We start from the raw sequence: 144,179 nt of genomic DNA on the forward strand, positions 1-144,179 counted from the left end.
TCTAAAAGAATAAGTGGGCATTATGAGCACTACCTAAAACATTAAGTGTTTCCTCCTCTTACAGTACCTCTTCTGTTTTTATATTATAGCCAGAGAAGTGAAAGCTTGAAAAGATTCTTGAAAACAGTCACAGGAAACAGGGAGGGTAGAGCTTTTTTCCCTGAGAAGGTGCAGTGTGCCACATTTTTTTTTTTTTTTTTTTGTGGTACGCGGGCCTCTCACTGCTGTGGCCTCTCCCGTTGCGGAGCACAGGCTCCGGACGCGCAAGCTCAGCGGCCATGGCTCACGGGCCCAGCCACTCCACGGCATGTGGGATCTTCCCGGACCAGGGCACGAACCCGTGTCCCCTGCATCGGCAGGCGGACTCTCAACCACTGCGCCACCAGGGAAGTCCCCAGTGTGCCACATTTTATTTTGAATAGCAATTTTAGTCAATGTAATGATTTTGTTTTCATTTTTTAAGATGAAAATTTGAAGTATTACAGAAAAATTGAAGGGATTGTGCAGTGGTACAACCATATATCCACCACATAAATCTTACTCTTTATTACATATCTCTCCATCCCTCTATCCATTTATTGATCTATCTTCTTTTTTTTGATGTGTTTCAAAGTGAGTTTCAGACTTCAATACATTTGATGCCTAAACACTTCAGTTTACATATAATTGATGAGAGAATTCAATATTTTAAGTTTTTTTTTAAAGGCAGAATGTTTACACAGAGTGAAATGTATATTTCACAAATACACGATATGATGAAATTTGAGAAATGAATATACCTGTGTAACCCTAAATCCTGTGAAGATATAGAACAGTAGTCTGATGTCTGAAAGTAAACTCATGTCCTTATGTGTATACTCAATCCCCATCCCCCAAGGGAAGCTATTGTGATGATCTTTTAAAACTATAGATTAGTTTGGCCTGTTTCAGAACTTCACATAATCGTAATGCCAGAGAGTGTAGTTTTTGTGTAAGTTTTCTTCCACTCAGAAAAATCTTTTTGAGATTCTTCCACCTTGTTGTGTTTATCTATAGCAGATTGCTCCCTGTGGAGGAGTATTCTGTTGTATGGATTTGCCACGTTTGTTCATCTGTTCTCCTTTTGATGGACCCTTGTGCTATTTCCAGTGTTTGACTGAATAAAGCTGCTATGAATGCCATTGTACAAGTTTTATTGTGTCCCACTTTTAAAAGTTTTTTTACTTTTTATTTTAAAATTTTTTTTATGTGTGTCCCACTTTTAAAAATGTTCCATATGATTTCATGGAGCAAAAAACTTTATAAATTTCTTAACTACTGTGTCAAGTAAGGTTTACTTTGTCTTATATATATCCTTATTCATGTTCTAAAGGCCATACTTCTTTGGTATTTCCTTATGCACTGGATTTGTGGGGTTTCATTTATAGATTTACTTCACTTGACTTTTCTTAACAATTAAAAAATACCTTCAGTTGATTTTTTTCCTTTTGTTCATGTCACAGTCATTTATGGGATACTATCCACCGGGTTTTGGTGAGATGTCATATTAGACACAGTTAATCTCAGAGACTAGTTTATTGTTGGAAGACACATGCACATCAAACACACACATTCATGCACACACACACCCCACGTACACAGGATAATCCGGTATGACAAGAGTATTGAGTAGGGTCTCTTGGAGTACAGAAGAGAATGGAGTACAGTTAGGTGGGTAGTGACAAGCTAAGGAGAAGCTTCTGGGAGAAGTTGGATTTTGAGTAGATTCTTGAATTTAGAGTTTAAAAAGATCATTTTATATGGCATCTTTATTTAATGCATGAGTAAACTGAGACCTAGAGAGGTTCACTTATTTGTCCAAGAGTGGGTGAGGTGGGAATTAGAAACCACGTATTCTGAGTTCCAATCCAGGTTTTTTCCTTCTGCATGGTGGTGTTTCAGTACATTTTCACAACCACTGATTGACAGCCAACCATGTGCTAGGCCTTGGGTCATATTATGGGAATTAAAAAGTGAACAAGATACAATTCCTGCCGTTAGGAAGTCCCAGTCAGCGCGCGTGCGTGGGTATATATCCTACCACATCAGCCATAGGAGCAAAATCCCATGTGAACATAGAACACAGAGGAGATGGTAACGAAAGCCCTATGAAGCCCTAATTAGCATGACTGTTTTCAGTGTTTTAATTGAAATATTACCTTGAGGATAAGCAACAGGTCTCTGCCTGCCCTTGCTGAAGAACAAGTTGAATCAAATCGTCTCAAGGCAGGGCCACAGAAAGCTCAGCTTTCTCTTATAGTTCATGGCTGATACTCTAACACTCTTTCCTGTAATACACTGTGAGCTCCTTGAGAGCAGACGTTTTGTATCCCATAAAGTCTAGTCCTGTTCCTGTAACACATGGGTGCCTAATAAATACTTGAATTATCGATGGTTATTCCTAGAAAATTAAGGCTGGTGAACATGAGACTTCAGGCAGGCTCTCGCAGAGCCAGTGGGTTCGGGCGCTGCGATCTGCAGGCTGCTCTCTCAGGGGCTTGTCGTCTCGGTAGAGGCAGGGACATGGGATATGCTGGTGTTCATGCTGTGATTTTTTTTTCTGTAATCCTGACCATGTGGCCTTAAATTGATCTGAAGTCTCTGATTTCTCCACTCAAATGAGAGAAGACACAACAGCAACCTCATTCTTCCTGACAGATACTCAATATCTATTTCCTGTTGTTTTCTCATTTCACTTCTCTGCTTTAGAGACACATCCATGTGCACCCAGGACTGATCTGCCTCATATTTCTTTTATTTTTAAAATAATCCTAGTTCTGTTCATCTTTATTCCCTTCAACAGCATAGTTCCCCCACCCCATTCCAACAGCCTTCGGAAAGCTTTGTCTAACCATGAAAACATTGGGAGAAACCTCACCTCTTATTTCTCTTTTTCCCCATTAAAGAAGAATAATTTATCTTAACAGGCTACATTTTGAATGTATTATATAACAAATGCCAGCAATGATATATTTGCATTAAAATTTTGATGTATTATCCTAGATGACTTCTTTTTAATATCTTTAGTAGGCATGATTCCCAAAGATTTTCCTCCAACATATCAGTGGACCCAAATGATCTTGTGTCTTATTGGTGTTATCTTTATTTCTGCTCTCCTTTTTTCTTATTATTTACCCTGTGTTATCTTGAGAATATTTAGTTTACTGTCTACAATTTGCATGGATAGGTCATCTATTTCAGCACCCGGATCAAATATCCCCCTTGCATGGGTCTCAGTGATTTCTTCACAAGAATCACAGCTTCATCTTTTGGTATCTGTTGCAGTCATGTGTTTGCTTCTGTTTTGAATTGTGTGTCTTATCCCCTGGACATCTGTTTGGGATTGACATGTACACACTGCTATATTTAAAATGGATAACCAACAAGGACCTACTGTATAGCACAGGGAACTCTGCTCAATATTATGTAACAACCTCAATGAGAAAAGAGTCTGAAAAAGAATAGATACGTGTATATGTGTAAATGAATCACTTTGCTGTACTCCTGAAACTAACACAACATTGTTAATCAACTCTACTCCAATATAAAATAAAAAGTTTAAAAAAAAAGGCATCATTCAGGGTAGGCATGCTATCTGTTTTATACCTGCCACCCTCCTTTAAATGTAAAATCCTAATTACAAGTGGCAGGTATGTAGATTAAAATGATTTCAGAACTTAGTTTCTGGATATGTAATCTCCTAAAATCTTATTGGAATTTTAGTGAGTTGATTTTATCTTAATATTTTTTCCCCCATAGGACAAAGAAGACCATTTTGAATCTGTTCAACTGAAATCCTCAAGATCTCCCAATATATGAAAGACAGTGCTGTAGCCTTCAGACTAATGAACAAAGAAACCTGCTCTCTAGTTTTACAGGACCATAGTTTAGAGCCTGTCCTCATATCCGGCACATTGGTGATGTCACAGAGGAGGGCCATGCCGCTGAAAAGGGAAGGAGGTTGAAATGTTAGATTGCCTTATAACATGGTCAAGTGTCTTGCCAAAAATAAGAAAGCAAATGTTTTGAGTCTCAACTGAAGATGAAGCTCAACTCAGGAAGAGATTTATCTGTATATACAAATAACTCAAAACCAAGGCTAAGCCCACGAGTGCACTGCTGATGCATGCCATATAATTAATGGGTAACTTTTCTTCTTTATGAATTCTATACAAAAAGTGTGTTTGGAGGGCTGATGTGAGCATATGCATTGTGATCCCATTTATGTCTTTTCTTTGTTTATATTTTGGGGAACATTTGAAAAAATTTTTAAGGTACAGTTATTTTTTCCCATTATTTATTTTCCTGACAGACCTTAAAACATGTTTTCTATTAAAAATGGTGAACAAAGAAAGACAATAGATTTTTCATTTTTCCATAGGGTATCCTTGTTGATTTCAGAAGCCTAAGTAAGCAGTAATTCTTAATGAAGAGTCAGCATGTGCTTGGGTTATCTAACTTATAATCGCCTTTGAAATCCCATCCTTGTTGGAACTGGTAAGAAGGGCTTGACTGAAAGTGGGATTCTTAAAAAAAAAAAAAAAAAAAAAAGGATAAGGAGAAGCCTTGACTTTCCACTGGTACAAACAAGCTGACACCATTATAAAAGTCAAATGGCTTGAAAGAATTTATGTAATACTTGAAGTATAATTTAGAATGAGTAGGAAAGCTTGTTTATCAGATCACTTGCAAAATCATGAGAAGAAAGTGGGCTGGCTTGTCTATAAGTACAGACAGCTGTACAAAGGTATTGGGATAATTTCATGGTCTCCAGAAAACGACAGTGGGACATTTACCCTATGTCAAGCATCAAAGGTTATATGTTTATTTTCCTGCCAAAGACTTTAAGGATTATGACTTCCATGAAGGTTTTCTTTTTAAGTTAGCAGGGCAGGGATTGAATTTTAGAAAATCGCATATAACTGTATTCAGAATAAGAATGTGGTTGTGTCCCATAAGCAGTTATGAAATAAGTGTTGCTGCTCTTATTCAAAAATGATCCAGGTAATTGTGATATTTCCTATGATGGACGGGTTATATTGGTATTAGTGCGACTTAAATACTGTTGGTTGAAAGAAGTTTGAATGAAGCTGGATTTGACCAATTTTGTGTAAAAATTGTTTTAGAAGTGGGAAAGAGAGGAGTTTCCTGACCATTTATAATCTAAGGTGCTCTGGTTTGTTTCCAATAAACAGTGATCTTTATAGGTTTTAATCCATATTTTTTGAAAGCCTGGTCATTGGCCGAGAGAGGCAGGGCATAGGGGCAGGGTTTGTTGAATGTTTTGCCCCAAGTCTGTCAATGAGGTATGACTTGTAACTTTTGATTCAGCAGGTCGTCCTTAGTTTTGTGGCAAATGAGATAAAAATAAATAATTGAATTTATTTGACTGGTGGGTAAAACACTGGACCATTCTGTTATTGTTGAGTGAATGTTTGTTTTGTGTACATCACTACTGTTGGATTCGTGAGTATAGGTGAGGTTGCCGTTGTTTTATTGTTTGTTGTGAAATTCACGGAGGGCATTGCTTTACATAAACGTCTTCCACGTTTAATTTCTTAAATTCTATTATAACGAAGAAATTATTTTGGCATTGCTCATTTTTATCCTGCCAACAGTGCTGATGACCCTTTCCCCACCTTGATCAAAATTTAAACAGAAGAAAGAAAATACACTTGAAGTGCACCCTTTTAGAGGAACCCTGGCAAAGTCATACAGACTGGACAGAGTCAGGAAGTTTCCGCATAGTCATCTGTCACCTCTCTCTTCATCTTTGCTGTGCTCAACGTGTACGTTCCAAGCCATAGAGATAATTGGGATTTGCTCCCAGGTAGCTTCTTTATTCTCCTGTCACTGGACTAAAATCTCTGACGTGTCAAAAATGCCTTAAATTTTAATGAACTCTCTGAAAATATAGTTGGTATTCAAGGATATACTTACTTTATTTCTAATTTTAGATATAAAATAGATTTTGGCAGCTCAGTTCTATCTTTGGAAAGAGCTGACTTTTTCCTTTGGATCCCAGTGGGTTGTCATTTTATTCCAAGCACTGAAGAAGTATGACAGAAGGAATATTGTGAGGAAAATATTCAGATCAATCCTGGCTATAGAACTCACTTTAATTTTATGTGTTGCCTTTGCAGATCTCAGTGGAATGTTGAAAGGCATAAACAAATTAATCACGTTTCTATGATTTTTAGCTGACAGTTGTTATTTCCTTTCCCCTCTAAGTGGTAGAAGAAGTTATTTGTTATTTTTCTAAAAGGCAGTTTTGAAGGCTTAAATACTCCATTAAGTCAGCTGTTACCTATAATATCTCTTAGCGCTCTGTCAAAACATTTAAATCAGCTTTCCACTGAATGAGACTATGTCTTCTATGGATAAATTATATCATGGCATTTAACGATGTTGAGCAATTTGATATGTGTTCAATTGATTTAAAAGATTGGATTCTATTCTTGTTGACTTTTCCCCTCTTTGGTTACCAGTGATCAAGTCCTTTCCAGGATTAAAAATGTTTCATAGTATTTTTGTGTAGATTTTTGTCATTATTTTCTTCCCCAGGAGAGAAAAGGTGGTTTAAATGGTTATGTTGAACAATTGCTTGGGTCTAGTCATTTACCATTTGGGGTCTCCAGGTTCCCAGGTGGTGGGTCATGGATTGACTCTAGTTCTTCAAGACACACCTGGTCAACTGTCATCTGACATGTGTCAGTAGAGCTACTTCCTGTGACTCGTGGTCATTCCTAATGGGAGGCTAATATGCAGATCATTTCTCTCTTCCTAACGAAAGTAAATTTCCTGGGAGTCGTGGTGGGAAGATGATTTTATTGGCAAGTTTATTTTATTGATTGATTTATTTTTAGGTCTGCATGAGTGGTATTTAATCAGCTTTACTGAGGAATGATATACAAACAATAAACTCCATCCATTAAACATGTGCAATACGAGTTTTGAAAGTTTTATATACCTGTTACATCACTACCATAATCAACATACAGAACATTTTCACCACACCCAAAGATTTCTTATAGCCTTCCTTTCTCCTTTCACCTCCAGCCTCCAGGCAACCCTGATTTGATTTTTAACCATTACAGCTTAGTTTGGACTTTTTATAAATGAAGTCAGGCAGGAATGTAGTCTTTTATGTCTGGCTTCTTCAGCATAATGATTCTGAGTTTCATCCATGTTGGTGTGGGTAGCAGTAGTTATTTTTTATTGCCGAGTAATAGTCCATTGAATGGTGGAATTACACTTTGTTTATCTGTTCATGGGTGTTTCCAGTTGCATTAGAGTTTTTATTATCACTTAAGAGTGCTGTCTACTTCAGTGCAGACAGGACCAGTTTACATTTCTTCAATACAGAAGAATCAGATGTTTTAGCAGGTGAAAAGTATAAATTGCCTCATCTGGCCCATTCCTTGATCTGATTCTGTCTCAAAGGTCCTCATCTTTGAACTCAGGTCTCAACACAGTCAAGACACTTTCCATTACTTTTTTTCATTGTATTGGCATGTTTAAAGTCAGTGTATTGCTGACATTTACCTTTTGACAGTGAAGATGTATAGAGTAGAACTTCTTCAGAGGACTTACATATCCTCACATCTGTTTTCTACTGACCATGAACATCATCTCAGGTTTACATGCCCAAGTCCTAAATTAAGGTCACCCTAAAGAAAAGGACTCAAGGGGAGTAAACTGAAAAAAATCCCAACACCTGACTTATTCCTTGGATGCTAAAATGGAGTTCACCTTCACAGTAAGTGGCCAGAGATTACACACTTGCTGGATTTTATTTTGGTTTAACATTTTCATATGAGTTCATTTTAGGGTCATAAATGAAGGAAATAAAAGATAGGGGCGAATAATTAAAAATTAATTGATACTACTATTGCAATTGATATTAATTGATGTTACTATTGCAATTGTCTAGATCAGAGGCCAGCAAACTTTTTCTGGAAGGAGTCAGATAGTAAATATTTTCAGCTTTGCAGGTCATGTGGTCTCTTGCAACTCTTCAGTTCTGCCATTGTAGCATGAAAGCAGCCACAGACAATATACAAATGGGTGTGGCTGCATTCAAAATAAATGTACTTTATGTGCGTGGAAACTTGTCATGAAATGTTACATTTCTTTTGATTTTTTCCCCCAACTATTTAAAAATGTAGAAGCATTCTTAGCTCACAGGTTTTATAAAAACAGATGCTAGGCTAGGGTTTGACCTGTGAGCCGTGGTTCATTGACCACTGGTTTTAGTCACTACAACCCACAAACAAAACTATTTGGAAGAATCTGTTTGCACAGATTTTTTGCCCTTGAGGAGTTTACACCTTCAAAGTTTCTCAAGTCTCTAGAGAGCATCAAGAAAAAAATAACCCATCCCCCTCCCTTGATGATTTAATCACTCACCAGGTGACCAAGCTAGGTACTCTTCTGAGATCCTTTTATAGTTCTGGGACTTGATTGTGGGTATTGATTAGGAAATGGTAAAACTAAAACAAGTGAATTGGTTCAAAGTCAACCAGCACAATTGATTTAAAAGTCTTTTCTCATTGTAGTTTCTATAACATTTGTTGCTAAGGTAACTGGACTTGGAGATAATATTCAATCTTACGTACAGATGTATTTCAAGTAACTATGTGGAAGTAGTGTATATTGATGCATATAGTGTCAGCCTAGATTGCTGAGCTCTGGCGCTGGAGGAGGGTCCCCTGCCAGCCCTGGAGGGTCCATTGCATGTGTTCAGGCTGCGCACACCTCAGTCCACACACATTTACCAAATCCTATTTTAAGACTGACTGAGCTGCAGAAGACACATAGGATTCCTTCAGTGATTGATGGTTCAAGAAACAGACCTCCAGTCGCCTTGAATGAAATGTCCCAGTTTGGCTTTTCATTTGCTGGAATTTTCCTCATCTTATGAACAGTGACTCTTCGATGAAGAGCCCTGTCTGAAATAGCTTGTGGATATTGGTAAATCTGGTTTGGAGGGGAGTAAATATTTCCTCTATCTCAGATGGCTGATTTCAGATTACCATTGCTTGGCTTAAATGAATGAGTCCAACCAGTGACAACTGTGCAAATCTAAGCTTTTTGTCACAGAACAGGAGTGATAACTGCCTTATTCATGGGTTTGGGCCTTATTAGGGCTGTGAAGGTTAGAATCCATACTGATGTTCCATCTTCCTGGCGCCTCACTTTTCTTGGCTTCTCCACGTTTCTAGCCCTTTGCTGAAGAGCTCTGGCACCCAGAACTCAAGTGGTGGGTGCGTGGATAAAGAGGGGGCGAGCTGAGGGGCAGTGTGGGGTGCATACTGTAAAGGGACACTGGCTGAGTTAACTCCTTTCAGGCACTCTCCTAATCTGTCCTCTGTGTGGACTGCAAACCAGCTTGCCTCACACTTTGCAAATGGGACCTTTTATTTTACCATGAGAAGCCCGAGTGCGCAAGAGAATCTATTAATACTTGAACTAGAGAGGACACGGAGCGTTCCAGAAACGGTAAACTCTCAGGAATCCAACAATAATCAACCATAACATTAGGTTCTGATATGTTTTTTATGAGTGGGATAGAGCATTCTGCTTGAGTTCCTTAAATTCAGGATGTGTTTGCAAAGATGGATTGGCTTAGTGAGTTTTATATTCTGAGAGAATGAAATGTCATTACTGGAGTTAAAAAAGAATCAATCCAAAACCTATTTGTTTGAAATGCCTCATGTGAAAAAGATTTTATAGCTGCTATTTTCCATACAGATGCTGCAAGTTCCTTAAAAAATTACTTCTAGGGATCACACGTTAGGGGATGCACTTTTGAATAGGAAACACGGTACGAGGCAGGGGAGAAAAAGGTGATGAGAGCTGTCGGTCAATGCACTTTCAGTGCAAAGGCAGTGAGTGAAATAGAGCGGCCATAGATCGAAACCCAGCTCTCAGAAACACCCACTCAGGATTCACCCACAGCCCAATTGTCTTGTTTACAAAGATCCATGATCCGTTTGATTACTTTAGGCATTAGCTGTGTCTCTGAACAACCCAACTGATACTGCCTTCCTTAGCCTGTCACATCCCATCAGTGGATCGAGTTTATTTTCTCTCCATCAGCCTTGCCGTTGCCTTGATATTGAGCAGATGCTCATTCTGAGCACACTTATCTAGCAGTCCTGCCAGTTTCTGTCACAACAGACTTCTCACTGTTGCGGCCCCTCCCGTTGCGGAGCACAGGCTCCGGACGCGCAGGCTCAGCGGCCATGGCTCACGGGCCCAGCCGCTCCGCGGCATGTGGGATCTTCCCGGACCGGGGCACGAACCCGTGTCCCCTGCATCGGCAGGCGGACTCCCAACCGCTGCGCCACCAGGGAAGGCCAACAGACTTCTTTTTTGCCATCTAGTGCTGTTGAACCTGTTACTAAGTCTGCCCCACCCACTCCCCCCCAGTCCAGGTTCTTCTTTGAATATGAGAGTTTAGAGACTGTTTGCATTGTGGTCTTTGAGCATCTGGTGAGTTTTGGACACATTGATGAGGATGCTGATTCAAATGCATCCAGAAGGAAGAAGAGAATTTCTAACATAGGACTCCTCACTTTATTTCCTTCCAGGCCAGTCCTGTTGGCTTTTATGCACCTGCTCATTATTTCTGAATATTTTCAATGTAGTACCAGTCTTGGTTAACCAGGCCCTGGTTATTTAGCCTGTGGGTCCCTCATAGCCTCTTCTTCCTTCCTCAGTTGCAGTTCCCTCATGAGCGTATTTTCCAGTCTTGTTGCTTCTTAAAGGCAAGAACTATGTGTGAATCATCTTTTTCTCTGTCGTGGGTTGAAGAGTGGCCCCTTAAAAGATACGTACACATCCTAATGGTACTTCATTTCAAAAAGGGGCCTTTGTAGATGTCATTAAGGATCTTGAAATGAGATCACCCTGCATTATCCCGGTGGGCCCTAAATCCAATGACAAGTGTCCTCATAAGAGACACACAGAGGAGAAGGTGACATGAAGGTGGACGTAGAGATTAGACTGATTTGATGTCAGGAAGCTGCCAGCCACCAGAAACTAGAAGAGGGATGGAATGGATTCTCCCCTGCAGCTAAGAGGGTGCAGCCCTGATGAGTCAGTTTCTGTTGTTCTAAGCCACCCAGTTCGTGTTAAGTTGTCACATGAGTTAACAGGAAGCGAATACCTTCTCTGTCCATGGTATCTGGTGCAGGACCTACCAGATAGGTACTCAGCGAAGTTTTCTACATTAATCAATGGTTCGTGACTCAAGCGTTTACCAGGAGAAAAAGGACAGTGCTGGTAAGAATGAGCCAGTTTTAGCTTATCCGTGCTTTCCCTGTTTGCTCCTTTATTTAGGTTAGTAAAATATTCAGGTTTAGAGATGAGTCTGTATGCCTGAGCATTGTTCTTGGGACTTTGGAAAAGCATTGGAAAAGAAGATGTACCACATTTTTGTTGCTACGTTCAGCTATGAACCATGAGGGTGATTTTCCAATGGAATAACAAGATGCTTCCCCAGGCTCCTTGCTAGTAGTTAAGGTTGTTTTGGGAAATGAGAGCCATCAAACCTCCCCTGGCAGGTCAGCCTCTGCAATCAGAGGAATGCAGGGATGGAGGAACCCTCTCTCCTTTGCCTCAGAGCCATATTTGGGCAAAATCTGGGCTGCCGTACAGATGTGGCTTAAAGAAACCAACAAGGGTATTATCATCTGGCCACTGTGATCCCCTGATATTTATGCTGTCCTCAGTCAAATTCTGATCATGCAATCTGCAAAGAAGGCTACATCTGCTCACAGCTCCCTCGTAGGGTAACAACTTGTGTTCAGTGTATCTAGATGTGAAGAGAAGCACGGTTAGATCATTTCTTCTGACATTAAAAAAGTAGAAATGGTCTAAAGTCAACATACTCAAATTACCTGGAATGATTAAAAAAAAGTACAAGCCATTATCCACCATGCTGGAAAACCTTGAAGGTTTTATTCCCAATATCTTTGCATTAATACAGATGCTTTTTACTTTGTGCTGAGAAAAACAACCTGTTACACATCATGTAACTTTAATATACAACATAGAAACTCATCCTAAGTTAGTTACAACAAGGACCTACAAAAAACTTCATAGGAAAAAAAGTTACCTAATATCGCCACTGTATTTTCTAATAGACTGACCCTGTTAGACCCTGTCACCAATGCTCAGCTCTGTAAACAATGGTTATTTCCATGTTCTGGGGACTTGTTAATAATAGGGACACTAAAATCAGTCTAAAAAGTTCTAGCACGTCACTATATACTGTACAGTCCTTAAAAATAATTTATTGTACTGTTTCTAAAAAAAGGTACTAGGGGTGTTCTTTTGCTCTGTTTCCACATTCCGGAGCTGCACGTGAGCACTTTCATCTAACAGCCTAAAATCACGAGAACTGAACTGCAATTCACAATCACAGAGATGACGTGGTGGAGTCTAGGACTTCCCGCCCGTTGCACACCGTCGGCACATACGTGCTTGCAGAGGCTGGAAAACAGAGCAGGACAGAAAATTCTGGATTAATCAAGGGGGCCACAGAGCTACTGGCATGGATAATCCCAGACACTAGTTAAAAGTGAAAAACTCATTTTAACTTGGCCTTGGAAAATGCTAGGTGATTTAGTGCTGTAGTAGGTCAACTTTCTAAACGTGCTCTGCTCAAAATTAGTTTGTATCCTGGAACTTACCTCCATTACTGTCATACCTCTTGGAGAGAGTTGATAAGCATAATCACTGTTGAAAGAAGCCACTTGTGGGTTTAAAATTAGCTTTGGTAATCTTTAAACTGGTTAAAATACAGTGTGCAAAATTGAAAGCTCACTGCAGTTTCCTTAGACTGTTAAATTAATTACTATTTTCAATACCTTAATTAATTTTGTTCTCTCTGGGCAGGGATGTCTCTACATAGTGCCATAAGTCATCTGTGAACTCTACTGCCTGAGAGAATGGTTTGCTATACTTTCATTGTTCAGTGGATAACCTCAGTGAAAATTCTAGTGAGGGCTGTGGTGCTAAGAACTTCAATTTCATAATAGTTTGCAGACAGGAAGACATTCCAAAGGGATGATGCTCTTGTTAGTGACAATAGTGATGACAGTGTCAGGGTGTGAGTATAATACGGATATGTATATTCATTCTTTTTATGGCTTGTCGTTTTCCTAGATAAAATTCCTAGCTCCGAACTTGTTTTAAACAAAAGTTTTGTTTTTGTGAGAAATCTAGGGACAGTTAGGTGATACCTGTTTTGCCCTGAAAGCTCTTTCCTTTTACTGAATGAGAACAAAAGCAAGGAGCCCCATCCTCCATAGGATGAAACTGTATGGCCAAGAGAATCAGTTAGCGACGGCCTCACATTACCTTTTGGAGCTGATGACGTCCCATCGCTTGACCTGTCCATCTGGACGCACTCTGCCTGTGAGGAGCTGACCCACTTGGCTACCTGACCACAGCTCAGGTCAAGCTGCCCAGTCAGCTGTCCCATTCTTCAAGGGCATAGCTCTTGGTTAATAATCAGATAAACTAATTTCATGTCATGCTAAAGTGTTCATGTTCACTATCCTAGCGGAAATATCCTTGCTCGATGAAATTGCATTTTTCATAGGAATTTCTTTAAACACGAAGGAAAAACTAAGTATGAAATTTGATACTATGTGGCATTAAGTGGGGGAACATTCACCATCTTTGGGACACTGAAGTCTTTCAGCAGACACCGCCCCAACTAGGGAAACTCCAGCCTCTCAGTTTTGCACTGATTACTTGTCTAGGTTTGTGAGAAGAAGTCAAGTCTGTGTGGCTGCCTAAGGTTACAGTGGAGTCATGTGACATGGTAACGCTTTTGGAGATTTTTTTCCTTTTATCATTTTTAGAATGAGGTTCAGTTTCTTTTACAGTATGAGCCCACTAAAAGCTGCAGTATCTTGGGGGACAGGGACGGCATAATCCACATTTCCCGAAACTTCTACAATGAAGACATAATGTGTGCCAGATAAATGCTGGATGGAAGGTGATAGTGATAATAATTCCAAATGCGAGGGCATTAATTTATTCTTTGCAAAGCTTCTTAGTATACTTTATCTAATTCTTGCTTCATCAAAGCTAGGTAAGGCAAGAGAAAGAACAAGGTGAAACGGAGTCCAAACAAGAGTGCTTCTGGCCATTCAATATGTGCATTCTCTGCAGCTTCCTTGTAACCACCTGTCTGCTTGGCATCTCCATGTGGCTGTTTAATAGGCATTTCAAAATCAAGTGGCCAACACATGACTTTTGATTCCCTAACCTGTCCCCATTTAGTCTTCCTTTCCTCAGTGAATGGTCTCACCATCTGGCTAGTTATCCAAACCGAAAGTGTAACATTTAAGCTGCTTTCCTTTTTTGTCTCTCCTTGCGTGTCAAACCCATGCTCAAGTCCAATCAACTCAGGCTCCATCTCCCAACTACTTCTGTCTCTGCATCCAGCGCCCCGGTCCAGGCCAGCATTCCCTCTCTCTTGGCCACTGGAATAGCTGCACTACTGGGGTCTCCGTGTCCACCCTTGCTTCCCGGCAATGCTTTCTCTATACAGTAGCCAGAGTAGTTTTAAATGGAAGTCACCTACCTACACACCTCCTGTGGCTTCTCTTTGTGCTCTCCTTACTGTGGTTTATAAATCCCAGCACGATTCAGACCATGCCTATCTTTCTGAACTCACCTAATTCTGTGCTCCCGCCCCTACGCTTTTTTTGCTTTTGTTCTCAAACACAGAATACCTATTTCTCAGTTTCTGACCTTTTGTAATAGCTGTTGCCTCTGCCAGGAATGTTCTTCCCTCTCTTAATCACATATCTGGCTCCTTCCTGTCATCCACGTGTGAAATGTCACCCTCTGAAAAAGGCTGTCATCAGGCCACCTAGTCTGAGGTAACCAGCCAGTTTCTCTCTGTCACGTTATCCCATTTTAAAGCTGAGTTTTTTCCTTGCCTTTTTTTTTTTTTTCTTAGTGTCTTACGTCTTATACTCTTGACTAGAAAGTACGCTGGGGCTCTGCTTGTCTTTTTCACTATTTTATCCCTATTGCTGGTCATGGAATAGACACAGTATAAATATTTTCTGAACGATTGTGTGAATGGTTGCCTTTCAAAGAATGGGGGAACCAAGAAGTTTAAAGAAAGAAATAATCTATTATCCTGAAGAAATGACCAGCAAATGTGAGGCCTTTCGGCGGCCTCATTTTGGAGCAGGTTGGCCTTTCTGCTTCTCAAGCCACATGGTGGCTTCGACCATCACCCACGTCTGCAAAGAACTGGCTGGGGCTGTGAGCATCCCATAGCAGGCATGCTGCCTTTGACATTTGGACTAAGCTCTTCATCTTTTCCAGGATCAGGTTTTATTATTTCTGTGCAGGTTTTTCATTTTCAGAGGTTGAAGAGGAATGATGTGTCATGGGGGGTACGTCTAGGAGAACCAGGGATTAGTGTGTTAATGCTCCTTGCTGTCGACCTTGAACTAGTCTAATCCCCTCTCTACCTGCACTTTTAAAGATGGTGTCAGAAACCTACTGCGATGTTCCCCACACTATTCTGGAATTTAGTGTAATTCTGTTCTTAAGTGTGCACTTGTGATTTGCTTGCTGACTGCATTCGAAGTTCTTAAAAATTGGGTATATTTTGACCATGTAGGTAAGAAGTACACGGGCTGCCCAGAGAGCCACATAGAAGATCCTCAAGCTTATTAATGTCACATAATCTTCTACTAAACGCCCTGTGGACATCATTATGGAAGGTTACAGAGTAACCTGGAATAACCTACCTGCTTTGTAGGGACATTAAAGGGAACACCCTATGTTAGGATGTCTAAACTCTTTGAGGGGAAGACAATGCAAATTCAAGGTCTTCTTGCAAAGAATAACAACGGCAAAAAGCCCCACAAGACTCTGCAGTTATTTTTTTCCCCTAAACAGTTTTTAGTGTATTGAAGGGGATTGTAACTTGTATTTTTCTGCTTCTCTATTTCTGTTTCATCTGTAGCTTTTGCCAGTGCATTTTTTATTATGTAAAAAAATATTCCCGTTTTGGTACATGCTGCTGAATATAGCAGAGGAAATTACTGTTTTATGAGTTTACCATCTCAATTACTTTGCCTTTCATAAATATTTTACATATGCTCCTGGATTAGCCCATCTGTTATTCCCCAAGGTAGTAAAATACGTGGAAGAGGGAAGTGCCGTCATTTTCGTGTGTGCGTTTGTGATGAGCTTCTCTATGATTTTAATGAAATTCTCACGAGATTTTTAATGGCCTAAGTTTAACCTATTTTCTTAAGTGAGGTTAGGCAGATTTCTATAATCATCCTTTCTGTCAGAAATAAGAGGTGTGCAGGCTTATTTTTGGCTCTTCTGGGAGTGGGGGGTGAGTAGCCGCTGTTACTCTAGGCTAACGTGATACTTTTTGCTATGTAAAGTGAAAAGTGAAGATAGCTGTAAAAGACCTAATAAGTTCCACAGCTGACCACAGAAGGACCATTCACACCCATCAAAAGGCACGTTTTGCTTCACAAACTTGGTGAAGCTTTAGAGATCAATGCAGCCAAGGGGCAGCTTTGTCTAGCACCGTGAAATCCACTTTTCTTGTACCAGTGAAGCAGAGACTGGCCAGGCTTTGGAGAAAATGACCCGATTTTTTCTAACTGGGCCCTCGATCAAGGCTAAACATATTTATTTAATAGATTCTTATGGATGCCAAGTCTGTTAGTCAATTTAGTGACTGAGACTTGGTTCCTGAGAATCAGTGTGTTACTCTGTGTAATAGATCAGACTTGGAAAAAAATAAAACAAACATTTAAACAGAAAAGACATTCCAGTCTGTTTCCATCTGTTCCATTTCCTCGCTCCTGGTGACCCCAAATAATTTCTCCCAGCAAGTCTGCTTGTTTAGATGTTTTAATTCTGTGGTCATGGAATGCAATTTCCATCCGTTATTTGTTGCCTTGTCCTCCTGCTTTGTCATTGAACCTGGTTTTTTACTCATCACCTTAATTTACCTGTGCTAGAGCCCCTTGGTCCCATTTCAAAAGAAGTATATGTGTTGATAATGTTGTCTGGGCAGATGCGACACTGCCAGCCACTTGTTTGGTAGCCTTGCTATGTCAGATTTCTCAGTGGGAGACTGAGAATCCATTATTAATAAAAGTGGGCTAGATTCTCAGGGGGTGTTTCCCCCTTTATGACCAAGGTAATTGTCTTAAACTGTTACTAGTAGTCTTAAGAGGAAATCATATTCATTATGATGTTGGATAGAAATCTGTAAACATAAGGTTTAGTTTCCAAGTGTGGAGTTAGAACTTATGAAAGCAAAGACTTCTTCATTCAGTGATTCATTTCTTAGGAGACAGGATTCATGGGAAGAGAAAATACGGCATGTACCTTTTTATAGACCGCGATGCAACTTAATTACCTCATGAACAGAAATGCCACTTGATCTTCAACTTAATACCTCAGTCCACTGTTGCCACATCATGCGGTCCTTTCCAATCGTGTTCTTTTATTCTCTCTTCCCTCCCCCAAGGAGTACCAAAGTTGGATGCACAATAATTTCTAAATAAAAAGACTCAACATTCTTTTTGTACTCTTCTACCTATTTTTCATTCTTCCCACATCCTCTTAGTTGCTTCACATCTCCTGTTTCCCCTCTTTTCTATCCAAATGTGTTTTCAGGCGAGGAGCAGAAACTCATTCACCTCAAGGCTCAAACAACTAATAGGAGCTATAAGTGCTACGACATCTAGGGGTCCAGATCAGAAGCCGAAAGGGTTAAACTCTAATCAAATAATGTCAGGCATTAATTACTCCTTCTTTCTAGTGGAGCTGATCCTGTCAGCCTCACCTTCCAGTTATCCATAGCATCTGCACGCTGTATTGGCTTCCACTGCTACCACCCGGACTGAAGCCACCATCATCTGGGTTAGGCAGTAGCCTCTAAATGAGGTCTCTGCCTACTCGCTGTCTTGTATTCTGCCCACACGGCCAAAACCATGCTTTTAAAGTCAGGTCCTGCCACAGCTCCGATGAAACCCTTCAAGTGTCTTCTCAGTTCTTGCAACAGAAAAGTAAAAGTCCTTACAGTGACTTGCAGAATCCTACAAGATCTGCTCCATCTTTGTCCTCATCTCCTGTCACTTTCACCTTTATTCATTCCCCTAGAGCCTCATTGGCCTCTTAGATGTTCTTCTAACTTTGGACCTTCACATTTGCTGTTCCCTCTGCGTGGAATGTCTTTCCCCCAGATATCGGCCTGGCTCCCTTCTTTCGTTTCCATCATGTCTCTGCTCAGTGTCACCTTATCACTTCCTTCCACTATAAAAACAGGAACTCTTTGTATCCTCAGTCCACCTTATTTGCCTATGTCCCATATTATTTTCTTCACATCACTTATCAGCACCTGAGTTATTAAGCATTGTCGGTTTGTCTGTCTGTGCCCCCTCTTGCCCGATTAGAATGCAAGCACCGTGAGTGTAGAGTTGGTCTGTTTTGTTCATTACCACATCTCCAGTGCCTAGAGCTGAGCCTGGGCACAAAAATTTCTTCAATGAAGGAATTATCCATCAAATTGGTCACATTTACTTGGTTAGTGGTTTCTCTCCCAAACTCTCTGAAATTATTCCAGGTAAGGCAGAAATGTTAAAATTTTTTTTCCATATGGGTAGGCATTTTCCTGCTATAGGCGCAGAGATATTTCCATTTATAGATGTCCTCCAGAGAATTTCACTAAAAATGAAGTCATAGAAATAGCATATAATAAATTGAGGTTAGACCCTTTGCTTTGTTTTAAGGTTTTGATCATCTGAGATCAGTGTATGGGCAGTATTTGATTAAATACATATTTTCTTTTTTATTGACATATATACATAGTTCTCAGCACGGTACCCTGTTCCCAAAGGCGTTAATAAATTTGGGGTTATGTGGGAATGCAGATGACTATAGGTATCTCTCATACAATACCTGACTCGCTGGTTTAGGGACTCTCTTTGAGCTACTGTGTTTACATTCTGTTCTAATGTACAATACAGAAGAGAAACTGTACAATGTAATGTAATTCAAGAAAGTGATGCTTTAAAAAAACTATGGAAATGAGAGAAATTATATCTGACATAAACATTAACTGTATTCATTTGTCTTCATCAAATCACATTTTCTAAGAAACTTAGTGTGTAGCCTCTTTGGAATATCAATGCCACACCTTGTCTGTGTGCAGCCTGGGCGTGGGGATCACCGGGGGCCCAAAGAGACATGATTTATGCTGTTGAACTCCCTGGTATGGGCTTTTGAGAGGAACACAAGTCTGTACTCATGCTGGTAGGACAAGATGCTGTCATGTGTGGTGCTTAAGAGAAAGCTTTTAACTTGAAAAAAATCATTGCATGTGCAGATGCTAAGATTCTTACTGTCAGAATAGTCTCTGAGGGCTTCCCTGGTGGTGCAGTGGTTGAGAGTCCGCCTGCCGATGCAGGGGACGCGGGTTCATGCCCCGGTCCGGGAAGATCCCACATGCCGCGGAGCCGCTGGGCCTGTGAGCCATGGCCGCTGAGCCTGCGCGTCCGGAGCCTGTGCTCCGCAACGGGAGAGGCCGCAGCAGTGAGAGGCCCGCGTACCGCAAAAAAAAAAAAAAAAAGAATAGTCTCTGAGATGAATTTTGTAACTGAGCTGGGGCAGAAAATCCAGAGGCCACAGGAGCCATAGAGCAGCTTTTGAGAGTTTTATCTATGACTTCAGTTATCAAATTCCTTAAAGTACCTAATAGATGGGACCCTGGTTTTCTCATCTATAAATGTTTGTTAGAATAAATGATCCCTAGCATCCCTTCCAGCTCCAGGCTGTGTAATAAAGAAGGTGGGCTGTAGCTGCTTGGGGAAAACCTAGCAAAATAGTAGAGGTAAAGAGAAAATGATTTAAGGGTTGATTTAGAGTGGTTGTGAGAGAAGTAAATGGAAATGTCAAATAAAAGAAGGAGAGGTATTAAACATCAATTTCCTAATGTATAATAGGGTTACCTATCATAGCTGGAGACTATCCCCCCATCCTCAATGAGGGAATGAAAGGGAATAGAAAGAATGAGGTTCTCAGGAGTGCTGTGGACTTTGCTCTCTTAAGGGAAAATGGATTGACATATATCTGATTTGGATGTACTAGATGTATTCCGCCTGGAAGCAAATGGCTCAACTTACTGACAACTCTAGGCTCTTCCTACGTTGGTCAGAGAGGATTTATGTTTATAATATACTTATGCCTGTGGCGAAGAAGACGTTCCTTTCAGTCTGGGTTGCCAAATAACTTCCTCATTTGCTGGCCAGTCATCATGGGACTCCCTGAACTGTAAAGTGCAGGTGTATTATACTGTTTTTCTGGACTAGCACAGTAGAGAAGAAACTTGGCATTATGTGCTTTTTTTTTTTTTTTTTTAATAAAGTCCTGTTCAGAGTTGAACAGTGGCTTGCCCCGGCCAACTGGGGTATCTTCAAAGCTTGGCCATTGATAAATGCAAAGGCTTGTCCTCAGGCCCTTGCTTTCTGTTGCTGAAGCTCTGTGGCAAATTATACTGTGAAACTAGAAGACGGTCCCCTCGATCTTTTTAGACTGCTGCTTTCTTTTTATAATGTGCAAATGCTTAGTGATAAAGAATAATTCTATTAATTGAGCAGTTCGCACACTACCACCTAGACAAATGACTTTCTGAATAAGGTTGTGGCAGAGAAAATCAATCTCCATATGCCCGTGGCTCCTCCGGGACCCAAATCTGGGCATCATTAATTAGCAGAAGCCTCTTGGCTGATTTAATGATAATGACATACATACATCTGAATGATCACCGTGAGCAAGGGAAATACACATCCCTGTAGGACCACGTCTGGGGACATAATGGCTCTGAAGACTGTTGGACACACTCCATTTCTTTCTTCTCCCCCCAGCCTACGCTGATGCAAACCCATATTAGCGTCAGCAATATTCTGACCTGCGCAGGGCCTATAGCATTTTATGCTGCCAAACCTCACGTGTGCATCCAGTTTGTCTCCCTCAAAATGACGCCATTCGCTTACATTCTGCACCCATGCTGGTAGAGCAAGATGCTGTCAGGTGTAGTGCTGAAGGGAAGGCTTTCAATTAAAAAAAGAAAAAATCATTGAATTTGCAGATGCTAAGATTCTCAGCATACGTTTTTGATTGCCTGTCTTTGGGAATCAGCTGTGGGAAACTCCTTTGCTTCTAAAGCTGAACAAAACAAAGAATGACCTCTTTTTTTTTTTTTTCCTCTTCCAAATACAAAGGATGTTTACTTATGTGTGTGGGCGTGGGAGCAGCATTATAAATATGAACTTAGGATTTCAGGGTCTCTGAGTTCTACTGCTATTGGAAGGTGCATTCCCACCTTCAGTAAATGTTTCTTGAGTGGCCAGGTGCTTCTGTGGGAGAAATGCCTTCTGTGGAGGGTTCGGACAGCAATGGGGGAAATGACTGTGCCGGAATGTGACTCTTGGCATCATGAAGCAAAGGATGGGACTTCAAGGGCCTCTCCTTCTCTGAACCCAGGGCCTCCTTTCTCTTTGAGGGCATCTAAGTGGAGCTCCCTGCTCTGCACTGATAGCAGTGGATGAAGCAGACAGGATGGTTTGGGCCAAGGTTCTCAAACCGTTTTCATTGGACCATCTCTGTTGAACCAGCTGGAGTATCTGTTGCCGACCACACTTCTGGCCTTTACCAAGACCCCATGATACAAAGGGTGGGGCCTGGGAATCTCCATTTCAAAGAGTTTTTTTTTTTTTAATACACAAATATTGGGGACAACTGGCCTATGGGTACACTTAGTGGAGAAAAATTACTGTTTCATTTTTATTATTCTGACTCCCACTGTATGTAGTTAATCAGATACAACTAAAATTGGTCTCTTTTGCATACAGCAATATGTAAACATTTCTCAAATGGTGAGTTTTCCAAGATGTCCTTAACGATGTTCTTTCTTCCATGCCTGCTTCTGAGTTTGGCCATGCTTTTCTATCTTTTTGGAGCAACTGCTCAGATTTTAAAACCCGCTAACTGAACTTCTTTCTGCTGTCAGCCACCTTAGCTGCTGTCAGGGAGCTCACTTAGACTCCAGAGTGATGTGGTATCTCTGCTACTCTCTTGCCAGAGAATTAACCCTGAATTAATATGGCCGCAGCTTCCAGTCAAGGTGACTTCTTGGTATTGCATAAGCTTAAGTGTGTCATGTCACTTAATCCCTGCTAAGAGTGCGGTACCGGTTGGATTTGGGATTTGGAGAGTGCAACATAATAAAAATGGCCACAAATTCTTTGAGCGGTGGAGTCTGCCTCCCTCCCCTTGAATCTGGATGGGCTCTATCATGCTGTCTGGGTCCCATGTGGAGAGGCATCCCACCAAGGCACCATGTATGAGAGTGAATCACTGTGGACCCTCCAGATCAGTTCAGTCTCAGCTGACACCACAGAAGGACCCCAGTCAGGGCCTTGCAGAGCACGTGGACTGCCTGAATTCCTGACCCACTAAATCAAGAGAGATAACAAAAGGGATTTCTTTTAAGCCACTAAATTTGGGGGAAGTTCGTTATGAGGGAATAGATAACTAAATGTGTCTGTGCGGGGGGGTAACTCCGTTGCTATACCAGCTGACTCTCGTCCATACATGGGGTTTTTGTTTTTACCTCTGGAGGCACTAGGTCAGAAAAACAGCAGCAATACTGGGAACAATAATCCATTGGAATAAAATGCCTGCAAATACTTAACCAGAAGAACATAAATTATGTACAACCTGAGAAAAACATACGCTGTACTTAATGAATGCAGAGCAGTTTAAGGATTTTTCTTGATTCTTTAAACAGCGTACTTCTCAGTATTTAGGAGGGAGATGGATATTAATTGAGCTGAATCTATAATGGAGGAAACAGGCACTGAAATATGAAACCAGTTGCTTAAATTTTCATCATAGTGGGTCAGTAACACGTTTATACATAGAACTAGATCCCATAGGCAAGTGGCTTTCAAATATCTTTGATTGCAGTTCATAGAAATAAATATTTTACCTGAACCTGGTACCCATACGTAAACTTGAGCAAACTTGGTGAAATACTATTTACCCTGTTACATATGATGCACTCTAAGATACTTTATTCTCTTCTCTTTTATTTTTATATTTTTTATTATTATTATTTTTAAATGTCCAGGTCAGTTTTTATTTTATTTAATTAATTAATTAATTTGGCCACGCCGTGCGGTATGCGGGATCTTAGTTCCCTGACCAGGGGTCGAACCCGTGCCCCCTGCATTGGGAGTGCAGAGTCTTAACCACTGGACCACCAGGGAAGTCCCTCTATTTCCGTTTTTAAAAAATGCTGGTCAAACATGCTAAATAAATTTCATGACCCATTAATGGATTACATTCTACAGTATGAAAAACGCTGCCCTGGACACTAACCTTCCTGGGACCAGGGATTCTGTCCTATTCACCACTGTGCTTAGAAATTTCTGGTGTATAGAAGGCATTCAGGCATTTAATGACTTTAATGAATTTCATGACAGTGGTTCCAATTTATTAAAATAGGAAGGATACTAATCACAAGTCAGGAAATCCAGTGTCAACTCTTGAATCATTGTATGTCCTTGAGAAGCAACTTCTCTTATTTTCTCACCTATAAAATAGAACTTGTGATATCTTGTACACATGGGATAAAATGAGCCCACAAATATTAAACTATCGTGAGTAAAAGATAAAGAATTACAAATAAAAATAAAAGATCAATGGATTCGTTACTTACGCACTTCGAAATGCCTAGAGATACCACTCAAATACTTCACTTTGTTAATTTACTGCCACTTCTTTGATTTGGATTAATTAGAGGAAAATTGTGGGGAAAATGAGATCGAAATTTAGACCTTTTTAAGGAAAAAAAATTAAATTTCACTGAGTAACAAAGTAGTCCTAAAATGTTGGGCTGGATAGACTCCTACCTTGAAGTATTAGTTGGGCCACTAGCAGATTAGATACTGAGTGACCGCTTAAGCAGGTCCATGGCAGTTGCAGTACATTGTTTTTGTGTAAGTGAACGTTTCTGAAATTCTGAGGGGAGACTCCATTGGGTAAAGTGTCCTTGTTAACTCTTCAGGAATTTATTAATTCCTAGTACATACGTTAGAAAATGCCACCATATCTAAATTACTGAGGTTCAGATGTATGAGATCTGAAAAGTGTCTGTGGACGACTTAGGGACTCTGCTAAATTGTTTTAATAACAGCCAAGAAGAGCTCTAAGCTATCAACAAGACTCTTTCTGCCCAGAGGTAAATCATGCTGCATAGCCTAGGGTAATTTTCCTTTTGTTCTCCCTGGAAAGTCTACCAAGTAAGTAGTTCATGGGAAATTTCCCGGCTTGTTTTCTGGATGAAGTAGCACGATAAGGTGGTTTGATGCCCTGGCTTTGAAATCAGAGAAACTGGCTCTTAATTTCTGGTTCTGCCACTTTCAATACGTGTGACCTTGGGTAGATCCCCAAGAGTTGTGAGCGTTAAATAAGCTATATCCCATGTGCACGCATGTATGAAGTACTTAGCACAATGCCCAGCACAAAGGAAACAATAAATGATAGTTCCTCTTAGCTGTATTATTGTTGTTTTTATTAGTTATTATTATTAGTTATATGCCAGTTCTTTCTGGTCTGGACTAGCTAGCTTTTATAGTTCAGCTGCTGGAAAAGAGATTTGTTTGCTCAAGAAATAAGCAGGTTTCTTTAAGGTTCAAGGAAAATTATTTCACAAGCTTTACCAGGTCCTGGGACTCAGCCCTCGTGACACCTGGAAATTTAGCTGAAAATGCAATAAGGTCTCCATCTCTATAGCAGCTGAGACGCAGGAGTGGTATACACAGCGCATCACGGAACACGTGCTGTCAGCCATCAGTCTTCCCTTTGTCTGCCAGGAAAAGGACAGCCCTATAAAATTGTGCACTTTGTTGGAGAAACTGGGGCACTAATGCGATTGCTCACTTTGTGACGCTGAGCTATTTCAAAGTTTCCTTTCTAATCGGCTTGGGGCAAAATTGTGAAGTAGTCATTTGTCTCTGTCACTTCCAGGCCTCCTTCCCCCCACCCCCCTTCCCCTTCCTCTCCCCTCCTTCCCCCTCATCCTTCTGTCAGTGCATTTCTCCTACTTTATACCATAGATTAGCTGGAAATGGCTTAAAAGGTTGTCCCCTTTAGCTACCTTCGTGTTTTAGATGCCTCTAAAGACTTAAATGGTTCTCCAAGGCTACTGTTGAAGATATTTGCAGGCCAGGAGGTGAGAGAATTCTGGCTGGGAGTTACCCTGGTATCTTTCAGTTAGCACTGCCTCCTCGGCTGAAAAAACATTGTGCCTTTGAAATAGGAGGAAGATCTATTCTAGCGTTTTCCAAAGTGTATTCCATGGGCTGTGCAGTTGATTTTACGGTGATCAATTACTTTTAAGGACCTGTAAATAACAAAGTGAAACAGGTTTCCCTGCTGTAGAGATTCTGAAAAACCTTTTTCATGCTCATGTCAAAGGAGGTGCTTTGAACTTCCAAGTGGGTATTTAGGATGTAGCATTTTCCACCTTATTTGCTTATCTTCCTCTTTTAATTTTTATGAAGCACCTTCAGCATGTGTGTGACACAGAACATACTTTACAGAGCACCAGTCTAGTCTAACCCTCTAGTCCAACTAAGGAAGGAAACAGTAAAGTGATGTGCTCAAGGTTACCTGTTGACCTAGTTGCAAAGTCAGGACTAGAAACTTGGTTCTTTGGCTCTACAACTTGGTCAAAAATCCCATTTGTGGTTATGGATTTAATGTCTGTCATCCCTGCTAGACCGCGTACTGCCAAAACCGAACCTAGACCTCTTCTGCTTATCACTGTATCCTTAGCACCCAGCACAGTACCTGGCACACAATGATCAAACCAGCACTTACTAAATTGAATTGAGATTGATTATGGGGATGGACATGTGTTGCCTGTTTCTGTCTATGTCTGTTGCTTCTCCTTCTAGCCTGCTCCCTACTATATATGAAGGGGTCAGTGTCAAGTTCCATACTTACACTGAGAATACGTGGTCCCAGTTCCACTGACACTGAACCTGTTCAGGTGCAGTCTGTGTGTGACCACATTCTTCTGGGGTTGAAACAGGATGATGTGCACCTTGGGTGCAAACAAACAGCCCAGGACCACGAATCCACTCAGGCTAACCGAGATGCACATGGTCGTTGTCTGCACCTATAAGAAAAGATTGCCTAGTTAAGTGTCTTGACTATAAATTCAATACAGTGGCCAACTCAAGAGAGCACTGAAAAAAGAGCAAACTGAAAAAACCCAAATCATCCACAGTTCTGTTCTTATTCTAGCCAAACCAATACAGCAATTATATTGGATCTTCTGAGTTTGGGATGCACATGGAAACATTGCTTAGGATTTGGAAAAAGCAAACACTCTCTGTGTTTGGTGTCCTGAAGGCTTGCCAAGACTTCACACAGATTTTCTTGTCTTGTTTTGTTTGTTTTCCTCTTTACTTTGTATAAAGATATTTCTGCGGAATCTTTTTTTTTTTTTTTGTCTGCAGAATCTTAAAGAGTAAAATATCAATATTCAATGATGAAGTGACCAGATAACTGATAATTTGAGTCGATCAACTTGGCTTGTTTAGGGTTTACTATATTATGAACAAATCTGGTCCTGTTTCATATTTCCATTTCTCTTTCTTGCTGGGAGCTCTATCAGCTCTTGGTTTCCCTATTCAACACTAGGGGACGTTATCAACTTTCTTCTGGGGTACCTACTCTTTTAATTATTTCATTAGCATCTCTCTGGAATTTTGATACATCAGGTACTCGCTGTTCCATCTTTCTGTTCTCCAGGCTTCTCTGCACCCATCCTTGACAGAGAATTTTCCCTTGCTCCCTCTTTGCTTCCCCTGAAAGCAAACCTCAGAACTAGGTTTTATCGTCTCTTCTTTTCATTCCCTTGCCCGCACTCTTCATCTTCTCCGCTCTCCTCATTTATCCTGGCTTCAGCTCCCATAGATTTTCTGGAAAATCCCAAATTAGATTCTACATATTTAATCACTTTCAGTATGAAAAATGGAAATTAATTATTTCTTCTATCAGTTTCTACTCAGAGTAACTATGGTAAATCCTAGAGTCATTTTAGAGTTCTTTTTCCTTTTTCCCCAGCCGATGCTATTACCAGATAGCAATAATTTCTCATGCCCTAAAGTGTCTGACCTTCTTCTGTAATCAAAAGAAGCTGAAGACTGAACAGTTAACTCGAAGAGCCACATAACTTTAGAAGACTTCTTTCTGTTTTTGATTTTTAAAAAATCAGGTTACGCTTGTATCATAATTCTTCAGACTCTGGTTTTACTTTAATTGCTGAAAGTAAATCTCTCCTCACTATCTTTTTTTTTTAACTTTAATTTTATTTTTGGCTGTGTTGGGTCTTTGTTGCTGCGTGCAGGCTTTCTCTAGTTGCGGCGAATGGAGGCTACTCTTTGTTGCGGTGTGCGGGTTTCTCATTGCGGTGGCTTCTCTTGTTGCGGAGCACGGGCTCTAGGTGCGCGTGCTCAGTAGTTGGGTGTCGTGGGCTCTAGAGCGCAGGCTCAGTAGTTGTGGCGCACGGGCTTAGTTGCTCCGTGGCATGTGGGATCTTCCTGGACCAGGGATTGAACCCGTGTCCCCTGCATTGGCAGGCGGATTCCTAACCGCTGCGCCCCCAGGGAAGCCCTCTCCTCATTATCTTAAAGCTCTTGCTCCCCTAACCACTCCAGTGCTTTCCAGCTTGGTCCCCAGTTTCAGGCTCTTCTCTCTTTTGTCAGCTTCTCAGAAAAGTCTACTATCTAATTCCATGATGGAAAAGCCTTGATAAATCATAACTATGTTATTTATAGCAAGTCCATTACTGACATAATTTTTCTTCTTACATATATGTATAATATGATATTAGAACTGTGCTGTTCCTGCCTCGGTTTTGACCGTGGTGCCAGTGTGAAAGCTATCAGATATCCCAGTGAGGGTGAGACAAGTTCACATGTGCACATTTTCAAGAAAACCTTCTATAACTTTGAAACTCCTCACATACTTTAAGACATTACAAGGAGAGGAGAAGGGAGGCTTCTGTGAGGAGATCTCGGCCCAAAGCTGTGCTGTGAATTCCATGCCCTCCACCCCTTAGGGGGATTGTGTCCATCTCTTCACTTAAAGCTTATAGAGGAGGGCATCACTGTGGCCCTTCACAGAAGGTTTGAGGTTTTTCTGTGGTTGGGAGGATGCTCTGGCCGGGAGCCTGATTCCTGTCTTGAAAATCTAGAAGGTGAGAAATGGCTAGTCACTTTTGTAGCAGAGCAAGGAGGCTGGCTGATGTATTGAGATAGTCCTTTACTCTAAAAATTTATCAAAACAAACGCTATGGGAGTGGTATGCCGGAAAGGTGAGCCATTGTGGGTCGTCTAGGGCCCATATGGAGGGGCCTGGAGTCCTTCTCAGAAGGAGGCTAGAGGGGAGTAGCTGGATTGTGACGACTCAGAGTAGCGAATTGCCAGCCAACTCACTCAAGGACTTGTGGGAGAAAAAGGCCAGCAGGACCTTCCTGATGATCAGGTGAAAGCACCCTTTAATCATCTTCCGGGTTATCCCAAGGATGTGTCTTTAGCCACTGCGGACTTAGAGATCACAAAGTCATCCTGTTATGTAAGAACCATCCTACTTCTTCCTTATTACTCTCTAACCGGGCCTGAGAGGGACATAGCAACTGGTGGACTGGGGAGTGTGAGCTGGGAGAAAGGGGAAGCCAACCACTGCAGCTCCAAGGCAGGCCAGACCTCAGGAGGAAATGATACTGAATGTTACATCATGATATGATTTGATAACTACATAGGACAAGGCATTTCAATTTCCTACTAGAGACATTTTTCCTTTGAAAATTATTGTAGGACCTTATGTCACCTAAGGGTACGCAAATTCATGGGCCTACCAAGATCATGAGAGTTTTCATTCATTGATGTATCCCCAGCGCTAGGATGGTGTCTCACATAAGGTGAACAGTCAGTGTTTGGATGTATCCACTGGAATTTCCATCCAGGGGTGGAGGGGTGACTAATCTCACTAACTACTAAAGGGACACAGGGAAGCATAACTAAAGGTGCATTTTGGTCATAGTTTATGCTGCATAGTTTTCAGTATACCCGCTTTAAATTTGATACCTTTTAATTTTTTTCAAAGCCCAAGTATCAGCCTCATAGTCTCAGTTGCCCAGTTCCCTCTATAACTCACGCTATAAAGAGTCTGTATTTATCTATAATTATTTGTTCTGCGTCTTCGAACACTCCCAGCGCATGCTGCTTTGTTTTCATCTTCCTCAAGCTCCTAGAAACACTTGACATGGTTAATCACTTCCTGGATCCATCCTCCCCTCACTGGACAGTTCCTTGTCTGAGTTACCTTTGCTGACTTTTTCTCTTCTACCTGAATTCTAAGTGCTGGAGTGTTTCAGAACTCAATTTTGGACACTCTCCTCTTTACCATCTCATTGAGTTCCGTGGCTTAAGTACCTCCTATGTGGATGGTATTCATCTATGTAGTACTAGTTCCAACTTATCTTCTGGGCTTCCAGACCTATACATTCAACTGCTATCTTGGCATGTTGTTGTGGATGTGTAGTGGGCAAATCAGAATGAATATGTAAGCAGAACTTGATCCTTTCCTCCAAGTATGTCCATTTAAGTGACACCAAATGCCACCCACTTGTGCAAGCCAAAAACCTGAGAGTCATCCTTCATTTTGCCATTTCCCTCACACCCACACATCCAATCCAATAGCAAGTTCTGGTTCTTCTGGAAGATAATCCTGTATGGTCTCTTGGGCTTCTGTATGTCTTTCCAGCAGCGGCTCCGACTGCCTTTGTTCTGGACTTTCTTTTCAATGGTATTTTTATAGCAAAGAGCCCTAGAAGATAGAGGTAGTGCCTGTGGAACAAAGGACCAGCATATCACTCATTGGAGAAGATTCAGGTTCCCCAATCTAACTGTTCTTCCCTGTAATGCCACCGCTGACTGTGCCGTGGTCATGGTGCCCTTTGCATAGCCTGTGGGAAGTCGGGCTCAGGTAACCAGAGCCAGTGCGGAACTCTGCCTACTGCCATTGCTTTGAGTCAGAGTCCTTTTTGTCAGCGTCAACAAAACTGTGGCAAGCTAACATGTTAAGTTGGGATCAGTCAAGTAAAATCTCAGACTCTTCGGTCTTTGACAGTTGTGACAGTGAGATCGGAAAGGCTTTCTCCAAGAGGAAGGATGAGGGCCTCACAGGCTGATGGAACAGGCCTTGAGAGCGGTCCATGGGGATCCGTAGCAAACAGGCTGACCAAACTGTACGGCCAACCAGGCGATAAATAGTGCTCCACTTTATGGTCCTTAAAGAAGAGGATTTGGGGGGTGGTTCGCAGGCTGAGTAACAGGAAGTGGATTCGGATAGAGCTGCTAGACCTGTACTGAAATTGTTGCTGACTCACCTCTGGGGGTGCCGTGGATTTCCTCCCTATTGTGATTCAGGTCCTTGGTGGGCAGAAAGTTCTACTCCTTTTTCACATAAAAGTTGCAGAGACAAGCACCTACCCTGACCCTCCACTGAAAAGAGAAGCCTTCAGAGAAGCAGAGACCAGGTGAGTCATTTAAACTTTGGCTGGCTCCCTTGGGAAATGAGGGAAGAGGGCGACCAGTGCTTGTGAAGGAAGAATGGCAACAGCTAGGCCCTCTTAGGGCTCATCCCTTGGTATAGTCTCTCACGCCAAACTTAGATCCATTCTGCGATGACAGAAGTCTCAGTTTTTTACAGTGGAACCTGGCTGCAGAAAAGGAGCTTTGGCCCTCTCTCTCAGATTGCCCTGAAACAGGATAATGCTCTGGGAAGCCAGAGATGACGCACTGACCGGTATTTGGGCTCTTCCTGACCTGGATTGGGTTGAAAATGCTGACAGAAGTGCTGCACCAAAGAATGAGAGACGGACGCAAGGAAATCTTGGACGAATTCCTGCAGTCAGCTGCAGCCCTGGAAAGCTTGCTTAGCCCTTAGGCTAAAACCAGGCAAGACGCTAAGAGATGTTACCACGATGAGACAGCAAATGCCCTGGATTAAGATGAACTCCTTGAAAAAAGTTGCTGCTGTCTGTGCAAGTCAGTGGCGAGTGAGCTGAAACACGCAAACCACGTGGCCCAGGCAGATAGCTACCGATATCTGGCTCTGGCCTCTGAGTCAAGGGGTCCCCCAAACTGAAATGAACAGTGGCGGTAATGATGACGTTGCCATTCAATTCAGGGTTTTGGGTGCTCAGAAACATTGGACCTTCGTTTGGTTGAGCCATGCGTAGCTTCTGCATGCTTGAAACACAGAGCAAATGTGCCTTCCTTCCTGGCATGGAGATGTCCATGCTGCCTGATTCCTCCCTTACTCTCTCCATCCTGATCGCAGCTGCCTTAAGAAGAGAGGAAGGATAGGAACAACGTCTCCCCATCCCCAAGGGTGGCTGCCATCCATATGCACCAGACCCAGTATGCTGGGAAACTCTGGGGAGGGAAGAACTCAAATTTTTATGCTCTGTTGGTTACAGACAGCCAAGTCACCATCCTACCCAGATCTGTTAGGAAGAAGGCTGGGCTGGGACCAGAATGAGGCAAATGAGGAACTTGCTTGAGATACACATTTAAGGGGGCACCCAAAACTCAGTAATCAAGACAAGTAATTTTTTTTTTTTTTGCGGTACGCTGGCCTCTCACTGTTGTGGCCTCTCCCGCTGCGGAGCACAGGCTCCGGACGCGCAGGCCCAGCGGCCATGGCCCACGGGCCCAGCCGCTCCGCGGCATGTGGGATCTTCCCGGACCGGGGCACGAACCCATGTCCCCTGCATCGGCAGGCGGACCCTCAACCACTGCGCCACCAGGGAAGCCCCAAAACAAATAATATTTTACTGCAGTATTTTTTAAAAATAAAAATTCATGCTAAAAGCCTACGATGAACACAATACCAACCTTTTAAATAAGGTTAGGATCGGTAGCAGTGCTGGGCTGTGATGTATTCAAAGTGAAGGCAAAAAGTCAGCAATACTGATCCTATCGTGATGACTGCTCATGCACGTGTTACCGGGCCCACTCTGCACTGCCTACTGGAAATCGGGACTTGCGCAACGTACACAAATGCTGAAGTTCTGGCTACAGTGGTGGCTGCGGGTAATAAAAGTGCTTTGTTTCTGAGTTAGGAGTCTCAGGTCTTCTGTCAGCATCCCCGAAACTGTGGCGGGCTAACCTGTTAGATTGTGGGATGGGTTAAAAACCCTTCTTGGTCCTTCACAGGTTCTGTCTCCATCACTGACATCCTACCCTTGGCTCGGGCCCCCATCATCTCTGACCTATCGCAGTCACTTAACTGCTCTCCCCACCCCTGCTTTTTCCTTTCTGTCGTACGTTGTCTTTAGCAGCTTGATTTTTTTTTTTCCTAAAATGTGAGATCACAAAATATGAGATCATTAAACTGCTCCATTTAAAAGTATTTCAGTGGTTTCTTTTTCCATAGAGAACAGGAATCTAAACTTTTTGCTATGGCCTATAAAGTCCTATGTGGTCTAGCTGCCCACCCTCCCAACCGCCTACCTCTCATAAACTCACTCTCCCATCTACTCATTAAACTGTAGCCAGATACACCTTTCTTTTCTAAGACATTTTTGCCTAGGGGTGTTTGCACTTGCTGCTTCTTCTGTCTAGTGGGTAGAATTCCCCTGGTTTGCTCCTTCCCATCTTTCGGTAGGGTATTATGAAATAGGCACTAGTAGGGGTGGCAAACACTTTTTGAAAGAATGAGATGTGATACATTTCTTTAAATCTTCAAAATAGTCAACATGGGAAAATTGGAATTTCTCTGCAAGTACTTAAACCTTGTAAAAATCCTAAAGTCACCTCCAAGTCTGCCTAGGCAAAATGCTTTGCCTGCACCAACCCCAGTAAGAATCTGGCATCTTGATACCTAGAGTACGGTCCTTTGCCTCGCAGCATCTCCATCATCTGGGAGCTTGCTAGAAATCCAGAACCTTGGGCCTCATCCCTTCTTACTGAATCAGAATCTTTAGCAAGATTCCCAGGTGGATGCACCTTAAAGTTTGGGAAGCACTGTAGTAGCATAACCCCACTCCCTTCCGTCATAGTACTCACCACTGCATGAGTTATCCTGAACTTTCACTTGTTAATTCTTTACTCACCATCTCTATGCTCCTCTCATTCCCCACCAGATTGTAAGTTATAAAAGAGGAGGGGCTTGTCTGTGTTGATAGCTGTATTCCAAGGCCCATAATAAATGCTCAGATACTTTTGGAAGACATGAATGAACAAAATACTCAGTAATTACCATTTATACTTTTTATGGTAAACTTTCCACCCAAATGTGACCTAGTTTTTTTTACACCATTGGAACTATGTATTGGATCCCTGATGACTCGGTGTTTGATTCTTACGCTCTCTGGGATGGTTTTGTTGTGATACAGAAGGAGGCAGCCTGGATATTTCTCAAAGATCCTTTGAAGTTTTGGATTCTTACCCAAGTTTTTGCTCGCTCCGTCTTGATGTCTCTTACAGCGTTGACTAGTCTTGCTTGTTCTAGGTTTTACTCCTACAAGTCCATTCTTCATATTAAGGATAGATAAGTGTGTGATATAGTAGGAAAGGCATGGATTTGGATCCAAAAAACTAGTCCTACTATTTTTTAACTGTGCCACCTGGGAAGTTAATTGCCCTCTGAGTCTGTTTACTCATCTTTCTAATGGATAATGAAATTCGCTTTCCAGGGTGCTAATGAGAATAACGTAAGCTCATGTATGCAAAGCACTTGGTAGAATAAGGTCTTGGAATTTGGTCAGGAAGACTTAGTTCCTTTCTTTCCCTCTTGCCTTAATCATGTCACTTTTTGCCCAAGTGCACAACCAACCAAAAGAAAACAAGAAAAATTTAAAAATCACAAGACCTCAAAGCCCTTAAACATTATTTAAATGAATTCCTCTACCTGGTATAATCTGACCAAGCTGCCAGTTCCCATTAATTTCTCACTAGACTCCCCCTATCTTCCATTTGAGCACGACCGGCATTATTGCATTCTTCTTGGTTCATTTCTGTTTTGCCTCAAGAATATTCCCTGTAGGCCTTATATACTCTAACTACCTTACTTGTACTTTCCTACCAAGGTACAGGATGAAATCCCACCTCTTTAAGGAGATTCCTGGAAAGACCAAGCTCTTACTGATCCAACTCATTTTTGAAACTAATAGGCATTTAAGAGTTTCTATCAGCAATTTAATTATAAACTATTCTGTGTTAATCTTGAATTCGTTCATGCTTGTTATTGTTTTCCCAACTGAGATGTAAGCTTTTTGAAGACTAGAATAGTGCTTTATATTGTTTTATAACTCCCAGTGGGTGGCAAAGTACTGAGTCATAAACCTTGTTGACCGATGGCCAAATTCCTAATGCTGGTACTTAGATTATTATTGGGTACTTTTCTAATGCTGCTGATTCTATCCGAGCCACATGGTTTCCCTCCAGGAAATTTTAAATCGCAGTCTAAAACAAGGGTCCTGGGTTCAAATACCTGTAGGGCTATGCAGATTCATACGTGAGGGTAGCCAGGTGTAAGAATTCAGGGGCTGGTGGGAGCTGCGGGCAACAGGAGTGAGAGTGCTCTGTCTAGAGGCATAAGCACTACTCAGCCAGCTAATTGTGGGTCCACATGTTTTAGTTTGTTAAGAGAAGCCAAGAATCTAGATAGTTATGTACAATTTCTCAATTTTCTTACTTTGGCAAACATTTCAAAGAATTTCAAAACAGTGCAGGCCAAACTAGAGATATCTGTGGGACAAGAAGAGCATGTGATTCATTAGAGCAGCGATTTTCAATCCTGGCTGCAAATGAGAGTCACTTGGGGAGCTTTGAAAAATCCTGATGTCTAAGCCACAGATCAGGCCAATTAAATCAGAATATCTGGGGCTGTGCCCCAGGTATCAATATTTTTTTTCAAAGCTACCCAGTTGATTCAATGTGTGGTTGAATATGAAAACCTCTGTGTTGGAGGCTCTGGTCTACTGTCTCATTTCTTTTGTAAATTTAGGATTGGGATTATTTGCAAGGATAAGTGAGACCTCAGATGATCTCTGTAGGATTCATTGCCTTAGTTAGCATAGCCCTTAAAACTCTCAGCTGTACAACCTCTGCCCCATTTTCCTTGTAGCTTCTGCCATGTGGTAAAACTTCTGGTATCTTCAGCTAATTTCTTTTAATCATGATATTGCTATCATGTTAAAGGAAGAAGTCATTTTTTTATGTTTTAGGAATAAATACTAGTTTATTCAATAAAATTAAATTTTTTTCTCGGTAGTATTTTTGTTTTATTTTTTCATTAGCGTTTTTGAGAATGAATAGTTTCAAATCATATGTGAGGATAGAACAAATAACGTAACTATTTTGCATTTCCAATACCCCAAGTCCTGTCTACTAAGGATGGCTTCCTAAGAACTGAAAAAAAAAATCCTTACAGATCTATAGGAGGAGGATGTGTATAGAAAGACAAAAGATAGAATTGGGGGCATTAAAATGCATTAACTGTAGTTCTCCATTTAATCCCCACACTAGAAAGGTACGAACTCCTGTGTGCATATAATCTGACCTTTGATTTTGTTGATTTAGTTCTGATGTCTTCTCTTTTGACAGATTTTCAAAAATTTTTATAGGTAGTCTTATAGAAAGCCTGACCGTTATCCCAACATTGAATGTATATTCTTTATTTTTCTTGCTGCTCCTTTAATGTGGTCCCTAGGTTTGAATCACAACGTTGTGGATAATTTACTAGACTAGACACATCAAGCTTTGCCAGTCTCTTGATCTCTTGCTTTAAGTAGCTTTGTCTTATTTTTGAGCTGCAATATTCAAGAGCTTGGTAACGTAGGAACTGCTGATAAACAGAAACATTTGAGGACTATTCCAACCTACAGAGGCACTTTATGAAATCATGTTGTAACAAGGAAACCATAAGGCCTCTGGAAAACTTAATGACGAATTAAGAAATATAGAGAATAAAAACCAATTGCCTTAAGAGGGAAATATTCTTATACTCACTCATTGGGCGATACGAAAATGAGAATTATAAATGTGAGAGCAACTGATTGATGGTTTCAACAATTTGAGAAATTTTGATGGAATCATGAACTGTTTCTTTCAGGAGACATGGTCATTATATTGAAGCCCAGAAATCTGAACTAAATATTACTGGAGACTATATGAGTAATGACTTAATTAGGTTACCTGGATATAGACAGTAAAAGTTTTAACCGATTCAGGGATTACATACCTATACCACATCTACAGGAAGTAAAGTTGTAGAAAAAGTATAACAAATATCGTATTTTAACTTGTTTTAGAGAAATAATGATGCTTATTTGAAGCTTGAGTGAAAAGTTTTTAGATCTTTCAACTGATCCTGGCTTAATGTTGCAACTCTGCTTTAATTTACAGATCCATCTGTGGTAGCCAGGTCCTCTCGTGTCTAATTTAAAGTCTTATTATCTTGTCATTCACTTTCTAAATTAAATTAAAAGTTTTAAGGGGCGTGTGCGTGCGTGCGTGTGTGTGTATTATACTTTTCTCCCACTAGATTATAAATTGCTTGAATGACCATGCCATTTACATTTATGTTCCTCTCTGTGCCTAGCACAATGCTTTCCACATAGCAAGCGCTAATTAAATGTTTTAAAACATATTGAATTAATTTCCATATACAATATGGTGGTTCATCATGGCATTTCTAATTTAGCTACCTAATTGCTGAGATGAAATAAAAGGAGTCTCTTTTAAATTAGACATAACAAAACAGTGGCAGGATACAAGAAGAAGGAAAAGGAGAAACCATTCCGAGACTTACTCTGTAGTCACTTGAAGTCACATAAAATATAGGGAGGAAGGCCAACCAGATGATGCATGTGGTGTACATGGTAAAACCAATGAACTTGGCTTCGTTGAAATTTTCTGGGCACTTCCGCGTTTTGAAGGCATACACAGTGCATAAGATGACCAGGACCACATCGTAGGTAAGTGAGATCAACATGCTGGAATCTTTGACATTGCATTTTAAGATGACTGTTTCCCGCTTCTCTGGAAGGGTGTACCGCCTGGTGCCTGGAACCTCCAGGATGAGCCACACAGACACTACCACAATTTGCACCAGTATCAGACCCAGGCAGATGAAAACCTGAGAACTTGGGCTGATGAATTTTGGCCTCTGAGCGCCATTCTTTACCCCATCGAAGACACGGGCAATGCAGTTTGTCTTGGTCAGCAGGGCTGAGTAACAGACAGCGAAGGAGGTCCCCAGCCCGAGTCGGCGCAATGCACAGATGACTGGTGACGGCTTGGAAATGAAGAAGAATGTCATGCAATAGGACAGGCCAACCCCAAACAACAAGATGTAGCAGAGCTCCCGGCCTGATGCTTTGACTAACGGTGTGTTGTTGTGCTTGATAAAGACAGTCACAACCACGCATGTACACATAAAACCCAGGCAGGCAATGGTGACTGGACCAATGGCCCAGGCATCTTGCCACCTGATGTAGTCCTCAGGAAGGTCAAAGCAGCCAGATAGGTCTGCAGTGGGCCACTGCCCAAGGCCGCAATCCATACAGGTAAACTCGTCAGCCAGGTATTCGTAGGGCTCGCAGGGGATGCAGATCCAGCAGCAGACATCCCCTGGTTGCATATTCTTCATTTCATTGGGTGCACAGGGGTCGCTGCACTGGGACGTGGGGATTGAGTTCCGGGACCAGTGGATAGAGTCGACATCTACTGATAAGGTTTCTGCCCAATGACCAACCTTCAAGTAGGAATACTTGCCGCCCATGTACTGGAAGTTGAACACGTTGTAACGTCCCATTCCGTCTCCAAAAGTGTCAAACTTGACAATGCTATCTGCACCTTTATTTGGGTTGAATGGAGCTGTGACATGTAAAGTAAAAGAAAAGAAAAAACAGAACACTGTTTAGGTGTCTTAAGTGTGATCGGTCAATGACTTTATATCATACACTTAGCAAAACTGAAATAACAAGGGAACAGGGATTCCAAGGCTGAGATAATTTATCAATTACCATTGAATTTACATATTAAAAACTACTGGAGTCTTCAAGCATTCATAAATTCATTCACTTAACATTCCTGAGTGCCTCCTGTGTGCCAAGTGCCAGTGATAATCATGAGTACAATACAGTGTCTGCCTTCAAAGGAGCTGATTATTTAACAGGGAAACCGGTGAACATGTAGTCATATTTTATGTGGTATATAAATATTCATTTCTTGAAAGATTCCACAATAGGAATTGGACAAAACTTCGAATCTCATCTCTATTACGTATTTATATATTTATGTATAGGAATTAAATATTTTCATGAAGCTATATAATTAAAAGGAGGAATTTTTCTCCTTCAAATCAAGAAAAAAATTTTCATTATAAATGGATGGTATGTTTCTTTTAAACAGTTTAGATAATTCAGAAGGAAAGAAAAAAAGAACACTCATCCGTAATCCTTCAACTGTAGTATTTTCATGTTTTGGAGGCTATTCATTCTGACAACACATTTGCATGTGTCTGTGTATAGCATACTCCTATCCACATACATACAACCTGAATATTCTGAAGGCACCTACAGTAGAAGCTAGGTAATTGCTTTAAAGTTTGTTCCTAACTGTACAGGATCGGTAGCCCTCAACCCTGTCCCTTTCTTACAGCCAGTGCCTAAGAGGAGCGCCTCTCTAAGCATCTCTGGTTCCTCTCTCCTCTCTTCCAGCTGCTGCTCATCATGTCTCTCTTGCCAACATCAGCTACCATTCTGTTCACCATTTTTATGCCACCTTCTCTGGTCTGCTCTGTGCCTACTATTTCACACTGCCGACCTTTACTCTTTCCTTAAATGTAGAAGAATGAGGCTGATGTCTCTGATGCACAGACAATCTTTATTAGTCAGGGTAGGCTTGCCTATGTTGGTAAATAGACCCCAAATTGTTTAAGGGCTCAAACACAATGGAAGTTTATTTCTCCCTTGTGCAGTAGGCTAAGGTCTTGGTGGGTGGGTCTCTCCTCCACACAGTGATTCAGGAACCCACGTTCCTTCCATCTTGAAGCTGTACCAATTCCTAGGGGCTCCTTCTCATCGGTATCCATGCAGTGGAAGGAGAAAAAGAGTATGAATTAGGTACACCTGCTTCCTCAAAGTATAAACCTGGAAGTGGCACGTGCTTTTTTTTTTTTTTTTTTTCGCGGTACACGGGCCTCTCACTGTTGTGGCCTCTCCCGTTGCGGAGCACAGGCTCCGGACGCGCAGGCTCAGTGGCCATGGCTCACGGGCCCAGCCGCTCCATGGCATGTGGGATCTTTCCGGACCGGGGCACGAACCCGTGTCCCCTGCATCGGCAGGCAGACTCTCAACCACTGTGCCACCAGGGAAGCCCGGCACGTGCTTTTATTCACATTTATTGACTAGAAATTAGTTACAGGGTCACACCCAACTTCGAGAGCAGCTGGGAAAGGTGGCTTAGCTGATGTGCCCAACTACAGCTATGGATGAGAAAGGGGAATTTGCAGGACACTGCAGTCTCTTACTCTGCAGGTCTTTGCTGTCTTTACTACCTCCTCCCTGAGCTCCGTCCTGCCTTCTCTGGGGCTCATGTTGTTCCAGCCAGCGGGAAACAGCTTCCTCTTCTTGGGTCTAGTTATTTTATGGAGGAAAGGGTCCCTCAATGAGTTGCTTGGGTCCTTGGTAAAAGAAAACCTCACATTTCACCTAACAGCTCTTGCCTACATAGGATGCATAGATGCCCCTAGAGTGTCAGGCTTGGTGTTTCCAGTAATGTGTTGTACCATATATATCAAGTCTGTTAGCAAATGTAATTCAATATGCCACATTTATTCCTCACTTATTATGATTTATTTTCCTTTAGTGATCTTGTTATCTCACATTTGACTTCCCTAAACTTCACCTAGCTTTCTGCCACATTCTTCAAACCCATCACCTATGTCTGTGTGTGTCTGTACTGCAGTTGGGGATTGGCTTCAAGTTCATAGCGAGACACGCTGTAGTCGTAGATGAGTGCATGATTTTGGATTTAGATGGACTATGTGTGATTGTCATCTCTGCCATCTCTGCCTTTTAATAGTTGTATGTCCTTAGGCAAGTTAACCTTTCTGACTCTGTTTCCTAATCAACAAATTATAATATAAATAACAAATTATAAATAAATGTAAAAATGCTAAATAAATTGATCATTTTCTACTGGTTTATAACATTTGCCAGATACTAAATTGTGAGATAATTCATTTCTCTCTGTTATTTGTTGTTTCTCTTGATCTCTTTCCACAGCAGTATGATCTTTTTTGCAACTACTACAGCTTTAGACTATGTTTTAATATGTTAGAACAAATGAACATAGGAGTTGAAACATTATTGCTATATTTTCAGGAGTAGGAATCAATATCACAATTCCTAGATCACAGAAAACTAAATTTATTTAGTCCATGCTTAGAAAAATTTCATTAAAAATTTTAGAGACTCCTTTCACATGTTACCAATAAATAAAATGTTGAATATTTTAACATAGTTTACATCAAGTATAAGAACCTCAGATGTGTTATTAATTTTTTTTATTCTCAACTACACAGTCAATCTCCACCAGTGTTCAATGGATGTTATTAGGTCATTCTGGAAAAGATTTGTAAAATAAATATGTTTTATAGCTTTAAATATTTCACTATTTTCACAGCTATTCTTGAATATAAAGTTTCTTAAAAATAATATATTTGAAAGGTGACAAAACTGGTTGTTTTGCGTAATCTGAGCCGGAGAGGGTTATTGATAAGATTGTTGGCATGTGAGCTAATAATATAAACACTAAAGATGTAAAACATTCCTTTTATAAATCTTTTATGGAAATCATCTGATATCATTAACTGAATATTGGAACAGACTGGTGGCCTAGTTGAGAATAACAAAATTAATAACACACCTAGGGTCTTAACACTTGATATAAAATGTTTTAAAATAGTCAACATTTTACTTATTTGTAACATGTAAAAGGAATACCTGAAATTTTTTTTTTTTTTTTTTGCGGTACACGGGCCTCTCACTGTTGTGGCCTCTCCCGTTGCGGAGCACAGGCTCCGGACGCGCAGGCTCAGTGGCCATGGCTCACGGGCCCAGCCGCTCCGTGACATGCGGGATCTTCCCGGACCGGGGCACAAACCCGTGTCCCCTGCATCGGCAGGCGGACTCTCAACCGCTGCGCCACCAGGGAAGCCAGAATACCTGAAATTTTTAATGCCTCTTTTCTAAGCATAGAATAAACAAACTTAGCTTGATGTAACATAAGAATTCTGATATTGATTCCTACTCATGAAAATCTGGTAATAATATTTCAATTCCCATTTTTTTCTTAATCGTTTGAATATACAGAGCATTGATAGGTTTTTTAAAGAGCCTAAATGAGGACTTTAGCTCTGCTTTTACAAAATATAGGCACTTTTTTTTAATTGGCGTACAATTGCTTTACAATGTTGTTAGTTTCTGCTGTACAAAGAAGTGAATCAGCTATATGTATACGTATATCCCCTCCTCTTGGACCTCCCTCCCCCCACCTCCTTCCCACCCATCTACGTCATCACAGAGCACAGAGCTGAGCTCCCTGTGCTATATAGCAGGTTCCCGTTAACTATCTATTGTACACATGGCAGTGTATATATGTCAATCCTAATCTCCCAATTCATCCCACTCTCCCCTTCCCCTCCTGTGTCCACTCTTCCGTTCTCTACGTCTGCGTCTCTGTTCCTGCCCTGCAAATAGGTTCATCTGTGCCATTTTTCTAGATTCCACATATATGCGTCAATATACGTTTGTTTTTCTCTTTCTGATTTCACTCTGTATAACAGACTCTAGGTCCATCCACATCTCTACAAATGACCCAATACCCTGAGAAAACCATATTTCAAAAAGACACATGTACCCCAATGTTCATTGCAGCACTATTCACAATAGCCAGGACGTGGAAGCAACCTAATGCCCATCGACAGATGAATGGATAAAGAAGATATGGTACATATATACAATGGAATATTACTCAGCCATAGAAAGGAATGAAATTGGGTCATTTATAGCCACTATTTTTCATTAGGCTATTTTATGTTTTAATTTTTTTGAATTTTATTTATTTTTCATACAGCAGGTTCTTACTAGTTATCCATTTTATACATATTAGTGTATACATGTCAATCCCAGTCGCCCAATTCATCACACCACCACCCACGCCCACCACCAATTTTACCCCTTGGTGTCCATACGTTTGTTCTCTACATCTGTGTCTCAATTTCTACCCTGAAGACCGGGTCATCTGTACCATTTTTCTATGTTCCACATGTATGCGTTAATATACGATATTTATTTTTCTCTTTCTGACTTACTTCACTCTGTATGACAGTCTCTAGATGCATCCACGTCTCTACAAATGACCCAGTTTCGTTCCTTTTTATGGCTAATATTCCATTGTATATATGTACCACATCTTCTTTATCTATTCGTCTGTCGATGGGCATTTACGTTGTTTCCATGACCTGGCTATTGTAAATAGTGCTGCAGTGAACATTGGGGTACATGTATCTTTTTGAATTATGGTTTTCTCTGGGTATATGTGCAGTAGTGGGATTGCTAGATCATATGGTAATTCTATTTTTAGTTTTTTAAGGAACCTCCATACTGTTCTCCATACTGGCTGTGTCAATTTACATTCCCACCAACAGTGCAAGAGGGTTCCCTTTTCTCCACACCCTCATCAGCATTTGTTGTTTGTAGATTTTCTGATGATGCCCATTCTGACTGGTGTGAGGTGATACCTCATTGTAGTTTTGATTTGCATTTCTCTAATAATTAGTGATGTTGAGCAGCTTTTCATGTGCTTCTTGGCTATGTGTAGGTCTTGTTTGGAGAAATGTCTATCTAGGTCTTCTGCCCATTTTTGGATTGGGTTGTTTGTTTTTTTAATATTGAGCAGCATGAGCTGTTTATATATTTTGGAGATTAATCCTTTGTCCGTTGATTCATTTGCAAATATTTTCTCCCATTCTAAGGGTTGTCTTTTCCTCTTGTTTATGGTGTCCTTTGCTGTACAAAAGCTTTTAACTTTCATTAGGTCCCATTTGTTTATTTTTGTTTTTATTTCCATTACTCTAGGAGGTGGATCAAAAAAGATCTTGCTGTGATTTGTGTCAAAGAGTGTTCTTCCTATGTTTTCCTCTAAGAGTTTTATAGTGTCTGATTTTACATTTAGGTCTCTAATCTATTTTGAGTTTATTTTTGTGTATGGTGTTAAGGAGTGTTCTAATTTCATTCTTTTATATGTAGCTGTCCAGTTTTCCCAGCACCACTTATTGAAGAGACTGTCTTTTCTCCATTGTATATCCTTGCCTCCTTTGTCATAGATTAGTTGACCATAGGTGCATGGGTTTATCTCTGGGCTTTCTATCCTGTTCCATTGGTCTATATTTCTGTTTTTGTGCCGGTACCATATTGTCTTGATTACTGTAGCTTTGTAGTATAGTCTGAAGTCAGGGAGTCTGATTCCTCCAGCTCCGTTTTTATTCCTCAAGATTGCTTTGGCTCTCCGGGATCTTTTGTGTCTCCATACAAATTTTAAGATTTTTTTGTTCTAGTTCTGTAAAAAAATGCCATTGGTAATTTAATAGGGATTGCATTGAATCTGTAGATTGCTTTGGGTAGTATAGACATTTTCACAATATTGATTCTTCCATCCAAGAACATGGTATATCTCTCCATCTGTTTGTATCATCTTTAATTTCTTTCATCAGTGTCTTATAGTTTTCTGCATACAGGTCTTTTGTCTCCCTAGGTAGGTTTATTCCTAGGTATTTTATTCTTTTTGTTGCAGTCGTAAATGGGAGTGTTGCCTTAATTTCTCTTTCAGAGATTTCATCATTAGTGTATAGGAATGCAAGAGATTTCTGTGCATTAATTTTGTATCCTGCAACTTTACCAAATTCATAGATTAGCTCTAGTAGTTTTCTGGTGGCATTTTTAGGATTCTCTCTATATAGTATCGTGTCATCTGCAAACAGTGACACTTTTACTTCTTCTTTTCCAACTTGTATTCCTTTTATTTCTTTTTCTCCTCTGATTGCCGTAGCTAGGACTTCCAAAACTATGTTGAATAATAGTAGCGAGAGTGGACATCCTTGTCTTGTTCCTGATCTTAGAGGAAATGCTTTCAGTTTTTCACTATTGAGAATGATGTTTGCTGTGGGTTTGTCATATATGGCCTTTATTATGTTGAGGTAGTTTCCCTCTGTGCCCACTTTCTGGAGAGTTTTTATCATAAGTGGGTGTTGAATTTTGTCAAAAGCTTTTTCTGCATCTATTGAGATGATCATATGTTTTTTCTTCTTCAGTTTATTAGTATGGTGTATCACATTGATTGATTTGCGTATATTGAAGAATCCTTGCATTGCTGGGATAAATCCCACTTGATCATGGTGTATGATTCTTTTAATGTGTTGTTGGATCCTGTTTGCTAGTATTTTGTTGAGGATTTTGGCATCTGTATTCATCAGTGATATGGGTCTGTAATTTTCTTTTATTGTAGTATCTTTGTCTGGTTTTGGTATCAGGGTGATGGTTGCCTCATAGAATGAGTTTGGGAGTGTTCCTTCCTCTGCAATTTTTTGGAAGAGTTTGGAAAGGATGGGTGTTAGGTCTTCTCTAAATGTTTGATAGAGTTCACCTGTGAAGCCATCTGGTCCTGGACTTTTGTTTGTTGGAAGATTTTTAATCACAGTTTCAATTTCATTACTTCTGATTGGTCTGTTCATATTTTCTATTTCTTCCTGGTTCAGTTTAAGAAGGTTATATCTTTTTAAGAATTTGTCCATTTCTTCCAGGTTGTCCATTTTATTGGCATAGGGTTGCTTGTAGTAGTCTCTTAGGATGCTTTGTATTTCTGCGGTGTCTGTTGTAACTTCTCCTTTTCCATTTCTGATTTTCTTGATTTGAGTCCTCTTCCTCTTTTTCTTGATGAGTCTGGCTAATGGTTTATCAATTTTGTTTATCTTCTCAAAGAACCTGCTTTTAGTTTTATTGATCTTTGCTATTATTTTCTTTGTTTCTATTTCATTTATTTCTGCTCTGATCTTTATGATTTCTTTCCTTCTGCTAACTTTGGGTTTTTTTTGTTCTTCTTTCTCTAGTTCCTTTAGGTGTAAGGTTAGATGGTTAATTTGACATTTTTCTTGTTTCTTGAGGTAGGCTTGTATTGCTATAAACTTCCCTCTTAGAACTGCTTTTGCTGCCTCCCATAGGTTTTGGATCATCGTGTTTTCATTGTCATTTGTCTCTAGGTATTTTTTGATTTCCTCTTTGATTTCTTCAGTGATCTCTTTGTTATTTAGTAATGTATTGTTTAGCCTCCATGTGTTTGTGTTTTTTACGGTTTTTTCCCTGTAATTGATTTCTAATCTCGTAGCGTTGTGGTCAGAAAAGATGCTTGAAATGATTTCAATTTTCTTAAATTTACTGAGGCTGGATTTGTGAACCAAGGTGTGATCTATCCTGGAGAATGTTCCGTGCGCACTGGAGAAGAAAGTGTGATCTGCAGTTTTTGGATGGAATGTTCTATAAATATCAATTAAATCTATCTGGTTTATTGTGTCATTTATAGCTTGTGTTTCCTTATTAATTTTCTGTTTGGATGATCTGTCCGTTGGTGTAAGTGAGGTGTTAAAGTCCCCCACTATTATTGTGCTACTGTCAATTTCCTCTTTTATAGCTGTTAGCAGTTGCTTTATGTATTGTGGTGCTCCTTTGTTGGGTGCATATATATTTATAATTGTTATATCTTATTCTCAGATTGATCATTATGTAGTGTCCTTCCTTGTCTCTTGTAGCATGTCTCTTCTTTATTTTAAAGTGCATTTGATCTAATATGAGTATTGCTACTCCAGCTTTCTTTTGATTTCCATTTGCATGGAATATCTTTTTTCATCCCCTCAGTTTTAGTCTGTATGTGTCCCTAGGTCTGAAGTGGGTCTCTGGTAGACAGCATATATATAGGTCTTGTTTTTGTATCCGTTCAGCGAACCTGTGTCTTTTTGTTGGCGCATTTAATCCATTCACATTAAAGTAATTATCAATACGTATGTTTCTATTACCATTTTCTTAATTGTTTTGGGTTTGTTTTTGTAGGTCCTTTTCTTCTCTTGTGTTTCCCACTTAGAGAAGTTCCTTTAGCATTTGTTGTAGAGCTGGTTTGGTGGTGCTGCATTCTCTTAGCTTTTGCTTCTCTGTAAAGCTTTTGATTTCTCCATTGAATCTGAATGAGATCCTTGCTGGGTAGAGTAAACTTAGTTGTAGGTTCTTCCTTTTCATCACTTTAAATATGCCATGTCACTCCCTTCTGGCTTGTAGAGTTTCTGCTGAGAAATCAGCCATTACCCTTATGGGAGTTCCCTCGTATGTTATTTGTCAGTTTTCCTTTGCTGCTTTCAATAATTTTTCTTTGTCTTTAATTTCTGCCCATTTGATTACTATGTGTCTCAGCGTGTTTCTCCTTGGGTTTATCTTGTATGGGATTCTCTGCACTTCCTGCACTTGGGTGGCTATTTCCTTTCCCATGTTAGGGAAGTTTTCGACTATAATCCCTTCAGATATTTTCTCGGGTCCTTTCTCTCTCTCTTCTCCTTCTGGGACCCCCATAATGTGAATGTTGTTGCGTTTAATGTTGTAGCAGAGATCTCTTAAGGTGTCTTCATTTGTTTTCATTCTTTTTTCTTTATTCTGTTCCATGGCAGTGAATTCCACCATTCTGTTTTCCAGGTCACTTGTCCATTCTTCTGCCTCAGTTATTCTGCTATTGATTCCTCCTAGTGTAGTTTTCATTTCAGTTATTGTATTGTTCATCTGTTTGTTTGTTCTTTAATTCTTTTAGGTCTTTGTTAATCATTTCTTGCACCTTCTCAATCTTTGCCTCCATCCTTTTTCCGAGTTCCTGGATCACCTTCACTGTCATTATTTTGAATTCTTTTTCTGGAAGGTTGCCTATCTCCACTTCATTTAGTTGTTTTTCTGGGGTTTTATCTTGTTCCTTCATCTGGTACATAGCCCTCTGCCTTCTCATCTTGTCTATATTTCTGTGAATGTGGTTTTGTTCCACAGGCTGCAAGATTGTAGTTCTTGCTTCTGCTGTCTTCCCTCTGGTAGATGAGGCTATCTAAGAGGCTTGTGCAAGTTTCCTCAGGGGAGGGACTGGGTAGAGCTGGCTGTTGCTTTGTAGGCTATTTTAAATCAGTGGGTGCAGAATATAGGTAGACTTCCATCAGTTTTTTTTCCTTCCTACCTTTTTTTTTGTTGTTGTTAGTGGCAATTTTATTTTATTTTTTATTTTTAGTTTTTAATTTTTTGTTTTTATACAATTTTTACATGTTACTTTACAGTTACAGTTATTACAAATATTGGCTATATTCCCTGTGTTGTACAACACATCCTTAAGTCTGTCTTATACCTAATAGTATGTACCTCCCACACCCCTCCCCTATTTTGCCCCTCCCCTCGCTGGTAACCACTACTGTTTTCTTTCTGTGAGTCTGCTTCTTTTATATTATATTCACTAGTTTGCTGTATTTTTTTTAATATTTCACGTATAAGCGATAACATATAGTATTTGTCTTTCTCTGTCTGACATTTCATTTCGTGTAATGCCCTCCAAGTGCATCCATGTTGCTGCAAATGGCAAAATTTCATTTTTTTTATGTCTGAGTTGTATTCCATTGTATATATATACCACAGCTTCTTTATCCATTCCTCTGTTGATGGACACTTAGGTTGTTTATGTCTTGGCTATTGTAAATAATGCTGCTATGAACATTGGGGTTCAAATTAGTGTTTTAGGTTTCGTTGGATATATACCCAGGAATGGGATTGCTAGGTCAACTACTTTCTGACCTTTTTATTTTGAAAAATTTCAAAGCTACAGTAATGATGAAAGAAAAGTATAATGGACATGATTGCATCACCTAGAATTGCAATCACCTTGATTGCAATCACCTAGAATTAACGAATTGTGAACGTTTTGTCGCATTATACGATTCTTGCACATATGTACCAGGAACCTGTAAATGAATGTTGGTAGTACGGTATATAAGTGAGAAAAATAAAACAACTGGAATCAACACCAGTTTCCAGCAGCAATCACAAATTATTTTGTGGATTATTAACAATATTATATTGTTGTGAAATTAAAGTGACAACAGGTAAATGTATTTTAAAAGCTATAATGTGTGAAAAGACAATGTAACTCCACTTTCATAAAGTTCTAAGATAAAGAACACTAAGTTGTAAGATAAACACATCTAAACGTATCATTTGGGAATACATACAGAAGTGATAAATGAATGGTAATGAATAAAGTAAATGAATGATAATGACAAAATTCAGGATAGTGCCTATGGGATGGAGTGGTGGTATGCAAAGGATGGGATAGGGAAGAGCACAAAGGTGGATGCCAATTTATTATATTCTGTTTCTTGTTTGGATGGGGTGTTTTTCATGGATGAGTATTTTATTGTTGTGCTTCATAAATTGCACTGAGTTAAGTATATTATTTGTATGGTTTAGTATTTCATAATAAAAGTATATAAAAATTAAAATTTGAGGATATACTATTCCAAACACAAATAAAATATATTAATTAATCTTGTCATTCTAGGGGACTAATGCTGCAAGATTTACTTCTCCTGACTCTCCCATGTGGGGACTGGGAATGTAGTAATGATCAACTGCTTCTGTTGATACAATGAATTCCTAAGAGATTTGCTAAGATATATTGGAAAAACTAGTTTATATATACAAATTATAATCAGAAAGAAAATATTCCACTTAAACGGCATCAAAAACAATTAAAAAAAAACCTCAGGATAAATTTAACAAAGTAAGTGAAAGACCTTTGTGAACACTAATTCTGGAATCAGTGAAAAGACATACCACGTTCTTGGATAGTATTTGATGCTCTCTTAGTTGATTTTAATAATAATAATGATGATAGTAATAATATATAAATAATAAATTTCAATAAAAAGTCCAACTTTTTATAAAAAAAAAAAAGTTGACCTCAAAGTTCATATGGAAAAATAATTCATTAAGAATAGCCAGGAAAAAGAAGAGCAGTGAGGGAGCATTAGCACTACCAGATATTAATACATATTATAATGCCTCGCTCATTAAAACAGTGTTGTCCTGAATCATGAATGCATGGAAAAGAACCAGTGGAGTTATATGAGATATCCATAAATAGACCCAGTTTACCTGAAGACAAGGAATACTATACAGCTCTGAAGAGAAATGAGGACGTGTTCTATGTTGCACATATTTTGAAGCTATAAAAAAATCTAAAAGTCACATGATTATCTGTAAAACAAAGTATAACACAGTTAATTTAACATTTAATATGCTATCTTTTATGTAAATGGAGAAAACAGAAGAATCTATTCTTTTTTCTCTTCTATGCATAAAGGAACTCTGGAAGGATGCCCAGGGATAGCAGCTATCAATGGCAAGAGATGCGAAGCGAGCAGATGCATGGCAAAGATGGGAGGGAAATTTTTACCAAATTCTTTTATATATTTTTTGTGTTTTGAAGCATATGATTTTATTACCTATTCAAAATATAATAATAAAAAAGGAAAACATACATTTACAGTCAAGGATCACCAATATTTGAGTAAACTTCTAACCTGAAAGAGAAAGACTGAAACCATCAGAAAAGGAAACTTGGATAGAATAGAGGCAGTGAAGGGAGCAAAAGACGAAAGCTTTAAAACAATAATGAGCTCAGAGAGATAAGAAAAGATGCTGCGTGTATGATAGGTACAGTCTATCCTTACAAAGGAACATTCAGAGAACAAGAATGAACTTTTGGAAATGAAAGCAGAAATAGAAATTCAGTATAAGAATTGAAAGTTAAATTTGAGAAAACTCTTAAATTTTGGCAAAAATGCTGAGAAGGAAAGTAGAAAATAAAACAAAAAATTGAGAACATTCTGTGGAATTTCAACAGTCAATCAACAGACCTTTGAGAAAGACAGAAAGAGAAAATGGAGGATATTATCGAAAGAGTCAAAGTAAATAATTGAATGAACTTGGCCTGGGAAAGGGTGACAAGAGACTATTGCTCTTTCTTATAAGCTTGTCAAAGTCACGTAAAAAATTATGTACTTTTGATAAAAATAAATTATAAAGTTGAAAAAAGTGCAAAGAATAATTGAGCTAGGTCAGCTTGCAAAGTAAATAAATTAGGAAAATGATACTGCTGCAAATATTATCACAAGTGCTTGACAAGTGGGTGGTGAACAAGCAAATAGTCCTTTGGTGGAGTTTTGTTTTTTAATATAAATTTTCCCCTTACTAAATTTGTCTCATTAAATATCTAACAAAATGTGGTCTAGCGTCTAAATCGTTTAAATCAAGAAAGCATATTAAAGTATTTCAAATGAACACATTACAAATTTTGAACAAAAATCCATTGTCAGCAGAAGGGTCCTGATCTGTAGTTTGGAATAAAGAGCTGCTATGTCTATACTTAGAAGGAAAAAGAACGAAAGGAGAACCTAGAAGAAAAAGGTAAACCACGTCGGTCAAATATTTCACAACGGAGAATAGTCATCCTGTACCGGAATGCTGAACCAAACACGACCGGCCCAAGAGGCAGGTAGGAAAACCAAGCGCTTTCTCAGGTGCTGCTGGGGTGACTTGAAGTGACAGAGCAGCGTGAAAGTATTGATCCTGTCGCCTTCCTGATGCGCTTAGCATTGCCTCTGAGTCAGATGGCTCATCTGGGAAATAGTTCAAGTCCAGTGAACTGGAAGCATGGTTCTCTGGAGCTGAGCTGTACAGGAAGCTCTGGAGTTTCCTATTTCTCCAGTTGAATCTCCCCAAGGGAGTGAGCATCACTCAACATGGAAAAGTAAATCACTTCACCTTCGTTGTTGTTGTAACAGCACGAAAAAACCCAAACTAAAGGGGTGGGGGGAAGAACTGGAAAGATGGCGGAGGGTTTTTTGTTTTTTTTCACAAAGACTTAGAACCTTCTCCAAAATCTGCTTCACTGCCCCTAGTGCCTCAAAATCAGGTCCTCATTTTACAGAAAGAACCTGATCTGGCCTTGAGTCATGAGAATGACTTCTCAGTTTAGCTCATCAACCAATTAGTTCTGACCCCAGTTTCAAATGGATTTATTCGAGAAGTTTTGTACCAAGGTGACCAGCCCTCCTAGGGCTCATTTCATAGAGACAAGGCAAGTCTATGCCTTACAAATATCATAGGTCAATAGCAGGAGAAAATTAAATCAGTTATTTTTTCCTCTCAGACAGAAGTCCAATTAAGGTAGGACAATAATGTGGCTCTTAATAGGCTCTCAGTAATGGGAATATAACTGCCGCTGCTTGGGTTCACATCCATAAATACTAATGAAGATTGCAAAAGCTACCAGCAGCAATATGGCTCCAATTTTACAACCAGGCCATCAGTGAAATTTCCGTCAACTATTTTGATGGATTGGAATAAATACATAGATGAGAAGACAGAAAATGGCTTTTCCTTTGAAAGACCTTGTTAGGGGTCAAGGGGTGAAGAAATCAAAATCCTTTGGCTAGAGCCAACAGAATCTTTTACAAACATCATGCGGCAGGAAGACAGGAAAGAATAAAAATGAACCCTCAGCTATCTGTAATTAATTTACCTACCGATTAGGAACACAATTGCTGAAGCGTTTCCATGGTTATTTATCAACTGAGAGTAGCTTCTGGGGCAGAGCACCATCTAGATGTTGAGGTGCTGTCTCACACATGAAAAATGCTCGATAAGTACCTAAGGTGCTAGCGAGAGTGAGTGTTCTAGAAAAGCTATCGAAAGGACAAGCGTGTTTTAGGGTGTTAAGACTTTGGTAAAGACCTCTCTTCAGTTCTCCTGAAAAGTTAGCACAGATAATACTTTTGATGCTTCATTATGTTTTTTTACTGGTTTCCCTACCTAGAATCTACATATTATGGCTGAAATGTTCAGCACTCAAGGCAGCTCAGAAAGGAACAATCTACTCTTAGACTAAGAATGAAGAGTGTGGAGGCAAGGCACAGAGAAAATAGCAGTGAGTGGAAATTAGTGAGGTTCCCATCTCCCTCAGCCCCAGTTCAGGGAGCAGGCTTAGGGCCTGTCTTTGCTTATTTTTTTCATTTTAGCTGGAAGGTTCACGGTGGCCCCTGAATCTTTGGTTAGGGACCCTCTTGAGTGTGAGCTAATGTAACTATCACATCTTTTTCTACTCTTTCTTTCCCAAGTCCTGATCTCCATTACGTAATCTACTGCTTTTCTCACGTTGCCCTATGATGAGGTTTTTAAAAACTTTTAATGGAAATACATATACAGAAAAAGGGTAGAAATAAGAGAATTATCACAAAGTGAAAACTCCTATGTAACATTATGGATGTTAGGAAAGGGAACATTACCAGTCCCCTTGTTCCTGTTCTACCCTTCCTTCTTCCCAAAGATAACCACCATCATACCTTTTAGGACCATGAACAAGTGTTACCTGATATTAAACTTTAGATTAATGTAGTAATCGTAAAGTATGGATTATGTTATTTCTAATATCTTTTGCTCTAAATTAAGTTGGGTGAGATTCATTCAAGTAGTGTTGAGGTATATTCGGTTTACTTTTATCGCTGTATAGCATTTTAGTATATAGATGTGCCACAATTTATTTAGCCATGCTTCTGTTGATGGACGCGTGTTTTCTTTTTTACGTCTTTAGCTTATATGAATAATGCTGCATCTTTAGCTGGGTTATCCCAGAAGTAAACCTTAAGACTAGACTTGGGTTCAAATAGTTGATTTAGGAGTTTATAGGGAAATGGAGAAATAAGATATAGACAGGAATGAATCCAATACAGAGTATGTGGATGAGCGCCCGTGGGCCTCATTCTCCCTGGGGTCCTTTGGGAGAGAGCATAGAATGGGGGTTGGGACAGAATACCACAGCTACTCACTAGCTTGGATGGAACAGCTCTTATTTGTCATTGGTTGATGGCTGCTCCAGGGTTTGTAACTTCAGGCCTTTCAGCTGCTCTAGGTAAGGCACAGCACGGCCCTGTGGCCAGAGAAAGCTCCCTGGCAGAGGGTCACATATTAGGAAGCCCTTGACATGTATGAGAACAGAGTGCTAAGGGGATTTGGGAGAGGCACAGAGAGCATCTCCTACATGCTGTGACCGTTCCAATCCATGTGTGCATTTCTGGTGTGTGTGTGTGTGTGTGTAGGTGTACAAGTGTACAAATATTTGTACATGTATGCAGGAGTGAAACCGCTATGTATGTGAGCTCCAGTTGCTTTACTCCCTGAATGGTGCTGCTTTTAAACTTTAGCAGTTCTGGTGGAAATGTAGTGATATCTCAAACATTGTGCCATTAGGCTACCAGTTCCTCCTCTGTGCTGACAGAGTGTCCTGAACATTTAACTTTAAGGAAATTGAGTACCTCTTGGGAAAGTATCTACTGTGTGTCCATCTCTTCACTAGATTCTAAGCCTCTCGAGGCTTAAGGACAACAATGTCTCATTCATCTTTGTACTCTCATGATCTAAGGCAATGCTGGGCACGTAGTAGGCATTCACTGATTGTTTCCTAAACTCATGATTAGACTTATTAGATTGAATAGCATCATTTTGGGAACTTCAGACACATGCCAGTGACTGAGCCATACCAGAGCCCGATTCAACATCAATCTTAGGAAATGGGCTTGCACTTGTGTTTTGATAGTTTACTGTATCATTATGCAGCCAAGGTTAAAAACCTGTGGTTCTCAGCCAGGGGTGATTTTGCACGCCTAAAAAATATTTGGCAATGTCTGGAGACATTTTGGTTGTTACGGCTCAGGGCGGGGGCTACTGCTGGCATCTAGTGGGTAGAGGCCTGGGGCGCTGCTAACCAGTCCCCAGGCACAGAACACACCCTCACAACAAACCGTTATCCGGCCCCAGACGTCAACACTGCCAAGATTGAGAAACCCTGGTCTAGGGTAATACCTGTTTGGAGTTTTAGAAATATTTTCATAATCTCAAACCTCTTTAAAAATTGAAAACACCCATGCCAGAGAAATTCTTTATTGGTATTTTAATGTTGAGGTTATGACTGTCTAGTCTTTCTTTTTTTTCTTCCTACAGCCATTACCAGCTTACAAAGTCCTTTCAGCCTTCTTTGAAGTCCTCTCCTTTTCATGTTCATCAACAGCTTTATTGACCCCCATCCTCACCTTCCTCTCACCTCTACCACAGACCCCATTTCATACAGATCTCCGTGATATTCCTTTTATCCCTTTTGAAAAACCAGTCACCCTGGCTGGGTGTCTCCTTGCCGTCAATCACCTTGTAGGAAAGCAGCACTCTCTTGTGTGTCGCAGGGGTAGGTGTCGTAGACCCTTTTAGAGCAGACTCACAGCAAGGAGAGCTGTTGGTGGGGAAAGCGGGAAGGGGGGTCCCTGCGGGAATTTTCTCCCCCTTTAATGTCATGTCTCTGGCACAAACCTAAGCACCCAAGAACACTGTGACTTTGCAACACTTACCAAAGGTTTTCAGTTTTGTGAAAAGAAATTCTGAATTCTGAGGACAAATTTAATCTGTCCTCATGTTTTTAAAGGTGACTACGTCACGTAGTAGAACATAGATTAAAAATATGCTTCCCCGAAAACAAAGTTGGATGCAAGTATAGGACCATGACTTTGTAAAAACAGAAGGCACCCATTTCCCGTTGTCCTGCCCTTAAATCACTTCGCCTGCTGGACTCTAGTTCTAGATCCTGCAGGAGAGTGAAACGTGATATGGACGGAAGGTGTAAACGGCTGAGAAAATCCCTTCCAGAGAGGTGATAGTAAGTCAGCAGTGCAAACTATAAAAAAAAACTCATTTGAAAAATAGTTGCAGAGCTAATATTCTGAAGAACATGATCACGGTCGCAAGAATACTTGATAAAACGAGCTTTCCATTTTTAAGCAAACAGTATACTACTTCCTATAAAAAGCTGAACAGCAGAAATTTTATTCAGCCTTCGAGGATGAACTTCCAAAGATAAGCAAGCACACAGCTTAGCATGCAGGAACTGCAAGTTCTATGGGGGCAGCAAATTAATTTCTAGTCTCTTGCCTTATGCATGTCTGGACATGCATTTGACTCTTTGTGTGGTATCCTGCAAAGAGAATAAAGGGAAAATCAATTACTTCTCCTCCCAGCATGCGGGTCTATTGTTACGTTGTCATGTTTTTCCTCAGCCACCGTAGGGTAGCCGGGTCTTCGTCTTCACTGAGAGGGCTGCGTCATTGAACTCCCATATTTTAAGTGACCTTGTCAGGGCATCAAGCACTTTCACACACTGTTAAAAATTTCAAACCCACATCTCCCTGAAAGGGTTTCTGTTCAGCTGGAAATAATTAAGGTGACAAAATTGAAAGTAATTGCTTTACGTTTTCACCCCAATTTGTGCCATAATTTCTATTTTGAATTATTCTAAAAATAAGGCTGCAAAGGGTATCATAAATCTGGTTATTTTGTTCCTTTTTAGAAAATATTCCTAGAAATTAATCAACCTCAGAAATCATTTTAATTCAGATGTCTTCCACTCTTCCTCCAATTGTGTTAAAAGTAATAGAGTAGATTAAAGTAACTTGCTAATAGAACTCTAACATATCCCTTATATTATAATTATATAATATATTGATATGTAATTATCAATGATATAATTAGACAATATAGACACATAGTATCAATAGCATTTATTATATAACATATTAATATATACTTATATATAATGTATAATTGTTATGCTTAAGTGATATGTTAGGATTCTATCACCAAGTTAATTTTATCTATTACAAAATCATATATATATATATATATATATAATTTTCTTGCATAAATTCCCACGTTTCCCAGATGGTATCTCTACTGAAAAACCAGGGGATGGAGCATTGTTAACATCCAGGACTTTACCCAAAGTCATCCTTGAAATCGATGGAGAACATGATAGTATTTGCATATCAGTATCCAAGCAGGTGTGTAATTATGAAGGAGACACAAGTGTCCTTGGGGCTCTTCCATTTCCTTTTTTTCTTCCTCTTTTTTTTCTGAGCATGCCTACTTTTTCCCAGTACCCCAGCTTCCCATGTAGCCCTAGGCAAAACCAATTCCCATCAAAGTATTGTACTAGATTCTGTTTAGGTTACCCCTTTCAGGGCTATTCATATTGAAAGAGATCATAGTCAGAGGACAATGTGAAAGGCCATCATGGACACATTATTGATGATGGAATCTGATATCTCAGTGGATAAAGAATTTTGTGCAGAAGGTTTGTCCGTCTTTCCTAAAATAATATCCTTTGGGGAAAAAGGAATGCTTTTGTTCCCAGATCATGTTTTACCCTCAGCCCTAAGAAAGGGGAATTTCTGCTCCTTAGTTTACAACCTATTCCATCTTATCTTTCTCCTCCACAAGAGAGAATCTGCGGATGTGATTGGCAAAGTCCGACATTCATGGATTGTTTTTCCCTAATTGGCAGAATCGCAGCGATGAAGAGAGACAAGAAGGTACTCTTCTCCCTCCCATGGCCAAATGATGGAGGGACCAACCTCTCATGGCCGGCCTGGGCCATCTTCATGCCCATGTTTGCACTTCTGGTCTCCAGGCTATGCAGACACGGTGGCCTTTCCTAGCAGCTCTGACCCTCCTCCAAACTCTCTGTTCCCCCTGTATGGGGCAGGGAGGGGTGGGGTGGGGGAGGGCGGAGGAAGTCCTGATAGTTACTCCTCATGCAAATGGATGTTTGAATAAGTAGGCTTGGAATCTGCTCTAAAGATCTGGCTATTTAGAGAGGGGTTGTGGGAAACCAAAGCCTTTTTTCCGCTTCTGGCCTCTGCCTAGTATTCTAGCTATAATATCAGAGCAGTCTTGTAGGGAGAGGGGTGTGGGAAGGAGATCAAGCACTTGCTCACTTATTAACAAAAGTGGAAGTTTGTTTCCTCTTAGCTGTTGATCCTTATGTGTTAGAACCCAGGAGAAGAAAAGGAGAAAGTAGGATTTGGCACAGTTAATGATACATTTTCCCTGTTAGTTTTTAGCTTATGACATATCTTAAAGAAAGGACAGAGAGCAATAAAGAGAGGGGAATGAATCTCAATTATTGGAAAAATGGTTTAATGGCGGCATTCAAATGTTAAATGTTTGTTTTCTTTCAAATGCAGTTACAGGGCACAGGCACCTGTGCTAGGGGGAAAAAGACAGGGAAACATTATAGAGGAAGCTGAGACAATGGGAAGGGAGGTGATGAATACTGGTTGATCTATTTTTTCCCTGAAACTGGATAGTGACCGCTGTTTTCACCTTAATTCTGGCTCTCATTACAATATGTACAAGATGAACAGCACCTCGTGTGATATCTGGCGCACACAGGGAGCGCTACATGATAGAAAACCATTATTGTTACTATGGACTATTATAATCGCCTCCTAGTTGATTTTCTATAGTGGTCTCTCCCCTTTTTCCTGGTTCACACTCCTCTTACAAGGTCTTTAAGGCATCACAACCACCAGTAACCCATCACTCCATGGCATGAAGGCCAAATGGCTTTCCTGTTGCATCCAGCAACATTGATGGAATTTTATTTTGTTCCTTTTGGGGTAAAAACGAATGTTCTAAGAAAAAAAAGTTCTGTGATCAAATAATAAGCCAGGTTAGCATAGCTAAAGAGATTTCATTACTAGATGCAGGGGTCAGTTCTTAGAGCATCTAACTTGTGAATCTGTTTCAAGAATCATCCAGAGATGGATATGGTATATAGCCTTTCCCCAAGTTTTGGACTTCCAAACTCTGTTTTATTTACTTTATTGAAGGATACCTAACATCTTGTGTATTGGTGTATCTTGGAACTATACCCTACAGAGTAAAGTATCACAATGAATTGCACAGTCCTGCAGAATCCAGTCTGCCTCACCGTTTGTATCTTTCACTTTATCCCTTCACAACCCGGAAGAAATCCTAACAGCCCGCTTCCTCTTTGCCATGATGCAGCCTGCATTTTTCCACCTGTGCAGCTTAACTCACCCGTCCCTGTGCTTCATATGCCCTTTGTTACCCGTAAGTGCCTGTAAAATTGCTCACATCCTTCAAGGCCAGCACAAATATTGCGTCAGCTGCCCTTTGCTGGATCGTAGCCGAAAGTGTAATTCCTCTCTGTGACGTATAATGTTCCTTTTCTTTGGAACTTATCATCTTTCTCTCACATATAAATTTTTTTTCTGTCTCTCTCTTCCATTACTATCTTATGACTATGTTCTGAGCTCCTCAGGGGCAGAAACCAAACTTTAGTAACTTTCAAACAGGAATTGTAACCTGAGATCTATAGGCTAAGATCAGCCTGAGAAATACATTGTATTTGTCTTTCACTGTATTTTCAAAACACCTGAATTAGCATCCTTTATTAAAATATTGAGAGAAAAGTTTAGATTTTTTTCATCTCTTGAAACAGAGAAAGACCAGGCAACCCTGGGCCTTAATGAGAAAACAGCTATGGTTGGCGGGAGTTGCAGTTCAAATACATACTTGAAGTATTTGAACTTCCACCCCTCAAACAATGCCTAATACAGAACAGGTTCTTGAAAAACAGTTGTTTTAAGCCAGGTGTAATTACCTCAACACCTATCAAGGGAAAGGGAAAAAGTCCTATTAAGTTAGAAAGAAAATTTTAGATTTTCAAATTTGATTTTCTTTTCAAAGTGAGGAGAGAGGGAGTAAATGAAGGAACTATGTGGGTGGAGAATGCAAGGAAACAGGTGATGCTTGACCATATGTGAACTCTCTTCTGGGATTCCAGAGCCCATGGGTACACGTCTAGCAGAGAATGATTCACAGTCAATAAGTTGTTTATTTGCTCAGGGGCCCCCGTCTATACTGAGAGCCCCACGTGAACTGGGGCTGTGTCATGCATCATTTTTCCCTGGAGCCTGCCTGCCTACATTGGAATCTTGGTTTCATCACTTACTGGTTACTTCACTTACTCGTGTTTCAGTGACCCACAGGATTCCTGGGAGCATTATTGATAGTACTTAGGACAGTGACTAGTGAATAGACAGGCTCCATAACTCTAGGCTTGTTTATTAGAGTGTCTGCCCTCTGCTAGGTAGTCAACAAATGTTTGTTAAATGAACGAATGAACGAATGAACGAATGAATGAGTGAGTGAATCAGTGTCCGCCATTGTATAGCCACTGTGTTGTCAGCCAGCTGGTTCTCTGAGCCTTAGTGGATGGCTTAGGTCTGTTCCAGTAATTATGATAGGAACCATAGCTAATCTAAGAACCATAGTTCTTTAGATTGCAGACTGCATTGACCTAAATTAGACTAAAACCACCTAAGTGTTTACAGCATAATCTGTTTCTTTCTAGTTAAAAAACACTTTGCTCTTTATTCAGCCTGATACCATTGAGTATATTATCTGTAATATTGTCCTCCTTTCCAACTTTGCAAATTGCTTATGAATTAGCTGAATCCCACCCTACCCCCCTGAAACCTTACCTACCTCTGTTAGAACTGGGTGTCAACACACACACACACACACACACACACCCCACACACACACAAAGCTAGAAGTAGTGAAGAGATGTTGGACCTCATCTGCAGGACATAATTTTCGCTGTGGAAATGAGGAAGAAAGAACCCATAACTTTGTCCCTCCGCACCTCTGTAGACTTTTTGCTAGAAGGTGGGCATTGAGGATGTTGAAGAAGAAAGAGCCTGGGAGGCTTGAAGCATTTGCTTTGGAGAGTTTGTTCTGGTTCTGCTTTCCTATCTGTCCTTTTCTTTCAGAGAACCTATAAAATTTTTGATAGCAGGGATTTTTGTCTTATTAATTGTTAAAACCTTTGTACCTAGCACTTAAAAATCTGTTCCAGAGGAATGGATAAAGGAACCAGAAAAAGAAAGAATGAATAATATGAGGCAGAAAGCAAGGGACCTCCCCAAACATCAGCGGATAAGTTGATAAAATCCTTATAAACATATATGGCAATAGTATATATTATTATAGTATATTATTATGGTGCTATAAATATGGTCACAACACTCTGAAGAAACTGTATATTTAGGGTTAACGCTTCAAAGCTTTCCTCTGAATACTGAAAAATGTTTGGAAATGAAGTAGATTTTCTGCTTGAATAAGGTACTTAATATGTACTACCTAATGAATTTATTTGCAAAAACCCAATTTAAGGTTTTAATTCATTTCCGTTATCTATTTTAAGATAATGACTTAGAGATACGGTAACACCGCCTCGCCTCTCCACGCAAGACCAAGGCTGAGATCCAGATGGAAATCGGAGAGCCCTTGGCCACGCCCTAAATGCAGGTCTGGTCTATTCCCACCAGGACTAGCCACACTCATAGCTATTTCTAGGCATTGGCATTGAATGCCCATTGAATTGTGACTACCTAGTTTTCTTTCCCACAACATTTATACCCTTTCCATGTGTTATGAGCCAGAAACCTTCTCCACATCAAAACTTCCCCCCAGAAAGGGTGTGATTATTGGTTACAGAGACTGGAGTATAAATTGAAATCACTATAAGAGTTCGATCATATGTTCATTTTGTAAAAGTCTGCAATCATATTGTAGAAGATGAAGGCTTTGTTCTAGTTAATGGGATTGAATATGGTCATCTGGGAACATAATTTTTGGAAGGGTGGGAAGAATAAATTCGGGGGCAGTGGGGACTCTTTCTTATCTCCAGGTTTACCTAGAGTTTGGCAGATCCCACTTTACTTTGATTTCAGAGTACCTTCTGCGGAGCGTGGAGTGGAAAGGGATTTGTGTGTGTGTGTATGTGGGCTTGCTTTGTTTTTTGTTTGCGTTGTCTTTTACTCTCTTTTGGTTTTGACTATTTTCACTATAGTGAGTGCTTTCCACTGCAGAGTTAATGACAGACAGCTTTGGAAGGAGGTGGCGATGACTTGTGCTTTTGGCATTCACGGGCTAGAACACTATACACCTTTGATCAAAGGCCTCTGAGTAATTGCACAGCAGAAATTGCAGTTTGGAGGCGAGTTCATTGTCTGGTTGCTTATCATAGCCATTGTGATGTGTTTGTAGCCCTGGGCCTGCTGGGCAGCCTGGTATCAGCTTCACCTCAGCCCCTCCATCTCTGATTGCTGCTGCTACAGTGGTCAGTTTTCAATACTTTTCTTCAAACAGGTTCAAAAGTGTCCTTGGAGCGTTTCTTTTGCTGGCTTTCGGGTGTATGATTGTCCTTAAATGTACTATATGGTAACTCATTTGAAGCTCAAGCAATAAGCAATAGCATTTTCAAGGTAGCAATTGGAATGAATGTAAAGTCCTTTTTTTTCCCCCCCAGAGCTTCACTTGATAATGTATGATTTGAGAGAGAAGAAATTTGCAAAAACTTTGTTGCAGGAATAAAGGGGAAAGATGGAAGACTATTTTTTTCCTGAGATTTACTGCTTCCCACACATGCATAAAGACATACAAACAATGACAGCTATTACTCTCTTTTTCATTTTCATCCTATGAATTCGTCAAGCGTCTCTGGCTGTGATAATTGCCACAGAAAGTGAAGTCTTCTTTCTAGTGGAGTAGTTGGAGCTACTGGAGCAGGCTCGGCAGGGATACAGTTTGCAGGCAGATACATCGTACAGCAATGAAGTTGGAGACAGATGTTTTGGGGTCACTGTGTGGTGGCTGGGGGATCCCCTACGGCGTCTTTGCCCAGTACCCATCAGAGGTCTGGTCAACGAGATAGCAATTTGGTGCCAGGAAGAGAAGCTCACGGTTAAAAGCATACATCTGCATGTCCAGGAAGCTGACCACATCACGCGGCATTGCTGGGTCAGACCTTCCTCTTTTATTGCTAATTGTTGTGTCTAGTTTCTGGATTGTAGGTGCTGCTGGGAAGTGACTACGGCTGCAGGCTTCTTCTGGACATTGAGGCATTTGGCAGACATGCATCTTCTTTTACTGAATAATAAATGCCCTTGTTCTAGTACCTTCTCAGCAGTTCCTTCTTATACTCACGTAAGGAAGGAATCATAAATTATACTTATGATCACTGCTGCGTATGCATCTATTTGAGTTGTGCTAGGTATCCACTCTTGTGCTTTCCATACATCATCTCATTTAATTTAACCCAATAAAGTGGGTCCTTATTGATATTTACAGATGAGGGAAGTGAGCGTGAAAGAGGTTGAGTCGTGAGACTAGTATGTGAATGGCTGAGAACCAAACCCTGGTCTGTATGACTCCAGCACCTGTGTTGTGAACTATGGTCTATGCTATCTTGGCTCCGCAGTCCAGTTTACATATTGGTTCACGGTGCTTCCATAAACGCTGAGTTCATCTACCGTGATTTTCGCAGGCTGATTTAGTTGTCTTGAAGGCAGAAACCGTGGCTCATTCATCCTTACCATTTAGCACAGTAAGAGACACACAGTGAGCATCTCAATCATCGTGAAATGAATGGTTAGGAGTGACCACCAGGGCTTTTAGGCAAAATAAGCAAACACCTTCAGAGTGTGATTTGAAAATTTCTATAAATGGGACATTTGAGGAGGAATTCATTTTTCTCCTGTCACCGTGGAAAGCAGTGATCCAGACTAGAAATACCGCGGTCTGCAGTATGAGAGAATGTCTAAGGAGACAGCCGTGTGGGGTGTGTGTGTGTGTGTGTGTGTGTGTGTAGTGCATGGTCTGCGTCAGTAGATCCAAATTCCCTTTCTGGCTCAACTGTGCATACCGGATAGTTGCTTTTGTGGTATAAATGTCTCTGGATAGATTTAGTGTTATTGCTTTGAGCTTCTCATTCATTAATAACTTCCGAGACCATATTTGTGAGTTTTAATTGTGAGCAATTAAAAAATTGCATCTTTTTAATTAGGGTGAAGGGAGAGGTTGGGAAACTTTAAAAGACGCTGAATTCGGGCTTCCCTGGTGGCGCAGTGGTTGAGAGTCCGCCTGCCGATGCAGGGGACACGGGTTCGTGCCCCGGTCCGGGAAGATCCCACATGCCGCGGAGCGGCTGGGCCCGTGAGTCATGGCCGCTGAGCCTGCGTGCCTGGAGCCTGTGCTCCGCAACGGGACAGGCCACAACAGTGAGAGGCCCGCGTACCGCAAAAAAAAAAAAAAAAAACGACCCTGAATGCTCTCCATCTTCCTTGATTCACATGCATTAATTCTTTGACTTCTAGGAGCAACCCGTGAGGGGGGTTCCATTACTATTCCATTTACTAAAGCAGCTCAGAAAGACTACATTTATGGACTTCCAGGGAAGGAGACTTTTCAGCCTAGTAAGTGACTTTCCACACTTTAGTTGAGACCACCTCCATCCCTTCGCCACCCCAATCCATTCTCCACACTGTGGCAAGAACAATCTTCCTAAAACCATATTTGCTAGGTCCCTTCTTGATCAAAACCTTTCAGTGGGCTTTTGCCTTCATGAAAAATAGCTCGAACTCCTCAACAAGAGACTCGATGCCTTTGACAATGCGATCCTTTTAGTTCTCTAACAGATGCTTAACTCTTCCCTCCCCGGGTTTCCTCCTCCCCGTGTGTCCTCACTACTTCTGTCCCAGACCATCCTTCTCAAGCTCTGTGCTCTGTGAGTACCGAATCATTTTCCACTCCCTGAAAGTTCCACGTTCTTGCCTTTTTTCCTTTGCACATGTAATTTCCTTAACCTGACTCCCTCTTACTAATCCTTATTTATGTCTCAAGACATGTATTATTTTTTGCGCCCCCCCCCCCCAAATTAGGATATGTGACACTCCTTTATATCCTCATAGTATGTGATTCTAACTTGAATTGATTCATGTATTTGTCTAGCACCCAGCAGATGCTAAGGCTAAATGTGTGAACAACATGCCTACGATCCTTGCCTCCATGGAGATTATCCTAGTGGGTTACAAACAAACAACCAAACACATACTCTAACTTCAAATTGTGATCAGTAAGTGTTATGACAAAAAGTCAAGCAAGGTAATGGAGTAGAGAATGACGGGTCATGATGGTTGGGAGGATTCTTCAGGGAAGTAACATTTGAGTTGAGCTTGAAGACAGGAAGGAGTTAGACATTCGAGGCTCTGGAGGAAGAATATTGTAGATTGAAGGAGCCGAAAATACAGTTTCTAAGGTTGGAACACACTTGGAGTGTTTGATGGACAAAAGAAAGCCAGTGTGGTTCATGCATAGAGAATAAAAAAAAAGTGGTGCATGATATGAAGTTGGCATGGTAGGCATGGGACTGGATCCTATAGGGGCTTATGGACCCCAGTAATGTGTTTAGATTTTATTCTATCATCAATGAAAAGTGTTCAGAGGATATTCTGATTAGAGTTACATTTTTAACAGCTCACTCTGGCTACTATGTGGAGAATGAACTCTAAGAGCATAAGAATGGAGACAAGGAAAACCATTAAGCTCCAGTTTCAGGGATCAAAGCAAGAGATGAAGATGGATGGCTTGGAAGAGGAGTACAGACAGTAAGAAGTGGTCAGATTTAGGAAATATCTTTTGAAGTGGCACCATGAACTGAACATTGGGAATGAGGAAAAGAGTCAATCTTTGATTGGCTATAAAATTTTATTTAAATAAACAGATGATGGTACCATTAACTGAAATTGGTAAAGGAGTGGTTTTGCGTGTGTGTGTGTGTGTGTGTGTGTGTGTGTGTGTGTGTTTTGGTGCAGGGAGGAGAGGTGAAAATAAAGACCCTTGAGTTGGATATGCTAAACTTGAGATATTTTTTGGCTATCCAAGATGAGATGTCAAAGAAGTCATTAAATGTACAGTTCCATATACCAGCAGGAAGGTCACGGATGGAGAAAATTCATTTGTGAATCATCATTACATGGATGATGTTCAATGTTAGGGATTTGATGAGATAACTATACAGAGAGGATCGGTAGGATGGAGCTTCTGGGCATCCCAATATTTGGAGTCTGGACACAGGATGAGGAGAGGAAGCCTGCCAAGGAGACTGAGAGAGAAGGGCCAAGGAGGAAGGAGAAGGCAAAGTGGGTATGGAATCATGGAAGTCATAGAAGAATAGTGTTGTGAACAGAAATAGAAGCCATAGAAGCCTCAACAGGAATGAATAAGTGAAAGGTTAATTGTGTCCAAGGTAGGGTAGATTTATCACACTGTATTGTAGTCACCTCTTTACTCGTGTGTATTCTCCAAAAGATTCTAACTTTCTTGAGGGTAGACATTGACACCTTTCTAGCCTCAGTGTGTAGGTACCGGGCCTAACATGTACTGGATGCTTATTAAATATTTACTGAGTGGACAAATGAACACCAAAGCCTAACAAGACAACAGCTGAACTCTGACTAGGCTCAGGAAATCTGAGAAATATTTGCTGTTCCTTGCACTGACCTCCAGCCCAAGTTACACTTTAAATTTTCTGTAAAGGTTAACATAAAGAGAAATCAGAAGCAGGCCCCAAACAGCTCATTGAATAAGATTCATTAAAAAATGATGGACAGCATGACAGGTTATACCATACAGGAGGGAGTTGGGGAGAATGACTGAGCTATATTTCGAGGTAATTTTATATTCATAAATAAGATTGGAATTGTAGCTCTCCTTTGATTTGCCTCACTGAAAGTGAAAAGGTAGAACTGAGTATTTCCCCACGGGAAATCTAAAACTGAATATAGCATAGATGGCAATAGTGTTTTCGCTTAATTTTCAATAATGTATCATTTTATAATTTAGTAACAGTCCTAGGGAAATACATTAGAGGGGACACACAGAGCATTTAGGGTTCCGTGGAGAAAGGTATTCATAAGTTTAAAATTATTGTGATAATTATTGGGTAAGAAGGAAACTTAAAGCTACATCTGATCTACACCTTGACAAGCTTCATTTCTTCTGAGCTCTACCTACATTTCCAAATTGGAGAGAAGAATGAGATATTTTTTCTTTTTGTTTGTTTGTTTTTTAACATCTTTATTGGAATATAATTGCTTTACAATGGGGTGTTAGTTTCTGCTTTATAACAAAGTGAGTCAGCTCTACATATACATATATCCCCATATCCCCTCCTTCTTGCGTCTCCTTCCCACCCTCCCTATCCCACCCCTCTAGGTGGATACAAAGCACCGAGCTGATTTCCCTGTGCTATGCGGCTGCTTCCTACTAGCTATCTGTTTTACATTTGGTAGTATATATAAGTCCATGCCACTCTCTCACTTCGTCCCCGCTTACCCTTCCGCCTCCCCGTGTGCTCAAGTCCATTCTCTACATCTGCGTCTTTATTCCTGTCCTGCCCCTAGGTTCTTCATAACCTTTTTAGATTCCATATATATGTGTTAGCATACAGTATTTGTTTTTCTCTTTCTGACTTACTTCACTCTGTATGACAGACTCTAGGTCCATCCACCTCACTACAAATAACTCAATTTTGTTTCTTTTTATGGCCGAGTAATATTCCATTGTATATATGTGCCACATCTTCTTTAGCCATTCATCTGTCGATGGACACTTAGGTTGCTTCCATATCCTGGCTATTGTAAATAGAGCAGCAATGAACATTGTGGTACATGACTCTTTTTGAATTATGGTTTTCTCAGGGTATATGCCCAGTACTGGGATTGCTGGGTCGTATGGTAGTTCTGTTTTTAGTTTTTTAAGGACCCTCCATACTGTTCTCCATAGTGGCTGTATCAATTTACATACCCACCAACAGTGCAAGAGGGTTCCCTTTTCTTCACACCCTCTCCAGCATTTATTGTTTGTAGATTTTTTTGATGATGGCCATTCTGACTGGTGTGAGGTGATACCTCATTGTACTTTTGATTTGCATTTCTCTAATGATTGGTGATGTTGAGCATCCTTTCATGTGTTTGTTGGCAATCTGTATATCTTCTTTAGAGAAATATCTATTTAGATTTTCTGCCCATTTTTGGATTGGGTTGTTTGTTTTTTTGATATTGAGCTGCATGAGCTGACTGTATATTTTGGAGATTAATCCTTTTTCAGTTGCTTCGTTTGCAAATATTTTCTCCCATTCTGAAGGTTGTCTTTTCGTCTTGTTTATGGTTTCCTTTGCTGTGCAAAAGCTTTGAAGTTTCATTAGGTCCCATTTCTTTATTTTTGTTTGTATTTCCATTTCTCTAGGAGGTGGGTCAAAAAGGATATTGCTCTGATTTATGTCATAGAGTGTTCTGCCTGTGTTTTCCTCTAAGAGTTTTATAGTGTCTGGCCTTACATTTAGGTCTTTATTCCATTTTCAGTTTATCATTGTGTATGGTGTTAGGGAGTGTTCTAATTTCATTCTTTTACATGTAGCTGTCCAGTCTTCCCAGCACCACTTATTGAAGAGGCTGTCTTTTCTCCATTGTATATTCTTGCCTCCTTTATCAAAAACAAGGTGATCATATGTGTGTGGGTTTATCTCTGGGCTTTCTATCCTGTTCCATTGATCTATCTTTCTGTTTTTGTGTGAGTACCATACTGTCTTGATTACTGTAGCTTTGTAGTATAGTCTGAAGTCAGGGAGCCTGATTCCTCTAGCTCCATTTTTCTTTGTCAAGATTGTTTTGACTATTCGGGGTCTTTTGTGTTTCCATACAAATTGTGAAATTTTTTGTTCTAGTTCTGTGAAAAATGCCATTGGTACTTTGATAGGGATTGCGTTGAATCTGTAGATTGCTTTGGGTAGTAGAGTCGTTTTCACAATGTTGACTCTTCCAATCCAAGAGCATGGTATATCTCTCCATCTGTTGGTATCATCTTTAACTTCTTTCATCAGTGTCTTATAGTTTTCTGCATACAGGTCTTTTGTCTCCTTAGGTAGGTTTATTCCTAGGTATTTTATTCTTTTTGTTGCAATGGTAAATGGGAGTGTTTCCTTAATTTCTTTTTCAGATTTTTCAGCATTAGTGTATAGGAATGCCAGAGATTTCTGTGCATTAATTTTGTATCCTGCTACTTTACCAGATTCATTGATCAGCTCTAGTAGTTTTCTGGTAGCATCTTTAGGATTCTCTATGTATAGTACCATGTCATCTGCAAACAGTGACAGCTTTACTTCTTCTTTTCTGATTTGGATTCCTTTTATTTCTTTTTCTTCTCTGATTGCTGTGGCTAAAACTTCCAAAACTATGTTGAATAACACTGGTGAGAGTGGGCAACCTTGTCTTTTTCCTGATCTTAGAGGAAATGGTTTCAGTTTTTCACCATTGAGAACGATGTTGGCTGTGGGTTTGTCATATATGACCTTTATTATGTTGAGGTAAGTTCTCTCTGTTCCTATGTTCTGGAGGGTTCTTATCATAAATGGGTGTTGAATTTTGTCAAAAGCTTATGTATTGAGATGATCATATGGTTTTTCTCCTTCAGTTTGTTAATATGGTTTATCACATTGATTGATTTATGTATATTGAAGAATCCTTGCATTCCCTGGATAAACCCCACTTGATCATGGTGTATGATCCTTTTACTCATTTTTTAAAAAATTGTTACCATACCAGCTAACTTTTTGTTTTTGTTTTTCCTTCAAGAATTTCTTCATCCTATTTCTCAGTATTAGAGTAAGTCAGGTCTGCTTCTGTGCCTTTTCCTCTTTCCTCTACATTGTTTTACCTAAGCCGTCTTATCTGTTTCCTGTCAGTTTAAATATGCCGATGATTCCCAAATTTGTCTCTAATTCAGAAATGGCCTCTGAAATAGATACGTTCAAATCCTACTGCTTACCAGCCTGTGTATTTTTTTTTTTTTTTTTTTTTTTTTTTTTGCAGTATGTGGGCCTCTCACTGTTGTGGCCTGTCCCGTTGGGGAGCACAGGCTCCAGACGCGCAGGCTCAGTGGCCATGGCTCACGGGCCTAGCCACTCCGTGGCATGTGGGATCTTCCTGGATCAGGGCACGAACCCGTGTCCCCTGCATCTGCAGGTGGACTCTTAACCATTGCGCCACCAGGGAAGCCCAAGCCTGTGTATTCTTTTTTTTTTTTTTTTTTTTTTGTGGTACGTGGGCCTCTCACTGCTGTGGCCTCTCCCGCTGCGGAGCACAGGCTCTGGATGCGCAGGCTCAGCGGCCATGGCTCATGGGCCCAGCCGCTCCGCGGCACGTGGGATCATCCTAGACCGGGGCACGAACCCGCATCCCCTGCATCGGCAGGCGGACTCTCAACCACTGTGCCACCAGGGAAGCCCTGTAGCTTGTGTATTCTTGAAGGTAAGAATCGATGTCTGTTTTATCCATCAGTGTGTCCAAGAGTGTTTGATACTTAGTAAGCTTCAAGAAATGTTTGTGAAAAAGCAGTATTACTGATGTGATGGGGAAGCACTGTACTTTTATTTGCCCCATTACTTATTGAAAGCTGCTGTCTATACTGGAGTGCCCACTCCCCACATCCTGCTTGTCTTTCAAAGCTCACTTCAAAATTCTGCATCCTCCACGAGGTAGTGTATCTATTCAGCTGGAAGGGACTTAAATCCCTTCTACGTTCTCATGAAACTTTATCTGGCCTTTCCCATGGTATTTAGCCATGGATGAAGTAATGCATGAAAAACAGAATCGAAAAATTTCAATGCTGAACCTACTTGTGATGAAAACGCAAGTGTTTCTCCTCACTGCCTCAGTCTGGAACCTTTTCACTGTGCTGGATCATTTCAACTTTTAATTTTTGTTCTTCTCTAACATAAGTTGGCAGTAGATAGAGACTGAGAGTTGGTTTCTGTTTGTGAGGAGATCGGGTCACCTCTGACTAGAGAGACATTTTATTCTGAATTAGCCCAGGACAGTCCCAGATTATGCACGTTGCTCTGCTGTAATTATTCGCAGTGCTCTCTTTCACTCTCAGAAGTGTCTGTGTTGAACGATAAAGTGTATATTCACCCAACTTATAAGGGTGTAGAAAAGCACAGCTCTTGACAAATTCCAAAGTGCTTCGTGTATGGAAAAAAAGGAGAATAGTAATATAGAATTCTGTAAAACGTAAATAATTTCCCCAGAATCTGCATTTGCACGTGATGGTGGAAACTTGACTGTCCTTATATCCTTTTGCATAAGGGAGGTCCTGTTTATTTTCTTAGGGTCAATTTTGCTTATTACAACCTGTAATGTTACATTTGAATAGGGAATATAGCTCAAATTCAAACATACCAACCAATGGTTGTCTCTTACGGGGTGTTAAAACAATCCTCAAAGGAGGCCACTGGCACTTGAATACAACTGAGAGATGCCCCACAGATGATCCCCCATATACATCTCATCTCCCTAATTGGTCTTATCCTATATAAGGCTTTTGAAGCATTTTCCGAACTGCAGGCAAGTTCCTAAAAGGATATACACGTTTTGTCCAGCAGATGGTGTGTTTGCAGCAAATTGTCATTTTCTCCCTCCTCCCCCCCCGCCCCCCCCCAGGAAATTAACCACCAGGTTTCTGCCAGAACCTGCCATATTCAGGGTGATGTATGATGCTGTTAAAATAAAATATAAAGGTTAGAGAAAGATCAGTAATAAGTCCTAAATTGAACATAGATTTCAAGAAACGACCTCTAAGAGACTCTAGAAATTAATAGTCCATAATATGATGAAAAAGCCTAGCTGACATCAAAGGAACCTCTTGCCTTCTTTTTAAAGAATTCTGTTTAATGCATAATTCACTGAGCCCATGAAACATTCTGGGAAGCTTTTGGATGGATATCAGCCTTTTAATTCAAAATTACGCAATCTGGGAAATGGCTGGCACCGAAGGTGGCAAGCCTACTAGGTAATTTACACCAGCGATCGAATTGCAATTACAAAGGAGATTAAAACATGACTTTAAACAGCCTAACTCCACCCTCAGGGCTACTTGCTGTTTGGTAAACATAGCAAGGGAGCCTGTAATTAAAAATTCCAACTCTCTTCAGCTTTGTTAGGGTGACACTATGAAATTCCAAGGGAAAGGGAAGAACATTTCATTTCAAGTAGTCCTTGGAGGGTAGCTTTGTATCTTCAAGAAGGTGTATATCTTCTGATATTATCTACCCCATCCTCTACTAGTTGTTTTTTGAAGTTTATATTACTCTTGTTTCTTTAAGAATAACTTGAAAGCTTTTCAAATCTGGAGACAATATAAAGGGGACGAGTAAATTCAGACTGTGACAGTGACGCAGCCATGTAATTTGAGGTGCTAACACCTAGGCATGCATGGGCTTTATAAAAAAATCACTGTCATTTGTGCACATCTTTTGATTATGCTTAGATGGTTTATAGGCTACTTTCCCCTGAGGAGCTTTAAAAAGCCATCTGGTCTGGATTTGGGGGGAAGCCCAAAGTAGAGGGCTAGGCAAAATGATTCAGTGGGGAAGGTAATCCTCGCTTTCTCCTCCCTCCTGGGTACCAATTCTTTTAGATCCCCTCTCCATGTACATTCCTTCAGGATCTTGCCCTCAGCAGCTCACACACAACTAGGGTTCTAGCTGATAAAATGCCATATCTCTTGGGAGGTCTTCAATTGCCAAAGTATTTTCCTCAATAGAGGAATGAAGTTAACATGATGGTATGGCAGGCGGTGCTGCCAGAGTCTTGGCCAGTAGGACATGTCCATCCACATCCTACCTAACATTTGGAACTTCAGTAGGGACCAAGATGTGGCCTACTAAATAACAGCACATCTGTTTATTTGTTCTGCACTTTCAGTGCTTAACTCATGCTTTATTAATGTCTTTGATTTCAACCAAGCCAATGTGCTAAGCTGACCCCAAATGAATGGCCACTTGAATGTTAACAATGCTTGAAAAATGAGGTTGACTAAAAATTCAGTTGGTGTTATCTGAACCCTGAGGTAAATAACTGGTTAAACGATGAGGATATAAAGGACTCACATTTAGCTCTGTTTCCTTGTAGGAACTTGCCGGACTCTAAGCAGACTTGAGAGATTAAGATATTTTGGATGAATCCCAAGATGTTTCATTTCTAAAGACCCAGGAAGCTGGAAAAGTGTTTTCAGAGACTCTCAGAAACATAATTAATTACTGAGTTAGGCCCTTAGAGACAGGAACTGCTTCAAGCCTGATATGGACCTTTTATCTAGTTAATTAGCTTTATGGGGAGAATTTTGCACATTTAGCCGATGAGTAGAAATTTTTATGACTTGAAACACAATACAATTTATTTTTATGTTGTATTTTTAAATTAGGGGGAAAAATGAAAATAATCTCAGAACTTGGAAATAACTCAAGAAGTTCTGATAATAATGAGGGCCACTGTGATTAGACTTCATTCTGTCAACCAAATTGTTATCTCCAAAGGAAAGTAAAAATTTTAGTGCCCTTCAGATAGACCAAATCATTCAAGATAAGGGGGTTTTAGTGTTACTCAGAAATTTATTTTTTCATTGTATACAGCAAACTGGTTCTCTATAATATGAAAATATATGAATATTATATTCTCTGTAATATAACTAGACTCCCAAAAGCTGTCCATAAATCCTTTGTTCCTAAGTCCAAAGTGACTGAGGGGAGTTTATACCTACAGTCCCATCATTTTTACTAAACATATGAAGTGGTAAAATAGGCATATTATTCTCTTCCCAAATAGACCGATTTTTCTGTACCAGAAATCTGCCGGGATGGGATTATCCTTGATGTTCCCTGCGAATGCTCTGGGGATCTTCTCAGCAGCTATATTCTCCCTCACAACTTGAATGCTCACTTTGATTCTGTTTAGATTCACGTGGGCTTTGAAACCAATGGACCACCTGTGACTTGGGACAGAAGTTTCAACAGCAATGCTTTTATGAAGAGTCAGTTTTTAGTACTTGATCGGAACCTTAACATCTTTTTTACAAATCGTCACAAGGTTAATAGGCATCAGAGATAAATTACCAATTCTGTAGCCCCGCACTCCAAAGTTTCCCCTCTTTGGTCGGTTGCTTCTCCTTGTCTCTTGATGCACAACTGCATCAGCACAAGGACGTGGGCTTCCCCACGTTCTGAGTCATGCTGTCTGTGAGAATCAGCAGAACTTGATCAGCGATACTTGATCTCATATGTGCATTGCAAAATTGGTCACTTTTCTCAACACTTAAAAAAATGATCTCACATCTCTTTTCTCTTACAAATATATCTCCTTACTAGCTGTTAACATTCTTGCTACTTTTAACCTTTCAAAATGGGGTAAACGCTTTTCATAAAAACACTTCAAAGTAACAAAGTACAGTGGTTGTGGACATGATGGCCACATGCAGTTGCTCATGCCCTCATTCGATGGTGATAGAGTGGGTAGAATTTTTATTCCAGATCATAACTTCGCTAATCTGAATAAAAATTAAGAAGTTTAAAATCTGTAAGTAGGGAAGCTCCTATTATATATGTCCTATATTATATATCAGTGGAATATATATTTATTATACAAACTTTCTATTATTGATGGAAATATGTCTCTGGTTTTCTCGCCTAGCACGTGAGTACAATGAACTGAGGAGAAGGAAGAGACAGGAAGCAGGCTATCAGAGGGGTGTCAGGGTTCCTAGAGCTTTCTGAATTCAATCAAGGTGACTCCACTTTTATCTGTCTTCAATATTGTATTTCTTAGTATAATACTGTTTAAGAAACAGGTGAATTTTTTAAAAGAGCTTGAAAACTTTGAGTAATCTCGAAGGTTCCATCCCATTTTGCTAAAAGAATCCGCTCAATGCGAGTTCTCTGGAAGCCTCCCAGCATGTGGGATCAGATGGATGTGAGGTAGCATCAAGAACATCCTTCAGAGTTTTTGCCTATTTTGCCTTTTATTTGCCATGGAGGCATCAGGTAGGTAGAAGAGTATCATCTAAACTGCTGAATCTCTCTCACTAATCTACCTTCAGCAGTCCCTGGAGATGACACTTCCTGGAAAGTGGGGACCATGCAGGAAGGGAAAATCAAATACCTAGGCTAGAGAAACAAAAGATGGTTCATAGAATGATTTAGTTGCTTTTATTTGTTCTTTTAGGACAAGCTAAAAATGTCTTAAAGTTCAAAAGTTGATTCTTTATTTTGGCAATCTGAAAAAAAATTGAAGACATAAAGCTACATGTTTTTTTTTTTCCAGCTTTTCAGTAAATTTACTGTTGCCCCGACCATGAACGTTTACTCTAATGATGGCTTATAAAGCAATCAGATGGCACCTCATGTGCTATAAACAAAAATTTATGGTTGAAATGAGTTGCTGTCAATTCCTGGTCTGCCTTCTCTACTTCTTACCTGCTGTTTCCCTTATGGTGAAATTCACATGAAAATGGATATTCTGGGCAATTTTATTCTGAACTCCAAACAAACAGGAAAAATGACATACTGGCCAGGGTCGATTAAAGATGCTCCCACAGGATGAGAAACAGTATTGACTCGATGAAATTTTGATGAAGTGGGGAAAATGATCCATTGTTTCAGTGGTACTAAAAGATAAAGTAAAACTATTCTGTGGTGATTTTGTGAAAAAAACATGAGAACTTATTCCAATGGGTGTATGTGTGTGTGATGTATGTGTGTGTGTGTGTGTGTGTGTGTGAGAGAGAGAGAGAGAGAGAGGGAGAGAAATGAGGGTTTTAATTAAAATTTTCTTTTTAAAAAAGAAGGTTCTTTTCAAGAAAGATTCTTTTATTTGATATATGACATAACTGAGGACCAGAGAGCTTGGATAACTTGCTTCAAGACCTCAGGGCTGGTTAATGTCACAACTTGGGGCAGACCTCACATCTCCTGATTCTCTGTTCAGTGTATTTCATTTATATCACAATACTTGATTATGTGCAGTTAACCTTCAATTAGGGTTACCTTCTAGACAAAGTTATTAAGAAAAAATTGGCTTCGGGAAAGAAGACATTTCCAAACTTACAGAGGGAATATTTTCAGTCAACACATTATGTGAAGTGGTTTCCAATTTGGAGGAACCAAGCAAGATTACCTTGTCATTATCAGTGAAGCAGAACCAGAATATGAAACTCTTGATGACACAAGATACATCAACCATGTTTTTCTTCATGATAAAAGCAGTATTTATCAATTTCTAGCAGAATGTCATTTTTGAAATTTCACTTTATACCAATGTTGCTCTTGAAAGCAAAGTGTGTGCTTGCTAGGTCCCTGCATGTTGATGATGTCCACAGTCATATAATGAGTTTCAGGTTTTTTTTCTTAAGAAACATTGAGCAGAAGTTTCTAGTATCTTGACCTTTTGACAAGGAGTGAGACTGAATAAACCATCACAGGCCATAATCTATGCAGTTTTCCCCAGAATAGAAAATCCAAGGTCATCACAAACCAAAGAGCAAGAGATTCCATCCTTGGGTGAGAAGGCAATGGCTTTAGCTTGGGGATTTTTAAGGTGTCTTACATATTACACTTGTGCAAATATTTACCCAATTTTAAAATGTCTTACTCTTCAAGTTCCTCTTGAGAGGGCTTTCTTGAGCTAATCCTCTTTTCTCAATCCCCAGTTGAAATTTGCATGACCTTCCACTGTGTTTAATAAGCACAGTTCATTTGCAAACGGCATAAAACTCAAATGAGATACCATATGTACAAGTATGTTTTTAAAATGTAAAGTACCAAACAGATGATTTTATTGCCTTAATACTTATAGCCTTTACTGTATCCTGCCTTCACGTTATGTTTCAAGATATATGCTTGCCTCTTGTGGCTGATTAGTGGTTGTTCAAGGGTAGTAATCATATCTTTTTATTTGTCCCCTTTCCAGTGTCTGACATAAGAAAGATGCTTCAATAATTGTAGTAGAAATGACTTAATACTTTGATCAATGAAGCCCGTAACATTTTATGATGGTCCTATCATTAATAATAAATATTATGGGGACAGAAGTAGGCCACCTTACTATCACTGTTATGCACAGGAAGTGCAAGAGGCCAGAACAATTTGAGGATTGACTCAAGTCACACAATTGGAGTGGGGGCCTTGTGCTGTGGGGAAGACAGGTTTGCAGAGAAAAGAATATCTTCTTATCACCCTGACATTCAGGGCTAAGCAAGCATTGCTCTGTGATGTTTTTCTTTTTGTAGATATGATCAACAGTTGTATGGTAGGAAGTGTGGCTGGAGAGAGCACAAATTTCTTTAGAACCACATTGTTATTTGGGTAAGTACTTTTGTCCAGTTTTGAGTCTGGAGTATAAAAATCACAACTTAATATGAAAAGTAAATTCATCTCTGCTTTGTTGGTAGTGTACAACAGAATGGATTCTGGTTCTAGTTGAGTACTTTGAAGATTTTAACAAAAGGTTTACTCTTGTGAAATTAAAATGTCTTAGAATCTTCCGAATTTATAGAAGATAGGTATTAGGATACCAACCCTGACAGGCCTCTTTAAATTTCTTTATTAGCTTTTTGGATGGGTAATCATACTTTTAAAATGTGCTCTCTTCTAAATCTTCTCTGTGGCTCCTGTCACCTCTCTCAGAGCCTCCTGATGGCTTCTAATCTAACTCAGAGTAAAAGCCAAAATCCTTAAAAGGTCCTCCAGAATCTGGACCCCACTGCCTCTCTGACCTCACCTCCTCTACCTCTTCTGTGCTAACTCCACCCACAGCCACCCCGGCTTCGGCTTCCTTGCCTTCTTTGAATACTTCAAGCAGACTCTCGCCTCAGGCTTTGTTATTTGCTTCCTGGGAATGCTCTCCCCCGTGTGTCCACATGGCTTGCTCCCTTGCTTCCAGGTCCTACATGAAGTTTCCCCTGACCACCCACCTTATATAAAACAGCAACTACCCCCTCACACGACTGGGATTCCATAGTCCCCTAGCCTTGCTTGATTTTCCTCCATGTGACATGCTGTGTATTTGCTAGCTTATTTATGGAACATCAGCTCTACAAGGGTAGGGCTTTTGTTAGGTTTCATTGCTTGATTCCTAGTTTCATTGCTTGATTCCTAGCGTCTGGAGCTGGGACTGATGTACAGAAGGTCAGCAATTAATATTGAATGACTACATGAAACTGACCTGGTGTTTTGAAGTCCACTTCCTTCAGGAAGTCTTCCCAGTGTGAGTGGAATGTGGATTGCCATCCTCTTTAACTACAACCCCAACTTTTAATCCTCCCAGATGCAGGAACACCTTACTCATATGAAAGGTCAAGGACAAAAATGCCATATATCTGCTAGTTCTGTTTGGCATTTAACACATCTGTAGTGTTTCTAAAATATTAACAGATGAGTCCTGGAGTGGCTATGGGATTTGCTTCAAGTCACAGAGCCATGCAGTGGTACATCCAGAATGAATATGAACTCGGTGGATTTAGAGTCTCTTGCTCGGGTTAGTGCTCATAATCTCTAGAGAATCTCCAACAACGAACATAAACAGGCTGGTTTTGCCTCCAGTCACATTTTTTTCCCGCTTTGTTATATTGCCTTTACCTTGGAAGTTGAGGGGACATACCACTGAATGATGATCAAAGGACATGAATTCTAATCCAGGAGGGGTTCTTTTTCTTTGACCTTGGGTGAGACTTCACCTCTCCCCACCTATAAAATGATAAATAATAACATCTACTCAACCTAGTTCATAGGATCTAGTTATAGTGTGTTTAAAAGTGTTTTAAAAATAATAGTGTTAAATGACATACATCTTCACAACTATTATTAGGATTTTAGGGTTCTGAATTTTTGGCAAAGTCTTCATTTTTAGCTTCTTGACTGAGTGAGCTCTTGTGATGGGCCATCAAACATGAGGGACAAGAAACTAAACTCCTTGCCACACTGTGGCTTGAGACATGGTAAAAAGGGATGAGCCTGTGCACTCCTGGAATTGTATTAATTCATTCAATCCCTGGTCTAATAGCTTGGATGACTAAATTTAAACTGGAGACCAGCAAAAAGGAGTAGATATCTACTCCTGGGATATCCACCTCTTGTTTTCTTACTTCTGTTTTCAAATGAATTGATCTTACTGCACTTCTAAAAGTGTCAATCAGAATCCTAAATATTGCTGCAGCATTTTAAATAAAATTATGATATAATGTTCTAAAGAAAAATAAAACAAAGTAGACTTTCCATTACATTATTTTTTTACACTGTTTAGCTACTGGATTAATTCAGCAGTAAAAGACCCTTGCAAGAAAAAGGACAGAAAAAGAACTTAATAAATTTCTGCACTGAAAAGGGAGGAATTAAATGGAGGAGGGATTATCCATAGGATATACTTAGAGGAGAATTTAGGTAGGCAAAAGCAGTGAAGGAACTCATCTCTGGAAGTTGGCACTCTTGCTTTCCTTTTAGAAACATTTTATATATGTGTGTGTATACATGTGTGTGTGTATATATATATATATATATATATATGGCTTTTTTGTTTTGTTTTATTTAAAATATTTCTGGAGTTGACACAGAGTTCTTAATGAATAAAAATGAAGAGGATATAAACAACCTCATTATCCAAAAGCTTGTTTATTGATGATTGAGACATGATAAATTTTCTTTGTTTTCTATTTTTATTAAAATTGAGATAATCAAAGATTAAGGTTTTATTAGACTATAATATTTTAGGGACAGAGAAGATTTTTTAAGTACCCCAAGAAGCTGGTATAGTGCTACCATGTGATCATCAGTGATCGGATAACCTATAAACAAATTTTGTGACAGAAAAATTCTTAAAAATAAAAAGTTGTGATTTCTGAAAGTACCAAAGGTATATTAAAACTTTTTAGAAAGAAAACCTGACTTGTGATGTGTGCTACAAAACAACCACCACTACCCAACAATAAGAACACAACAGGAAAAACATGCAAATACATGAAACAAATCAACCCACAAAATTATTATGGTCTGGGATGGAAATTCTGGAAGGGTTTCAGACCCAGTATTTTCCCACTTTCTTTTATCAATTTACTTTTAATTAAGTATTAAGGTTTATAATTAGAATGAGACAATGGGGTGACAGGAAAGAAAAATGCAGTCTTAAAGAGCATTTAAGGCACAGTGACCTATAGGCTGATTACTCTTTTTTGGCAATTTACGATTGATTCTCAGAAATAACAGTGTGATATCATGAATATTGATCTAGTGCAATCTGATGCTCTCAGAGGAAGGAGTGAAGTATATAATCGGAGGCTTCAGCTAAGAGTCATTCTTTATTGATGACACCATTATGGCAATTAATGAAAGAGTTAACAAATTCATTTTGGGATAATGAACATTTTGGAGCAATTTTTTATTATAACTGCAGCTGCACACAGTAAGCTGAGCCAAGTGACAATGGGGCTGCCTCCTTTTTCTCGGTACAAACTTACTTTTTTCTCCTTTGTAAGCAATAGTGGAAAATTGTGTGCGATTAGGAAACAGTCTTAGGTTGGCTTTGGACGCTACTTAGCTTTGCAAATTTGAGAAAGTGATTTAATTCCTTTGGGTCTCATTTAAATCTTTAAACTTGGGGAAATAATATCTACTTAGCTGACAGGATTTCGGTGAGAATTAATGAATGAAATATAAAATGGCTATTGTCAGGCAGGTAGCAATCAATAATTTCTGGTTTCTTTTTCTTTTCATCCCTTCTTCAGATTAACACTTTACTGGTTTTAGCTGAAGTTCAGGGTTAAGATAATAGGATGGTGATCACAAACAATGTGATTTGGGAACATTGTATGCATTTTTATAGAAAGAGATTGAAAAGGCACATTTCAGATTTAATCTAAAAAATCAGATCAATACTTGACTATTTAATTTTAGTTTCCAAAAGAGGTCTGAATTTAATGCAAGTTAAACAGAAATGACACATTTAAAAAGTTATTGATATGCTGGTGTGGAACGATTGCTTCACCTGGAAAATCTTCTTGTCCCTTCTCCACTTCCAATGAAATCTTAGTCATATCCAGTGTTATGTCTTTTAGGAAGCCTTTTCTAAACTCCTCTCACTGTTGATTTCTCCTTTGTACCTACACACTATTCTACTTGTTCCTCTCTTAAAATGCCAAAGATAATATGCTGTATGGTGTAAGTTATATTCTCTTACTGCCTTTACTAGTCATGAAGCTACTTGAGTGCAGAAAGGACTTAAGTTACTCATTTTTTGCATCCTTTGCTGTACCTGACACTAATTCACCCTGAAAACCAAAGGTTCTCTGAAAAGTTTCAAAATTATACTATTTTTTAATACAGCAATTATGTTTGTCAAAGAGCACAAACTTCCAGTTATAAGATGAATAAGTTTGGGGGTAGTCTAATGTATCCATACAGCATGGTGATTATAGCCAATAATACTGTATTGTATACTTGAAAGTTGCAAGGAGAATAGTTCTTAAATGTTGTCACCACAAAAAAAATAATGGTAATTCTGTGATGGGTTGGAGGCTATGATGGAGCTAAGGCTATGATGGTAATCACTTTGTAATATATATGTATGTCAAATCAACATGTTGCACACTTTACACTTACAAAATGTTGTATGTCAATTATATCACAATTATTATATCACAATAAGCTGAAAATGATTTTTTAAATAATAAAGAAAAATATTAATGGCCAGTCTTAGAACATCTAATCATACTTGGGTCAGTGGCTTAGTTTGTGGCTGAACATAAATTTGTATTTGAGATGTTATTTTGCAAATTTAATATAGGGTGAACTCTGTGCTAGTAAAATTGTTTATAGTTTTTGGATGGAATTAAATATTTGAATATTCTGAAATGTTATTTAGTACTATAACTTCTGGGGACTCTGCCACCTTACCAAATTCTAATTTATCTTAGACAGTGAAAAGAATCCTTTAGCTATCATAGTTTTGGAATGAAACACACCTAAGTGGACTGTCTTTGTTACCTCAGGTACAATGCTAGGTGTTTGGGGAAAAAATGTGAAGGATGAAGGATGAAGGATGACTCTTGCCTGGTGATGTCACATATAGTGACTAAAGATACTGTGGACATTTGTTAAATGTTTAAAGTAAGAGGGAGGTCACCATCCTACACTGTTGGTGGGAATGTAGATTGGTACAGCCACTATGGAGAACAGTATGGAGGTTCCTTAAAAAACTAAAAATACAGCTACCATATGACCCAGCAATCCCACTACTGGGCATATATATGGAGAAAAACATGGTCCAAAAGGATACAGCACCCCAATGTTCATTGCAGTGCTGTTTACAATAGCCAAGACAAGGAAGCAACCTAAATGTCCATCGACAGAGGAAGAGAGAAAGATGTGGTACATATATACAATGGAATATTACTCAGCCATTAAACAGAATGAAATAATGCCATTTGCAGCAACATGGATGGACCTAGAGATTGTCATACTAAGTGAAGTAAGTCAGACAGAGAAAGAGAAATATCGTATGATATCGCTTATATGCGGAATCTGAAACGAAATAATACAAATGAACTTATTTACAAAACAGAAACAGACTCACAGACTTAGAGAATGAACTTATGGTTACCAGGGGGGAAGGGTGAGGGGAAGGGATGGTTAGGGAGTTTGGGATTGACATGTACACACCGCTGTATTTAAAATGGATAACCAACAAGGACCTACTGTATAGCACAGGGAGCTCTGCTCAATATTATGTAACAACCGATGTGGGAAAAGAATTTGAAAAAGAATAGATACGTGTATATGTGTAACTGAATCACTTTGCTGTGCACCTGAAACTAACACAACATTGTTAATCAACTATACTCCAATATAAAATAAAGAGTTAAAAGAAAATAAAGAGGGAGGTCAGAAGAGTGACCTGTCCTTGAGTTGCTTAGCCATCTCCTCAGTGCCTACCTCAGCATATAACATCAGTTTCCTTAACCTTTGGAACCTCTGCTCCCTGCTCAGGCATTATGAGACTTTTGCTAGGTTCCTAGGACGGTTCACTAAACCCAACTCCGGGAGACTTCCCAGTTGCTCCATTAGATGACAGTCTTATCTTTTAAAATTCCTTAGAGAACAGCCTTCTATTTCAGTATATGATTGCCACCCCTAGTCAGGAATTTTTTTCTGAACCCACTGAAAATACTTCCTTTCTCTATGTTGGCGTTCCAGTGTTGTGTTGAGGATGAATATTAGCAGAAATATATATGAAAGTGGAAAAACATGTATTTTCAACTCAAGTGTGATCATATTTCCAGTGATTAGAAGAACTTAGAAGGCTAGGTTATTGTGGGATAATACTGTGTGTCCCAAAGGTCACGAATGTAGGCTAAACTTGTTTTTGAAGATGGTTAGTTATATTTTAAAAAAAAAATGCTCTGAATATTTTCTTCAGCCTCCAGACACCTTTACTGGTGATGTCCTGGTAAATATACTACAGTGTCCCAAAGTCTGGACACATAGAGGAAACAGCATATTCATTGTACTTTTTTTTTCCAATTAGCAAGGTGGTAGAATCCGTTTCTTTCATACTTTATTGGGGATGGTTATGTTTTTCTTCTTCACAGACAGGATGGCTTTTCAAATGGATCAAGAAAAATTAAGGATTATGAAATAATAATCATAGTAATAACAGTAACAACCATATGATCGTAATAACAAGCAGCAGTAGCAGAAAGCTCAGGCCAAAGTGGAAAATTAGGCTTTCCAGAGGCTCCTGTTCTCCATTGTGTGACCTTACAATGAGAATCATTTCTCAAGCCTCTAGGCTACCAAAGCACAGATGCACGATGCATAAACAAATAAGTAATCACATGAGTGGTGTCCTTTGGGGGTTTAGATCTTATTCTGGTGACCCCAGGAAGCTGACCAGAGAGAAAGGGGCAAAAAAAAAGTACAGGATATTTATCTTTACGTTTTTGAAAATGCTTTTGATCAGCAGAGCTGGAACAAGTTTCTGTGCTTTTGTGGGAACTACAAATGTTCCAGGGGAGGAAGCGAGATCAAGAGCAGTTTGCTCTTTCAGGAACTTCAAAGCCCATTCATCTAAAGATGTGGCCATTACCATTTTGGCTTTCTCGCTGTGCCTTGGATGGCCCTGGACTTTTCAAGAGGAGAGCCTTGCTGGGTTGGGGCCAGCTCACACATATTCCTTAGAGTGCAGTGTCCCAGAAAATCTGCCCTTCTCAGCCTGTGCTCTGTGATTACCCCTCCAACCAGGAGTGAACTTTCTACCGACGGGAATGAGTCAGACGCAGAGGTGAATGGGGCAGCAAGGTTGGACTACTCATTTTCTGCCTCTGCCCCTCTTTCAGGTATGGACAATTGTAAACATAAGAACAAAACTAGACCATCTCCGTGAGGCTCTGGGCCTCTGATCTCAGTAGTCTGTCTCTTTGCTGGTACGAGGAGATAAGTGTGCCACACAAAAAGAAAGAAAAAAAGAAAGAAAGAAAGAAAGAAAGAAAGAAAGAAAGAAAGAAAGAAAGAAAGAAAGAAATAGAGAAAGAAATAGAGAAAGAAAAGCAACTAACAAACGAATGAGCAAAAATCCTGTCACAGCTGTGTCCTACTATCCAGCCCATTATGACTACCAGGTCCAGCAGTAACAAGGAGATGCCCTCTTCACTTATAATTCAAGCCTTGGGAATAAGGCTTGAATTAAGATTTGTTCAGTGAACTTAGATTTATTCTGGAAATAAGATACACAATGATTTTCCAATCCAAAGCAAAACTCAAAACCAAAATAGAACACAAAATTTAAGGCAAGACCCTACTATTGCAGCCCCACTAATTCTTTTTTTAAATTTTTATTTTATATTGGAGTATCATGGATTTACAATGTTGTGTTAGTTTCAGGTGTACAGCAAAGTTACACCTATACATATATCCATTCTTTTTCAGATTCTTTTCCCATATCGGTTATACAGAATATTGAGTATAGTTCCCTGTGTTATATACAGTAGGTCCTGTTGATTATCTATTTTGTATATAGTAGTGTGTATATGTTAATTCCAACCTCCTAATTTATCCACACCCCCCCCCCTACTTTTCCTCTCTGGCAACCATAAGTTTGTTTTCGAAGTCTGTAAGTCGGTTTCTGTTTTGTAAATAAGTACATTTCTATCATTCGTTTAGATTCCACATATAAGTGATATCATATGATATTTTTCTTTGTCCGACTTGCTTCACTTAGTATGAAAATCTCTAGGTCCATCCATCTTGCTGCAAATGGCATTATTTCATTCTTTTTTATGCAGCCCCACTAATTCTGCTTCTATCCTTTGAGACTGTTCTGTGGACTGGCTGCTGGTATAAGCTCCATGAAGCTGGGACCCCGTGTGTCTTGTTAACTGTTGGGTCCCCAGGTCCCAGCATAAAGTCTAAACTTATCTTTGGAATCACTGGCTACATTCAGGACCTTATGGTTTGCTCTGTCACCTATTTACTATGTGATCTTGGATAAATTTCCTGTTGTGTAAAATTCTCAGTTTTTCCATTCTCAAACATTTTAACCCAGGCCTGCAAATCACGCGAAGGAACGTTATGAGTGTTATTCCTAACATAATGCATCCTCGACGCCGGCTGTGTCTTGGAGCACCTCTGGCAGTATGCACAGTAAGTGGGAGTGCTTTCTTATTGCTTTTCATTTGGGTGCACTCTGGTTACCACGTCACCTGACAGTTGAGTTCACTTTTATGTGCTTCAGTAAGTGAAGATCTTAATGCTGACATCCTGAATTTCCACCTCTGTCAAGTGAGGAGTAGAAGCAAGTTTCATCTTTCAGGAAGGCCTTTTGTAACTCTATGATTTTAGTCTATTCCATTTTCTGGAACTCGTCTCAGAATAAAAAGTGAGAGAGGTTATATTGTACTGTGAACACATAAAATGACAGTGACATTGCATTTCTTTAAAAGTTTAATAGCCCTCTCTGTTTCCTCTGTCTGGAACTGCCTTGGGTAGTTTAAGCTTTCCTTTTACATGGTAAGTGCATGGAATTTTATTCAAAATAATTTGGAAAAGTCTCATGCCACGAAACATAATTCTCATTTAAATATTTATTTTAGAATTCAAGATGACATGGCTCTTTCAGATGGAGAAATTTTACTAATAAAAAATGCTTTGAAGCTTTTTTTTTTTTTAATATCCTAAGGTGTAGAGTCTGAGGCTCACCTTCCAAAGTTTGGGTGTTTTATGAATCACCTTAGCTCCAAATAATTGAGAAAGTGTCCCAGGAGCATTAAAGGGATAATAAAAAGGAGCACAGAAGAAACCTATTTTGAACTCATTTACTGATCGTCTTTCATTCCTTTAATAAACATTCCATTAATAGTGAGAGTATGTCAGAAACTGTGTTAGGTGTTTGGGATCAAAGTCCTCAACTTCCCAGAGTTCTTGGGTTACGTATAAAAGCAGCACTGGATCTGATGACTTGGATTTCAACCTTGTTCCCTGCCACTAACCAGATGATGATCTTGGGCAAATCACCTTCACTTTTGGGGCTTCATCTATAAAACAGGGACAAACAAGAGATCCACTGCTAATGCTCTTTGGTTTTAATTTTGCCTCAAATACGAAGATAGAACATAACTAATGGACGGTGCTTAGGTTAAAAAAAAAGCCAGCCATTCTAGAAGGCACATACTTTTCTTTCTTGAAATTAATTTGTTAATGAAAAAAAATACACATTTAATTTTCACAAAAAGAATCACATTATAAATCTATCGACTGTTTTTCTCATTCTGTATTCCTTCAGTAAACATTGATATAATGTGCAACTCTGTACCCGAAAATGTGTTGGGTATTTGAGATCAAAGATGAAACATATGTTCTCTGCCTTGAAAAAAGCTCACAATCTAGTAATGGAGATAGAGAAGGAAATATGAATTTGGGTGTTAAGAGCTATTTATAATCAACAAATATTTACTGAATATCTATTTTGCTTGGGCTACATCAGTGAATAAAACCGACAATAATTTCTGTTTTCATGGAGTTTATATTCAAGTGTGAAGATCAAACAATAAAGAATAAACATGAAAATGTTCATGTGGTATGAGAGAAGGTGAAAAAATCATGGAGTAAATAAAAGTAGAGCAGGTTAAAGGGAGATAGGGCACATGTGGTGGGGTTGGAGGCAGTGAGTTGCAGTCTTAAGAAGGATTGCCAGGTGGGTCTCAATAAGAGGCTGGGGTTTAAGTAAAGCTTGACGGAAGTAAGATGTCTGGGGAAAGGGCATTACAATCAGAGGGAACTGGGGGTGGGAAAGCCCTAAGTTTGGAAACAAAGGTGGCTGGAGTGAAGTGAGCAAGAGGGAGAGTAAAAGGTGATGACAGAGGAGCAGCAAGGGATTGTGGGGGGAGGGCAGATCAGGTAGGATGTTGTAGAACACTGTAAGGACTTTGACTTTGACTGTGAATGACATGGGGGAACTCCCTAAGAGGTTTTGAGCAGAGGAGTGACTCGCTCTGGCTTACACTATGAAAGGGCATCCTGGCTGTTGTGTTGTGGCTGTGTTGGAGGTGGCTAAGAGTAAATCAATTTGGAGACTATTCTGGGGATGCAGTGTTGAGGTGTTGCTGGCTTGGACCAGGGTAGTAGCAGTTGAGATGGAATAAGTGAAGGTGCTAGATAGGGCAGAAGGGGCTGGGGTGGGAGTGTTCTAGGTGGAGGAAACAGCATAGACAGAGGGCACAAAGGCAAAAATAAAGGCGCGTGCTTGGCGAACTACAAGTAGTTCCTTAATGGAAGGAAGGGTGAATGCTGGGTGTGTGGCAGGAGATGAGTCTAGAGAGGTCGTTAGATCTTACACCAGGAGAATTTACTGTTTAGAAGAATCTTTAGCAAAGCATACTTCTGCCAAATCTCTTTTGCAAAAGGAATATTCATATTGGGTTAACTTCAAGGAATACTCATGGTGGCCATTGCTGGAACTTGCTAGTAGGGATATACCAAGGGACAGAGGAGTATTCTCAGGAGGCTTAGCTCTTCCATCCTGAGAGGGCTAGAGCTCTAAGGGCATTGGCTACAACTGTCTGTCAGAAGAATCCCGGAGTAAATGCATGGACTACAGGCAGCTGGCTGGAAGAGGACTTTTCTGACCTGAGCAAAGATTGTGTAGTGTTTGCTAAGCGTTCACTATTGTGCCTAGTCCACAACCTCAATATTCAAGTTAGAAAATCAGAGATACTGCTTCAGAAAAAAAATGTAAAACAGACGTGCTTTTCAATAGCTGACTAGGTTAGCCTTATTATTTAATATACATATTAGCTAATTCATCATCTCAGTATCCTCCAGTAGTAAGGCCTTTTCTAGTCCAAGTCTCACTGCTATGCATATGTACCTGGTGGCTGGTCTAAATTCCCTCTTTTCTGTAGTTGGAGCCTGTTTTTTCACCCTTCTATTCTCTTCAGAGATGGAGAATGATTGACAATTTTGAGCAAATTGAGAAGGTGAAAATAGCACTTTGTGGTCAGGTCTGCACAGCCAAACTAAATTGTAGAATCAAAGTCAGTAACTGAACAAGGAGACAAAAAGAAGATCCTGTTGGGTGATGCTCTCGGCCTGAACCAAGATGACGGAGTAGAAGGACGTGCTCTCACTCCCTCTGCAAGAACACCAGAATCACAACTAGCTGCTGGACAGTCAATGACAGGAAGACACTGGAACTCACCAGAAAAGATACCCCACGTCCAAAGACAAAGGAGAAGCCACAATGAGACGGTAGGAGGGGCGCAGTCACAGTAAAATCAAATCCCATAACTGCTGGGTTGGTGACTCACAGACTAGAGAACACTTACACCACAGAAGTCCACCCACTGGAGTGAAGGTTCTGAGCGCCACGTCAGGCTTCCCAAGCTGGGGGCCTGGCAACAGGAGGAGGAATTCCTAGAGAATCAGACTTTGAAGGCTAGTGGGATTTGATTGCAGGACTTCAACAGGACTGGGGGAAACAGAGAATACACTCTTGGAGGGCACACACAAAGTAGTGTGCGCATCAGGACCCAGGGGGAGGAGCAGTGACCCCATAGGAGACTGAACCAGACCTACCTGCTAGTGTTGGAGGGCCTGCTACAGAGGCGAGGGGTGGCTGTGCCTCACCGTGGGGACAAGGACACTGGCAGCAGAAGTTCTGGGAAATACTCCTTGGCGTGAGCCCTCCCAGAGTCTGCCATTAGCCCCACCAAAGAGCCCAGGTAGGCTCCAGTGTTGGGTTGCCTCAGGCCAAACAACCAACAGGGAGGGTACCCAGCACCACCCATCAGCAGTCAGTTGGTTTAAAGTTTTACTAAGCTCTGCCCACCAGAGCAACAGTCAGCTCTACCCACGACCAGTCCCTCCCATCAGGAAACTTGCACAAGCCTCTTAGATAGCCTCATCTACCAGAGGGAAGACAGCAGAAGCAAGAAGAACTGCAATCCTGCAGCCTGTGAAACAAAAACCACATTCACAGAAAGATAGACAAGATGAAAAGGTAGAGGGCTATGTACCAGATGAAGGAACAAGATAAAACCCCAGAAAAACAAGTAAATGAAGTGGAGATAGGCAACCTTCCAGAAAAAGAATTCAGAATAATGATAGTGAAGATGATCCAGGACCTCGGAAAAAGAATGGAGACAAAGATCGAGAAGATGCAAGAAATGTTTAACAAAGACCAAAAAGAATTAAAGAACAAACAAACAGAGATGAACAATACAATAACTGAAATGAAAACTACACTAGAAGGAATCAGTAGCAGAATAACTGAGGCAGAAGAACGGATAAGTGACCTGGAAGACAGAATGGTGGAATTCACTGCTTTGGAACAGAATGAAGAAAAAAGAATGAAAAGAAATGAAGACAGCCTAAGAGACCTCTGGGACAACATTAAATGCAACAACATTCGCATTATAGGGACCCCAGAAGGAGAAGAGAGAGAGAAAGGACCCAAGAAAATATCTGAAGAGATTATAGTCGAAAACTTCCCTAACATGGAAAAGGAAATAGCCACCCAAGTCCAGGAAGCGCAGAGAGTCCCATACAGGATAAACCCAAGGAGAAACACGCTGAGACACATAGTAATCAAATGGGCAAAAATTAAAGACACAGAAAAATTATTGAAAGCATCAAGGGAAAACTGACAAATAACATACAAGGGAACTCCCAAAGGTTAACAGCTGGTATCTCAGCAGAAACTCTACAAGCCAGAAGGGAGTGGAATGATATACGTAAAGTGATGAAAAGGAAGAACCTACAACCAAGATTACTCTACCCAGCAAGGAACTCATTCAGATTCGATGAAGAAATCAAAAGCTTTACAGACAAGCAAAAGCGAAAAGAATTCAGCACCACCAAACCAGCTCTACAACAAATGCTAAAGGAACTTCTCTAAGTGGGAAACACAAGAGGAGAAAAGGACCCACAAAAACAAACCCAAAACAATTAAGAAAATGGTCATAGGAACATACATATCAATAATTATTTTAAACGTGAATGGATTAAATGTTCCAACCAAAGGACACAGGCTTGCTGAATGGATACAAAAACAAGACCCATCTATATGCTGTCTACAGGAGACCCACTTCAGACCTAGGGACACTTACAGACTGAAAGTGAGGGGATGGAAAAAGATATTCCATGCAAATGGAAATCAAAAGAAGGCTGGAGTTGGGCTTCCCTGGTGGCGCAGTGGTTGAGAGTCCGCCTGCCAATGCAGGGGACACAGGTTTGTGCCCCGGTCTGGGAAGATCCCACATGCTGCAGAGCGGCTGGGCCTGTGAGCCATGGCCGCTGAGCCTGTGCATCCGGAGCCTGTGCTCAACAACGGGAGAGGCCACAATAGTGAGAGGCCCACGTACCCCAAAAAAAAAAAAAAAAAGCTGGAGTAGCAATACTCATATCAGATCAAATAGACTTTAAAATAAAGAATGTTACAAGAGACAAGGAAGGACACTACATAATGATCAAGGGATCAATCCAAGGTGAAGAGATAACAATTATAAATATATATGCACCCAACATAGGAGCACCTCAATACATAAGGCAACTGCTAACAGCTATAAAAGAGGAAACTGACAGTAGCAGAATAATAGTGGGGGACTTTAACACCTCACTTACACCAACGGACAGATCATCCAAACAGAAAATTAATAAGGAAACACAAGCTATAAATGACACAATAAACCAGATAGATTTAATTGATATTTATAGAACATTCCATCCAAAAACTGCAGATTACACTTTCTTCTCCAGTGCGCACGGAACATTCTCCAGGATAGACCACACCTTGGTTCACAAATCAAGCTTCAGTAAATTTAAGAAATTTGAAATCATGTCAAGCATCTTTTCTGACCACAACGCTATGAGATTAGAAATCAATTACAGGGGAAAAATCCGTAAAAAACACAAACACATGGACGGTAAACAACACGTTACTAAATAACCAAGAGATCACTGAAGAAATCAAAGAGGAAATCAAAAAGTACCTAGAGAAAAATGACAATGAAAACATGACGATCCAAAACCTATGGGAGGCAGCAAAAGAAGTTCTAAGAGGGAAGTTCATAGCTATACAAGCCTACCTCAAGAAACAAGAAAAATCTCAAATAAACAATCTAAACTTACACCTAAAGGAACTAGAGAAAGAAGGACAAACAAAACCCAAAGTTAGCAGAAGGAGAGAAATCATAAAGATCAGAGCAGAAATAAATGAAATAGAAACAAAGAAAACAATAGCAAAGGTCAATAAAACTAAAAGCTGGTTCTTTGAGAAGATAAACAAAATTGATAAACCATTAGTCAGACTCATCAAGAAAAAGAGGGAGAGGACTCAAATCAATAAAATTACAAATGGATAAGGAGATGTTACAGCAGACACTGCAGAAATACAAAGCATCTTAAGAGACTACTACAAGCAACTCTATGCCAATAAAATGGACAACCTGGAAGAAATGGACAAATTCTTAGAAAGGTATAACCTTCCAAGACTGAACCAGGAAGAAATAGAAAATATGAACAGACCAATCACAAGTAATGAAATTGAAACTGTGATGAAAAATCTTGCAACAGGGCTTCCCTGGTGGTGCAGTGGTTGAGAGTCCGCCTGCCGATGCAGGGGACACGGGTTCGTGCCCCAGTCCGGGAGGATCCCACATACCGTGAAGTGGCTGGGCCCATAAGCCATGGCCGCTGAGCCTGCGCGTCCGGAGCCTGCGCTCCGCAACAGGAAAGGCCACCACCGTGAGAGGCCCGCATAGCGCAAAAAAAAAAAAAAAAAAAAATCTTCCAACAAACAAAAGCCCAGGACCAGATGTCTTCACAGGTGAATTCTATCAAACATTTAGAGAAGACCTAACACCCATCCTTCTTAAACTCTTCCAAAAAATTGCAGAGGAAGGAACACTCCCAAACACATTCTATGAGGCCACCATCACCCTGATACCAAAACCAGACAAAGATACTACAAGAAAAGAATATTACACACCAATATCACTGATAAATATAGATGCAAAAATCCTCAACAAAATGCTAGCAAACACAATCCAACAACACATTAAAAGGATCACACTCCATGATTAAGTTGGATTTATCCCAGCAATGCAAGGATTCTTCAATATACGCAAATCAATCAATGTGATACACCATATTAACAAACTGAAGAATAAAAACCATATGATCATCTCAATAGATGCAGAAAAAGCTTTTGACAAAATTCAACACCAATTTATGATAAAAACTCTCCAGAAAGTGGGCATAGAGGGAAACTACCTCAACATAATAAAGGCCATATACGGCAAACCCACACCCAACATCGTTCTCAATGGTGAAAAACTGAAAGCATTTCCTCTAAGATCAGGAACAAGACAAGGATGTCCACTCTCACCACTGTTATTCAACATAGTTTTGGAAGACCTAGCCACGGCAATCAGAGAAGAAAAAGAAATAAAAGGAATACAAATTGGAAAAGAAGAAGTAAAAGTGTCACTGTTTGCAGATGACATGATACTATACATAGAGAATCCTAAAGATGCCACCAGAAAACTACTAGAGCTAATCAATGAATTTGGTAAAGTAGCAGGATACAAAATTGATGCACAGAAATCTCTTGCATTCCTATACACTAATGATGAAAAATCTGAAAGAGAAATTAAGGAAACACTCCCATTTACTGTTGCAACAAAAAGAATAAAATACCTAGGAATAAACCTACCTAGGGAGACAAAAGACCTGTATGCAGAATACTATAAGACACTGATGAAAGAAATTAAAGATGATACCAACAGATGGAGAGATATACCATGTTCTTGGATTGGAAGAATCAATGTTGTGAAAATGACTATACTACCCAAAGCAATCTACAGATTCAGTGCAATCCCTATCAAATTACCAATGGCATTTTTTACAGAACTAGAACAAAAAATCTTAAAATTTGTAAGGAGACCTAAAAGACCCCGAATAGCCAAAGCAGTCTTGTGGGAAAAAAGCGGAGCTGGAGGAATCAGACTCCCTGACTTCAGACTATACTACAAAGCTACAGTAATCAACACAGTATGGTACTGGCAGAAAAACAAAAACATAGATCAATGGAACAAGATAGAAAGCCCAGAGATAAACCCACGCACCTATGGTCAACTAATATATGACAAAGGAGGCAAGGATATACAATGGAGAAAAGACAGTCTCTTCAATAAGTGGTGCTGGAAAAACTGGACAGCTACATGTAAAAGAATGAAATTAGGCCACTCCCTAACACCATACACAAAAATAAACTCAAAATGGATTAGAGACCTAAATGTAAGACCAGACATTATAAAACTCTTAGAGGAAAACATAGGCAGAACACTCTATGACATAAATCACTGCAAGATCCTTTTTGACCCACCTCCTAGAGAAATGGAAATAAAAACAAAAATAAACAAATGGGACCTAATGAAACTTCAAAGCTTTTGTACAGCAAAGGATACCATAAACAAGAGGAAAAGACAACCCTCAGAATGGGAGAAAATATTTGCAAACGAATCAATGGACAAAGGATTAATCTGCCAAATATATAAACAGCTCATGCAGCTTAAAATTAAAAAAAACAAACAACCCAATCCAAAAATGGGCAGAAGACCTAAATAGACATTTCTCCAAAGAAGACATACAGATGGCCAAGAAGCACATGAAAAGCTGCTCAACATCACTAATTATTAGAGAAATGCAAATCAAAAGTACAATGAGGTATCACCTCACACCAGTTAGAATGGGCATCATCAAAAAATCTACAAACAACAAATGCTGGAGAGGGTGTGGAGAAAAGGGAACCCTCTTGCACTGTTGGTGGGAATGTAAATTGATACAGCCAGTATGGAGAACAGTATAGAGGTTCCTTAAAAAACTAAAAATAGAATTACCATATGATCCAGCAATCCCACTACTGGACATATACCCTGAGAAAACCATAATTCAAAAGGATACACGCACCCCAATGTTCATTGCAGCACTATTTACAATAGCCAGGTCATGGAAGCAACCTAAATGCCCATTGACAGACGAATGGATAAAGAAGATGTGGTACATATATACAATGGAATATTACTCAGCCATAAAAAGGAACAAAATTGTGTCATTTGTTGAGATGTGGATGGATCTAGAGACTGTCTTACAGAGTGAAGTAAGTCAGAAAGGGAAAAACAAATATCGTATATCAATGCATGTATGTGGATCCTAGAAAAATGGTACAGATCAACCGATTTGCAGGGCAGAATTTGAGAGACAGATGTAGAGAACAAACGTATTGACACCAAGCTGGGAAAGTGGTGGTGGGGGTGGGGGTGGGGGTGTGATGAATTGGGCGATTGGGATTGACATGTATACACTGATGTGTATAAAACTGATGTCTAATAAGAACCTGCTGTATAAAAAAAAAATATAATAAAATTCAAAAATAAAAGAAGATCCTGTTGTTTTATTTATCCAAATAATGGCCTTATTTCTTCACTTTTCTTTGCCATTTAAGACTCAGTCAGTGAAATGAAGGAAAATATTTTGCTTACAGAAAACACCTTGTAAGGGCTCTCTGAAATCCAAGAGGTTTCTTTTTATTAGCTGTTGATGAGTGGATGTATTTGTCTATTTGCATCCTAGGGAGTAATGAACTACAATAACAGAGTTAATTAATACTTGTGGTGCATAAAGATAAATGGTTACCCCAAGGTTAGTCTGAAAGGGGAGAAGGGTGCTAATCTTATTCATCTCAGATACCTGAGAGTTCATTTATATTTAGAGTAAAGATATTCTTTTTTACTGACACTGTGGTGCAATCTTATATTCTGGAGATGTCAGTGTGAAATGATCTGGGATTTTGAGATGAATCCTGAATAAATAAATAAATATATGGAACACACACACACACACACACACACACACACACACATTCCTATGTGGAATATACCTGTGGGAGTACAGGGCACAGGAAAGTTTTAATCTTAACATTTACAGTGGTCATTCTAATGATAAAGATGGTATCCATCAGATGAATAGCAGGGAATACTGACATAATTGACCTCTGTACTTTTGGCTCCCTCTGGGTGGAATGAAGAAAGGATGTGCAAAAATGCAGTCTGGTAATTTTTGTGCTTATTTTCAAGGCTAGTTTAGGGGTTAGAGTTCTAGAATAGGAGCCAATTGTCATGAGGTCTTTTCTCAGTACTACCAGTGATTTTTCAGGTCATTTGACTTCTGAGTCAAATCTGTAAGGGAGATGTGAGAACTGCCACTTGCTCCAATGGTAGTATGATTTGAGCATACAAACTTTCATGTCTTGGATGATAAATCAATTGAAACAGACTCTGCAGACTAGAATGATGCCCTAGTGGCATGGGAGATGATTAGCAATTTAGACAATGAAAGCATTTTATCATTGTAATATTTTTGGCATCAAAATCTTTTGTGCCCAATAATATTACTTACCATTTTAGGGTTTAGGATTAAGCTAAAATCCCCCAAACTGGTACCTTAATGCACTGATATCACATGCACCTTAGAAGAGAATGCAGTTCTAAAGATTTCTTGCTTTTTATATATTAGTAGTGCATCAAAACACAGTGCTATATTGAGAAATGTTTAGACCATATTTATAAAGAAATGAAGTCGCAGCAAGAGCCACTTTGAATACACCTTTGGAATTTCACGTCTGTATCAGAATGACTTCCATCAGTCTTCAGTTTGCTTAAAGTCAAGCTCCCAGGAAAACAGTTTCATTTCATAACATCATTTGAGAAAATCCACAGCCCTTAATACTGACATGGAAATGTTGCTGTACAGCAGAAGACATAAACTGAAATGCCTGGAATCACCATGCTCTGAGTATCTTTCCCTCTCCCTCCCTAATTAGGCTCTGGGAAAAGAGTGACTTTTTTTCTCTCCCCCACTGAGAAAGTTATGAGACTCTTTTGGTCAAATCACCCAAAAGGAAAGTTTGGAAGTTTATGTTCCTTAGAGAGTTGTCAATTCTGCTAAAGAAGATTAAATGCCTATATCACACGTGTCATATCCTACAGCTAATCACAAGAAAGAGAATAAATGTAGCATGGCCCGCGTCTAGGCAGCTACCACATATCAGTGCAGCCTAGGGGGCCTTTCAATTTCATGTGGTGTACCAGCCAAGATATTCACTCAAAAATAAGTAAGAACATCAAAAAGCCATTGTATCGCATCTTGGAATATTTCACAGTTTGAGCCCCTTGTGTAGGTCTGAAAAAAAAGATTTCTGAGTCGGGGGCAGAAGTATTTGATTTCTCTTTGATTCACTGTTCGAACCACAGAAGATGATTAAAGGCTCCTCGCTTACCTGTGAAGTTGATTTTCAGCAAGTAATCCTTGTACAACTTCTTCCCGTCCAGGATCCTCATGGCGTCGCAGAGCTTGGTGGTGTTGGGACAGAGGGTGCGCTGCATTTTGTGCAGGGCGTGGGCCATGGCGTACACCGCGTTCACCACGAACATGATCTTGGATTCTTGTTCGTAGTTGCTGCTGTCGATGGCCAGGTGCTTGTCGCAAGGGCGCCGGTGGTTGTGCTTGTTCTGGAGGCTACACTGGAACTTCTGCTCCCAGAAGTCCCGGAACCAGGGGTTGCGGTGGTTGCTGTAGGGGCTGAGGCTCTGGAAGTAGCGGTCGAACTGGCGGATGCGCTGGGAGGCTAGCTCCAGGGTGATGGCGCCGTCGGCCACGTGCTCGCTGCCCTTGACGATGCTCTCCTGCGCGCCCCAGCCGTCGCTCGCCACCCAGGTGAAGGAGGCGTTGGCGCGGCTGGCGGCGGCGATGAGCTCGCGCGAGTCGTCGCTGCGCATGAAGAGGACCACGACGCGCGCGTTGGGCTTCTGCAGGAGCTCGCGGATCACGCTGTCGTAGGACTTGCGGATGTTGGAGCGCCCCACCTTCTCCGCCGTGGCGATGCAGATGTTGCGCAGGCGGGCTTCCTGCTCGAACGCCTCGATCCCTGTCTCCCCGTAATCGCCCTCGGAGGCCACAGTGGACACGTAGGTCCAGTTGAAGAAACGCAAGATCTCGGCCATGGCTTTGGCCTGGTAGAAGTCGGGGGGCACGGTCCTGGCAAAATAATCATAGCGCGACTTGTCGCTGAGCTTGGCGCTGGTGGACGCGTAGCTTATCTGCGGGATCTGGAACAGCCTCAGCAGGTTGGCCACCTGGGGGAGGGAGACAGGGGAAGTACCATTTTTAGAAACCCGGAGGGAACTCACTGCACATGAAAGATAAAGGATAGCAGGCCTTTACCCAGCTCCCTTTTCACCTCTAGATCGCTAAGCTTTTCTGGACGCTTTGCAAGATACTTCCCTGGATTCTGTATTTGGAGTATTAGGGAGTAGGTCCCAAACAGGTAATTCAAGGGTGGGGAAAAGACAGAGAAATGGGAAGGGCACTCCTCTTTCTCTCCTAGACTTTATAATAGACGCTGGACCAGGATCAATCCTGTTCAGGTGTCCCAGTGAAGTTGTTTTAAGTTTCTGGGGTCCTCTTATAACTCAGTCTAACAATGAACTACAGTGAATTGGCCCAATTAGGTTTTTAGACAACTTGGCTGCGGTTGTATAGAAAGAGGCTGGGTGTTGTCTAATTCTCACTTCCCCCTCTTTTGCTAAAAACAGCAGTCTCTGAAAGAGTTTAATTTGGGAACTGTATGCCACATGGACAGTCCACATTAGACATTTATTATCTAGGTTAAGCCAAAACAAAAAAAAAATCCATTTTTTTTTTGGTGCATGCCAAATTTTAGGCATATACCTTTCTAAACTTCTGACGGGCTTGACCAACATTTTCTTTGCCTTTTCAACATTTTGTTTCTGTTTGGAGTATACATAGTCCAAGAATACAAATGCTATTCTTATGATATTTTTGATTAAAAAGCAAATAAGGAAGTGTCGAGGACCTGGTCAAAAAAAGAACCATTTACTTTAAAATGTTTACTTATTTCGAATAAAGAATGTAAAATTGTTATTTACCTGTCAATAATATTTCACTGTTTTTATTTATTACAGAATAAAAAAGGAAAGTGACACTAGCGTATCAAGGAGCATTTTATACTTAGAGTATTTGTGAAATTTATACGTTTTAAAATATATACACAGATTATATGTAAATCTAATAACAAGTTTGTTTTTGTTTTTCCTGGCTACCTACCTCATGTATTCTGAACATTTCTATCTTTTCACTGACTTTAGTTACATAATATACTAAGTGGACTTTAATTGGAAACAACGTTGAATATTCCAACATACTCTGCGTACTTTGAAATATCCCTTCTGGAAATTGTGGTTTCAGGTTTATATTTGACATGTAGGAAGCACAGCTTGAAATAAGCAGCTGTTAGCAAAGAGCACAAGTACTATCAAACAACTCACAGCTGAGTCCTGATTAATCATCATTTCATCTGGCAACAGAAACCAACAGCCAAATTCATACACAGCCACGTGGCATGTTCTTAGAGATCGGGACTGCTATTAAAACCAACCCTTAATGTAGCCTAGAGCTATCAAAAATGTTTTCCATATCTTTTCAAATCCTGGTACCTCTCACATAACTACAAAGAGAACAGCAAGAAAATCTGGCGCTTAGCACACAATATAATGCAAATTTAGGATCCAGATACTTTTTGCATTTGGTAAAGACTGTTTTTTAATATATATCCTAGGATGTGAGTGAATTTTGGGGAATGGAGGTGAGTGGATGGATGAAGGCTAGTATGCCATTTACTTTTTCTTTTCTCACGCCTAGACACCCTGAACAAAATGACCTCTATTGGTTCATTTGAACAGGGGGGGTGTTACTTGTTTACTTAGCCTGATTGAGATGGCACTGAGCCAGCACTGTCATCACTTCTGTACTGAGTACCTGGCTTCTTTCGGATGCAAGTACCACTGTGGCAGACTGGTGATAAGAGCCCTGTCTGTGCATGCGCTTGGCTTGATTCTGGAGTTTCTGGGTGACACTGGAGAGGCCATCTCTTCTGGATGCTACAGTTTTCTAATCTTCAGGTTCTATTCATCAGGACCTGAACCCCTCAGGGAGGCAGAGAATGAAAGCCCCTGAAAAATGCCCAGAGGCATCATTTTCTGGCATCTAGGAAACACAGTGAAAGGGTCCTAAACTGCTGAAACTTTTTTCTCCCGGAGGGATATGAGTAATGAAAAGCTGCTGAAGAAAAAAGTTCTTGTCTTTTGACGGATAGGGTCCTGTGGCTTCATTCTACCCCTCCGGGATATCTGAGAACAATTTACAAACAAGGCAGACTGTACAAGACAGTGAAGTAACCATAGAATGATGGAAATATGGAGAAGATTCTCTGGGCTGTGAAGGAGCACAGTGAGCTGTAGCATGGGTGGGAAGATGGTGGGTTAGAATAAAACTGCAACTATTGCCATCATTTTAAGAGTAGTTATCTGATATACACACTACTGTATATAAAACAGATAATACAGACCTGTATAGCGCAGGGAACTATATTCAATATCTTGTAATAACCTATCATGGGAAAGAATCTGAAGAAGAATATATATACACATATATATCTGAATCACTTTGCTACACATCTGAAACTAACACAACTTTATAAATCAACTCTACTTCAATAATTAAAAGAATAGTTATATGTGTGTGTGTTTAATGAGGAAACTACAGCCTACTTTAGAAAAAGGAGGCATATTTAGTGAGCTAAACGTGAGAATGGAACACTCATAAAGGAGTAAGTATAATCTCAATTGTATTTCCTATATTAAATAACATGGAGCAATCATATAGTCAAAATTATGATGTTCAGAGTTACATTAGAAATACATGTGCTGCAAATGAATGATAGAACAAAGTGTTGAAGTCCTTTTGTCATGGTGAACTGTTAATTTTAAAACTAGTTTCCTTAGATTACAAGAGTAAAAATGCTTAATGTAAAAAGTAAATACTACAGAAATCAGCAGATTATAAATCTCCCTTCCTTTCCCTCCCTCACCCACCCCAACCTGATTTCTAGAGAAGAATAAAGTTCTTTGTCTGGTTTGTGCATTTTCAAAATGTTTATACTGTTGTAAAACCAGTTGCTAATGTACTGGGTATTTATGTGTATATTTTCTCCTTTGATATTCACAACTGCCTTTTATGATGAATATTGTTTTCTCCATTTTAGAGATGCACAAACTGAGTTCTGCTAGATGAAGAAGCTTCTTCATAATGATATGATTAGAAAGTGAGGGCAAAATCAAGATTCAGAAGCAGGTCTTTTGACCTTAAGGGCCCTGGCTGTCCTCTCATAACCTCCTGTCTGCTGTCTTCTGTGTGACTTCGAATCTGAGGTCTGAAACACAGAAAGACAGGAGGGAGGAACTGAAGCAGTGTTGTGGTTTACTCCATGGATCACCTAATTGCTATTAGGAGCGTCCTTTTTAACATAAAACTTAAAACTAGGGTTGGGGGATAGCCAGATAATTGTCAGCTGGGTGTTTCCTGTGTCATTTGCCTAAAAACTGGGTGTCTGAAATGTTCCTGACTTACTTTACTGGCCATATGGTTTCTTCTGTGAAATCATGAAGAAATAAGGGGACTCCTACATTGGACATCATTTTAAAAATAAAAGATCGTTTTAGGATGGGGAAATAATGTGGACTTTTGGCAGAAAGTTACCCAATTATAGTTTTAGTAGGAGTGGAGGAAGGAAAAAAGATCTAGTTATATCCTTTAGGAAAAAACCACTTGAAAAGTCGAGATATACTTCTCATGGTTAGAAACTCTAATAAAAAGGTATATAGCTTAAGAGCAATATGAAGGCTTAGAAAATAATTCAGACAACACATAATAGTCTCAATAAGACAGAAGAGACAAGACCTCCAAAGAAGCCACTGGGCTGCTAGGCTCTAATGGGGCATTTGAATGTTGAAAGGACTAGTGAGAGGATGAAAGCTGTAGGTGTGTTAGGTCCTTGGGCAGCCTCGTGGACAATGTAAAAGATTGGCAGGAACCTGTGAGGATTAGGGAGACTAAAGCACAGAATGTGAAAATGGAGTGATTTTTGTTGTTGTTATTTTTTTTAAATTACATTTTAGGAAAAGGTGTGGTGAGAAGAGATAAAATCGCTGGATGAGACAGCTGGTTCCACAAGAGTGAAAGAAAGACACTGCCCAGTGTCCTTCTTGCTCCTAAGTGAGAATGTTTCCTAACCTGGAAATGGTGAAGCAAATATATGAAAAAGTTCTCTCACACCCAAGTAGGACAGAAGACCGAAAGAAAAGCCCATAATCAATGAAGTTTGCCTCCAGCTCTGAGTTCTGGAAGATATTGCAGATTAAATTAGATAATCATTATTAATAATTTCTGAGAAACCAATAACGGGAGGACTGTCAGAGGGTAAAAATGGAGGAGTAAGGGCAAATTCAGCAAGTACAAATGAGGAATAAATATAAATCAATAACCATGATACAGTTTGGTAATTTTCTAAAATAGAGTTTCCAGTAGAGAGCAAGCAGGCACTTAGAAATGAACAAGACAGTTACAGGGAATCAGCATGGATTCACTAAGAATCAGTTTCACTAGAGTCTTTTTTTTTTTTTTTTTTGCGGTATGCGGGCCTCTCACTGTTGCGGCCTCTCCCGTTGCGGAGCACAGGCTCCGTGGCCATGGCTCACGGGTCCAGCCGCTCCGCGGCATGTAGGATCTTCCCGAACCAGGGCACGAACCCGTGTCCCGTGCATCGGCAGGCGGACTCTCAACCACTGCGCCACCAGGGAAGCCCCTCACTAGAGTGTTTTCAACATTAGTTGAACCATTTAGGGAGGAGTTGTAGCCATGGCCTGTGACTTCAACAGGTATTGGTGACATTACTTGGACTCTTGTGAAAAAGGGAAAATGATAGGAATTGGGTGAAAAAGTTAAATACACTAAAAGAGAACAGCTTGAAAGAAAGTCTGTATGAGGTGGTCAAGTGAGATTAAATTTTTATCAATGACTTTGGAAAAAGATATAAATAAGCTATAAGATCATTACATTTTAGAGCTAGAAGAAGCCATGAAGATAATCTAAGCCTTTTGCTTTATAGGTGAGGAAACTGAAGCTCCCAGAGTGAAGTGAATTTCCAAATTTTACACAACCAATAAGCAAAAAATTAAGATTAGAGCCCAGTCTCTTGATTTTTCCAAAGGTCTAGTCTCCTTCTCTGGCAATAAGGTGGTATTACATAGGGAGAGATGTATGTTTGTGGATTTAAGTTAAAATTACACAAGTGAAGAAAGGCTAAGAAAACTAGGGAAAAAATGAGGATACACATGCAAAGTTGAATGTTGCAATAGTCCACCAAAAATCCAAGGGGGGCTAAAGTCCAAGAGGGATTATTAAGCGGTTTGCTCTCTTTATATATGAATTTAGATCTACTGTTGTAGATATATTATCTTCTTTAATCCTCATAACAATCTTATGAGGCTGATACTACCATTATCCCATTTTACAGATTGAGGGACTGAGGCACAGAGCACCTAGGGATCCTGCTGAAGAGCCCCTAGGTGATAGAGACAGAATCTGATCCCAGGCATCTGACACTATGCTCCACTTCCCACACTTATTCGATCCATTCCGTAATTCAAGCTCTTAGCCTCTGCCGTATGGGATTCCTCTCATTACAATATAGCAACGATATATTTTAAGTTATAGTATGTCTGTCTTTTTTCACTTGTCAAGGCACTAACTCCTTGATTGGAGGACCATGAGCAATCATTCCTTGTTATCAAAAGTATACTTTTTCGGGCTTCCCTGGTGGCGCAGTGGTTGAGAGTCCACCTGCCGATGCAGGGGACACGGGTTCGTGCCCTGGTTTGGGAGGATCCCACGTGCCGCGGAGCGGCTGGGCCCGTGAGCCATGGCCGCTGAGCCTGCGCATCCGGAGCCTGTGCTCCGCAATGGGAGAGGCCACAACAGTGAGAGGCCCACGTACTGCAAAAAAAAAAAAAAAAAAAGTATACTTTTTCATTTGTCAGTCTATACTTTGAGATGGTTCCATAGACGTTTGTTTACTGACTGACCATCTAGCGAGATAAGAACAGTTGTCTAAGAAACCAGGGGACATTTCAGCTGGGAGTTTGAAAGCTTCAAGCTATAAATATCATGATCGGGTTTGGCTTTATGATTTATGTGAGAAACACCAAGACCTTATGGCAGAGCCTGTTGTTTCCTAGGGCCTGAGAGGCCACATACAAGTTTTGCAGACACCCTTTCTGCATGTAGTGTGTACTATAGTTTTATGTTCAATGTTCAAACACCTTGGGGTATCCACTTTCTGGGTGGTTTGAATTTATTCCAGACTATGTTGTGCAATGTTTTCACTGTAACCTCTCAAGTCACAAATGTATTACTTTTTTTTTGACTCGAGGAGAAATGCTTAAGGTGCTAGGCTTGGCCAGCTACTATTACATTTTCCAGTAGATGCTATGGTCTGAAATGAGTATTTTTGTCTTTGTCCCATTTTCGCGGTTTTAAGCTGGAGTCATTTAAGATGGCTTTCACCAGCAATAGTTGTCCACCAAACCAATGGTACATGCTGTTGAACTTCTGCTACCATTTTCCCATTATTTTCCCCTCCAAATGAACTCAACTCTATATGGTTTCTCTATATAGTTATTTCCTCAAATCTATGCGCCTTTGCATGTGTTGTTCCTTGTGCTTAGAATGACCTTTACCACTTGTCTGTTCAGTGAATCCATTCAAGGGCCCCTTCTCTGAGAAACCTGCCTTGATTTGTCATTTCAGGCCAAGTTGTGTGCCCACCTTCTGAGACTCTGTCACTCCTCTATGTATTTCCCTCATGGCACTAATCAAAGCGTATGGTTACTTCTAGATGATTCACTAATTCCTCTACTGGAGTGAAAACTCTGAAAAACAGGGAATGAACATTGTTAATCTCTGTTTCCTCCATGCCTTGCAGAGTAGAGAGATGCTCCCTATTGTTTGTTAAATAAATGATAAATGAGTTGATAGCTTCCTGCTCTTTCATGTGACCTTTCCTAATTGCAAGGATACGTTTCTGTGGGAACTCCCCGGCCCCCAAACTAGCTACCCACCAGCAAGCAGTGTAAAGCTCCTCTCAAACACTACCTATAAACAATATTCTGTGCAGTGTGGATCCTTCATTAATCCTTGTCAAGTTTTCACCAAAATGAGACGACACATAGACAATTGGCTTAGACGTTGAGGTAGCTGAAGCAAAGATTTTTCATACTACCGTTAAACCGATTTCTCCAAATTATCTCTGCGTAACTGACTAGGAATATACAAAAGGAAGTCAATATCACCCCAACGGGATCTGGCCAGTGCACCAATTTCCTTTGAGCTACAAAGGTGCCTTTTTGTCTTAAGGAAGACAAACTAAGGCCTTACCATGGAGCCTTAGTCCTCAAACCACATAAACCTAAAGTAGGAATCATATAAACATATACCTAAGGGAAGACTTCATCAGATGAACGCTTACTAGCTCTGCTGATAAGGTAAGGTTTTCCTGGAGACAAATGCGTCATGTACAAGATAGGTAAGCAACCGGACACACTCAGCGCTCACGTCAGTTGCTCAGTTCTTATTCTTTCTTGGGAATGTCTTTCCCATAATCAGTAGCCAGCTGTGAAGTGATGCTACTGTAGGCATCCAAACCATCCTTATTCACGGCTGGGAATGTTGAGTTAAAGACCAATTTATTGGGGAGTTTTACTTCTCCCGACATTTTTCAGCAAGTCACAGGGACTCTTTAGAATTCCAGGTGTCATGCTTCATTTCAGTGATGCTTCGATCATGGGGGAAAAAAAGAATGTAAACTATGGGAAAGAGCTCGGGTAGTCTATTCTTTGAGGTTGTGGAAAAAGGGAATATGAATTGGAAAATTCAGAGTCACCTGTGAACTCCCATATCCTGGGGTCACTCTTCCCATTCAGGTTATCCATGATGTATCCATTTTAAACGTGACCGTCATGCCTTCTGTGGTGACACAGTGCCAAACATTTTTTTTTTTTCAGCAGAAGACAAAAAGGCGTATGTACGTCTAGTGTCTCCAGTAGAAATAAGTTTCCCACTAAGGTGATTGTCCAAGAAACGTGCTATCTGCAAAGCTGAACTGTATACATTTGAAAAATAAGCCGTTGCTGCTGTCCTGGGAATTAGGAGACTTGATAATAACCTCCATGGGTTTGCCTTTGCATTCGACGCTATTCCCATATCGCTTTGGGGCTGTTTTCTAAGAATAAGCCTACACCTTTAATAGTTTTATCACACATGCAGTGCTGATGGCTTTGTTTCATTCTTTTAATTAAGTGATTATTTATAAGCCCGGAAGAGTGCTGTACAAATTCGACTGTACTTTAAACCATCTGCTACCTTATAACCCATGTTATTACCTAAAGCCAGTTCTAAAAGTTGTGATGGGAAGAGACGTCAGTGACCCTCCTGTTCAGATTGATCAAGCGGCACTGTTAGCTGTACAAAATCCCAGATTGGCTTGGATTTTAAACTGAAACTAGAGGTGATGTGTTGTTGAGAAACTGCCTGAGGAATTCAAGCTGTTCCCATCACATGAGTTATCTGCCCATAAAGGATGCCAATCACATTGTTATCGCAGAAAGGATTAGTCACTTTTTTTTTTGGACCACACTGCCTACAGCACATCTGGGACTATTTTACATGAAAAGAGTTGACTGGAGCCCATGTTTGAAGGTCAGAGATTAATCTGGATTTAGGAAATCATGTAATGGAGGGTAGCAAATGCCAGTTTTCTCAGTTTAATCTGCAGAAGCCACTGATTCTTACATGCCATGAGCACAAAAAATGCTCTAGTCAAAGATTTACACTGCCATTCCCATTAATGGTATGACTCAGTCCTGATGATTTTGCAGGGACGTTCCAGACAAAGGACTCCTTAGTCATGGCAGAAACCTTCATAAATGGCTTTCAGTAACCCTGATTTCTATCCCTCCCTTTCCTGAAATATTTGCACTCAACACCTGTGGTTTGCAACGCAGATAGGCAGACACTTTCATTTTCTTCCTTTGTGACAGAGGAATTTATGAATGGCAAGGTTAGCCATTTTGGTGTTCTCATAGCTTATCACTGAGGCTGAACTGCTATGCAGACCATGTAGGATCCCTTGGATCGCATTTTCCCGGGAGACTGGCATCATCAGACATGTCAGGTTTCTCATCGTAAGAAACACACGTTCGACAAGGGTCTTTCTTTCTCCCTTACTAACAGGCACCATCTCAGGAGTGACTTTGCTTCCAGCTAGACTTAGCCGGTACTTAGAATAGGAACGAGATGGTATTTTGCCCACTGAATCAGCCTGTATCTGCTCTTTGCTCCTTCTCCCCCCATGCATTAACTTTCAAGAGAAATCATGGAACTGAACTGGCTTGAATTGCAGTCTCTGACAGTAAGATCAGGTCTGTGGCATATCTGGTCCAGCGTGCATTAGTGTCTGCCAGTGACACCTGAGAAACAATGACTCCAGGGATAACTTGACACCAACAGACCTGTTAAAAACGCATCCTTTAGTGCCTTGGATATTGATTTTTGACAATGCCTGTTGAGGATTTAACAGAGCCACAGTTAACTAATCCATATTTTTCTGTGGCCCTGAAGTCCCTTGTATAACATAATATGATAAATTTAGTCCTATCAATAAAAAGGCACTCCTATCCTTTTTGACTGTTAACCAAGGTCCAAAAGCTGTTGGGTAAGCGTGGGAAGAGCTAAGGGCTGTAGCTTAATTAAAAAAAAAATGATTAGTATTTATTTCTGAGGTCCTTTGTAATAATTTAGGGCAGAGGGCTATATACCGTATTATTTGTAGCAAATAGAACTATGTCATTGATGGTTTTCCTGTTAACTGTTCATTACTTCAACAGAACTGGCAGGTACAAAAGCAAGTAGTATAAGCATTCAGTGCATAGGACTGGAATCAAACCAACCCCTTCTCTCACTAGCTCCATGAATTTAGGCAAGTTATTTTCATTCCTTAAGCTTCAGTTTTCTCATCTGTAAAAAGGGATTAAGTAGTTTCTGGTTTATGAATTTATTTAAGGATTAAGTGATAACACATGTGAAGCACTTAACTCACTGGCTAGCACATAGTTAATGTTCAAAAAGTATTGGAGGTCATGAGAATGGCTAAGCCAGCAGTCATTCATTCAGCAAACTTCAATCAGTGCTCATTATACAAGGTGCTATTCTCAAATTTATGTTGTCCTAAGCTGAGTAATGTATCCCCACTATCTCCTAGGAAGTTGTAGTCTCTTGGGGACAAAGAAACATAACAAGGATAAAATTTTGAGATAAGTGTACACGTACTTATACTAAAACACAGGTGAAGGAGCACGTTCAGGTGAGTCATGGCAGGCTCCCATGTAGAAGTAACATTTAGACTTGATCTTGAAGAGAAAGTGAACAGTTGTCAGGCAGAGGAAGGGAGAGGAAGTTTTCAGGAAGAAGAAAGAGCACAAAGACAGAGATGGGCAAATGCACTTTTGCTTTAAGAGCAGCAAATGGTTCAATATTATCAGGGTACCCAGTGCCCTGTAGGGATTAGCAGGGTGAGGAAAAATAGAAGGACTGTGGCTGCACTGCTAAGTTTTTTATACGCTATGCTAAAGAGTTTGAATTTTTCTTCTTTAAGAGATAAAAAAGACATTAAAATTTTTAATTAAGGGAATGACATGACCACAATTATGTTCTAAAAAGGCCACAGTGGATGACATCCAACTTGAAAAGAAAGAGTCAGGGAAGGGTAATCAGATGGACGACATATTCATTCTGACTCAGGCTGTGAGTTCTTGAAGGCCAGGGACCTTGTAATCCCAATAACAGTGAGTCAGTTAATAAAAGAAAGGACAGGATCAGAGGTTTAAATAAAATTTGAGTCCACTTAAAACCATTTATTTGGTTGGTGGTAATTACTCAAGTACTCAGGTCTTAATTTGTTCTCCTGTTTGTGTCATTACAGGTCACCTTGAATTCTTCTTGGAAAGAAGAAGGTCATAAATAATTTTCATCCTTGGAGACTATAAAAAGGCTAACGAACTTTTAAATTCCTGGAAGCAGCTCAGAAAAAAGAGCTTGAAGCCTTTCTTCAAGGTGGAAACAAAAAGTGAGAGCCAGGTAAGTAAACTTTGATAACAGTTGAAATTCACTGGCTGGCACCAACCTGTCTTTATTGTCGCATTTCTTTAAATCTTGTATAAACACTATTCCTTAAACCGACTGTGTCAACATAGGTAATATGTGCTTAATGCACATGGTGGTTTTATTTCGATGGAAAGTTACTTTTTTGTAGAAAAATTCTGAACAAATTGTAGATTATGTGTTCCATCACATCTGTTTTCCACACTGGGAAAGCTTAACTGCATGGTTTGTATTCTCTGAGGGCTCATTGTGAACCTAATGGCAGCTACCCAAATTGGACGCACAGTGCTTGGGAGGGGCCGGCTAGCCCCTGGGATGTGTGCCCTGCAAATTCGACCCTATTAAGTGATGGCGAGTGTCTCAAGATGCATTGCCATTCTGACCGCTTGGCAAGGAAATCTGGTCTGTGTTTGGAACGTAATTTTTGAAGGTGTTCTGCCTATTGTATTTTCCCCTGTGTTACAGTTCCCTCTGCGGGAATGTAAAGTCAAGGAGCTGGCATGAATCAAGACTTTGTCACTAGTAACAGAGGGATTTCCATAATATACCAGGTGGTGATGTCAAAAATAGCGACAGCACAATTTTAGTGTTCAAAGTCCCACTGCTATCCCGCCTGGAGTAGCAACGTTTACTTAGAGTTTACTGCAGGTGTTTTTGGAACATATTCTTAGATTTTCCAAGTCCACTAATTGGAAAAATACTCTGTAAGTTTTCAACTGCATTTTTCTCAGACCAGTAAAAGCACTTCTATTACATTAAATCAATGGACTTTAATTATTATAAACTGCTAAGTGTTGGCTCTTTGCATATTGAAATACTGAGCCTGGTACATATTGCTCCATTAAAAAGACACACATTTAATGGTGATTCGGAAAGAGAACTTTGTATTGTTAAAGCAAAATCACAACTTTGTTTTAACTGAACGTGTCAGCAGTCCTACATCGATGAGCTTACTGATTAATCTGTAATCATATTATAAAACACTGGCTGATCTTTCAGGAATGCCTGTGTCCCTTGGTTTTCATCTCATGACCTCCATCACAGATGTGTGACCACCACAGAAGCTGGTTCTCAGCCATGGGCCATTCTATTGCCCTGTGGATAGTAGTCCTGAGAGTAACCTCTTGTTTTTCACGAGTAGTTTCCAAATAAACACATGACAGGAGGAGAATTAATTAAGGAATAAATTAACTCCAAAGCAAAGGAGAAGAAATAGTGCATCTTAGATAATTACATCTGGCGAGAAATTTCTACAATGAAACAGTGTTAACAGAAACATTTTTTCCCCCTTAGCTATTGTATTTTTTAATTTTTGAATTTAATTTTATTTTTTTAACGTCTTTATTGGAGTGTAATTGCTCTACAGTGTTGTGTCAGTTTCTGCTGTATAACAGTGAATCAGCCACACGTATACATACATCCCCATATCCCCTCCTTCTTGCGTCTCCCTCCCACCCTCCCTATCCCACCCCTCTAGGTGGTCGCAAAGCACCGAGCTGATCTCCCTGTGCTATGCAGCTGAACAAAAGCATTTTTGAATTGCTCTTGCTGTTGCCTCTCTCTCTGTGATAAAGTCCTTGAACAGCATTGCCCTTTTTTGGAGGAGGAGAGCAGGAGCAATGGAAAGAGTTTTCAAAACAACAGCTTGGTGAAATTGCTTTTGCGTGAAAAGTCTGGGAAGAAAATAAAAGCTTCTATCAGAGATAACTGTTGAGTCGGGTTTTTCTGAAGCTTAGACTACGTGAGGGGGTGAGGCAGTGTCGGAGGCAAGCTATCCGGATTTTAATGTTGTAAAGTGGTAGAAGCTTGAACTAGGTGTTTGACCTTCATGAACCTCAATTCCTCTTGGAACGACTCCTCTTGCACTGCAGATGTTAAAAAAGCTAATAGATAATATCTACTAAAATCTAAAATGTTTAATTCTCATTATGTGTGGACCACTATTTATTTATTTATTTTTTTACTGTTTTTCGTGTATTTTCTCATTTAATTCATGCAATAGCCCAGTGAAAGAGGCACTATTCATATCTCAGTCTTAGACATGAGGAGAGAGGTAATGAAGGATCAAATAAATCTGAGGTAGTCTGCATCCGGAGTTGTAATCACTGAGCTGAACTTTTTTAAAAAGGCACGGTAAAAATGTGTAGTTGTATCCGTCCTGTGCTTGTTGTATTTGCAATATTAAACTCATTAAAGGCAGCTATCAGTTTTACTTTTCTAGTGATAGAGACACTAAAGATAGATTGGTAAATGGATCTCTAATGCTGTCACCCTGCTTTTCTTAAGTACAGGATCATGTTTCCTTCTCTTTTGTGTTAGCTCCAAGCGTGGTATCTGGCCTGTTCGACACTCTGCATATTCTTTATGTGGAGAGACTGCAGAGAGCTTGATTAGAGTAAGGATGGGGCTCTAACCTGATCTGCAATGGCCCTGGGTGCCCAGCTATGCTGAGTCTCGGGTAGTTGTCTCTGGGAATAGTCAGTCTAAGGACAAGTGGAGTGGAACCCTTGCTACTCTCAGATCAAAGCACCTTTTGTGGCACGCGCGTAGGCAGTGGAGGTGGGGAGGGTGGGGGGACTTTTGTCCCACAAGCTCACTTTGCTACATCATCTGGCTTTTGTATCAAACACAGTTTTCTGTTGTAGGAAAATGCTGATTTTTCATTTACGGTCTTCCAGACTGATCTAGAATAGGTAGGTCGTGGTTGTGATCTGCAACCCACGTGTGATCTGCAACACGTGTGATCTGCAACACCCATCCCTAAAGATTCATTTAGGGATGCCTTCTGGTCATGCAGCAGGATATCATTCTGTTAGTTCTTTCAATTCGTTCAGAAAACATTTACTCTCAACTGGTAGAGGCATTGTCTTCGGTGCCCTCAACACAAAGACAAAAGACGTGGTTCCCAAACTCAAGTAGCTTCTAGTTAGGTGGGAAAATAGATATGCAAAGGAATAATTATGGTTAATAAGCTAGTAATGGAAGTGTGTGCTTAGGTCGTGGGCGCTTGGGCAACGTTTCACAAAAGGGATAGGGTTTGAGCTGAGAACTGAAGGAGAGAAGGATTTGGCAAGGCCTACAGACAGCTGAGGGACAGTGCATTCCAGGTGGAAGAAACACTGGTCTCCTTTTTTAGGAAAGAATGAGCAGGTAGTATACATTGGTAGACGAGAAAGCAACTTTCCAGGGACACTTCAAAGCCAGGCTTTCTGTTCGCACGGGTCTAAAAGACTTTTTCCTCTTCACCTCCGTTCCTTTCTGCTCATTCTATCATTCTCTCTGGTCTCCTAGGACTTATGTCGTCAGCTGATTCTCTGGTCTTACACTTGTACCTGTTTTATGTACGGATTTGATATTTCCTCATTTGCTTATAGATGCCTCAGGGGCTTATAAGATGTCTACTATTTATAAATTTTTTTTATTGACGTATAGTTGATTTACAATGTTTCAGGTGTACAGCAAAGTGATATTCTTTTTCAGATTCTTGTCCCTTGTAGGCTATTACAAGATATTAATATAGTTCCCTGTGCTATACAGTAGATCCTTGCTGTTTATCTATTTTATATATAGTAGTGTGTCTCTGTTAATCCCAAACTCCTAATTTATCCCTGCCCCCCCTTCCCCTTTGGTAATCCTAAGTTTGTTTTCTGTTTTGTAATAATATTTATAAATTTTATTTTGCATGCTCTCTGCTTCACATTACCTAGTGTCTACATATAGTGTTCTTGCTGAACCTAAAATATATAAGCTTAATAAATGCTTATTTTCTGATGAAAAATGATTTTATGAGTGCCCTAGTTGTAATTAGTACACAGTCGAGATGCTTGATTCACCAAATTCACACAAATACTACCATAATCAAGTGAAGTAACAATTGATTGGACTTCTTCAAATTAATCCTGATGGAAGAGAGTCTGTAATTTATTTTGCTTCGTGTTTTAGACGCTGCCTTTATAATCACTCATCCTAATAGAGTATTTTGCTTGAGCGATGTATAATTATAAAATTAAGAAATGCCCTTAAATGCAACATAGCTCAGATACTAATATGTTGCTTCGGTCTCCTCAGTTACAGGCCAGCTTTTCTTTGAATAAACTCCAGTAACCGGGGACTCATTTCCTTACAGCCTCGTCCTTCAGGACTATCGTTTCTAATAACTCTTCCTTATGTTGGCCCTGAATATGCCCTGCTCTAAATCAGTGATTGTCAGAGGGAAAGGGGGATAACTTTGTAATTTGGCAGTGTATAGGAACATTATGGGATGTCACAATTTAGGGTGCTGTTGGCATGTAGTCCAGTGGGGAGGGACCAGTGAAGCTGCTAAACATCCTGCAATGCACAGGGCAGCTCCACGCAACAGGAGTATCCAGCCCAGTAGTGACAACGTTGAGACACTCTGCTCTAGGTTAAATTTATTTATCCACAGAAAAAGCATTATTTTGCCCTCTGTAGTCTATCTGATACTCGGACACAGCTAACCGTATGAAGCCTTTTGTAACCCCGAGTCCTTCAACTCTTTTTCTGACGCTCCTATAATAACAACAACAATTCACGTGTGACTCTTCCCCACAGCCTTTGAATTTAAAGGAGGAATGAATCATTGAGGGAGGGCGACGTTTAATACAAATTGACCAGTACAGGTCCACTTTCACACTGTGGAATTAGGTGGAGGAGGAATAATAGAGTGGTGAGTATCTTTTTGGGTCGTTCTTTGCACCCCATGTAGATAAAATCTGGGAAACTTACTGCAAGGGATTTAGTTTGAGTTATTCTTCTCAGAGACATGATGTGAGCAATGCGTGGCATGTGCAAATCCATGTCATGATAAATGATATAATGGCCACCTCCCAGGGTCAGGAGTTCCTGGGATGTGGCTATTGCTAAAAATTCTGAAAAAGGGTCTGTTTCCCAAGCATGCGAAAGAGGTAGTAAGATCCTTTCAAGGCTCTCTTCTGCCCTTTTTATGAGCTATCTAGCCCAAATACCCTTTTGTCGCTGAGGTCACTTTAACGCTCAGGGACGCAACAATAACTGGGTCAATTAATGCCTGTCCTCTTGTTGCAGCTGAACTTTGCTTTGGTAAGGCAAGAAAGACTGAGGAAATATACATCCTCTGAAAGGAGTGAGGAACATTTGGGGGAACATCTCAAGAGACATTTTTTTTGTTTTGACTGAACAACTTAGGAGCTCTAACCACAGTCTATTTGCAAGAACACAAGCATAAACACTGCTTCAAAATAGTACCATGTAGACAATTGCATCACTAAAGGCAACCAGCCTGATTCTCTTCCTGAATAAATACTACTTTCCCCCAAGTGGGTGGATTGCAGGCTTATAGAAGAGAGCAGAATACAGTCTTAAAAATGCTTTGAAAAGAAGCTTATTCACCAGAGGGGGTGAATAGACCCCACGTATATTTGCTAATAAAGAAGGATTTTGATGCTAGTGTTTTTTGATTACCAAATTTAAAAATCAGTCCCGTTGCTTTAGACAAGGGACCACCACAGAGTGGTTTGTCTTACTTAATAACAGTGTTGGGAAAATGTCCCGGTTTTCATCAATGGTGATACAGGTTAACTCAGCAAATCATTAAGAATTTCTCCTTTCACGCAGTTTTCGCTGTCTGCAAACTGCCTGTTGTATGAACTGATACAGCAGAGGATATCTCCTCTGCTGACTTCTAGGAGGATTCTTCCTTAGTAGGAAGACAATGAGAGAAGCAGAAACGGGAGAGAAAAGTGCCTGCTGAAGCATTCCCACCAATAAAGCTATTCGGGCCCAATGGGGAGATGATAACGTCTAAACTGAGCCAACCACAAAAGAGAAGATGCACAGATTTTATCATTCTTGATCACTCTGTCTCTCAAGAGACAATTTTGTGACTGAAAACTCTGTGCTGTGGTTTGGGACTTGATGCAACAATTAGATGAGTGGAATCTTTGAAATTGTGTGGTGGATTTCGTACTAGGAGATTTTTTCTACAGTTTAACCCTCTTTTCTTCCCCCAGCTTAGTTCAAGCACAGGCGTTTTCCAGTAAATATTTAGGAAGTCCAAAGCAGTTTAAAATGGATGGCAGAGGTGACTGGTGGGCGTGGATCTTTGTGGCTACCAGCTGTACACTGTCACCACGGTTACCAGACACCCGGGCACAGGATCAGAATCAGTCCAGGAACAAAAGTACGTGAGTGTGAGGGGCCCCCAGAAAAATCCTCTCTTTGAAAATATCTCTCACTTGTGTACAAGAGTGTCTTAAAATCACCGTTAGGAATCTATTGCTTTGGATTGCGGTTGACTATTCTTTTTTTTTTTTTAGGATTCTTATTAAAAGACATGTGTTTCACAAGGATAACACTCTTAAATTCTCAGCTATATAAGAGCCCCTAAGACCTCTTCGTTCATGGTGCTTAGCTGGAAGCAAGGCCCTGTGGCGAAGGGTTCCTTGGAAGGCTGCCTGGAGATCAGTGTGTAGACAGATGGCTCCACCTCCCTGCTTACTTTGGCCGAGGGCACCAGCGTGAGGTCTAATCAGAGCCTGAGCGCCTGAGGACAATGGAGCGGGGAGTGAAGCCCTCTCTCTCCTTTCTTCTCTAGTTCATCCCCTTACTCCTGTCAAGGTCTTTGTCCTCTTGCGCACAGACATCTGCTATATCTTTCTGATGGGTTTCCTCAGATCCAGCCTTTCATTAATACTGTGGCTCAATTAGCTTTCCTCTAGTGCAACTTTCATTCTCTCAGTCATCCTCAAAACCTTCCTAAAGGTCATTTCTTACTTTGTGAGCCCCACGAATGTATTGTGAATTGTAGTCACTGTTATTTCATGATAGTACTGTACCCACAGCCAGAATTCACATTCCTCGAGGTCAAGGCTGTGTTCTCTACGACTTCAGGGGTCTCTCTAACCCCTGCAACAGGGCAGGACATACACAAGGAGCTTTGTACAGATTAACTGATGGATGAAGCCCACGGGGAACCAGCAACGATTTCATGGGGCTGCTTGGCCACGGAGTTGTTGTTAGATGTGGCTCTTCCGCTGCTTTTTCCTATGATTTTAGGGCCATAATAGTTACTGTTTATTGAATCTGTTAGTTTTTTGGTAAGGCATTTCCCACGGATTCTCTCAGTGTATCCTTTCGACAACTTCTTAAAGTGGATGGTTTTTCCTTATTTTACAGGTAATCTAGTAAATGCCAGGGTTGGAATTCAAACCCCAGTCTTGCTGATGCCAGAACCTTTTCCGTATAGCATGATAGTTTTGGTTTCTTTATTTATATTGTGGAGACAAAAACCATATCAGCATTTGTGACTTTATAGTGATATGGACCAGATAAGTGAAATAATATATTAGCCAGGTCCTTTGATGATTAAGAAGTGGCTTTTTCCCTTGTGAACAAGTGCAGGGTTTTAATAACCTACTTTTTTTTTTTAAGATAACCTGACCTCTTTTGAGGAGTTTATAGGTAATAAAAAAGTAAAATTAGATTAAAACTATATTAGCATAGTTTGTTAATTATTTTGGATAAATAGATATTTACACATCTGCTGTGGAGTGCTATTTACTGCATTGGGAGAAACTAAGGTCAGAAAGACATACTTGTAATCCTTTACTAGTGGTAATATTGAGTATAATATAAATATTTATAAAATGTTTGGCACTCATCTGGTGAAAGTATTATTGAAGTATGACAGATATACATTATTTTAGTTCTCTCTTCTTAAATAGCAAGTTCCATCTTACCTGATCCAAGTATAGAAACAGTGGCAAAATTAACATGATATGCTTTGAGATGTGCAGTATTTTCTATCCATCTAATGAAGTCAAAGGGTGTTTATGAAAAACCAATTATCCTAATTCCTCATAATATGAGTGTGTACACTGTAGAAGGAAAGAAATTTGCAGTAGTCATTTAGAACAGCACAGAATTGCAGGTAGAATTTTAAATGCCACGAATCTCTGATATAGAAATAAGGTTACTCCAGTGCAAATAGAACCAATTTAAGTGGTTGGCGACAGATACAGACAACGTGTGTGTATTATGACTTCCTTTAGCGCTTGGGGCTTTGATTATAGTCATTTGGTAGGAGGCAGAGTGTTCAATATGTGACTCTTATCTTACGGACTTTTATTACTGCCGCATTCACCAGGAAAATATTGAAGTGACATAAAGAAATCACATAGGACAGTTGAAAGAGCCCCAAAGCACAAAAGATCTGAGTTCTAATTCATGTGCTACCTACCAGTGGGAGTTTTCCTGAAACCAATATTTCTGGGTCTTGGGAAGTTTGAGGAAGATGAATTCTCCGCTCTTTTCCACCTCTACTTCTGTGACCCTGTGAGCATTGCAAGAGTTTGACTAATACGTTCCTTCTTTCCCTAACAAAATGATGAGAACCAATTTTCAACTTTTTATCTAGTTTAAGTTATGTGCTAAATTGTTCCCTGTTTTTTTCTCCTTTGGTAGTAATTATCTGGCTTCTGTGCATACATTTTCAGGTTTATACCACGAGAAATTGTTTATAATTTATCTCTGAATAAAACAATGCTTGGGGAAAAATTAGTGTGGAAAAGTATAAAGCTCAGCGATTTTGTACTTTCTTGTGCTTGATTGTATTGATGACTTCCAATCATGACTCTGCCGTGGATCCACATCCTTTGTGATGTAACTTAGCGGCACGTGTATTGTGGGTAAGCACATATTCCCCTGCTCCTTGATTCTGGGCAGAGCCTTGTGAGTTGCTCTGCCTGGAGGGATGTTCACAGCTGCGAGGCATGCAGAAGCTTGGGAGGGGCCTGTACTGTACAGTTAAATTTGCATTCTCTTGCATCTCTGTCACCACTCTGAGAAAAACATGCCCGGGCTCGCTCACTGATTCCAGGTGGAGGATAAGGGACAAACCGGGAGCAGAGCGACCTGCAGCTGAACCTATTAGCCTTCATCATCTCACTCCAGCCAGTCTTCAGACTTATAAACTATAATAAGCAGTAATTGTTGTTTTAAGTCACTGAATTTTGGGGTAGCTTTTTATGCTACAGTAGCTACCTGATATATCTCTAAACAATTTTCATTGCTAAAGTACTGTTCTGTCTGCAAACCTATATTATCAAAGACCCATCGCAATGAACAATTGCATGGCTAATATCATCCATTGATGAAGCTCTTAGGATATTCTCCTCTTGTTCTCCCAAGACATAAAACCAAAGAGGTACAGTGTTTTACCAGCAGCACTGCCAATCTTACCTGTATGGAAACACTGCTGTAAGAGCCGCCAATGACCCCTGCAATGAACAGTGGGATATTTTCTTGAATGGCATAGGATCCATCAGGACACATATACTCGGCTTCATCCACTTTTGTCAAAGAAGCCCTGACAAATTCCAGTGATTGCTCTAATGCATAGGTATCCCTCGAGCATGTATCCAAAATGTGAACCCCCAGCTTCACTCCTGGGAGCAAGTAATTGTCTTTGTTAATTTCATCAATAGCAAACAACATGGCTTCCAGGCGTTGGATCCCTCGATCTTCATTGATTCGCCCACATTCTTCAGTTCCAGTGCCTTTTTCTTTAATAGGAAATAGGCCCCCTAAAACGAGGTCACCTTCTATTTTAATCTCCCTCCTCAGAAAGTTATGGTCCCCTAAAGAAAGTAAAAGTCCCTTTGAAAACAAAGCTAAGGTAAGAACTTGGAGTCTTGTCAACATCTTCATGAATCCCGTATCTGTACCTCTGGGAGATATCAGTGGGTGGAACCAATGCTGCGCGTTAGTCCTCCTCTCTCATTTCCAAACTGGATCTTTGTTCTGTCCTTCATATAAGCGAGGAACAGGCTAGCGGAGGCTGTCAGCAAGTTCCTAAAGAGATGATAAAAATTAAATGAACAACAATGGTAAAGAAAGCAACAGTGATTATTACATTGATGGTCTCCATTCAGACCTTTGGTGGGATAATGACTCAAATTACCATCTGCTAAACACACATGGACCATTGCACCAGGCACGCTCCCAGCAAGTATTCTCGCCCAGTCCTTACAACACACTGTGATGTAGCTCTTAGTGGTCCCACCTCCCAGAAATGGGCACTGAGGACTAATGAGATAAAGTGACCTGACAATGTGTACTTAGAAGGGAGTTAGTGTTCAGACCCTGGGTTTTCTAATGCTAAGTTCACTTCACTCCCTCTTCTGAGTCATTTACTTTGCTATTGGTAGGGCAGCAACTTGGCTATGAGTCTTTATTCCTTGTCTTTCAACTGTAAACAACTCCTTCTTACCCACTCTTCCCTTTCCATTTGGAAATAAAACAGAACACAATGGTAACTCTGTCCCTCTGTCTGCATCTCTGCTGCCACAGCCCTGTCCTCCCTTCATAGCTGACGTCTTCACAAGGATTGTCCGCAGTATTGTCCCCACTTGCTGTCACCCCAGATGCTCTCAGTCACTGCAGCCAAGGCTCTGCCCCCACTGTTCTAACAAAATGGTTTTGGAGAAAGCAACTACTGATCTCCTAGTTTCTAATTCCTTTAACCCTTTGTAATCCTCATTTGACTTGACCTTAATTGAAATCTTGACTCTTCTCTCCGTGGTCCGACTTCCTAGGCTTCTGTTCTCATGCTGCATGTCTGACTACATCTCAGATTCCCCGCCCCACCGCAGTCCTGGGCTACCTTAATTAGTGTTCACAGTTTCAACGACCACTTAACTGATTCCTAGGTTAATTGCCTGCTAAACAGCTCAAGGGACACATCCCTCTGACCCCTCAGGGTCTACCTGTTATAAACTCCCCCTTATCTCTGTGAATGATTCTTCTCTGTACCCAGGCTCTCGAGCCAGAAACCTGCACAGAAGAGCCCTTCCCATTTCCACCTTTCCTATTTTCTTCCCATCAGCCCCAAAGTTCTGTAGAGTCTACCTGCTGAACATCTTTCAAAGCCACCTTCTTTTTTGTTTTTTTTTTTTTTACCCACGAAGCCAGGCTCTCGTTATCTCTAGCAGGACCATAGCAATAGATTCCTAGGGAGCTGATGCCAGCCCCCAAAGCACCATTTTGTGAGTTAGGGAAAGATAACATTCCTCGAGTGCAAAATTCTAAAATTTGTTACTGCATAACCTGTAACATAGTTGTAACATCAGTGATGGAGAAGGTGGGATGCCTGGTGGCTGTCTCTTCCAGCTGGGGTTAGGCAGCTCCTGACATGGGCCTCACATTTCAGGGAGCATGGTAAGCATGAGTTCTGGGGTTTGCACAGGACGTTGGAGCTCAGGACAGTTTCATAAATCAAGCTTCTTTTTACATGATAGGCTCGAACATGTGCATCTTTTAGGAGTCAGGCAAAGCCCTCCGGGGGGATCATGTTTTTCTCCCCTGGGGTCTTTCCAGGGAACTTTCTAAAATGCTGGTGCGGAGCTGTCTGGTTGCATGCGCACAGGAACCAATGGACCTAGTGTTGTACTCTTGACACCCGGCTCCCTGGCAGTAGAGCAAACATCGGTCAGCACAGTCACTCTGTTTGACCACCCCCTTGGCCCCTAGGTGACGTAAGCTTATTCCATTCAGAGTCAGGTGAGAGACGGTAGCGCAGGGACTCCTGGAGCGGTCTCCTGACAGGGCACAGTTGCATGCTCTCGTGTGTGTGGTCATGTGTGCCTTTCTGCTCTCCCACTTCTGTGCATGATTGGGTATTGGTGAGGTGTTATGGAAGGAGGGGGGGTCTCTCCTGGCTGCTCCCCGGCTCAATCAGGATGCCTGAAAGGCACACCACTGGTGTGCTCTCAGGTGTACTAGGAAATGTTAGCGATCTGAATGGTGCTCCATTGGAGGAAGTGCTCTATCTGATGTATAATCTTAATTGCTGTTCACAGTGCCCATCTCCTGTAAATCTATACTGACTTCCCCTTGCCTCTAGGTTGAAGGATGGGCTTGGTCTTGGCATGCTCCGTGATCTTGAACCTGGCAAGCTCTCCAGTCTTTCTGTTCACCGTGCCCATCGACTTCCTGGGAATGCCCTTCTACACCATTTGTCTGGTAAGCGCCCACTTAGCATCTAAGACCTTACAGTCAGTACCGGGAAGGGCCAAGGGTTTTTTCCTATCTTCCTTCCCCAGTCAAGTTGTTTACTTCTTGCTTAATATTCCTGCTGTAGCTAATTCAAGAAATGTTTTGTGATTACAGTTGCTATTTGTTTCCTTGTCTGCTCATTAGGGATAAATGAAATGGCACAACTTTTAGGATTTGTAAGGTTTGAAGGAAAAAACAAAACTCAGCAAAAATATACAGACAGGAACTAGTTCAGTGTTTACTTCAACATTTTTGACATTTCTCCCTTCTCCTGTTAGCAGTGCCCTTTCAAACCTGGCTTTCCACATGCTTTCTGTTCCTTTTTCATGGGGCAAGTGAAGGGCTGTTTTCTTGACACACACAAATCATCTGGGTTTGGTTTTGTTCATGTAGGTGTGAACCTCAGCACTCAGAGAGGCAGTGATTGGAATGCTCGGTGTTAACCTAGAGCCTCTCTGGGATATCTGCCACAGGGCACCAGAAAATCTAATAATAATAATTTTTAAAGAGGTTGATACTGTAGTAGAATTTTTTTTGTTTGTCTCATATCAGTTTCTGGTCTCTCTTTGATTTTTATGTGCAATTCCCTTTGAAGCAAAACTGCCATGGAAGGTAAAAGACACTGCGATCATTATCGCTAATGATAAAGAAGCTGAAATTGCCTCATAAAATAATTGTTTTATGTGCCTAATAAAAGAGAATAGTTAATTAAAAGAAGGTCATCAACACAGTCTTAACCATCTATCTATAAAAAATGTAGCTATCTCTTGAATATGAAGGAAGTTTGACTACACAAAGAGTAAAGATGACCGTGCAGTCTATGGAAAGCTTAATTCTCGCTTAAGAGGATGCTCTTAGCCAAAGAAGACTTCAAATGAAACATCACATTATGCTGAAGGTAGTAGTATGTGTCAGTCTATCTGTCTCACAGGTAGAGGCTGTGTTTTATTTATCTTTGTGTATCCAGGGCCTGGCACAGTATCTGCAATCCAGAAGATATTCAATAAATATTTCTTGAAGGAATCCACAGATCCATGATAATGCTGTTTGCAAATGACTCTTTACTATTTTATTTGTGGCATAGCAAGTGGGAATTAAAGTACAGAAATCAGTTGTTTTATTTTATTACCCACCTAATCATCCCAAATGATCTTCCCCTATTATGCTCTTTGATGGTAGGACTGCCAGCAGGTAGTACTTTTTATACATGCAGGAGAGAATGCTGCCTTTGAATCTGAAAGTTGTAGCTGAGGCGGGTCTGTGAGAAGCGAAGAAAAATGTGGCCTCAAGTTGACCTACATTTACTTCAGTTTTCGGTCGGGAGAACACTAAATAAGGAACATGCCTATTTTCCTATTTCAGAGCTTCAGACACGCATTCACTCATCAAATATTTATTGAACACCTACTTTGTGTGTGCTGGGCCATGAGCTGGATACCTAGGATAGAAACTTTAATTGTAAACAAATGAACATTATGCCTGCTGTCAAATAATTTAAATGTTTGGATATTTTTATACTGAGAGTGATGGAAACGTACTCATCTCTGTTTCTTCCAACTATCTCCACCACGTGTGAAAATCTTCACAATAAGTTTACAATTACCTTTAACATGGTAATTGTTAAGTGCTTGATTCAAAAAGCAATTCATGACATATTACATATATTATGTACGTTTAAAAATTAGATATACAGAACTTAAAAACAAGTTGACTAACAGCGTCATGTAAAATAGTTTTCCTTAAGCTCTCTGACAGGGCATCTTTAAGTAGCACTTAATGCAGTCTTAGAGAATTACCAATTAAAAATCAGTTACAGTAATGTTTAAATGCAGTCTTAATATTTTCTTATTTACCTTTTCCTTAAAGCAGAATTTGAAATGATTAAGACCGTAGGGGCATGCATAATTTAAAATTACTTAGTGTTATTTAAAATGAAGCCCTAAGAAATTGAACGCACAGGAAATTAAAAATTAACATTGAAAAATAGACAAGCACGCTTAATCCAAGGCAACTGTTTATCTCTGTGTAACAGTTTATCGGATTGTGGGAAAGGGCATCCACTACTTCTTTTCATGTTCCTTTCATTGTAAGTCAGCCAGCATCACATTCCCCAGATAAACAGACTCCCTACTGCAGCCACCTTCATACGCAGCCAGAGAGTTGCAGCTCTGCACTCAAAAGTTCTGCATTCAGGGACGATGAGTGATGTGTCCGCCATAAATAAGCATGTGTATGTAGCCCACTCTGTAGGCAACCTGCTCACTAGTGTTTTATTAATTGGTGCGTTAATAGAATCTTAGGGGTTTGCTGTGAATATAACCCCTGAAAGATGTGGGCAGGAAGCATTTCTAAATTCTGCATATGCTAATACATATTTTCCTTCCTCTCTTGACTTCGCCCAGGGACTTAGTGTGGGAAATGCAATCCAGTTTGACTCAACGAATAAGTAGTTTATCCAGGGGTGATCTAATGCCAGAACCACTCTTACTCTTTCCTAGAAATAAGCCCTTGAATTGCTGAAAGGCTTCTGAGTGTGCTCAAAGCCCGCACACCCAACTGATCTGGAGAAAATTTAGGGTTAGTGCTAGCATGTACAATTTGGCTATACATTTGATTATAAAGTTTTCAGCTGCCAGAATTGTAGGCAACAAGAGACATGGCCTTTGTTCTTAGACTACCATTTTCAAATGGGTAAACAGAGGCTGTAGCCATACTGGTGTTTTTAATAGCAGGATGTATCACTGAACCATTCTGCTTCGTTTAAGAAATTATTATGAGAAACTGACTACTTAATATGCAATCATTCTTAGCAGATCTAGCTTAAAATTTCTATTCCTTGTAAGCCTTCTGTATTACTTCAGCTGTAAGGTGGCCTAATTCCATTTGCTTAATTTCCTTATAGTTTGTGCTATGTTTATTATGATGATCATATTTTGTTTTCTATTTATTTACATAGTTATTTAAAATTGAAATCTAACAATTGGAATTTGTTCTTCTTTCCTCAGTAGATTGTAAGCTACTGGATATCAAGGTCAGTGCCTTAGACAATGTTGTATTTTCCACAGCAACTAACGTACATTATTGCCAAATGATAAATTCTAAATAGCATCTAAGTTTTTGAGAGATTGATCAGAAGACTGGCAAGATGATTTGGAAATTCCATTCAGAGAATAAAGAAGATAGCTGAAAAGATCTGTTTTATTTTTGTTCATAATGATGCTATCATAGGTCAAGATTCAACTTTGGCACTAGAGAAATTTGGCCTCAGTAGCTCTGGTCTTTCCTTTAAATTGCTGATTTTTAAGGAAAAAAATAAAGTAAAATTGGAAAAGTTGAGAGCACTTGGAGAAATTAGAAAGATTAGGAAATGCATTGTCCCTCTGAGAGAGATTAGGAGGAATGGAAAAGAGCACACCAACTAACAGGTTATGTTCCATGAAAGTATGAATGACAAGGCAGAAGAGTGGAGGCCAGGCCTATGTATTAAGATTTGAAGTTAGGGAGGATAGTTCTGCTTTCTCTCAAGTTGCTCTAGTTTGAGGAAGCTTGAAATCCCACCATAAATAAAAGATTTCAAATAACCAAAAACTTAAGTCGAGAACTGGGAACAAATTGATCAGACCCTTTCCTGTGAGCCTGTTTTTTTCATAGAGAAGATTAAAGAAGCCCAGGAACCCTACGTGACTACAGTGAAGAGGGGGACACTACCAACTGGGATGATGGAGCCAGAAAGCGATGCTGATGCTGCCTAAAGGAGACATGCCTACTTCACTAAATGGCCTTGGACAACCCTCCCCACCTCACAAAACATCAGGTCTCCAATTTCCTTTATCTTCTGAATTTAGGGGGAAGTGTCTTTATGAGGTAGGAAAACGTTGACAGTTATGCTAAACTTTGGTCCTTAGGGTAATTGCTGGTAATTTACTTAAACAATAATATTAACTTGGGTTGGTCATTCAATATATATTATATTAAAGATTCATTTATTTCCCTTCAAAGTCAATCTTTATTTTTGTAAATATCAAAGGGTGGATTATTTTCGTGCGTGCGTGCGTGTGTGTGTGTGTGTGTGTTGTTATTTCAGCTGTTTTTTCATCCTCAAGTTTCCTAACCCCATTACCAGCCTTGGAATTGGAGCCTCCCCAAAGCCCCTGCAGTGCACCTTTGTCCTTTTCCTCTTAGAAGCTGCCAAGTCTACTAGAAATTACAGGTTTGTCAGTGTGAACAGAGAGTACAGAAACTGGGTTTGTCAAAAGCTTTCCTTCTAGCTCTGGACAAAATAGTGAAGGGGAAGAAATGGAGGAATATTATTCACGGGAGAACATTTTTACCTATTAACAATATGATCCATCAAGTGTATATTATTAGTAATGTCCTGTGTGTATACTGTCCTTCCTCTTGAATAATGTCAAAGTGTTTTGCACAATGAATTAACTCTTATTGCTTCCTGAGTAGAGAGAGAGAGAAAGTAGGGCAAATTACTCAAGATAGTAGTGAAAAGTAAATACAGAATTAGGACTTAAGAAGACTTTAATAATTACTGTCCAATCAGGTCTTACAAAAGAGAATGCATATCACACATGTTTCTGCAAAAATCTCACCCCCATCTATCAAATTCTCCTCAGTATGTAAATGGTAAAATGTTTGAAACAGCACTATCTTTGCCTGGTGCTAAATGAACTCTTTAGAGTATCTGTAGCCAGCTTCTGCATCTGGCCATGTCATAATATCTGGTATTAGATTTGCCCTCCTGCTGAAAATAGCTATAAAGCTGGACAAAACATACAAGGCAAACTATGATCTTTGAGAAAAAGAATCACACAAGGCAAGTGCCATGATTACCCTATTCCCCAACATGCTGCTTGGGAGTGCTTTTCTGCCATGGTGCAGTGGCAGCCCTATTGGCCTCCAGAGGCAGAGACTAGAGTTCTTGGCTTTTGAAGTGGTTGCAATTTGTGGGGCAGAGAGCCACATGGAAATGGTGAGCCTAAGGTCTGTGTTGTGCAAGGGTTAGGCTGGTTATACACAGAGTGAGACTCAGTGAGGCCTGGCAGAGATCATTTTCCTGCAACAGGGTTGAGAGGGAAATATCTATATCAGAGGTCATGCATACAGAGAGGTATTGGAGTTCCAGCCCAGATGGAGTAGAGAGAACACACTGGGCATTATTGCACTTTCAATAAAATTCCCAGAAAGTTTACCCTCCATGAGTAAGAATCAAGCTCTGGAATAAGGGGCATGCCCTAGGACTACATCCAAAATACACCTGCCTTAACAAAGAATAAAACTAAACTTAACACAGCTAAAATGATCCACAGTTATTTCAGTACCTGCTAAGGCAAAACTGAAAGCTCTTAAAGGAAGTTGACATACTTGAGCCTGCCTGCAATATAATTCCACAGTATACAACCAAAAATCACTTGACATGTAAGAAAACAGGAAAATGGGACCTGAAGTAAAGAGAGAAATCCTTCATTAGAAAAAGGTCCCAAAACTTAGCAGATAAGGACTTTAAATAGTCTATTATAAAGATAAATTTGTTCAAAGACTTCAAAAAAATGAATGAGTAGATGAGGAATCTCAGCAGAGAATTGAAACTATGAAAAAAAGCTGCAGAAAGTTTAGAACACAAAAGGAAATATCCAAAATAAATATTTAATTATCTAGTAAATATCTAAAATAAAAACTTCATTGGGTGTATGTAGGGGAGCACAACAGATTGGAGATGGCAAAATAGTCAGTAAACTTGAAGATCGATGAAAAGTAATTATCTAATCTGACCTAATAGAAAAAACACTGAAAAAAATTTAAAGCTTCAGAGTTCTTTTGAATAGTAAGTGGTCTAACACAGGTATAATCTGAGTTTCATAAGTAGAGGAGGAAGAAGAAGAAAAAAATACTTGAGGAAATAATTCCCCCAATTATTCCCCCAATTTGGTGATAAACATAAGATTATAAAACCAATAAGCTCAGCAAACCCTAAGCAGGATAAATACAAATAAAACCCACGTAGGCAAATCACTGCCAAATTGATAAAACCAAAAATAAAGCGAAAACTTTGAAAACGTCGTGGAACAGCCCAGTTAGTGGGTAACAATATGAATGAGGGATCACTTTCATCAGAAACAATGGTGGCCATGATGCAATGGAATCTTTAAAGTTCTGGGAGAAAACTGGTTAAGTATCCCAGAATTCTACTTCTAGTTCAAATATACTTCAAGAATGAAGGTAAAATAAAAACTTTTTTCCAGGCAACTAAAACTGAGAGATTTCACTGCCGGCAGACTTACAGAAGAGAAATGCTAAAGGGATTACTTCAAAGGAAGAGGAAATGGCACCATATGGAAAATCAAATCAACAGGAAAGAATGAAGAGCACCAGAAATGGTAAATACGTGGTTTAATGTAGAAGAATAAGTCTAACTATGAGGTGTCGTCACGATGAGTTCATGAAAATTATATTTGTCACAAATTAAAAAATGGTAAGAAAATGGTAAGAAAAGATGAATTCCAATATTATTTGGTTTATCTTGTAGTCTGATTTTACTTCTCCCTGTGTGTATATGTTTGCATTTATCCTCGATCTTTTTTTTTTAACATCTTTATCGGAGTATAATTGCTTTACAATGGTGTGTTAGTTTCTGCTTTATAACAAAGTGAATCAGCTATACATATACATATATCCCCATATCCCCCCGCTCTCGTGTTTCCCTCCCACCCTCCCTATCCCACCCCTCTAGGTGGTCACAAAGCACCGAGCTGATCTCCCTGTGCTATGCGGCTGCTTCCCACTAGCTGTCTGTTTTACATTTGGTAGTGTGTATAAGTCCATGCCATTCTGTCACTTCGTCCCAGTTTACCCTTCCCCCTCCCTGTGTCCTCAAGTCCATTCTCTATGTCTGTGTCTTTATTCCTGTCCTGCCCCTAGGTTCTTCAGAACCATTTTTTTTTAGATTCCATATATATGTGTTAGCATATGGTATTTGTTTTTCTCTTTCTGACTTACTTCACTCTGTAGGACAGACTCTAAGTCCATCCACCTCACTACAGATAACTCAGTTTCGTTTCTTTTTATGGCTGAGTAATATTCCACTGTATATATGTGCCACATCTTCTTTATCCGTTCATCTGTTGGTGGACACTTAGGTTGCTTCTATGTCCTGACTATTGTAGATAGAGCTGCAGTGAACATTGTGGTACATGTCTCTTTGAAGTATGGTTTTCTCAGGATATATGCCCAGTAGTTATCCTACATCTTGTTAGTGGAAAACCTTTTTGCCCCTTCTGTTGTTCTGCTAAAAGAACAGTCTCTTAATTCAGAGGCGGTGCTTCTGAATGTAAGATGGGTCATAGCTGACAGCACGTTCTTCTTTATGATATAGCTGCAAATAGATTCAGTCAAGGTTGAAGCCCTGGTGGTACACACTGGTATAGTTGTTCTAGTTGTTAAAATATTGAAGTACTTTCATCCAGGTGGTGAATAGTCAAGCTACCAAGCCCTTTGAATATTCCTCCACTTCCCTGACTACTTTCATTCCCCCACTGCCTCCCTCAATTCCTTCATGGCCCAGCTAGAAAAGTGTTCAATTCTGGCAGAGTCGGGTCTTTAGGTTCCAGCTCCAAGAGTTGTGGTTGCTGTTCATTTTCTTAACTTGATGCCAGTTGTTAAACTTTTTGCATATCACCCCTGAATTGACTTGCTGAATAAGATGTTGGAAATTTGGGGAATGTTTCAGTTTTAAACAGAATTCTTATCAGCTTGAACAAAACTGGATTTGTCCTTGTGGGTTGATGGATTAACATCCATTTCCAATTTTTCTGGAAACCATACCACAGTTTTCCTTTGGGAACCAACACTTATGTTCATAAAGCAAGGTGAATCCATTCCTGGCTTGCTAGGTGGCTTGTGACACACACGACTAACCAGAGTGTGATATGTACCTGACCACAGCAGTTCATTCCAGAATGAGCCTGTGACCAAATCATTGCTAACCAGGGTTCATGTGAGAACATTTTCTAGAACCACCAGGAGAAAAGCATCCTCTTTCTGTCAGAGTGACGTAGAGGAATGGATGTAAGCCTGGAGCTGCTGGCAGCCACCATACCACGATGAGGCAAGAGTCTATCTGAGATGCAAAGCCAAGAGATGGAGAAGTAGTGAGACCTGACAGTATTGTACATGCTATTTAATTCAGCTCAGATTTCCCAGTTATGTGTGATAAATTCCTCTTTGCTTATGTCAGTTTGGAATCTGTTTTATGTCACTTTTCATTAAATGATTCCTGAATAGACCCTCCCTTAAAGATACTAAAATTTATTGAGCCACTACTGTGTGCCAGAAACTATAATGTTCTAAATAGATTATTTTATTTAATCCTGTAACTTTCCTCCTACTCAGTTATGCCCTTCCACAGATGCCTGATGCTGTCCTGCATCTCAGATGGTACCAGGGTTTGTGATGGTTTCCATTGTGTTACCCTATTTATGATGGGTTTTCCTAGAAATGCAACTACTCCAAAGCCATCCATTCCTTCATACCCTTATCAGAATTCCCATTTTCTCACTTCTCTTACTTATCACAAATAAAGTCATCTGATATATTAAGCCATCGGTTTTTAGCACATTAATGTAAGTTACTTTGTTACCTATTTAGGAATGGTCAGAGTTTTAAATGGGCCAAAACATTGGCTTAAAAAAGGAGAAACATTTTTAATCATGGAATTTTAGATACCTCAGTGTACAGACAATGAAGTGTCAGGGCCTGATTAATATTCTTCAAATTATAACAGCTAAGAACCCCATGCTCAAATAGAAACAACTTGGATTTATATATTAGACACTGTGGGGTTGTGGGCTTAGACTAATTGCCATGAAATAGGCAATTAATTATCATTGACAAATCATCTCCAACCCTTCCAGTCACTGACATGACTTTAAAACCTATTTTCTCAGTTCTTGCTGGAAATTTTGGGGAAGTGTATTGGTGTGCTTTAGTTGGTTGGTATGAGCTCTCATGAGCCACTCATCCATATTTCTTCCCCAGTCCGTGTTCAGCGATGTCATGTTGATAGCTTCAAATTGGCCACGGTGCAGAAATCAGCAAATGTTAATGACCAGTCCCTTCACAAGTCCCAAAGATCTAGTTGTTAAACATTTAGCAGCACACCACTGGTGGTAAATTTAACCATGTGGTTGTAAAGTCCATTCCTAGAGAATTAAATAAGAAGAGCCTGGGAAAGCAGTACAGCATAATGCTTTAGACAGTGTTTTTCTAACTGCAGATCGCAAGCTATTCATGTGTCATGAAATATGTGAGTGAGTTGTAATGAGCATCTTAAAAGGAAATAGAAAAGTTTAAAATATATTAGTAAATATCAAAACAATGATCTAAGGCATGGAGTAAGGGTGAATATGATTTTCTAAAACTTTTTTCATGTGTATTTATGTGTGTATGCATGTATGTTCTGGGTTACAGTGTAAAATAATTTCTTTCTGGGTCATGGTAAAAAAAAAGAAAAGGCTTGAAAGCCACTGTTTTACAATGTGGGCTCTGTCGTCAAGCAAATGTAGGAATCTACTTCCTGGCCTTAGCATATGGCCCACTCTCTGCCTCGTTTTACACATGTGTAAAATGGAGACAAAATTAGCACCTATCTCGTGGGGCTGTTTTTAGGGCTAAATGAAATAATTAACATGTAACATTAGCTCAATAATTGTTAGCTACTATTAGAATGATAGTAGTGAGGATAAGTTGTCAATGGCTCCAGTGAATTTGGGAGGTATTCTGGACTCTCCATATAACCACCTCTAGTTCAAAGCTACGGCTGATCCAGGACTGGATACCTTTAACTACCTAGTCTCTTTCCTCCTTTAGTGAACAGACCACCTAGTCCTAATCCTCAGGCATCCTGTCTTTCTCCTGGCTGATGTTAAGGAGAATTGTCACCTTGGGGAATTGCTGGCTGCCTGAGTGATGCAAGGTGGGCCCTAACTTCTAAGATGTCCAGTGAATTCTAGATTGTTCAGTGTTTATGTGTGCTAAGGACCAGAAAATGCCTGGAGAAGATGGAAAGTGACCACCTAAGAAAAAGACGCAGGGTGCTCACAGCCAGTTGGTTTGTTCTGCTTCTTCTGAAAAACCTGTTTTCATCCCCGCTCCCTTGATTCTCTCCTGTCATATTGAGTTTTATTGGGAGGTGCCGGGAACCTCTTACTCTGGGTCAATCCGGACTAGGACGTTAACTGACTCATATGCCAAGAGCAGACAGTTACTAAGATTCTGCCAGCAAGACTGTTTTAATTTTCATGATCCCACAAGCATTAGGGGCCTCAGCTACAGAGGGTTTGGGACCTTGTGGCTGTACTAATGGTGTCTTTAAATTCCACGGCAACTACTCTGCCTGTGCCAACAAGTCTGCACTGCCTTCTGCCCCCGTAGCCAGTCCCTGCCTGCCTTTCAGGGAGAATTGATCCCTCTGTCTTAGTCTACATCCAAATACGGGGAGCTGCTAACACACAGCTGTAGCTCGAGTCATAGGTTTTCAACTAGCTGGACTCACGTGTCTCTTGGGTAGCTTGAACTTTTAAACTGGTTCTAACAACCTTAATCTGTGTTTTAAAAAAAAGACCAAGGGCTTCCCTGGTGGCACAGTGGTTGAGAGTCCGCCTGCCGATGCAGGGGACGCGGGTTCGTGCCCCGGTCGGGGAAGATCCCACATGCCGTGGAGTGGCTGGGCCCGTGAGCCATGGCCGCTGAGCCTGTGTGTCCGGAGCCTGTGCTCCGCAATGGGAGAGGCCACAACAGTGAGAGGCCCGCGTACTGCCAAAAAAAAAAAAAAAAAAGACCAAGTTTAACACAAAGTCTTCCTATAACACAGCCTCAGGGTTTCCTTTGCTTTCCTTGCATACTGCCCAAGTTACCAGCATGAAATTTTGGTGCTCTGTCGTTACATAAAGACCCATTTCCCCAGGCAATAAAGGGATGGCGAGGCGCAAAAGAGTGCATATTGTATGAATCTGCTTATGTAAAAGCCAAAACCAAGCTGAAGTCATCTAGCTTGGTGTTGGAAGTGAGGATGGATTTCACTCTTGGGGATGAGGATGGATTTCACTCTTGGGGATGTGGGAAGTTAATGACTGGAAGAAGCATGAGAGTGCTTCTTGAGTGCTGGTAACTTTCTGTTTATTGATCTGGGTTCTTGTTTCACCGGGAGTGTTCAGCTTGTTAAAATTCATCAAGCTGCACAATTATGATGGATACACAATTAGGACGGATGAAGTGTATGTATATTACACTTCAGTGAAAATTTAAAAAGAGAAAGCAAGGCTAAAATGAATAAGAATGGGGAACGCGGCTGCTCATTTTTTAAAATGATTTTATGATAAATTGGCCACAGGGGTACTGACATAAACTTACAGCTCTGGGCTTTTTGACAACACCAGCCCTGATGAGAGAATCCCTTAATGCCTGGTGAGAGGCCCTGGTGGAAAATGAGGTGACTTACTTTATCGAGAGTGAGTGTGGGCGATGCAGAGAGAGTCCACCTTCTCATTATAATAGGAAGCCGGGCACTTTGTTTTCCTTCCTGCATTTAAGCAAAAACCAGGAATCGGAGTGTAATTGACACATACACCAGTCATAAGCAATCTGACAGTCGGTACCTGCAATTTTTTTTTTTTTTTTTTTGCGGTACGCGGGCCTCTCACTGTTGTGGCCTCTCCCGTTGTGGAGCACAGGCTCCGGACGCGCAGGCTCAGCAGCCATGGCTCACGGGCCCAGCTGCTCCGCGGCATGTGGGATCCTCCCGGACCGGGGCACGAACCCGTGTCCCCAGCATCGGCAGGCGGACTCTCAACCACTGCGCCACCAGGGAAGCCCGGTACCTGCAATTTAACAGCTCAGGCTGGACGGACCAGAAAGGTGAACAGCGAGCTCCAGTGAGAGGAGCTGAACTTCAGGCGCATTGTGAAGTGAGGCAACTGAGGCTTTCATAGTTTGAGTTCTGAAAAGCAAAGGGAACTAATCTTTGGTTTTCTGATGTTCCAGTGTTCAGTAAATTCTGTTTAACATTTTAAAATAAATCACTTACTGTATGTATTACATGCTAGGCCCTCTGGTAGGTTCTAAGGCTACGAGGATGAGTGGGACGGCATCCTGGCTAAGTACAGTAAAAATACGGTTTCTTGAGACCATGATAACCATCAAAAGCTAAATTTGGAATGTAAACCAAATGGATTTTGGCAGAGCACTCCAATGTGCCAAACCTGATGAGGACCCAAAGACTCCTGCCCTCATTGCCATAATCGTTTGCTTCTCCCACACAGGTTGTGATAGATTACCATTTCAAGGTACGATGGGCAAATCACCTGGCGGAGTTCCAAGGGCTGCAGGTACCACTGCCTTTTCCATAGGCAGTTAATCTTTGAGTCTGACCATCCTGCCTTCTGTGATGCCTGGTGCCATTTTAGACAAGTGCAAACCTGATGCCCACAGAGACCAATTCATGGCCCAAGATCAAAATGTGAGTAAGTAGCAGTCCTGAGAATATATCTCCAGGCATTTGATTCTGTTATCGTCCTTATGCTCCATGTTTTTGGTTACCATGAGCTTTCATATTTAAAAAGGTCACAAATAATTGTATGGAAAGTTGATTTTAATTATCCTTCTCATCCCATCTTTTAGGTACCCATTATTTTCTCTATGCTCAAGCCTTCACCAAATCCTGATTGCTGTTTTGATCACACTAGCTCCAAACTTGGCTTTCTTTTCTCTGTTGCTACTGTTAGATGACATCAACCTTCTATTGATCTTTGTTTCTGACTGCCGCAGCTGCCTTCTAGTTGGACTTCACACACCTCTCTTCTCTCCACTTCAGTCTATTCAATATATTGCTCTAAACTTGTATTCTTTACCTGTGGTCACTTGAACAGATTCAGACATCTCCTGTCAGTCTAAGTTTAGTGTTAGCATCACCAGTTTCAATCACTTTACCCATTCACTTCTTTTCTCTTCTCTTTTACAGACCATTTTCTTTAGCTCCTAGGAAACACCAACATAACATTTGATGCTTTCTGTTGTCATTCTTAGCTCAGCATAATTTTCTAGTCTGGACAAGTTAATTCAGTTGGTTAGCTCATGGCACTTAGCGAAGTTTCCATTGTTTGATGTGTCCCAGTTGCGTTATTCTAGACAGAACTTGTGTCACATGTTTGGTCATAGTCTGTATTGCAGAAGCCTGCTATTGGTCATAAAGTAAACTGTTGGACACTCTTCCTGGCAAGCTTTGAATAAACCAGTTATCGTAGCTAAACTTAGGAGAGCTAGCAGATCTGTGTAGGTTAGTATGGTCTTTTCTAGCGATGGATGATGTATTGCCAGGCAACACGTAGCAGGTACGCCAGAATGATTTGTTGGCTATAAATGACTATTTTCTCGTTTCTTTCACACTTTACAGTAAATCGCAGTTTTCTTTTTCACTAGATCCTCATTCCTGAATGGAAAATGTAGTTAACATTTTTTTGAGCTTATTTGTAAGTTGTGCTCATTTACTCTTCCCAAGATTTCTGTTGTAAATAGATGAATAAGGCTGGTTTAGGGGCAGACTTCAGCACCTCTTGTTCAGGACTCCTCGGTCACTGAGCAGTAGAACAGATCTGTCTGATTCCCAGTTCTTTGGCCTTCCTTTTATTACTCCCTGCCTTTAAGAATTGTGTCCAAATATCCCAGGGAACAGATAAGAAGAGTGTGAACTGTAAGACACCTTCAAGTGGCTTGAGTGTCTTTCTTGTGCTTCTCTTTCTTTGAATTCATTTGTGTTTGCTTCACTTAGATTCCTAAAGTATTATTGCCTCAAAAAATTTTGTCTCAAGTCTGTACGGATTCTAGTTTAGTTTCAGGAGACCCTTTCCTCTAGGCCGTGACTCTTGGAGATGATCCTAACTAGGGAGGGGACCCTTGAACGTGAATTTGTTTCTACACCTGGCACCCACTAGCCTTCTCACCATGGCCATCTTTGGAGCCAAGTCCATCCACTGTCCAGATGTTTCTTTAACTTGTGGCTTAGCACAAGCCACTTCCACCTTACTGTTTAGCGAACACATCGAGTAATAACCTTGGGGAATTTCAAAAGCCCTGAACTGCAATTCCTGTCTGCAATTCCTGCAAAATTATCCCAGTGCTGTAGATGCTGAACTAGCCAAGCATCCCCTCCACAGCTTGCCAGTAACCCATTTCACAGTGGGAGGGCCGCCACTTTATAAGGCCTGCGGTGGGACACACAGATGCTACCCAAAGGATGGTATGTCACATGACACCCAGAGGAAAACTGAATACCCAGGGAAAGCAGATTTTGTTCAAAAACTTTATTTTTTCATTAGGTCGGAAACTTGTAGTGTAGTAAGAATTAGAAACTGAGCTCTGATTTTATTGACGAGAAATAGCACCTTTAGTTAAAACTGCATAAAGAATGAACATATGGATTTCCTTAAATATTACTGACGTTGCGTGGACTTTATATGAAATCCCTCACTAGAACCTTAGCTTCTGAGTGTGTTCAATGATGTTTCCATGTTGATCGAAACAAAGTTGCCCTCTAATACTCCCCTGGGATGCATTTTTTGAGCTGTGAAGGCTTGACAGTTGAGAGTCAAGAACAATGAAGGTATCTTTGACATGGGTGAGTCAAAAGAAGATAAGCGTTCTTTATGGGGTTTTGAGTGGATTCTGTGACAATCAGTGAACAGGACAGTAGCCTAATTCCATGAAAAATTTCACGGTATACCTCTTTTTTAAAAATATTTTATTTATTTATTTTCTTTATGTTTTTGGCCGTGTCAGGTCTTAGTTGCTGCACGTGGGATCTTCATTGAGGCATGCGGGAGCTTTCGTTGTGGCACGTGGGCTCTTCGTTGCGGCGCCAGGCTTCTCTCGAGTTGTGGCGTGTGGGTTTTCTCTCTCTAGTTGTGGCTCGTGGGCTCCAGGGCGTGTGGGCTCTGTAGTTTGTGGCACACAGGCTCTCTAGTTGAGGCGTGCAAGCTCAGTAGTTTTGGCACGCGGGCTTAGTTGCCCCGCGGCATGTGGGATCTTAGTTCCCTGAGGGGGATCGAACCTGCGTGCCCTGCACTGGATGGTGGATACTTTACCACTGGATCACCAGGGAAGTCTCATACCTCTTAATGTACTAGCTCCACTGCCCCTTCCTCCAAATAGCCACTATCCTTGGCATCACTATTCGTGTTCTTGTTTTTAATATGTGTGAGTATTTGTAGATGATAAGATGTTTCAATAGGAAAGCCTTAGAAATAGTCCACATTGACCCTTGATCTTCTCAATTTTTCATATGAAGAATCTGAATCCCATGGGGTAAGGAGATCCCTATTTTAGGATCTTGACTGAACACTTAGTTAAGGGCTCTTGCCCTGGATGAAATCTAGTCCGCATGTGGTGCCTATTTCTGTGGATGTAACGCACTGCTAGATTCTTCCAGTATATTTTCTTCTTCTACATAGAGACCTGTTGCTTTCCCACAAATGATTTGGAATTCCTGCTGAGATTTTCCTCCCATTAGACAATGCTGTGACTTCCTGAGGGGACAGTTTGTTAAAGAAAGAGTCAGGGATACTAGCCGGGTAAGCCGAGGCAGACAAAGAGGTCTTCCATTGTTAAGTCGCAAGGATGGATGGCAGCTAGCTGTAGGAAACATAAGGTGTGTATTGGCCACATGCTGTTGCTCTGAGAACAATGGTGAACAAGTGAAAGGTTAAGACAAAAGCAAAAAGGAAAATAATAGATGTGTCCACAGGCTGTCTGCTGCCAGGTAGGGAAAAAGAAAAAGGATGTTGTCTTGAGGAAGGCAACTACTTCTGTCTGCTGAGCTTTTGAAAAAGGTGAAGTGAACCGCAGGGCGACAGGCAAAACAACAGGGGAGAGGGCGGGCTAACGGAATGTTGACTGTTCCTCGCAGAAACGTGAGCTCCGGGCTGCGCTGCTTAGTGGGCTGTGAAATCACAATGAACAGAGCAAGTGCTTTGTAAGTGAGCCGAAGCTGCTTCCAATTACATCCTATTAGCTGCTTTTAGAACAACCACAGTGAACAACTCCATGTTCATCGGACTGCGATATGGTCTTGAAGAAACCATTAATAAAAACGGTCGATGGTAGTTACCCTCACTGTGTTGATATTTTAAAACTGCACAGAGAATGAGCCATTTAGGATGTTTGCCAGGGTGGGCTGCTGAAGCAGGAAATGGCTTGAGTAGAAATGGCAACCAGAGCTGATGGTACCAAGATATTCCAACAGAGTCTGCCTGAGGTTTTCATTTATCTGTTTGTGTACTTCTGCTGAGATTATACCTGGACTCTGTTGAATGTAATTGAGGCTAAACCTCTTCAGTACCTAAGGTGTAGACAAATGAGTGGGAGCTCAAGAACACACCGAACCTATAAGGAAAAAGAGGCTTTGATTTATGTAGAAGATGAAAGATATTAAATATCACAATTGCCCATGTAAAAGCCTTTTTAGGAAATAAAATGAGCTCATAGAAAATATGATCGAAAAAGAAAAAAGAAAAAAAAAAAAACCCTGTCAATTTTCTCCTGAAATAATGGCTTTAAAATCCTTTTTGACCCCTAAGATATTAGAGGGTCCATTGTCATTTCTGTTTTGAGACATATTAGGGAGGGTTTAGAAACTGTAAAGGAGAGCACATTTTATGGATAAAACATTGTTTTGTTGAGTGGAGTGAAAATTAATTAAGCTGATGTGACAGCTAACTTTTTACCACATGGCTCAAGGGTGTCTGCTGAAATTTTTCTCAGGGTAGTGGGATGTGTAATGGAATCATGGACACTTACATGTGGAAGTGGACTCACAAAATGTCTCTTGCAGTTCCTCTGAGGACCTGAAGCCATGAGTGGTCTCGCCTGCATTATCAAATCACTTGAAATCAGAGCCAAGACTAGAACTCAGTTTATGACTTCAAAGGTCCTCTGAGCATGTTGTCTCCATGGAAAAGAGTTGGCGGTCTTTGCTGTACTTGACCTACAAAATCAATGCAGAGTTGACACTAGAACCTGAAGCCCGTCTGAGACACTTGTCTCCTTCCAGTTCTTGTCAGGCCAAAGTTGTGTGATGTTTGCCAACCCTGTTATTCAAAGGAGCTGATTCCAAATGGTCTGCTTTACCCAAGAATCACTAAAAGTACTCCTGGCTCTCTGTCCAATATTCCTTTTGAGTAAAGTGATATAAGCCCTGTGAAATCTGGCCTTAGCACATGCACCAGGCTAGGGATTCATCTTGGCTTAGAAGGTGAAACAAATGTGATGAAGGCCATGGCTGGACTCTGATGAGTTATGTGGCCTTGGGGAGTGTCTGAGCTTTAGTTTCCCGGTGTATAGAACCAAAGGGTTGAGCTGAATGGTCTCTCCAGTATTCTCTTACTTGCACATTTTGTTTTCCATCCTAAATTCAAGGTTGAAAAATATTTCTGGAATTCTAGAGGTCTATCTACTTAACAACACTTCTCTCTCCTCTCATATACGGTAAAGAAGTCTATGGAAGTCATTCAAAAATATATCTTTTTCTGTACACGGCTGACCCTCTACTAGTCACGTTTTTGGTTTTGTGTCCCAGTGTAGGGCTACGTTAGACCTATCCTGCCATTCTCTCATTTGTCCACCCTCCTCCCCCTCCAAGGATGGAACTCAAACACAGAGGTACAAGAATTGAAACGAAGAAGTAAAAATATCTCTATTTGCTTGATTCCCAAAAGAATCAATGGAAAAACTGCTCTAAACAAAAAGAATTTAGTAAAGTAGCAATTTATGAAATTATCATACAAAAATTAAACAAAAAGCAGTTCTACAGGTAAATATATATTCAACGGGCAACAACATTCTTTTTGCCAGTGCCTCTCCGGATTCTAGAAAAGCACATTTTCCAGAAGAGTTCTCAGGAAGTGCTGATGGAATAATATTTATCCTAGTCTTACGTGTTCACGACAGTTTTCTTTCTTTTTTGTGGCGCTTATACTTAAAGGTCAGTTTGAATGGACAGAAGATACTTAGCTTACATTTGCTTTCCTCGAGCAACTTAGATATATTGCTCAATTGTCTTCTGGTAAACCATTGCTGTTGTAAAGTGTAATGTCAATCTGTTTTTTTTACCCTTATAAGTGACTTAGTCTGTTTGCCTGAATCTCCTCCCTTTTCTTTTTAAAATGCCCCATAGTTTTACTGGACAGTGTTTTGATATTGACTGCCTGGTTTGATTTTTTTTTTTTTCCCCAAGTATACAAAATGCCCTTCAAAAAAAGATGGAACCCAAACAAATTAGTCTTAAAATAAAGGTTAGAGAGCCAGATGAAGAAAACATTAGAAAAACATTCTCAGGAACTCAAGATCATTGAAAGATATTTAATGTTGGCTGCCTACCTAGAAACAGCTTTGTATTTTTAGCAACATTGGAAAAAAAGGAAGGGAGGAAAAAAGGAAAAAAGAAAAAAAATACTTGAGGGCCTACTTTGTTTTAAGTATAGGAGTAGGCATATCCCTATAGTTCAAGTTGGTCCTCTCCATCATTCATTTCAGCCAATATTAATCAGTGCACTTACATGCCAGGCACTCGATACAGAGGTGGAGGAGACAAACACAGTCTTTGTCCTCAGTGCGCTCACCTACGTGTATGTTTTATCTTCAACTTTACACAAAAGTTCCCATGCTTTTGTCAAACTATAGATTTCATTTAGAAACTCTGGAAATATGACCCCCTTTTTTTTTTTTTTTTTTTTTTTTGCGGTACGCGGGCCTCTCCCGTTGTGGAGCACAGGCTCCGGACATGCAGGCTCAGCGGCCATGGCTCACGGGCCCAGCCGCTCCGCGGCATGTGGGACCTTCCCGGACCAGGGCACGAACCCGTGTCCCCTGCATTGGCAGGCGGACTCTCAACCACTGCGCCACCAGGGAAGCCCAATATGACCCCTCTTTAAAAAATTCCTCCTAGCCATGAATGTCAAAAAAAAATGGGTAAGTAAGTATACATTTTACTATCAGAATGACATAGCACATTTCATCCAAAAAATTCTCACTCCAAAGGTTGTTTTTCTTAGTCTGCTAAGTTCTTGGTGAGCAGCTCTGTAGGAAGGCATTCATGTCATGTTGAATTGGAGGCAGAGCAAGGCCATGTGGCTTCTCCAAGGTCACTGAGTGAGGTGGCAGCAAGTCCTTGATCCAAGGTATCTGCAGGTGTCTGGGGAAGATTTCTGAGTATATTGTTTTCACCTTCCTGACTGTTCAGTCAGATTCTCTGGTGTGCAAGTTGCCAGGTTTGGAGGCATTCTAAACCTAAGTCTGGCTTCTCCAAGGTAGGCCGGTGCTAAAATGAGAAAGGCCTCTCTCTATCCTTGGGCCAATGCCCCATTCTCCCCCAGCAGCACGGCTGTGAATGGTTAGATAAAGCGCACCTCCCACTGCCCTCAGGGGCCTTGGGCACACCTGCCAAGTCAATGCACTTTATCTCAGTCAAGCATTGCCTGGCCCTCTGCTGTGGCCAAACGCCCAGGCTGTTGGCTGCTGTTTGACAAAGCCAACTGGAGAAGGAAATGACCCAAATGCCAGCCCAGGGAGAGGTACGAGATCGAAAGGAAAGTTCCATAAGGTAAAACATGCAAATGAGAAAGCCTGGCTTTTCTCCTCCACATAAATCAGCCACTTATCACACTGGGCCATGAAATGCCAAGACAGCCAGTGTACCCAGATTTGGCCACAGCAAAGGGAACCAACATGAACAGTTGGCTAGGAGTCCAAGGGCCTGGGCGTTGAGGAATAAAGCAGAGCCCGTTTCTGCTTCTGCTGGTCACCATTCATATGCTTCCAAGGGAGTTTTGGGGTATCTTTTGTAAGGCACCTCCCATTCTGTACGGTAGAGAATCTACCCCTGCACTTGTTTTGGTCACCATGCTAGAGTTCTTGTAACTTCCTTGGTGGCACATTCAAGTCCTCGTTCATCTGTTCACGCACCAGAATGTCGCCACACCTCGTAGTTTAACTCTTACCTCTGAGATGGTGGTGCTCATCCAGACCCGCATGTTGCTATGGGAACAGAAGGTTGGAATCCTCTCCGATGCCCTAGTGGAAACTGTTGGCAAGTGGTTTGTTGGGGGCTATCTTTGCAACTCCTCTCAGCCTCACGATCCTATGGGCACCATTTCCTCTTGTTGGGGCCTAGCTGTGGGAACTTCTTCATGCTCTCCATTGCAGAGGAGAATCAACAGCATAGCTCTCTGCAATTTTTGCAGGGGCCCAGACTGTCTGGGAGAGACACCCATATGACATTAGGCTGCTACGGAGGGCAAGATCTTCTGGCTCCCCGTCTCTGCTGTAGCCCTCCTTGAAGAAAAGCTGTAGCATTCTTGAATGTGATCTTAAACAGCTCCTGCTGTCTCCGTTTTCTCATCTGTGAGATAGTGCTAATCATACTTCCCCATGTTGTTTGGAAACTTAAATGAGATAATGCTCAGCCTTTTACTAAGCCTTCAATTCTACTATGAGATTTGTTCTTTGTACCCATGAGTCTCTTATTATAATATAGATTCCACTGGCAAGAATAATATTACAAACTTTTTTTTCAATCAATAGAGGACATTTTAAGTACTTAGGGGTGAATAGTTGCTGTAAAAGTTCTAAAAACAAGCATTGTCAACCTTCTGATTTGTCCCTGGTCACAGGGGTATGGTGTGGTCAAGGTTGCAGATTGAATCTCAGAATAAGAAAAATAATGCGATTTCAAAAGGGGAAAAAAAAAGAGACGTCAACACTGTTTTTAGTAGAAAGGGAAAAATGAAGGACCATGCAATCCCTACAGATTCTCTCCGCTTTATTGAAGTTTTCTTTGGATTTTTCAGAGGATATGCTTTTCTGAATCATTGAGGTGCATCTCTGTGCGTGGTGAGGGAGAGGATATACATCTTACAGATCATGGTAACTTGGAATTTAGCTCCTGCCTTTCAGTTTTCTCTCAGAAAAGTTCTTATTCCAAGCCCAAAGCAGAAACTATTATTTGAATCTTTCTGTTGCTTTCAATTTCCATTGCCTGACAGTAAAACATACATAGAGAGAAACTACTACATCATTTATATTTTTGCATGACACACATAATGTTTTATAATTTCCACCTTCAAAATGATGAGGCCATCTGGCATGACACAGTGAGAAAGTCCACACTTCGTAGTCAGACTTGTGTTTTAATCGTGGCTGTGTGGATTCTAAGCTCTTTGACTTTGGGCAAGTTATTTAACATTTCTGAGCTTCAGTCTCCTCATCTGGAAAGTGGGGATAATAATATTAAACTCTGATTGTTCTTGTGATGTTTAAACAAGATAATACTTTCAAACTGTCTGTCATGTGGTAGATACCCAAAGTGTTCCCACTGTTCCCCCTTTTTTTAATTTATAGCTGTAGAAATGGAGAGAGGTCACAGAGAAGAAACAGAGCTCAGTTCTCCAGGCCTATAACACACTCCCTAGTGCGCTTTGCAAAGCTCACCTTTATTTCCTATATGGATCTCTTTTGAGGGTGGAATTCCATAAGAATCCTTTGCTCAAAGAAATCTTTGCTCAAAACCCTTCAGTGGCTCAAGTTCCTACCTAAGCATGTCTTAAACTCTTCTTCCTGATTTTCAAGTTCTTTTACATATACTCTGGTATACTGTGCCTTTCCAGTCCAATTTCTTACCATCCTCCCCTATTCTCTGCCACACGTCTTCTGCGTTATTCATTGGTATGGCAGGTTATATTTTCCCAGAATATTTCTGGTCCTACATGCTCTTCCAGAACCTTGCTACTCTCCCAAGGAGCAGAGTCTATTTTCCATCCCTTTGAACCTGGGTGGGACTTTATGTCTTCCTTATGAAGAGAATGAGGTGGGAGTGCCAGCTGCTTTGTGACCTCAGGGTGTAAAAGCGACAAGGCCTCCCGCTGCTGCTGATCTTCCTCTCTCAGGATGCTCACCTTTAGGGCCCGGACCCCTTGCTGGGAAGAAGCTGAGCATCACATGAAGAGACCATGTGTAAGAGTTCCGGGTGGAGGAGAGGTGAGCTGTCTCCACCAAGCTCTGGCGAAATTCCAGCTTCACGAGGAAAATTAATGCCATCATCTTAAGCCGTTAAGTTTTGGGTGATCTGCTGCTCAGCAGCAGGAAACCGGAACAGCTTGGGAGTGCTGCTTCCCATTTATATTTAAAGTTTTTTGATGGTAAAAGGCATTTCTTCTCTGTTCTTTACTTGGAGTACAAATCAATGCTGGGCATACAACATATAAAACAAAAATGGTCCTTAGTGATCATCTAATCGAACCATGACAGAAATGAATTTTTTGGAAAATAGATACCCTGGGCCTTATTTCTTGTGATTCTGATGAAGAAGATCTGGGGTGCTGCCCAGAAATACAGCTAAAGGCTTCTGGTGAGTATCCAGATTTGGAAACCACTGATATAGTTTACTCTTTTGTCCTTAAAGATGCAGAAAGAGGCCCTGAGGCAGGATTAACTTGTTTTAGGTAGCAAAGCAAATGGGCAGAGCTGAAACTGGAACTCAACTCTCCTGTCCCTCACCCTGGCTCGTCTTTGGAAACACCTTTCTTTGTGGATAACTCAACATAGTTGGCTACAGATATTAACTTACTTCCTGTACCACCTGTTCTTCTGAGTAACTCTGTAACACACTTATCTCTGCCCTCTAATACACACTTTATTCTTTTTTTTTTTAAAGGATGTTTGCAGATGTAATTATTATTTTATTTATTTATTTTTGCTGTGTTGGGTCTTCGTTTCTGTGCGAGGGCTTTCTCTAGTCGTGGCAAGCGGGGGCCACGCTTCATCGCGGTGCGCGGGCCTCTCACTATCGCGGCCTCTCTTGTTGCGGAGCACAGGCTCCAGACACGCAGGCTCAGTAGTTGTGGCTCACGGGCCTAGTTGCTCCGCGGCATGTGGGATCCTCCCAGACCAGGGCTCGAACCCGTGTTCCCTGCATTAGCAGGCAGATTCTCAACCACTGCGCCACCAGGGAAGCCCACTTTATTCTTTTAAATGCATGAACTGTTTCTATGCTTTCACAAGGTCTGGGAGGAGCGGGCTCTGGAAAACACAGCACGAGGGGGAAAATGGTGGGATTAAAATGACTGTTTTCTCTTTGCGTGACTGCGAAGGTCAATCCACACTTATACGTATACTTCTGCCTTCATGTGCCTGCAGAGGTTGAATTAGACATGAACTGTACAGGTTGATCTCTGCCTCTGCAGTTGACATGCTCACAATGCACTAAAGAATAGAACACCACAGGGACGAATGGATGAAGTGAAAATCATTTCTATTGCCCTGGGTGGAAGATGACAGATCAGTCAGGGCAGGTTCTGGATGAATGAAGTCAATGAGTTGGAAGTCCTTGAAAAGGGCTTCTTTCTGCTTTTCCAAGCCTTCAGCCAGTTAGACGATTGATTTTTGAAATAACGCAAGAATTTTTAAGAGCGTTTTGCTTCACTGAAATCGACTCTCACTTACTTCTGCCATAATTTGAATTTTGAATCTTGAATCATTTCTTGAAATTTCCTTGTGAACTTAAAAAAAACTCAGTTGGGTTTCAGGTTACAAAGTTTCCTCTGAAACTTGATTTTGGATAGGCAGAGTTTTTTTTTTTTTAATTCTGTTTAGGTCTTATGTTTTTCACTGGCAATAAAGCTTGCTGTTTGGAAAGTTTTCTTTTGTCAAAAATTCTTGCTTTTTAAATGGACTTGGCGGCCATTTTTGAACCAACACAGTATTGCTGTGGAATATTTTATCTCATCTTCTGCTCCCCAGTCTTGATTTTCCAGGTTAAGAGAGCATGAGTTACCCCCAGAATGAGTTACTCCAAGGAAGGGCAGGTTACACTTACTTTTTCCTCCTCAAAATTGAAGCCGGACTAATGGAGTGCTTATCAGATCTCATTAACTACCTCTCCAGCTGTTACTCACTTCACAATTGGGAAATTTTCTCTTTTTTTCCCCAGCTTGTACAGTTTTTCATTTATAGTTGATGTACTATTCTTCCTCATTTGTATTTGGTTGCTTTTTCCTCCTGATTTGTAAATTTTCTCATTTGTGTTTGGTTTGCATAAATTTGATTAGCCTTGTGGACATTTTCTTGAGGTTTGGATGTTTTGGTTTTAGCGTTAATTTGAACTTTAATAATAGCTAATATGTTTGAATGCTCACAATTGTGTCAGGCACATTTTGTGAATCCAAACATTATTTGGTTTAATCCTCACAGTTTCCTGGTGGACTGAATGACATTATTCTTCCCGTTTTAGAGATGAGGAAACTGAAGAAAGAAATGAAAATATGTAAGTTCTGGAAGGATGCAAAACTGGTAGAAAGGACTTACTCATTGACTCTTGTACCCTAGGTAATA

General features: G+C 40.3%; 1 protein-coding gene across 1 annotated transcript; it reads right to left on the reverse strand.

Moving 5' to 3' along the window:
* Positions 1–11,521: 11,521 nt before the first annotated feature.
* On the reverse strand, positions 11,522–117,646 carry GRM3 (glutamate metabotropic receptor 3). Its single transcript, XM_030759742.2, has 5 exons — positions 116,931–117,646; positions 95,842–96,697; positions 37,006–38,072; positions 26,116–26,290; positions 11,522–12,519 (listed from the first exon to the last, which is right to left on the reverse strand). The coding sequence occupies exons 1-5, from the start codon at positions 117,396–117,398 to the stop codon at positions 12,446–12,448; spliced, it is 2,640 nt and encodes an 879-aa protein (XP_030615602.1). The 5' UTR covers positions 117,399–117,646; the 3' UTR covers positions 11,522–12,445.
* Positions 117,647–144,179: the final 26,533 nt, after the last annotated feature.

The sequence above is a fragment of the Delphinapterus leucas genome, chromosome 9, assembly GCF_059928025.1.
Source record: "Delphinapterus leucas isolate spDelLeu-1000000601 "Yukka" chromosome 9, BTC_Dleu_Yukka2, whole genome shotgun sequence".
Taxonomy (NCBI): Eukaryota; Metazoa; Chordata; class Mammalia; order Artiodactyla; family Monodontidae; genus Delphinapterus; species Delphinapterus leucas.

Bases quoted from the DNA above. Each gene is read 5' to 3' on its own strand.
- GRM3 (XM_030759742.2), bottom strand. From the start codon at position 117,398: ATGAAGATGTTGACAAGACTCCAAGTTCTTACCTTAGCTTTGTTTTCA. The intron at 96,698-116,930 runs GTAAGATTGGCA...TCCCTCCCCCAG, and splicing joins ACAGCAGTGTTTCCATACAG to GTGGCCAACCTGCTGAGGCT. The intron at 12,520-26,115 runs GTAAGTATGGAA...TCTGTTTTCCAG, and splicing joins TGGGACCACGTATTCTCAGT to CCTCTGCAAGCACGTATGTG.